General features: G+C 38.8%; 1 protein-coding gene across 1 annotated transcript; it reads right to left on the bottom strand.

Moving 5' to 3' along the window:
• Positions 1-25,368: 25,368 nt before the first annotated feature.
• LOC142103722 (uncharacterized) lies at positions 25,369-129,381 on the bottom strand. Its single transcript, XM_075187862.1, has 36 exons — positions 129,309-129,381; positions 125,260-125,304; positions 121,365-121,626; positions 121,150-121,267; positions 119,476-119,560; positions 118,679-118,785; positions 110,740-110,956; positions 109,193-109,318; positions 108,985-109,102; positions 107,748-107,886; positions 101,741-101,851; positions 101,416-101,485; positions 99,933-100,070; positions 97,060-97,224; positions 93,722-93,816; positions 91,338-91,464; positions 90,372-90,624; positions 81,378-81,427; positions 80,284-80,384; positions 78,388-78,539; positions 77,518-77,656; positions 77,288-77,398; positions 76,043-76,222; positions 75,607-75,846; positions 74,283-74,439; positions 71,271-71,399; positions 70,929-71,073; positions 68,795-68,838; positions 55,207-65,520; positions 52,317-52,357; positions 51,990-52,109; positions 45,352-45,438; positions 41,094-41,216; positions 39,954-40,014; positions 38,697-38,799; positions 25,369-26,020 (listed from the first exon to the last, which is right to left on the bottom strand). The coding sequence occupies exons 1-36, from the start codon at positions 129,379-129,381 to the stop codon at positions 25,849-25,851; spliced, it is 14,718 nt and encodes a 4,905-aa protein (XP_075043963.1). The 3' UTR covers positions 25,369-25,848.
• Between the last annotated feature and the right edge of the window lie 14,798 nt (positions 129,382-144,179).

Raw genomic sequence — 144,179 nt, 5'->3', positions numbered from 1 at the left:
AAGCTGTCCAGATTACATGTGGCAGTGCACAGCATAGGGGAAGGGAGCTGAAGAGCGCACAACATAGGTAGGGAGACAGGAGGAGTCGGACAGGCCAATTCAGCCATCGGCCCTTCTGGCATTTGCCAGAAGTGCCAGATGGCCAGCCCGGCCCTGGCTGGATGTGTTGCATTGTGGCCCCAATGTATAAATAGGTGCGCAGTGTCCTTCATTCTACATAGAGTACTGCAATCTTAGGTAGAAAAAACGCAATATTAGGTCTAACATGGCCTACACCACATAATGTCTGTGTTGTAGAAGCAAGCTTGAATCGGTTCCTATACTGCACCTTGTATCATTACATACTGCGCTGCACTGTAATACTATTTTCTATTAAATTATAATTAATTATTATTATATTATAATTTCCTCAATCTTTCACATGTCAATAGATTCATTTAGATTTCCAAAACTAAATACTGATATATAAATTTTAGGATACATATTCAATTACTGCAGCCTATAGGCTAGATTTACTAAAGGGTGGTTTAAAACCGCCGCTTTTTGGCTACTTTTCCGGCAGTTTTGAAACTGCCTGACTTACTAAAGCCCAAACCGCAGTTAAAATGCCCAGAATTGTCATTTTTCAAAACCACCACTTTACAACTCACCATCCCAATTTTAATAATGATGAACATACAAACAGCCAGATTTATTAAGCTGCAAAACAGCCATCCAATCATTATTTATTGATTAATAGACAAAATTAATTTAATATTAACTCATGGGGGAATTTTGTTTTCTTTTATATTTTTTTAAGCGGACACTATTATAGCATTAAATTATGGGGAAATGTGAATATATTATTAAAGTAATTCTATCGTTTTCAAAAAAGCATTGCATAAGCGATTGTATTGTGTTTCCAAAGCACAAAGTAATTTATTTTAGCAGATGTAAAATTTAACAGTTCAATACATAATTATAATACAGTACAGCCAATACAAAAAGATAAATATATACCGTCCTCGCATGCGCTCACTAAGCTGCACTCCCACTGGTACCTCCGGACAGTACTTCACTCCAGAATATTGTGGTCAGATAAGACTGAGGCCAGTGCCAGTAAGAGCTGTATTATATACACTCACTGTTACAGTGAAAACAATGTAGATGGTGTGGCTTGCTTCTATTGGTCCAGGTATCAGGAAGGTCCAGAGTGCTGCAGGTCATAGGCCAGTTCAAACCAAAATATCCAAAGGTGGGGGTCATCTCTCCAGGGGTTATGCTCTGACTTTTCCCACCAAGACTCCAGTTTCAACTAGTCTATTAGCATTTTATAGTCAGTATTTCTTTAAACATTTATTCCCTAACATCGCTAACTAGAGTATGCAATGTGCGATCTCTTCGGCAAAGCAACCGGACAACTGCTGATGAATAGGGGATCAAAATTATACCTTGACATGACACGTTTCCTGTAACCTGAACTTTAAATAACATTAAAAGTGTACATATCATAATATATATACTAATAATAAACTAAACACTATCTGCTCACCAATCACTGTGGAATGGAATCAATATAAATATGAAATATATAAATAACTAAATGTTGTAGTGCGAGTGTGTGCGTGCGTATTTTACCGCGTGATCGCGCCATGCCATGTGTATTGTGGCATACTGAGTGCAATCACACTATAAAACAATATTAACCAATATACTTTCATTCATCCAATTATGACTTCGACAATATCATAATATTAACTGATTGTTAACGTTGGATATATGTATTTATGTTTCACAATTTGGCATTACATATTGGCCGAATAATATAATAATTAAATAATTTTGTTCCCATAATATAATGTTTTTTTTTTTTCCTCATAAGTTAATATTAAGTTAATTTTGCCCCTTAATCAATACTTAATGATTGCCCAAATAATTTAAATGTCAATGGTGCTTTCTCTTATGTTTTGAATGACGAAAACTATCACCCTAAAGATTTTATATGCAGGATCTCAGTACCACGTTTCATTGCTATGTAATGCAGTCCCCCTTGGTGTATGACCATGCTGTCTGTAGATCTAAACAAGTTATCACAATAGAGAGTCTTAATTCTAAAAACAATATTTTTTTTCTTTTACTATAGATCATATACCTCTGGAGCTTGGAGATAACCCCTTTTTTTTTATGCCCTTCAAGGGTACAATAAAACATGTAATACAATATTTGGAATGGTACAGGGTACAATAGAAAATGTATCAACAATATAGAATACTCTACTACAGTTTTTCATGTCTAACAGGTTCATCCGACGAAGCATGTCTTTTAGCTCAGACAACATTTAGATAGTACATGTTCATCAATAACATCATCCTATGTCTATCAATAATGTCATATACAATCTCCTTCAGCTTGCGTTAGTATATGCACTCTAATAATGTCATCAGTTCTTTTTATTTACACTTGTGGGCCGGGCTATTGTCTGTTCGTTCTTCCCAGTCTCCCAATACTCAGGTTTTTTTGTACATGAAACAGTGGTCGGCTTGCCAAATATTGGGAAACTCCAGACTAAGGGACCTAGGTGTCGTACTTTTCCCCTAGTGAACTCCCACCCATAATTTGGGTACCTCAGGAATATTTAGTGGAAAGAGAACTAGTTCTACTCGATATAATCACTGAGGCACGTGCGAGCACACCCAGCACTTTTTGGTCTACAACCTTACCCACCCAAGAATGATAATCATTCTCAAGGATGCCGAAGTCCGAATATTACTGAACTGGCATCACTGGAAGTACCTCTCTTCAACTAGGGGGTCAATGTACTTACGGACATAATGCTACTCAGACAATAGCCCCTCGCACTTTCTCCAAGCTTTCCAAATTTTCCTTTACCCCTGAATTGAATAGAGTAATTGGCTGGACCAATTGTGCTACTAACTTCTCCTTTATCCCCAACTCCTCAATATCATTACCTGAACCTGCTTCTGTCACCTGTCCACAATTAAAAGAATTGACTGTCCTGAAAAGAGAATGAGATGAGAGAAACACAGAACAGGAAAAACTACAACTTCATGCTGGACAACTGTCTTAGTCTTTGGCTCAGGTTCTACTAACTGCATACGAGGCCTCCCAGAACAGATTCAGGAGTGCACTTGGACCCTTCTCTGGGTGTTGGCTCCTCTGCAGTGGGTGGAATGGATACCAGTGGGTTTCTGCTACCCTTGAGGTCGTGTGGCTGGTAGCCTACACTTGGTACCAGTCTGTCAAATAACCTGAGCCTAGGAAATTACTGTTCCACAACTTACTCTCCCGGTCCAACGTCTTGACAGTTAGTGTAACTTTTCAGGAGACAGTGTTTTAAATGTTATTGGTTACTGTCTCACTATTTACCTCTCCTCTCAAAGTCTAAACTAATCTCTCAGTTACAAACTCATCACAAGAGAAGTCAAAAACATTTCAAAAGTCAACGGGTTAAGTCAACAGGTTACGAGGAAGCTCAGGAGTGGTCTTGATAACTAATTTGTGCATGAGTGCATGTGTGTGTGTGTTCACATTTTAAAACAATACAACGAAAAACAAAACAAAACATAGATTTGTCAGCTGTCACATAAAACCCTGCTGTCTATTTGACAGCTATGTTCACCCTTGTGTGACAGTCATGTATAGTCATCTGTGTAAGTGTGGACTTTACTAGCAGCTACTTCAGTTGGTTACTGTGTCAGTGTATCAAGTCCTCTATGTAGTGTCATATCCATGTGCTGGTATTGCTATAAAGGATTTTTCAGTCACCTCAACGTCGCCCCATAGACTAGAAAAATGCTGAAGACCAATGTATATCAATCAATTTTCCCTCTGCCAACTCACATGCCTTTTTCAGTACCCCATGTTCAGCTACTTGGCTAAGTGAGAAGGGCAAAGGGGTCTATCTCTATAACACTTTCTTCAAATATAACAGTATCCAGTACATGTCTGTCTAACTGAAAAAATATAAAACATGAACATTTTACATTTTCTAGGGTTTCACATTATGTTGCAGCTTGTGGCAAAAATCCTACTCCAATGTTTTACACAGAGATGCATATCTGTATGTCTAACCTCCAGCAATCCATCCACCCTTTGTGCATAAATATAAAGCCACACTTTGTACAGGAGGCCCAAAACAAAAAACAAAAACAAAAAAAAAACATATGCAATCTATAAAACATGAATTGTATTTCCACAACAGAACCTTTCTGCTTAAATTAACAGCTTCTATATACATAAAACAAACCCCTAACTGTATCTGTAACTCATGTCAATCTAGTGTGTATATCCCTGAGTCCGTCTTATGTAAAAAAATGTCTTAGCCCCATTAATAAGACCGTGTCTATGTCTTTTTGTATCTCTATACAAGAGAAAAGAGAGATATACTGGCATAGATTTAAAGAATGAGAAATAAGAAAGCAATGAATAATAAGAATACAAAGATTTGAATACAAGGGTTTGAAAACAAATAGACATGCAGAAAGGGAGATTTTTACAGTAAACATGACAGCTGGATTGGACACTATGGGAAAATGGCTGTATTCATTCCACTAATCCCTTAGCTATTCGCTAAACTATGACACATTTTGTTCATTAAGAACTCGGTATCACCATAACTATATACCTTTGAGACGGACTTCCTGACTTATAATAGAGAAATGAAAAATTAACTCTTAGTGACATACTTATCTGATATATATAAAACGATATTTTAGTGCAAAGTATGTACATGCTTAATTTTTTGGAATAATGATTCTCAGCTAAACAAATTATCATGAGCCACTGCAGCCTAAAACAAAGAGTGTTCCAATGATCCATTGTTAATTTGTCTTTCAAGATTTATTTTTCTACTCCTCTATCCCACCCTCCTTAATCACTAAGTCTATATTTCTTTTGTCTACCCTTATCTATGAGAAGAAAAGACAAGATAGTTCTCTTTAAACAACAAATGAAACAAACATTTTCATTCTTTACCATTGGCCAGCGATCAGGAAAGCAAACATATGACACATAAAACAAACAAGCACTAACAACAAAATATACTTTTAAATCAGTTTCTTTCTAAACCTGCACACTGATACTTACCACAGATACATTTACCCCAACTGGTTGTAGGACTACAGGTCTGACATGAACTCTAGAGTTGGCTATAGTTCTCCCCCAAATCATTGGCTGCTATGGGGTGTGCAGGCAACTGTTGAGAAGCCTCTGAGATTTGTGTGCGCCGTCTCTGTGGGTGTCTGTGTGATTCTAAAAAATAGATATAAGATAGCGCAAAACTGAAATCGGCATAAAAGTTTAATACATAGAAAAATATACCCGATATAAATCAGCAAAATTGCTACAATATACACTGGAGTAAAGTGGAGACAATATTAAAAATAGCTACATAGTACATATAATTGTATCACTTAAATTATTGGCATAGCATTACTTAGTATCCTTAAATTGCATCACATAATGAATATAACCGAATTCGGAGAGACTTTAGATAGCCTATATATATCGCCAGTATCGTGTAAACTGACTTCCGGATTGATTACGATGCTGAGCGTATATAGACTCTCCTTCAATTTTCATATGAATGAATCGAAATCCTGGTTAACAGACGGCAAAAAAAAATAAACATATGTTGGCAATTGATAAACAGGTTTGGTGGCCTCCAAAAAAGGCACTAAGTGAGACACAATCAAGTTCAAAGGAGCCGTGAAGGGCTTCTGTAAAATGCCGGTGTCGTTTAAGCTGGTTTCCAGAATAATCTGAGCAACTATATAAATAAGGTCGCTCTCCTCAAATGTAATGTAACAATATGAAGATCCTGGCTAGTAAAAAAATATATATAGCATGCTGTAAATATGAGCGTATGTTGCCAATTTGTGGGCGGGCTCAATGGCCTGAGCTCCCAGCTCTAAATACTCGTAAAAATTGTAATTGGTATACAGAGCTTGGTTGTTATGTAGAGACATGTTATGTAGAGACATGTGCATCAAACCTGCATGTCGGGCTCTGTGTCCTCTGCCCGCGGCTTCAGCCGTATCAGCCGCCGCTCAGATGAACCGCAAAGACAACGGATGCACGAAGTCCTACCCCGGGGTAAAAAAGGTTAGAGTTTCTCAAGTCTCCAAATCTCCAGTGAGTAATGTGAAATTCGTCTGACGCGATTCTCGGCACTGGTTTGCCGTTTCATCAGAGGCAATGAATCATTGCCTCTGATGAAACGGTTCATCTGAGCGGCTGCTGATACGGCTACGAGTATTTAGAGCTGGGAGCTCAGGCCATTGAGCCCGCCCACAAATTGGCAACATACGCTCATATTTACAGCATGCTATATATATTTTTTTACCAGCCAGGATCTTCATATTGTTACATGACTTTTTGAGGAGAGCGACCTTATTTATATAGTTGCTCAGATTATTCTGGAAACCAGCTTAAACGACACCGGCATTTTACAGAAGCCCTTCAAGGCTCCTTTGAACTTGATTGTGTCTCACTTAGTGCCTTTTTTGGAGGCCTCCAAACCTGTTTATCAATTGCCAACATATGTTTATTTTTTATTGCCGTCTGTTAACCAGGATTTTGATTCATTCATATGAAAATTGAAGGAGAGTCTATATACGCTCAGCATTGTAATCAATCCGGAAGTCAGTTTACACGATACTGGCGATATATATAGGCTATCTCGGCGGTTCCCAAACTGTGCGCCGCGGCTCCCAGGGGTGCCGCGGGCCAGCCATAAAAAACAAACAAACACTTACCAATCTGCGCAGCGCCGGGACCCAGCAGCCTCCTCTCTCACACAGCTGTCATATCAGTGACAGGCTGCGTGAGAAAGGAGGATGCTGGGTCCCGGCGCCGCGCAGATTGGTAAGTGTTTGTTTGATTTTTTTATGACTGGCGCGCGGCAGAGGGGACAGAGGAGAGTGACAGGAGGAGGACAGAGGAGAGTGACAGCGTGACAGGAGAGGGGCAGAGGAGAGTGACAGGAGGGGGACAGAGGAGAGTGACAGCGTGACAGGAGGGGACAGCGTGGCAGAGGAGCTGGGACAGCGTGAGAGAGGGCAGAGGAGCTGGGACAGCGTGACAGAGGGCAAAGGAGCTGGGACAGCGTGAGAGAGGGCAGAGGAGCTGGGACAGCGTGACAGAGGGCAGAGGAGCTGGGACAGCTTGACAGAAGGCAGAGGAGGGGGACAGCGTGAGAGGGCAGAGGAGGGGGACAGAGGGCAGAGGAGCTGGGACAGCGTGACAGAGGGCAGAGGAGCTGGGACAGCGTGACAGAGGGCAGAGGAGGGGGACAGGGTGACAGAGGGCAGAGGAGGGGGGACAGCATGAGAGAGGGCAGAGTGTCTGGATGCAGTGGGGGCAGAGTGTCTGGATGCAGAGGGGGCATTTTTGCATACAACTAAATAAGCATTTCTGTCCTGACCTAAATACTTTTTACAATTTTTTGACCCAACTACTTCTAAAACAGGACTGCTCAGTAATTATTTTGGAGGGGTGCCTTAAAAAAATTATGATGACTCTAAGGGTGCCGCGAACTGCAAAAGTTTGGGAACCACTGGGCTATCTAAAGTCTCTCCGAATTTGGTTATATTCATTATGTGATGCAATTTAAGGATACTAAGTAATGCTATGCCAATAATTTAAGGGATACAATCATATGTACTATGTAGTAAGGATGAGCGCACTCGTATTCCTGGAATCCGAGCCCCCCCGAACATTGCGGATCTGAGTCAGATCCAAGCACTGTCCGGGTATTCCCGCCGATTCCGAAACTTAAAACGAGGCTCTGAGTCATAATCCCGCTGTCGGATCTCGCGATACTCGGAACCTTTAAATTCCCCGCTTGCCGCCGCCATCTTCACTCGGTCATTGATCAGGGAAGAGGGAGGGTGTGTTAGGTGGTCCTCTGTCCTGCTATTTCTCGTGCTGTGCTGTGCTGTGCTGTGCTGTGCTGTGCTCTGTCCTACTGAGTCCAGTGGTGCTTTTGGCAGTGCTCTGTCCTTGCTGAGTCCAGTGGTGCATCAGTCCAGTGCTCTGTCCTTGCGGAGTCCAGTGGTGCATCGGTCCAGTGCTGTGTCCTTGCAGAGTCCAGTGGTGCATCGGTCCAGTGCTGTGTCCTTGCAGAGTCCAGTGGTGCATCGGTCCAGTGCTCTGTCCTTGCAGAGTCCAGTGGTGCATCGGTCCAGTGCTCTGTCCTTGCAGAGTCCAGTGGTGCATCAGTCCAGTGCTCTGTCCTTGCTGAGTCCAGTGGTGCATCAGTCCAGTGCTCTGTCCTTGCTGAGTCCAGTGGTGCATCAGTCCAGTGCTCTGTCCTTGCTGAGTCCAGCGGTGCTTTTGTCCTGTGCTTTGTTTTGCTAAGTGCATCTTTATTTTAAAAGTATTAAAAAATCTTCCAAAAAAATTATAATTCGACAAAAATCCTTTTAAAAAAAAAATATAAAAAAATATTCAAAAAAGTCTAAAAAAAATTATTGCAGTCCATTAACATTAATACTGCAATCTATTAAAAATTGTTCACTGTTCTTGCAGTATTTCAAAAATAGTACTGTAATACAACGTGTGCTGCAAATAATGGAGTACCAAAATTTGGGGGATAAAGTAGGGAAAGACCAAGACCCACTTCCTCCTAATGCTGAAGCTGCTGCCACTAGTCATGACATAGACAATGAAATGCCATCAACATCGTCTGCCAAGGCCGATGCCCAATTTCCTAGTACAGGGCATGTAAAATCCAAAAACCCAACGTTGACTAAAATTTCCAAAAAAAAAATTAAAAACATCTGAGGAGAAACGAAAACTTGCCAATATGCCATTTACGACACAGAGTGGCAAGGAACGGCTTAGGCCCTGGCCTGTGTTCAGGACTAGTGGTTCAGCTTCACCAAAGGATCTAAACCCTCCTCCTCCCCCCCTCAAAAAAATTGAAGAGAGTTATGCTGTCAGCAACAACAACAAAACAGCAAACAACTCTGTCTTCTAAACAGATGACATCACAAATCCCCAAGGCGAGTCCAAGGGTGTTGGTGGTTGATAAGCCTGACCTTCCCATCACTGTACGGGAAGAGGTGACTCCATCCATCATTTGCAGCACACCCTCTGCATATGCTGGAAGGATCACCCACAGTGTAGATCCAGATTTGGATAATCAAGGTGTCAATGTTGTACACCGGGAGGAGGCTATTGATGTAGCTGGCGCTGTGGAGGCACTTGATGATGAGGATGCTGATGTGGTTATTGTAAATGAGGCACCAGGGGGGGAAACAGCTGTTGTCCATGGGATGAAAAAGCCCATCGTCATGCCTGGTCAGAAGACCAAAAAATGCACCTCTTCGGTCTGGAGTTATTTTTATCCAAATCCTGACAACAAATGTATGGCCATATGTAGCTTATGTAAAGCTCAAATAAGCAGGGGTAAGGATCTTGGCCTCCTAGGGACATCCTCCCTTATACGTCACCTGAATAACCTTCATACTTCCCACTGTTGGAACTAAACACTGATGTGTATTCGTGAGCATTCTGCTAATGTGTGCCTTAATAGACGGAGTGTAGCCGGTGATACCCAAATTGAGGATGCCACTTTGGAAATAGAAGAGGATGAGGGGGAGATTTGTGGAGGTGACGAGGGCGCTAATGAGGATGTTGATGATTATGATGCAGACAGATACCAAATTGCCTTTCTCAATTTCTATTTATATTCTAGATTATATAACGGCTGAATAGTTTTCTATTTTACTCCTAGTGGAGAGGGGATCTGATGCAGACAGATACCAAACTGCCATTGTCCATTTCTTTGTATATTCGAATCTCTAGTTCTACAGTCTATGCAGGCTGCTCTTTTTATATTCAACTACAAGTGTAGGGCAGGGGGGGGCATAGATAGCCACCAAAGTAACGTGGTCCATTTAATTTCACTTTCTAGCTTCACCGTCTGTGCAGGCTGCTTTTTTTATATTCAAAGTATTTACAAGCCTTGCAATCTAAATTAACAAGAGGTAGTGACGCGCTAGAACTACACCCTCTATATGCTGCAGAGGATGTAGGAGCAGCCACCTGTAGAGTGAAATTCTGACCAGTTAAGGTTTTTTTATTGTGGCCCCGGTACCAAATTGGGTACCGGGGTCACTCCACTACGCAGTCCAGAAAGCTACCTCGGTCCAACGATTTAGACTAAAAACAATATTGTGAAGTGTGAGGTGTTCCAAATACACTGGAAATGAGTGGAAATGATTGTTATTAAATGATATTGAGGTTAATAATAGCGTAGGAGTGAAAAACAAACAAAAAACTAGATTTTAGCACTTTTTATGCTTTTTTAAAAATAAATCAGAACCCAAAACCCTAAATCAGAACCAAAACCTTTCGTCAGGTGTTTTGGCAAAACAAATCCGAACCCAAAACCTCAAGCTAATCAGTACCCAAAACCCAAAACACTAAAAGTGCCCGGTGCACACCCTTACTATGTAGCTATTTTTTTATATTGTCTCCACTTTACTCCAGTGTATATTGTAGCAATTTTGCTGATTTATATCGGGTATATTTTTCTATGTATTAAACTTTTATGCCGATTTGAGTTTTGCGCTATCTTATATGTATTTTTTAGTATCTATTTCCCAAACGGGTCCAGATCCCGTTCAGACAGCAGCATCTCAATCGTGTGTTTTAGGGTAACTAGCGCCCCCTATATATGTGTGTTTGTTGAGTTATGTCTGTGTGATTCCCCTTTAGATGGCCCAAGTCTCTCTGCTTCCGCTCTTGTACAGTCCTTTGCTTAGTGTCCCGTTTTAGTGCATCTAAAACACTTCCTCAACTCATGTTGTTTCTTTTCCTTAAACCAGGTGTTATTATACTGTGGTCGTGTGTGTAGTCCCTCTAGTGCTTGGATACTCACCATCATTAACCTATCACTTAGTGTCTCTTTCTGTTTATTTATATTTCTATCATGTTCTACAGCTGACTCCCTGAGACCATCTACAGTGATCCCTCTCCAGTTCGGTAATGAAGTTTGCACCCTTGTTTTCAAATTTTCTCTAAGGCCATCCATTAAGACTGAAACAGCTACCTCCCTGTAGTGTACATAATCCTTTATGTCTGATAACCCAGTGTATTTGGCCATCGCTATCAGAGCTTTAGAAAAATAGTCCACTGCATTTTCACTATCCTGTTTTTTGATAGTGAAAATTTTACTCCAGTCCACTACCACAGGAAAGTATATGGCCAACTGAGAGATTATGCGTTTAATATTTTCCTGATTATCATCATCTTTTAAAGACTTCTCTTCCTCCAACATACAATCCTTAATAAACTTTTGTATATCAGTACTGGGAGGAAGACAGGCCCTAAACACCACTCGCCAATCTTTATTAGTTGGCTCATGTGCATAACCTAAATCTCTAACACATTTCTGACACTTGGCTAAATCTTTCCTAGGGTCTGGGAATTCAGACATAATTGCACGCAGTTCAGGTCTTGTCCATGGACAATGCATTTCTACATGTCTTATGGGAACTACGCCTTCTCTGTCCGCCTTCCCATTGGGAACTGCTATTGTGCGGACTGGATGCAAACCTACTAAATCACTACATTCTGAACTAGTTGCTGGAATTGCTGTTGCAGTATAATGGATGTCCACCCTTCTATTAATCTCTACATTATTCTCACCAATTTCAGCCGCTGCCCCTGCTGGTGGAACCGTTCCCTTTCCTTGTCCGTGGGGTGCCTCTTGCATGTTACTAGCATGGGCAGTGGCCGAAATAACGGTGGATTCACCTTCTTCCCTTGATACCTTATTACTTAAAACAACACTGTATACAACTAATAAACCGTTTACTACTTAAAAACCAACACCGTGCACTACTTAAAAGACTGTATACTACTTAAAACCAACACCGTATACTACTAATAAACCGTATACTACTAATAAATCAACACTGTATACTACTCAAAATACTGCATACTACTTAAAATAGTGTTCTCTTTTCAAACACAACCTCGGCCGTCCAGTCCACCTCGTCAGGCAGTAACCGATATCCCTGTATTTTCACCTCTTTGTCTGTCTCTTTTCAACAGTAAATAAACTCTTGTCTTTGTGCATACCATTCACATACAACCTTTTGTTCTCTGCACAGAAGATAGATTTCCCAAACAATAGTAATAACGTTTCATAGGCTTTACCAAGTGATTATACTATGTATATAACAAACTATACAATCGACTGTTTTAAACACGTGGCACTATCACTGGAAGTTCACATATGCTAAGCAGGAAGTACAGATACGCTATGCAATGCAATACATTTAAAACGCAAAACGACAATAAAAATAAACATTTTTCTTTCTTGTCCCTAGATTCAAGTTAGCGTTCCTTCAGATTACGCAACATCGGACATTCAGTTTCGCAACACAGAGTAAACAGTTTTTGAACACATTGCGTTGTTTCCCGTATGTGACCCTTTGTTGAGGAACCGAAATCCGCAAGCGTTGCGCACCTTCCGGTAACATAACCTCGCCACTAAAAGCCCCCAAATTATTAAAGTAATTCTATCGTTTTCAAATAAGCATTGCATAATCGATTGTATTGTGTTTCCAAAGCACAAAGTAATTTATTTTAGCAGATGTAAAATTTAACAGTTCAATACATAATTATAATACAGTACAGCCAATACCAAAAGATAAATACATACCGCGCTCGCATGCGCTCACTAAACTGCGCTCCCACTGGTACCAGCACACAGTACTTCACTCCAGAATACTGTGGTCAGATAAGACTGAGGCCAGTGCCAGTTAGAGCTGTATTATATACACTCAGTGTTACAGTGAAAACAATGCAGATGGTGTGGCTTGCTTCTATTGGTACAGGTATCAGGAAGGTCCAGAGTGCTGCAGGTCATAGGCCAGTTCAAACCAAAATATCCAAAGGTGGGGGTCATCTCTCCAGGGGTTGTGCTCTGACTTTTCCCGCCAATACTCCAGTTTCAATTAGTCTATTAGCATTTTATAGTCAGTATTTCTTTAAACATTTATTCCCTAACCTCGCTAACTAGAGTATGCAATGTGCGATCTCTTGGGCAAAGCAACCGGACAACTGCTGATGAATAGGTTTCCTGTAACCTGAACTTTAAATAACATTAAAAGTGTATATATATACATTATATATATATATATATATACTTATAATAAACTAAACACTATCTGCTCACAAATCACTGTGGAATGGTATCAATATAAATATGAAATATATAAATAACTAAATGTTGTAGTGCGTGCGTATTTTACCGCATGATCGCGCCATGCCACGTGTAGTGTGACATACTGAGTGCAATCGCATGATAAAACAATATTAACCAATATACTTTCATTCATCCAATTATACGACTTCGACAATATCATAATATTAACTGGTTGTTAACGTTGGATATAATTATTTATGTTGCACAATTTGGCATTACATATTGCCCGAATAATATAATAATTATATAATTTTGTTCCCATAATATAATGAATTTTTTTTTCCCCATAATATTAACTTAAGTTAATTTTGCCCCTTAATCAATACTTAATGATTGCCCAAATAATTTAAATGTCAATGGTGCTTTCTCTTATGTTCTGAATGACAAATTAGTTCTAACAGCATGTTTGATTTATTAAGCCATTCAGAAACAGGTATTAAAACTGTTCTGCTCTGTCTCTTGGATGGTGGTTTTGATGGCGGTTTTAACCAAACCGCCAGTGGTTTAGCTTTTTCAATCCGCTACACATCACCATTAATTTTAAATCGCAGCCTCAAACCACCCTATAGTAAATGCAACGATTTGGATCACTAAACCGGTGGCGATGTGTGGCGGTTTCAAACCACCACCAAACTCGATTCTCAGTAAATCTAGCCATATGTCTCCTTTCAATCCTTTTTGGGATCTCTTGTTTCAATGGTCCACTTTTTTGCTTTAGTCCTGTTTAGTTAAATGGACTTAGAGAGACTCCCATTGTTGTTGCTTAGTCTCCTGAAATGTCTAGGAGATAGCTGAATTAAGGGGAGACTTTCCAAACTCTCTAGAGAACATGTCATTCTCATGTAAGGGCATTTAACTTTCTCCAAGGTGGTTGAGGAATATAAAATTATATCATTAAGCCCCACCCATCTCAGTGAACACATTTAGTGGGTAGGGGCCTTATAACACAATTATTATCATTATTATTTTTACTTATTTATTTATTTATTTATAAGGTGCCACAGATTCTGTAGTGCTGGATACAGAGTCAGATAACAAATAGATGAGGTAATACACATAAATAGCACAGATCATTGTGAGTAATGCTATGAGAACTCACACGGAGTGCAGCAAAATACAGGACAGGACATACAAGGGAGTCAGACAACTGACAGACATGGGCAATAGGTAGAGAGGACCCTGCCTGTGAGAGCTTACATTTTAGAGGGAGGGTTGGTGAGAGACAATATAAACAACTGGAAGAAAAAGGGGATGACATGTGAAGAAAGGAGGTGATGGGTAGAAGAGTTAGGAGGTGGTAGGATAGGCGAGCTTGAAAAAGTGAGTTTTAAGTGAGTATTTGTAGGACTGAAGGTTAGGAGAGAGTCAAGTGCAGCACGGCAGAAGTCTTGGAGGTGAGTATGGGAGGAGTTAATTAGATGTGAATTGAGGTGAAGGTCAGAGGCAGAGCGGATAGGTATGTACCTGAAAACAAGGTCAGAGATGTAAGGGGGAGAAGCATTGGTAAGCCAATAAAGGGATTAACACAGAGGAGTAGAAGAGGAGGTGTAGCAGGAGAGGAAGATGAGCCTAGCCACAGAATTCTATATGGATTGAAGGTCAGAAATGTGAGAGTCAGGAAGGCCAATGAGAAGGAGGTTGCAATAGTTGAGACGAGAAATGATGAGTGAATGGACCAGAGAAAGAAAGGGAAGGATTTTTGTGATGTTACGGAGGAGGTAGTGGCAGGATTTGGTGAGGGACTGGATATGGGGGTAAAGCTGAGGGCTGAGTCAAGGGTGACTCCAAGGCTTGGGTGACAGGAGAGAGAGTGATGTTGTCAATCAAGAGGGAGATATTGGAAGTGATAGCAACTTTTACAGAAGGAAAGGTAATGAGCTCAGGTTTGGAAATGTTGAGTTTCAGGAAGCGCTGTAACATCCAGGTAATTACAGTGGAGAGACAGCTAGATACCTGGGTAAGAAAGGCAGGAGAGAGATCGGGGAGTAATGATAGCTTTAAATATCTTCAGTAATTACAATCATTATATGCCTTGTCCATCAATTAGACTTGATTTTAATACTTTCCCTCCACATCTCTATTGGGGAGGTGTGAAAAGAAGGAAAGAATCTTTCCCATACTTATAAAATGAGATACTGGGACACCCATATAAACCTCAAGCTTTCTCGGGTCTTAAAACCCTTTCCATACTTCCATTAGATTTCAAATAAGGAAAACAGTTATAGGAACCTTTTCCCAAATATTTTATTTAGGATGTTGGAGTCTGAAATATGGAAAATAAGCATAATCATGTAAAGATTTAGATGGTCAAAATAGAATTGTCCTGGGAAAACTGGGAATATGGGATCCAAGATTAGAGCTACAGCTCTATTAAGACTCTTGCTAATCCATTTCTGATTAAATCTCTTTCAAACAATACACACCATCATAAAGTCATACCCACCTAAATGTCTGCTCTATCCCCAGTCAATATGAACTAGTAGTAATCTTACATATTAGTAATGTGAATTATAACTACAGGCATTTTGTCCTCATTCTGTCACGGTTAAATACAGGAATACAGCTAGGAGCCACGAATATGGTGAAAACACTCTATGTTTATTTGCAGAAATGTACAAATAGCAGGTAATCGTGAGTTTGTAGTAAATACCAGGTGCAAGATGATGCAGGAAGCAGGAGGTAACACGAATTTGCAGAAACCACCAGGTACACAGCTAATGCAGGGAAGCAGGAGGTATGGATAGATTCCAAGCAGCAAGTAACCAGAAGCATATCAGAAGGCAGGAACAACAAGTAACAACAGGATGTGGCAACAATAACCAGCAATGAATGCTGGGAGAGACAGGTATACATAGGGAACACCCAGCTGCCAAGGATAATTAGTGCAGCAGGGTTAATTACTAAGGGACTAGAAGCAGGCACAATAGCAGCACCTTTGGTGATCAGAGGTACTGCTGCAGACACACAATAAAGTCTAATAGTCCTGAAGGCAGGAGCTGCCAATACAAAGCAGCAAGCTGCAGGCAGATCGTGACACATTCTTTTTCAAATCATTTAACTATACACAATGCTCTATTTTTATTACACCGTACTAAGGCACCAGACATCATCACAGTTGTATGGCTATGGCTTTAGACTTTATATTGGTATTATGAAGAATAGTTGCACTACTAGTTTGCTTTTTAAGTGAAAGTTGATTGCTAATTAGTGTCCATACTTATGTTCTATACTCCACACAGGTACTCTGTAATAAATCAAAGGATGGAAGAGCAATGTTCATGCTGCATACCTACTAAGTACAGCAAAAAAGATGTGGATCTGCAATGTGAAAATGGTACAATTAAGACTGAGTCATACATCTACATAGAGGAATGTGACTGCTCAATTCGTAAATGTGTACCTGGAGAAGTACCTTGATATGTCAAATATAATCTCTTTATTATGAATAGGCAGATTATGATGTAAGAAAAAAATGAAAAATTTGATTTTCATGTGTATTGCATTAGCACATTAGTAATGTCAGTGATATTAGTTTAAAATATAGTAAAAGTAGAAAAGGATGTTCAATCACAGTATATTTATGCTTTCAAAACTCTAATATGCAATGTTAAAAAATGTTAATGTTTTAGGAGGTTAAGTCTTTATTCAAAGAAAAGAAATGCACGTAATAACACAGCTATTAATACTGTAATTCCTGTAACAGTTATACAAGGTTAAACCATTTAATGTGTACCTGTCACCCACATAAAATACAGACAGCCACTTTACTGATGTCACTGGTTAACAAAAATTGCTCTAGCCCACTAATTTTCTGCCTGCGTTGTATGTATTGGATAGATACAATTTAATAGTAAAGCTTTACATCCTAAAGTCTCAGGACTATGTTGCATTTGTAAAGCAATTTAAAGTTGAACTCTTGGTTAGATGTGCAAGTTATTATTGTTTTCCATTATAAAATGGCACTTGGAAAGGGATACGGCTGCATGCATATATATTTTTAATGGTCCATGTAACCACAATGTCACTTAGCCGGGGCTATGAGATGAGCAACCTTGCGGTTCAGAATGTAAAATAAAAATGCAAATATGTTTTATTATCGAATAATGTCAGTGGTTGACAACAATGTGTTTTTGAAGTTTCTGCTTTTAACGTAAAATAATTTCCTTTATGTCATTTATAGCGCACTCTATGTGCATTTATTATCTCTATGTAGATTACTATTTGTGTACAGTAGACTGCACAATCCAAATAAAAATAAGCCATGCAACTAATACATTTAATTTTATTTTCCTTTCAAAAATTTACAATATTACAGACTTTTTGTGCAATACTTTTTTTAACAGTAATTGTTGAGCAAATGACCCACATTTAAAATTGGAATAGGAATAAATCTATACAAATGATGTACAAGCTTCATTTCATACAGAGGTGTTTTTGATGTCACAATCTTTATACATCAGTTTGACCTACGTCGGACATGCCTATTGCGTGCCTGTGGAGAGTCCAACTGCTTCCGCTATTTAACTCTCCTTTTGTGTCTTCATGCTTTCCTCTCTTCTCCTCCTAACATGACCAATCCTTGCAACGTGCAGAGGTGTCTTCGTTTACTTTATCTTACAAGTGGACAGGTCACTGCCTCCCACAACAACAGCAAACTCATCATCTGATATATTCTGTGCTTCTGTGGACATCCTTGTAATCTGATTGGTGATTTATTCCCATAGACCAATTACAAGCAAACCCGTACACCAGTGTTTCCCAAACCCAGTCCTCAGGGACCCTTTACAGGTTTGCAGGATCACAATTGAAATAATTAGTACCACCTGTGGATCTGTCAAAATGTATCAGTCAGTAATAAATACTCCTGTGCTCCAGCAAAGAGATATGGAAAACAATGCACTGTTAGTGGTCCCTGAGGACTGGGTTTTGGAAATACTGCCATACACTAATAGCAAGCAAACCAAATTGCCATGGTTTAAATCCTATCTGAACAATATTATATATCAACAAAAAGTTATCTAGAAACAAATAGTAAATATCTACAGACCTCACTGAACAATGACAACAACATTAAGGGCCTGATTCATCTTTGAATGTAACTTGCACGCACGTATACCCGTATTCAAGTATAAGCGGATATCAAGAAAAGCTTATATTTGAATATAAGTACGTTCTGCCGTATGCAGTCAGACAGAATAGACTGCAGGATATGCACATGTATATGTGCAACATAAAGGCCCATCAGAACACATACCAAAAACTGTTTTGTAAAACGAAGTTACAAACTATTAATACTATAATCATTAATACATATTAGAGATGATCACTCACCCCGGTGTTCTGGTTCTGGATCTGGATTAACTTCGTGTTGATGGTTTTGGTTTTGGCAAAACCGCCCTTGCGTGTTTTGGTTTTGGGTTTGGATCCCGATTTTTTTTCTTCTAGAATCCCTACTTTTTATTGCTAAAATAACATATTTTTGCTTTTTTCCCCCTACATTATTACTAACCTCAATAACACTAATTTCAAGTCATTTGCAGTTTTGACCACCTCATAGGTCACAATATTATTTTCTTACACATTCAAACAAAGACTGCAGTGACCTTTCTGGATGCTAAGCAACAGATCAATGACTCAAACACCCGGCAGTTCCTAGCACATCTAGGAAACATTGCCACACAGCAGTGTCAGTAAAGAAAAGTGGTGCAAGATGGTATTGTCCTTGGATCATGAAATCAGATATGGTTCATACGATCGCTCCACCAGTTCCTTGGATAACTGTGTTAATTCTACAGCTAATACCCCCCCCAGGGATGCGTGCTTTTATCAGAACCAGACCAATCCAGGGTGCCAGACAATGCACCAAAAAGAGGCATTGTAATTCACAGCAAAAAGCAAGTTCATCACTGCGCTTCGAATCATCCCCAATTCCCAAAAAATTATAATATAGTTAGGCACCTTTGACGTAAAGAGCAAAATACAAACATTTTGTGCAATACTGATGAAACAGCAGCAAAGTGGAAGGTAATACATATACACGTCTATTAAGACACCCATGCTCACATTACTTCTGCATGCAATGTTGTTCTTTGTAATTAAAACTGTTGTCTTTATACCGTTCAAAAAATTTAAAATAATCCTCCACCATTCTTTGGATGTTGATAGTTGGTAGTAGGATCAGGTGGAGCTACAGCAAAGGTGTCACTAATTATGGTCAATTCTTTTACAGTAGACAAGACCAGATGTCAAAATGTTGTGCTGAGTCATCTGCCTCATCAATAGGTGTCTAAGATTTTTGCAAAGCACACAACAGTATATAGCACATGTAGGTAACATTGGCACACAGCGGTAGCTGAAAGGAAAAGTGGTGCAAGATGGAACTGTCCTTGGGCCCTCCCACCCATCCTTATGTTGCATCTTAAAAAGAACATGCACACTTTAGCAAACCAAGCACTTCAGCGACAAGGAGTGCCACTTTTGAGGTTGATGTGCTTGGTTTGTTTGGGCCCCCACAAAACAAGCTAACAATGGACTAAGGTAACAGTGCTGTTAATAAACTCTACTGTGGCAAGATGTTGTCATCATCCTCAGCCGCATCCTCACCATTATCAGTTTGTACATCATTATCACACATTATTAATTCATCACCGCTGGAATTCACCATTACAGAAGTCTCAGTATTTTGATGTAATTGGTGTGAAAGGCCTTACTCGTGGAACTTGAAGTTCATTTTTATGAACATCATCTTTTCCACATTTTGAGGAAGTAGCCTCCTATGCCGATTGCTGACAAGGTTCCCTGCTGTGCTGAAAACGCTTTCGAGTACACACTGGAGGGTGGGCACCTTAGGCAGTGCAAAGCGAGTTGGTACATGGGTCTCCAAATTTCCTTTTTTTCCTCCCAGTATGTAAAGGGATTGTCTGATGTGTCTATTTCTATGCTGTCATGAAAATAATTCTCCACCATCCTTTGGATGTTGATAGTAGGATCTGGTGGAGCTACGGCAGAGGTGTCACATTTTTTGGTCAATTCTTTTAGACCAGACCAGATGTCAAAATGTTGTGTTGAGTCATCTGCATCATCCCTGGGTTTCTAGGGAAAGCGAAGTTTTTTCCAGCAGCAGTTCAGTGAGAAAGTGAAGGAGGAGACGCCGTCCTGTCATTGTCCACTTGAACTATCATCTTGCTCACCAGGAGCTCCTTGCACCTCTTCAGATCTGGGTCAGTTGGAAACAAAGAGAAGACATAGTTCCTAAACCGAGGATCAAGCACAGTTGCTAAAATGTAGGGCCCGGTTTCAAGATTTGATAACTCTTGGATCCTGGCAAAGTGAATAAAGTACTTGATCTACAAGTCCGACATACTTAGCTGCTTTGTTTAATCTCCTCCTTCAGTTTCTCAAGCTGCTTTTCCAAAAGTCTAATTATGGAAATCACTTGACTCAAGCTAGCAGTGTCTCAACTCCCTTCACACGTGACTACTTTGAATGGTTTCAGCATCTTTCACAACACGGAATGTATTCTCCACTGCGCTTGAGTAAAATACATCCCCCCTCCTTTCCCAATGTTATGGCTTGTGGAGTAAGCGTGGATGGCTTTTCGATGTTCCTTCATCCGCAGAAGCATATACAGGGTGGAATTCCACCTTTTCTCCACATCTTGTAGCTGTTGCAATCTCCTACATGCTGTTGCCGAATGCCGGAAATGTCCAGATATTTTATGGGCCACAGACAGCATCTCCTACATGTCCCTGTCATTTTTAAAAAAGCTCTGCACCACCAAGTTTATTGTGTGAGCAAAACAGGGAATGTAATGGAATTCACCCAGCTGTAATGCTCTCACAGTATTGGTGGCATTATCAGAAATGACATATCATGAGGAGAGTCCAAGCGGGATTATCCATGTTGCAATGACATCCTGTTTTTGTAACAGATTGTCAGCTTTATGCCTCTTAGTGATGCTAGTGATACACAGAGTAGCCTGCCTCTGACAGATGTGATGTACTTGGGTACATGCTGTTGCTGTTCCTGCTGGTGAAGGCGAATCACCAACTCAGTGAGCTGTTACAGTCATATAATCTTTAGTTTGCCCACTTCCACTTGTCCACATATCTGTGGTTAAGTGTACAGTGGGTGGAATGGTATTTTGTAGCCCAATAATTATATTTTTAAGAACCTTCTGGTAGAGTTGAGGAATAGCTTTTCTAGTGAAATGGTGTTGTGATGGAATTTGGTAATTGGGACACAAGACCTCAAGTAATTGTCTAAAACCAGCTGCATTAATAGTGGAAACTGGAAGCAGATCTAATACTAGCATAGTCACCATGGTGTCTGTGACCCGCTCTGTGACAGGGTGAAAGCTTTCATACTTTCCTCCTCTTGCAAAGGATTGTTTAACAGTCAATTGTTTAAACTGCTAGTAGTCTTCTTCTTGTTCTGCTTCTGGGATAAAGATTTACCACCATTAGCATTAGCAGCAGCAGTGGGACTAATGCTCAAGAATTCTTCTGAGGAATCCAACGCTACTGAGGATATTGATGAGGACAGTGTTGTAGGTGTAGATTGCAGGTGTAAGGATCTAGCTGACAAAAGCAACCTAGCTTACCATGAACTCGCATCAAATGGCGCAACTTGGATGAGGTTTCTAGATGGTTAAGGTCCCTACCTCGACTGACTGTGGCTTTACAAACGCTACAAATGGCTAGACAAGTGTTGTCAGGATTTGGATAAAAATAATTCCACACATAAGAGGGGGATTTTTTGGTCTTAAGTCCAGGCATTACAATGGCCTTTTTGTTATCACGTGCAAGAACTGCTTCCACCGATGCAGGACTTACACAAACAACATCATCCTCATCAACATCCTCATTAGCGCTCTAGTTGGCTGCACAAATATCCCCATCATCCTGTTGCAATTCCAAAGTGGCATCCTCAATTTGTGTATTATCGGCTACACTTGGGCTGTTCATGCACACATCTGCAGAAAAGCTGAAAGGGGCCTTCTTTATGGATACACATAGCACTCATGGATAGACTCTCCTTTGTGTCATTTCTGAATCTGAATATTCATTTTCCTCTAATGCCTTTATGTTTTCTTCCAGCTCAGCTTTTACATGTAAAAGTATTTGGACACCACATTTAGAGTCCGAATGACAAGGTCTTGCTTGGTCACGACTGACCTTACAAGAAGATGCCTCAGTGAAAGTTGCAGAACTAGCACTCACAGAGAAAGGCGAAGGCCTCATTCTTTCCTTGCCACTGCATGTGTAGAATGGCATGTTGGCAATTTTAATTTTTTCTGCAGATAACTTTGCCTGGATTACAGGTCTTTTTTTCTTGACCAAGGTGAAAGGTGTTTTTTTACATTTTTGTTTCCCTGACTTACAAACACTATGCACTTTAACATAGGCTTTACCAGATGATATAGAGGGGTTACTATCATCATGACTGTTGCCAGCAGCTGCTTGGTGCTCCTGCTCTTCTGTGTACTGCTGTGAATCCATTTTGATAACACCGTACAATTTGACTGCAAACTCAGAAGACCAAGCCTGCCTGCCCTAGTATTTGTATTTCAGCAATGACAATTAGCTAATGAGCAATGGAGTTCTCCTCTTTGTGTGTAATCTACATAACACTGTACAATTTGACTGCAAATTCAGGACACCAAGCCTGCCAGCCCTAGTATTTCTATTTCAGCATTGACAATTAGCAATGGAGCAATGGAGCTCTCCTCTTTGTGTGTAACCTATATAACAGTACAATGTGACTACAGATTCACACCAAGATTGCTAGCCTTATTATTTGTATTTCAGCAATGACAATTAGCAATGGAGCAATGGAGCTTTTCTCTTCGTGTGTAAACTATATAACACCGTACAATTTGACTGCAAATTCAGAAGACCAAGCCTGCCAGCCCTATAATTTCTATTTCAGCAATGACAATTAGCAATGGAGCTCTCCTCTTTGTATGTAAACTATATAACACCATACAATTTGACTGCAAATTCAGAAGACCAAGCCTGCCAGCCCTAGTATTTCTATTTAAGCAATGACAAATAGCAATGGAGCTCTCCTCTTGGTGTGTAAAATGTGACTGCAAATTCACACCAAGATTGCCAGCCTTATTATTTGTATTTCAGCAATGACAATTAGCAATGGAGCAATGGAGCTCTTTGTGTGTTACCTATATAACACAGCACAATGTGACTGCAGATCCACACCAAGACTACCAGCCTGTCACGATCTGCCTGCAGCTTTCTGCTTTGTATCTGCAGCTCCTGCCTCCAGGACTATTAGACTTTATTATTCGTGTTTCTTTTTATGTGTTGCAGCAGTACCTCTTTCACCAGAGGTGCTGCTATTGTGCCTGCTTCTAGTCCCTTAGTAGTTAACCCTGCTGCACTAATTATCCCTGGCACCAGGGTGTTCCCTATTTATACCTGTTTCTCCCAGCATTCATTGCTGGTTATTGATGTTACACTCTGTGGTCACATCCTGCTATTCATTGTTGTCACTTCCTCCTGCTGTGCCCGTGGGTTTATGCTGCTTGGGATCTCTGCATACATTCTGCTGACCTGTATCATCTGTGAACCTGGTATTTACCTCTGCATTTACCCGCACTTGCTGCCTGGAATCTTTCCATAACTACTGTTTACCTGCAACTGCCATAAACCTGGAAATTACTGCAAAGGTCATTATTACATCGTCTGTTCATACCCTTCAGCAATAAACATTGAATGTTTTTCACCTTATTCGTGGCTCCTTAGCTGTATTCCTACATTGATTCGTGACACAGCCCTATTATTTCTATTTCAGCAATGACAATTAGCAATGGAGAAATGGAGCTCTCCTCTTTGTGTGTAAATATATAACACCATACAATTTGACTGCAAATTCAGAAGACCAAGCCTGCCAGCCCTAGTAATTCTATTTCAGCAAAGACAATTGTGACGGGGCCAGATCTGTTATTGCTGTGGTGTCCTGAGAGGGAGGAGGGAGGCAGCTCACAGGAAGTGTGAAACAGCTGTGGATCCCGTGACATAAAAAAAAGTGGAAGGGGTTAAAAAGAGGAGGGTCAGGACCTTGTCTAAACTCAGGAGGGGGTCTCTTTCTGTTTTCTAACTATTGGTCTAGCAACTCTGCAACACAGTCTGAATGGCACCATCAGCGCAGGTGGGATGCTCTACTTCCACTCCTGTTACCACCCAAACTCTCTACACCACCAATCACAGGTGGGCAATCAGCGGGGGGTTGACCCAGGGGGGTGGCCAGGATCAGGTGTCTTGTGAGAAGGGACAAAAAGGAGCTGTCTGGGGGAGGCGGCTTGTTGTTGGAGAATCTTGAGACAGCAAGGACTGTTTGAGAGTAAACGTATTCTCTCAGGGCCAGAAAGGAATGCTTGAAGCAGGAGCTTCTTGACACAGATCAGACACTGTACTTCTAGGACTGATTCTGTTACCACTCCATCAGGGGACACTCGCAGATTCTGGGGAATTGGGGAGCCTACATCGGTAGGGAGACCAAAACCCAGGGACCCACCAAGCTGGTGGAGAGTTGGCCGAGCAGCTTGGATCAGCAAAATACACAGACCCAATTTACGGATCAGAAACCCTGGCTCATTTGGATCGTCAGCTGTGGATTTTATTACCAGGAGTATGGGCCTGCTAAGACACTGTGCTTGGAGGTAACCCGCTGGGGACTTTTTTGGGGAGTTTTTACTTCCACTGATGATTTTCTGACACTTGATATATTTGGTAGGGTGAACAAATTTCCCCTTGGGGAGCACTGTTGTATGTACACATACAATTATTTGTAAAAAAAAAAGGTAAAAATCATATACCCCATATATAATAAAATGATTTGCTGACTTGGTTGAAATATAAGCATATATAAGGTTATTTATTACTTACATACTTGTGAGCTGGATATTTTAGCTAACATGTGCCAAATGAAAAAATACATGAATAACAATATTTGAAAGTCATATTTTTATCATTTTGGGACTGTAAGAATACAAATTTGCAGCAAATAAATTTACATCAATGTTTACAGCCCACGCCATTAGATAAAAGCATAATTTTCCATAATTTAGCTGTATTAACACTATTAAAATGACACAATTTAAAGAAACAGACACAATGAGATGGTTGCTTTAAAATATATTGCATTTTTAATTACATACATGTTTATATATTTTCATTGTCTATCATTATGTGTTTAATAGCAGGAAATATATTTGTGTACAATAGCTCAAATCAAGTGTCTTAAAAGTATTACTCTGCTCCTGTCAAGTATCTGAGCATGAAACGCTGAACATTGACATCCCATCATGGTTGGACACAGGACTTTATACTGATGGTACATTAGGTTTATTTAAATGTTACTCTTCAACCTCTTGATTTATAAATGGAACTACCCCATTGTTTTAAATGCTTTTCATTATTGCAGTATAGACATATTCTACTGTTTATATGTCTTACACTGTAGGATATGTGGTTTCTCATATAATTTAATTTTCATTAGCAAAAATAAATCTTTCCTAAAGGGTAAGTGTAGCTTATTTTTAAAATAGTTGCTGGCCTAGCTGCATTCTTCCTTCTTATAAAGGATTTAATTTTTGCTATCAGTTATTCCGTGAACACACAGGCTGCGCCCCTACATGCACACTGCAGTACATCGGTAAACGTGTAACCAATTCTCTTTCCGTTTGCACATTGCAGTTGAATATTCTTCGTGGTGGTTTTTGAAGCTTGGCAACAGGTACAGTCATGTTCCTCCATTTTTGGAAAATTAGGGTGTCTAAAAAATAACAAAAAAAATTAAAGCTATTATCATATTAACAATATAATTTTACAGATCAATAAAACATTCTTATTTTGGATATCTTTTGCCACGGACTGAAAGCACCTTTTGTGATCCATCTTTCTGCTTGTACTAGTAAAAGTTTACTTCTGACTATCAACTATAAGTGATTTATTGCACCAATGTTATCTGATCCCCTCTGCTGCCAATGTTTGCCTTTTATGTCTAGAATTCGGATTTATTTTTGCATGTTATTTCATTTAATATTTAAGAGTGTCTGACTTTTATTAGCTTGTTTGGCCAAATCTTTGCATGAAACTTACTATCCTTACTATTTTTCACATTTTAATATAACTAATTTTAATTTCATCATCATAACCATTGCTGATTATTACATTTTAGCAGATTAGCATTACAGGATAACATACCAGTGCTGGTTTATTGATGTTTATGTTTGTAGTTTATTTTGATTGGTCAAGTCTAGTAACTATCTTTGAGTTCAGATGCAGGTTTGTTGATCTCTGTTTTATTATATAATATTATTATTTTTTATATTTCAGCACCTACAAAGTCATGTGTTTAATTCATGTATGCATGACATCTTAGAAACATGGAATGCAGCATAAAAGTTCCTTAAATAAAATATTTTGACCCTCATCAGGGGCGCACGCAGGATTGTATATATACAATACAGCACCACCGCGGATGCTTCTTTGACAGCGCCGCTGCTGTTGTATAGGACAGTACCGTTATGATGGTCACTTAGTTAGCGCAGGGGGGGTTTCTGGAGACTCAGAAACCCCCCCCTGCGTGCGCCACTGCTCATGGTGGTTTTTTAGTGGTTTTCTGTCTTTTTTACATTTGGAGGAAACAAAAATGTTGTTTTTTTGGCCTGTCATATGTAAATGATTAATCTGCATGCATTACATTTAGCGCTGATTTATATTGTTAATGCCTGGATGCCATATCCTTCTAAGTCTTTCTTTCTAGAAAAAATAGATATATTTCACTATATTTATATTTTATTAACCACACTATTTTACAGACCGATAAAAGATGCTTATTGCCAAGGAATAGGAACACATTTTGTGATCCATATTTCTGTCTGTACTAGTGAAAGGTTACTTCTAACCAGTCAACTAGTCAATTAGACTAATCAAGTTTTCTTGCCTAGCTTTCAGACACATGAAAGCTAATTACTTACTGGTTGCTGTGGTTCAGTGCAAATTTTGCATCTAAATGCATTGTTAGAAAACGTGGACTAGAGAAAGCAAAATCTGGATATAGCTCTATAATTTATTATCATGACAAATGGCATTCGGTCAAACACGTGAGTAGCAAATTATTAATACTGAAATGTCACTCTTGATACGGAGGGAATAAGGAGATGCATCTTTGAATTGGATTGTGTGTTATTTATAAACGGTATGTAAACTGAATGATGTGTTGATGTATCGGTCCTCATATTATAGATTGCTGTCAGTTGTGCAATTAAGAGTTTAACAGGAAGTTAATATTTGAACATCTTATTTTTGGTTGATAACAATTTGTGAATTATAAATTTACCATCCTCTTTAGGGATGTCCAGAACATTGCTTTTCTACAACTAGCCCTACTAGACATACTTGGATCAGCCATAACATTAAATCTACCTGTCTAATATTGTGTAGGTCCCCCTCGTGCCAGCATAACAATTCTGACCTGTCGAGGCATGGACTCCACAGGACCTCTGAAGGTTTTCTGTGTTATCTGGCACCAAGATGTTAGCAGCAGCAGCAGATCCTTTCAGTCGTGGATGTTGCAAGATGCGGCATCCATGGGTTGGACTTGGTTTTCTAGCACATCCCACAGATGTAGTTTGGGGAATTAGAAGGCCAAGTCAACGCCATGAACTCTTTGTCATGTTCCTCAAACCACTACTGAACAATTTTTGCAGTGTGGCAGGGCGCTTTTTCCTGCTGAAAAAGGCCACTACCATCATGAATACCATTGCCATGAACAGGTGTACTTGGTCCGCAACAATATTTAGGTAGGTGGTACGTGTCAAATTAACATTCATATGAATGCCAGAACTAGAGATGTGTGCACACCCCCATGTACAGTGTGGAATTCAACCACGTTACTACCTTTTGCTAGGTGCGATACATATGTTCCACAGTTTCATGATCGAAATGTATATGATCGACAACATAATATAGACAGGGTTGGAAAGTCGACAAGAATGACATTGGGGCAGCATGGTGGCTAAGTGGTTAGCACTTCTGCCTCACAGCACTGGGGTCATGAATTTGATACCCGACCATAGCCTTATCTGTGTGGAGTTTGTATGTTCTCCCCGTATTTGCGTGGGTTTCCTCTGGGTGCTCCGGTTTTCTCCCACAATCCAAAAACATACTAGTAGGTTAATTGGCTTGTATCAAAATTGACCCTAGTCTGTGTTTGTGTTTGTGTGTGTGTGTGTATGTATGTATGTTAAGGAATTTAGACTGTAAGCTTCAATGGGGCAGGGACTGATGTGAGTGAGTTCTCTGTACAGCGCTGCGGAATTAGTGGCGCTATATAAATAAATGATGATGATGATGATGATTGACAGTAGTATTAGGTCGACAATTGAAATGTAGACAGTATAATTAATTTGACAATGATATCCTAACCCTATCCCTAACCCTAAGCCTAACACTAACCAATAATACTTTCTACATGTCAATTGTCACCTGCTAATACTGTCACCGATGTGAATTGTCAACCTAATAATACAGAACTATTGACCTAATTTTGTCAATTTTTTCAATGTCGACCAAATGAATGTCTAGCCATTGAAGGCATACCTTCTTGCTTCAGTTAGTGGCATGGCAGGTCATAATTTTATAAGCTGCTTTAATGATCTACATGCGGTCACTGATTGACCAAAATCCAAGAAAATATACCATAGACAACATCTGCCCTGGCCTCTCATTTTTTTTAGAAAATCTGAACAACCAACTTTTTTGTGCAAAGCATACTAGAAAAATGATGGGATAAAGACCACGGGCACAATATTTTTAACAAATACAGAAGTGAAAGTTGCTCAATCAATTTATAAGCTCATATATATGCTTGAAAGGGTGGGGTTATCCTAAAAGGAACAAACACACAGAAAATTTTCCCAACCACACTGCTATAGCCAGCAAAAGACCTGCCATTTCTACTGTAGATAAAAATGCAAAAGTCTTAGTTGCACACATTTGCAAATGTATGTTAAAGCCACTCCACGGTCTTTTGCTGGCTATAGCAGTGTGCTGGGGAAATTTTCTGTGTGTTTGTTCCTTTTAGGATAACACCACCCTTTTAGCCTATAAATTGATTGAGCAACTTCCACTTCTGTATTTGTCTGAGAGGCATGTTGGTGTCAGTAGCTGAGGGGTAGTACTGGCGCTAAACTGCTGTTTGGAGGCTTCTGGGGTACCTCTTTGGTAAGTTAGCTCTCAATTTAAAAACACATATATGTATGGCCCAAAAATATGGGACTCTCACTGTTTAGAGTTCGGACCACAACATTTTTAATGTCAGACATCATGCATCATGGAAAGTGAAGAAGCAGTCATCAAATGGAAAGCAGCAACAATAGACATTTAGACAAGTAAATATATTTTTAACATTGAACAGCATGAATCATGGAATGTTAAGAGACAGTAATCAGAGGTCATTAGACAGACAGTGGCATCAGTAGACATGTAGACATGTAAATAGAAGAAGTTAGGCTGTACCCAGAAGGAAAATGTTGAGAGAAGATCACAGACACTAAATATATAACATTAGACAGCATGCATAATAGAAAGTGAAGAGGCAATAATAATCAGAGGTCATTAGACGGACAGCGGCATCAGTAGACATTTAAACAAAGAGATAGACAAATGTGGGCTGCACCAAGAATAAAAATGGAGAGAATATTTTTAGCATTAGACAGCATGCATCATGGAAAGTCAATATTCTTAAAGGTGATTAGATGGACACTGACATCAGTAGACATTTTACACAAGATGATAGACCAAGGACATAATGTAAAATAGTGCAAGATGGAATTATCCTTGAAATCACACATCCACCCATATGTAAACAAAGACATGCATAGTTTAACAAAAAAAGCACTTCAGCGACAGGAACTACCGCTTTGGTGGCTGAAGTAATTCAATTATTTGGGGCCCCCAAAAAAGCAAACATTTTGGTTGTTGTTTGTTAAACTGGAGAATAGATAGGGATTTTAAAAAATTACTAATGGGCATTTCACTAACAGTGGTCATCTTCCTCAAAGGTGACAATATCATCAACTTTATCATCATCCTCATGTGTATAGATCTATTAAATTGTCATTTTAGAAAAGAAGATGCACTAAGTAGGCTACCGTTAGGCAGCATGTGTGCACATTGATGAGGGACAGCAGTGACACATTGGAGAGGGACAGCAGCAACACTTTGGGGAGGGACAACAGTGGCAGTATCAGAGCTCATTAGACGGACAGCAGTGGCATAAGTAGATTTTTACACAAGATGATAGACCAAGACTGTAATGTTAAATGTAGCAAGATGGAATTGTCCTTGGGACCTTCCACTGGGAGTGATACATATGTTCAACAGTTATATGATTGACATTTATATGGTGAATACCCTAATATCAACAGGGTTGAAAAGTCAACAATAATGACAGTATTAGGACGACAATTGAAATATAGACAGCATTATTTGGTTGACATTTCAAATGTAGACAGTATTATTAGGTTGAAAACAATATACCTAACTCTAACCCTATCCCTATTCCTATTTCTAACCCTAACTCTGGCCATATCCCTAACATTATTACTATCCCTATCCCTAAACATATCCCTAAATGTAACTCTAACACTAACCATATAATACTGTCAACACCTGAATTGTTGATCTAGGGCCTGATTCATTAAGGATCTTAACTTAATATACTTCTTATTTAAGTCTCCTGGACAAAACCCTGTTACAATGCAAGGGGTGCAAATTAGTATTCTGTTTTGTACATACGTTCAATTCTGACTGATTTTTTTCATGTAGCACACAAATACTTGATAGCTTATTTGTACACTGAAATTTAAAGTTGATATTTGTGTGCTACATGAAAAACAGACAGTATTTAACGTATGTGCAAAACAGAATTCTAATTTGAACCCCTTGCATTGTAACATGGTTTTGTCCAGGAGACTTAAATAAGAAGTTTCTTAAGTTAAGATCCTTAATGAATCAAGCCCCTAATGTTGTCAACTTTCTGAATGTCAACCAAATTAATATCTAGCTGTCAACTACAAAGCATTTTATTCAAGATGATAGACCAATGTGTCATGACTCTGAATGAATTAGTAGATCCCTTGTCTCTGCCGAGATGGAACTCGCCCAGGAGTGCAGAGTCCAACGGGTAGGAGGTCTTCACCAGTGATCCCTGCAAGGGAATATGGGCTTCGCAGCTCCTGTCCCACAGGTCGCGGTCTCCCAAACGGGTAGTGGCAGATGGTAGTGGAGGTTTAGACACAATGGATAAAAAGAGGATTCAAATACACAAATTAAAAGTTCATAGCTGACAGGCATCACAGGCAAGAGCAATACTAAGGAATAGCAACTGTAGACTAGGAGGTACTGCGGAGTGGTAGTAATGGATATTGGTATAATTGAATGATAAGATAACTTGGGATAACAGCAGAGGCTGAACACATGGCAAGTTGGTCAGGATGAAATGATGAGTCTCAACACGTTACTTCATAGTTGGCAACCCTTGACAACTGCAGGGAGTGAGTAGAGCAATAGTTCAACGCTGGAGATGATAGGAGGGAAAATGCTAGATCCAATATAGTAACTCACGGCAGATAAAGGCGAATCACTGATACAGCAACAGTCCAAACAGAATGATAATATAGAACTAGCTGATCCATAAACGAAGATGATTAAAAGTAGCAGGTGAGTCACTGGCATAGCGGTAATTCCCATTGTAGAAAAGGCAAAGGCGTGGAACTCGTTGAACTACAGATAACTAACCCAAGTTGCAGAGATGAAGACAAGTACATCAAACAGTTCATTACCTAGAAGTAGCAGAGGAGTGGAGTATAGCTGAGCCGTGTGTGGAACTACAGGGGACAGGTAACTCAACAGTAGATCCAATAGAGAAGCAATAGTGATGTTGAGCCAGCCGGGCAGGAATGAGGAACTTGAGCTGCGATAGTGAACACAGGTGTAGCAAGTAGTTCACGGTAAAAGCTCACCATGCAGGTTTAGCAGCAGAGTGAAGTTCAGCTGAGCCGTGTGTGGAACTACAGGTGACAGGTAACTCGGCAGCAGATCCGACAGTGAAGTAATAGCGGTATTGAGCCAGCCGGACAGGAATGAGAAACTTGAGCTGTGGCAATGAACACAGGTGTAGCATATAGTTCACAATAATAGTTCACCATGCGAGTTAGCAGCAGAGAGAAGTCCAGTTACTATAACGAGTCCAGATGAAACAAACAGTAGCAGTGAAGAGTACAGCTGAATCCAGGTGATCAACGAATAATAGGTCAGACCTATGGAAGCCAAATCCAGTACTGAGTGAGTAATACGAAGAACAGGCAAAGAACAGAGAACCATGGGAGGTTTAAATAATACTCCAGAACCAATGAGAATAGGAAGAAGGTCCAAGACAAGGTAGCAAGGAACACATGTGTAAAAGTGATGTCTCAGAGCCAAGTAGTAAGTTCAATCACCACTTACAAGAGTAAAGTAACAGCGCCGGTTCCTGTTTATGGTACCGTCGTGTGACACAAGGCTATGATAGTTCAAGATGGAATTGTCCTTGGGGTCATACACCATCCATATGTTAAAAAAGGCATACAGAGCTTTACAAATCAAGCAATTCAGCAAAAGGGACTGCCAAATTCTTGATTTGTTTGGGCCCCCACAAAAAATTAACAATTAAGTTATTAATTGATGAATTGGAGAATAGAAAGAGATTTTAACAAATTACTAATGGGAATTTTTCTAACAGTCGTCATCATCCTGAATTACAGTTTTTTTGGAAAGTATTCTTCTTCGACGATCACTCACAATGTTCCCAGCTGTGCTAAACAGTCTTTCAAGGTACACCCTGGAGACTGGGTAGCCTTAAGTACATGATAGCTAGTATGTACTAGGGGTTTCAAATTGCCTTTTTTTCTTCAAGGAATTCAAAGGGACTCTCTAAGATGCTAATTTCTACATTATAATTGAAGTCATCCTTCTCCATTCTACTAATACAAGGATTATCAGACTGAGACATGGCAGAGGTGTCAATATATTGGGACATTTTTTCTTAAGCCTAACCAAATGTCATAATAACCTTTCACATTGGTGTGCTGTGTAATCTTATCATCAGTGGGACCTTTAGAAAAGGGAAGTTTTTTTCTGGCAGTAGTATTTGTAGGAGAAGCTGAAGCAGAAGACATGTCATGTGCGACTTGAGCCAACAGCTTGGTCACAAGGAGCTGTTTGCATCTTTGAAGATTTGTGTCAGTTGGAAAGAAAGACATTACATATGACTTAAGCCTGTGATCAGGCATGGTTGCCAAAATGTAGTGATCCGATTTCAAGATGCTGCAATCCCTTGGGTCCTGGCAATGTGAATAAAGGACTTGATCTACAAGGACAACATACTTTGCAGGAAAGTTTCATCTCCTCCTTCAGCTTCTCCAGCTGCTTTTCCAGTAGTTTGATTTAGGGGTATGCCTTGACTCAGGCTGGCAGTGTCTGAACTGACTTAATTAGTTATAATTTCAAATGTTTTTTCAGTATCTTGCATACAACTGAAAATATTCTCCAGTGTGTTGAATTAAGGTAAGGTCTTGATGACTAGTTGCTGTTGCTCTAGTCGCTGAAGCATATAAAGTGTGGAATTCCACTTTGTTGCTACATATTCCTCCAGTTGTTGGCATGTAATATTTTTTTTTTTTGCAGCTGCTGCAATGCTCTATATGCAGTCACTAAATGTGGAAATACAAATAATTTTTTTGGGACACGAATAGCATCTCCTGCACCGACCTCTCATTTTTTAAGAAATTCTGCACACCAAGTTGATTGTGTGTGCGAAGCATGGTAGGTTTTGAAATTCACCCAGTAGTAATGCTGTTGAAATGGAATAGAGATGGAATTTGGTAAAGTGGACACATGATCTCAACTAATCTGCAAAAACCTGATGCATTGATGGAGGAAATTGGAAGCACATCCAATGCTATAAAAGCTGTCAGGGCTTTAGTGATCCGCTGTGCAACAGGATGCTGACTGTAATACATGGTTCCGCTTCCAACTCCTTGCTTCATAGACATTCATTGTTTAAATTTATGCTTACTCTTCTGTAGAGTGCAAGGATGCCTCTTGAGTATCATGGATTGTATTAGGGGAGTCTGTTGGCATTAGAAGATTGGATGCTGGACAACGTATTAATAAGGAGGAGGTTAATGTTTAAGGTGTTGATGGTGAAGATTACATGAAGTGTCCATCCATTCGGCTGCTAGCTGATGCTGGGCTACTTGCTACTATAGACAATTAATTTCCAACCTTTTGAAAAACTACTTATATGAACTTGCTGCAAACAAGATAACAGGGAGTAGGTGCCTAGATGATCAATGTCCCTACCTCTACTTAATGTGGCATCACAAAGGCCACTGATGCCGCGACAAATATTGTCTAGGTTGGCATAAATATATTTCCAAACAAAAGAGGAGCTTTTCTAGTCTTATGCCCTGACATGACAATAAGTTTATCATGGGCATGAGGTGGCACCACTGTTGACTGACTTACGTCAACACAATCATCATCATCCTCCTCCTCATTATCTTGTTTGAATACAACACATTAATTTTAAGATCTACAATTATCCCCCTCATCCTTTTGCACATTTGCAAGTTCCAAAGTAACATTCTCAAGTTCTATGTCTAAATCATTGTCATTACTACTCATCTGTACATTTCTAAATGATCGAGAAATAGGAAGGTATAATTCTGACACAGTATAATTACAGTGTCATAATCTGAAATGTCAGACTTACGCATGAATACCCCTAGACTCTCCTCAGGATTCTGTGACTGCCCAAGTTATTCTTCAGGCTCAGTGTACTTTTCATGCACTGATAAGACTATGTTGGTAGTAACAGACCTACACCCTGAGCAAGTAGGTGATGCATGAGAAGTTAAGGAAGATGCATTACCGTGTTGGGCACTCTCTTTTGCAATGGGCATTCTAGTACATGTCCCAGCAGTAGCAGGACCCCTACTAGTAATAAGTGGTCATGGTCTGAGCCTTTTCTTGTAAACTGCGGGTGTTGTATGGATTCTTAGCTATTTTTATTTTTTTTGTAGAAATCACCACTTTCATCAGAAATTTTGCCCTTAATCCTTACATCAAGAGCTGATTTTTTGAGATTGACAAACTGTGTTTGGATTTTGAGCATGGTTTCTTATACTTTCTTCCCGCATGACCCTTTTTATTAGTAGAGCTAGAAAAATGACTGCTACTGCCAGTACTGGTATTGGGATCTTCCTGATCTGTAGACTGATCCATGGTTGACATGAAGATTAATGCTACTTAAGATGGAGCTACTTGTAACTGTCACCACACCAAGGGAAAAGCCAATGAAATAATGAAAGGAGGGAATGCTATCTAACAATTCTTCGGACACTGCTCCACAATACAATTCAAATTTAGACAATCGGTTCATAATTTTTTTTTTATATTTATAATGAGTGCGTCTCAAAAAGCACCCTGTTTTTTGTCCTGTTACTACTAAAAATTTCACTTAAACTGCCCTTCACACGATTACTTTCAGATTGAAACTTTTGAGACTTTAAAAACAAGAAATGTGTTTGATTTTTTTGGGGTGTGCTGCTCAGTGTCAAAGAACACCCTGTTTTTGGCAGCTTTCTAAAGATGTCACTGATAATGTCCCTCACATAATTGCTTTCAGATTGAAGCACTTGGGATTTTAAAAGCAAGAAATATATATATATTTTTTGGGGGGGTGTGCTGATTGCAGTCAAAGAACACCCTGTTTATTGGCAGCTTACTATAGATGTCCCTGATACTGCCCCTCACACAAGTGCTTTCAAATTGAAACATTTGGGATTTTAAAAGCAAGAAATTTATTTGTGTTTGGGGTGTACTGCTCAGAGTCAAGGGGCACCCTGTTTTTGGCCCACTAAATACTTCAGATATTTTTGATACTACCCCTCACTACAGCTTGTAGGCTGTAACACTTGGGATTTTAAAATCAAAACATATTTGTTTTTGGGATGTGCTGCTCAGAGGAACACAGTACCTGCTTTTTCTCCACTAAATAGTTCAGATATCTACACTATACATACTAGAATCTATAATATAAATGTCTAGTGGCATGTGTTAGTCTGTCTGTGTGTGGAAAAAATAAAACCAAGCTGCAGCGCCACCTGCTGGGCGGAGTTATACACTGACCTACTAAATTCTTAGTGTGCGTGGAAAAAAAAATTCAGAATGGGCTGAAATCTGGTATACTAAGATGTTTTTAATTTGTTAATTTCATTTGTTAATTGTTAAAAGTGTTTATAAAGATTTAAAAAAAATATATATATATTTCTTGAAGGAGAAGTGACAGTTGGGAGTGGTTGGTGGTTGCCGGGGGTGACAGTGGGGAGTGGTTGGTGGTTGAGGCCTGGGCTATGGCCCAAATGCATGACATGAACCTTTTTAACACCTTAAGTAGCTTGATTTGACTAGAATGCACGAGTAACATGCACGGGTTAACTTGTATACTATAACCTTCTGACACTCACTTGATCATCACACAATTCTAGCAGACTGATTTCTAAATAAACTGCAGTAAAATCACAGCAATTGCAATTTAAATGGTTTCTTTCACCCTGTCCAACCCTTTCCATGTGATGTTTTAGCACAGAATTGCAGCCAATCTCCTACCCACATGCTATATATAAAAGATATTGATCCAAAACTCGCAAAATCCGTCATATTACCGGAAATTATCTTTTTCTTCTTTTCAGATCTGAATTTGGCAAGCGGAACCTAGTCATTGCTCCGTTAAACTCAGAACCCCAAAATTAAAATTTGTCGGATTTGTTTGAATCCAAACCCTTCATCTCTAGCCAGGACCTAAGGTTTTCCATCAGAACATTGCCCAGAGCATTACACTGCCTCTACTGGTTTACTGTCTTCCCATAGTGCATCCCAGTGCCATCTTTTCCCCAGGTAAATGTCGCACACACACCTGGCCGTACACATGATGTAAAAGGAAACATGTTTCATCAGACTAGGCCACGTTCTTCCATGGCTCCATGGTTCAATTCTGGCGCTCACGTGACCATTGTAGGTGCGTTAGACGATGGACAGGGCTGATAATGGACTGTGGCTTTGCATTCCCATATGCAGAGAGCTGCAATGCACTGTGTGTTCTGACACATTTATATCATAGTCAGTATGAACTTTTTCAGCATTTTGTGCTATAGTAGCTCTTTTGTGGGATTGGACCAGAGAGGTTAGCCTTTGCTTCCCACATGCATAAATGAGCCTTAGGCACCCATGACACAGTTCTTCCTTGGCCCACTTTTAGTAGATACTAACTACTGCATACCGGCACACCCCACAAGACCTGCCATTTTGGAGATTCTCTGACCCAGTTGTCTAGCCATCACAATTTGTCCCTTATCAAAGTCACTCAGATTCTTACGTTTGCCCATTATTCCTGCTTCGAACACATCAACTTCAAAAAATGACTGTTCACTTGCTTCCTAATATATCCCACCCTTTGACAGTTGCATTTGTAGTCAAATAATTGGTCATATTTAGCTCACTAGTCAGTGGTTTTAATGTTGCAGCTGATTGGTGCATGTTATTATATTGTATATATCATCTAACCATTAAACACCAGGGACATTCCTAAAATGTATTTCTTTCAATGCCTAACTTGATTAATTTTAGGTTTATGGGTAACTCTGTTCCTGCTAATTATTTTTTACAGGCCCACAGTCATTACTAATCCCCATTACTAGCACTTCTGATTATTATTATTAACATTGATGACTTGTACATTTTTATGTGACACATTTGTAAACCATTGACCTCCTAACAATTGCTCGATAGCAGGCCTGGAAACCCTGTGGCCTATGGGTGTTGTAGAACTATGAATCCTAGCATACACTTTCAGCTACAGTTTACTCAAGCCTGCTATAAAGTTTATCTGTTGTTTTGGTATCCTTTAAAATATAGCTGGACTTATCTAATATATATAAGACTAGTGGCGTGTGTGGAAAAAAAACAACGAAGCTGCAGTGCCACCTGCTGGGCAGAGTTATACACTGACCTATATATTTCTTGAAGGAGAAGTGACAGTTGGGAGTGGTTGGTGGCTGCCGGGGGTGACAGTGGGGAGTTTTTAACACCTTAAGTAGCTTGATGAAGGATGTGGCGATGAAGATGAAGGATGAGGTGATGGAGAAAAATGATGAGGTGGTGACATGTGGACAAAACCACGTTAAAAAAAGGCGCTTGCGTCGGGAAGTAACGCTCTTCCCCTGAGCAGGCCTGGGCTAGGCCCAAATGCATGACAAGAACCTTTTTAACACCTTAAGTAGCTTGATTTGACTAGAATGCATGAGTATCATGCACGGGTTAACTTGTATAATATATCCCACCTGGAGACCGAGCTACAGTAACCTCCGCAGTTGGTTAGAGTCACGTTGGCTGTGCAAGCTCCACTTTCTATAATCTTCCATGACTTCATTACATCGCACTTGCCTGTATAAGAAAGCAAAATAATCTTTACTAGGTACTCCAGCGTTGAATGTGAGAATGTTCAAGCAGTGCCACTCTTCCCTTATGTGTTGATTGTTTGATGCAATAGAGTGTTCCAATTAATTCTAAAATAATATTACTTAATTAATAGATTTGCTCAGCAATAGAAATTATTTTACAATATGTGACCTAGTACCCATTTTGAGTTCCTATGATAATATTAGCCTATTGTGTATACAGTATTTCTTGCAAACCATACAATCTTCTAACACAATCTTCTCTTAAAGAATAAATTAAATATTTTTTATTTTGAAAATATTTTATTTAACGTACAAACAGCTGCACAATACGAATAATCTGACTTTAATTCTTAGTCTTTGTCATAATTGCCAAAGTTAGTATGAATTACAGTACAATAAAAACGTAATAAGAGTTTGATTATTGCTAGTAAAGGTATTTTGAAAGCTTAACAAGTAGAAATCAGAGATTATCCTTTTCCGTTCATCCCAGAGTAACCACCCATCCTCAAATCTCCCTCATGGTCAACAACACCACAATTTCCTCAGTCTCCCAAGTCTACTGACTTGGGGGTGAATGTATGAAAGTCCGTTTTTTTCAACTCGCCGGAAATCGGCGACTTTGCATCTAAAATTTAAAGCGGCGATGGCTTGTAAAGGCAAACTTGCCTTTACAAGCCATCGCCGCTTTAAATTTTAGCTGCAAAGTGGCCGATTTCAGGCGAGTTGGAAAAAACGGACTTTCATACATTTACCCCTTGGTGTCAACCTTGACTCCCCTCTCTGCTTACGTTTGTCATTTGCAATTTGCATTTGTGGTTTGCAGATAATAATGCTAGTATATATCACTCCACTTTATAACAACAATCTTGCTTACCATCAGATATATTCTCCCAAAAGTACATTAAAATGTCTATCTTAATAAAGCATCCTTTGCTACAACAGACAGAACAGAAGGGATTTGTGTTTTTCAAAAAAAGTCTATGCATTGAGTTAGCCATTAAACAATATCAACTATGTACACCTTTTGTTATTTCCTACTAAAATGAATCCTGCATTTGTTCTCCTGTTTAATAAAGGACCCTACCAACCTCCTTAGTAGCAGTAAGAAAGAAAGTAAGAAATCATTATTAGACTTACGTGGTTCGCAATATTGAATAGTACAACATCCATCTGTGCTTGTAAAATTAACCACTATACCCTGTGGAAATATGATAAACAGTATTTCTTCATAAACATCAATGTTGCAATTTAAACATTATCAACCCTACCCACATCTTAAATTAAATTGCCACTTATAAGCACTGGTTCTCAAGTTAGATTAACTTGCATTTGATCTATCATCTGCTGGATTACAAACAAAAACAAACAAATGTAAAGGGGTGGGGCAGGGCCTATGGGGGCCTTGTGTGGAGTTGGGGGTGGGACATAAGCTTCTCTTCTTGGGAGTGTCACACTGTAATTGTAAAGCGCTACTGAATTTGCTGGCGCTATATAAATAAATGATGATGATAATGACTATGACATCATACCCCAGCATCAAACTACCAGCCTTTTAACAACAGTGAGGAGCTTCACAGATAAGAAGCTGTTCGTTGTTGCCCCTTCATGACAGAGGCAGGAGGCACTGTGGCAAAAATAAAGACACTGAATGAGTGACATTATGTCATTCATTCAGTGTTTTAGGAGCCCCTTAAACCCAGGCGTCCTTGATGGCTGGCTATGTTCATCTGGTGGTAACACTGGCCCTGGCAAAAGGTCATTGATGATTTTTTTACAAGCATGGCCCATTTACATAGATACCTTCCATGAATGCTGTATTTTCAGTGCATGGATTGTTTTTACATAAAAATATGAGCAGACCACTAACATTGGGAGTAATGATCAGAATGCTGCATTCATTTTACGCTCCCTGTCATGTCTATTCAGAATGGATTACAGCTGAATAATTAAAAATGGCCCATAGAAATGTATACATTTTAGTTTATTTAACGCCCTAGTTTTGTCTCCTACTGCACTTGATCTTACAAGCTAGTTGTTTCAGAGGAAGACATTCCAACCCCTGCAGTCCTTTGTGATTAGCTGGCATAGACCATGGCTGTTCACAAATCATGATACTAGCATACAAGCAAGGGTGTTATTTTCAGAAGGGACTTGGAAAGATGACAACCTGGCACCAATATCCAAAAATGGCCCATTTAAATGAAAGTTTTATTGGTAAATATTTGTACCTCTTCATATCAGAATCCTGCATACAAGTCAAAATGTATTTTACTTTACCTTTTCACATTTTAAAGGCTTTTGTGCTGGGCATGACATGACCTTTTTGATAACCATAAATGTGCCTGGCTCACAATCATAACATGTGCAGTTATCACCAGGAGGACGCCATATGTTTCCAGGCTGCAAGATAAAATAATAAACTTCTAATTTAACAAATGTAATACCTTTAGGGGTATATTTACTAAACTGTGGGTATCAAAGAGTGGAGATGTTGCCTATAGCAACCAATCAGATTCTCGTTATCATTTATTTTGTACATTATACAAAATGACAGCTAGAATCTGATTGGTTGCTATAGACAACATCTCCACTTTTTCAAACCTGCAGTTGCTACAGAAAGCAATGTCGGTAGGTTTTATTTAAATTATTGTGCTATTATTATTATTATTATTATTATTATTATTATTATTATTATTATTATTATATCATTCTAGTATTATGCACAGGGATAGACAATTATGTGTTATATATAAATACTTTTGTATGTCATGTAGTACCCATTAAACATTATCTAATAGGTACTAGATGTCAAGGATATATTATTTAACATTCTTCAAACCTGCATTTGGGGAAACTAACACGTAAATGAACAGGTATTCACAATACCCATATTCTAGTAGGCCTAGGGACATATTTCAAATATTAGTGCATAAGAAAAACTGCCCCCTTCAGTTAACAACCTTCAACTTTTCAGATGAGTATGGGATGAAAAGAGATTGAAAAGGAACAAGGCAAACACGGGATTTTTAAAGGGGGTTTCTAAATGTTTAAATGTGAAGATAGCATGGCCAGCCCATTCAGGGACGTGACTAGCATTTAACAAACGCTAGCCCTCTTTCAGTTCGTGACATTCTCCCTTGTAATACCGCATACACCCTTGTTTACAGCATGCGACTGGCCCTTCGTGCTGTCCTGCATTGCAGAGCTGCACAACAAGGTACATACCTCTGAGCTATCTCTGCTGTCAGGACAAAATCATGGTTGTGCAGGACTAATTAAAAAAAAATATGACCTTACCCTGTAATTCTTTTCCCGCCCTTCTTTTTCACATGAAATTAATTAATCACAGTTCCTTACTTAATTTCCCTTATGTAATTAATTAGTTTAATTAATTTATTTGCACTGTCCATTTGTCTAGTAACACGGCGTGAAAATTAAATAACTATATTAGGAAAGATGGTAACCACTATCTGTGTGCAGCTAAAACTAAATGTATAAAAATATATGAAAATGTTGGTAGACAAGTGAAGAGTGCAAATAGGATTTGCTATTTGTTTGGTAAATAAATGTTTGTACTAAGCTAATTGCATACTTGCCAAGACCCCCCCCCCCTTTCCCCGGGAGATCTCCATTGCCATCATGTCCTGGGGTGTGGCCACAAGAATTGCATTATTCTTGCCCCGCTCACCTGCCAAACTATACCAATTTTTCCCTATCACAGTAGGGGGCGGTTCCGGGATGAAGCATTCAGCCCCGCCCTGCCCACTTCACTAACGAAGTTCACAGGATGCGGGATGTTGCCCTGCTCTCCCAGGAGAACTCTCAAAAGTTCGGGAGTCTTTCGGACATTCCAAGAGAGTAGGCATTTATGGCTAATTGTGTTTGGTCTGTTTAAGAACTGCAACAGAAATTAATTTAAGAGTATATTTTAAAATAGTGAATGTTCAACAATTGACCTCAGAGTTAAAATGAATGGGAAAGAGGGGGGGGGAATCTTCACTACTTTTCTAGCACAGTAAATAGGTAAATTTTCAAAAGAAAATCCTTATCCTATTTCTGTTTGTGATGAGCAGATAGGGAACTGTGAGTTCTTCAGGGAATAAACTGCAGGGAGCAGACCTGCAATGTGTGTGGAACGCAGACACCTCTTCCCTGTATGGTATGCTGTAAGGCTCAAACTTCTTTCAGATTTTTTTACACTACCTACATTGGAGATGTGCTTTGGCTGCAGTAACTACTGTACTCTGTCAAAAACAGAGTTCAAAAGTATTTAAATGTAAATGTAGTTAGTGTGCTAGTGTGCTGGCCATGGGGGGTTTCAGGCAACTGAGAGAGCAACACTTGATTAAACACTGGGTCGGAACACAAGAATTTAAAGGACATTGAAGGGATTATGCGGTCAGGTTTATAGAGGCATTCTATATCTAGCAAGGGTTACACAAATTTTACATGAAAAAGGACCTGATTTTTACACATGCTTTTAGGTGGCGGAAATTTCAGCATTAGCCTATATTTTCAATGGGAGCCCATTTGCTCCTTCATGGTGTAATTTATAAGGGATGACACAATTTTAGGCGTATTTCGACCAATGGAATGGAAATATTATATATGTGTGTATATTGGGGTACTGAGTTGGAGGGTGTCTTTAAAATTTGCAGTGAGGAACATGGTGCATTGAAGTGGATGAGGGGAGAGAGAGCAAGTGGTAAGTCTGGTGCGTGCAACATCAATGTCTTTCTCTTTCTTATTGATACCGTGCACTCCTACATATGATCCATATAGTTTCACATAGTATCTCTATGCCCCCACATGCTACACTGTACCGCTTAATACCATCATTAACTCTGCCCCCTCACATATAATCATACTGCATTGGCCTGTCCAATAGTGCCATTACAGACCACAGAGTTCCATCACATACCATCACTGACACTGCTTCCCATAATATGCCCACACTGTGTATCAACATGTCATCACTGTGCCCATACATGATGCGCTGTGCTCCTATGTCATCACTGTGCCCCCACATGAAGCGCTGTGCTCCTATGTCATCACTGTGCCCCCACATGAACTCCTGCGCTCCTATGTCATCACTGTGCCCCCACATGAAGTCCTGCACTCCTATGTCATCACTGTGCCCCCACATGGAGCGCTGTGCTTCTATGTCATCACTGTGCCCCCACATGAAGCGCTGTGCTCCTATGTCATCACTGTGCCCCCACATGAAGCGCTGTGCTCCTATGTTATCACTGTGCCCCCAAATGAAGCGCTGTGCTCCTATGTCATCACTGTGCCCCCACATGAAGCGCTGTGCTCCTATGTCATCACTGTGCCCCCACATGAAGCGCTGTGCTCCTATGTCATCACTGTGCCCCACATGAAGCGCTGTGCTACTATGTCATCACTGTGCCCCCACATGAAGCACTGTGCTCCTATGTCATCACTGTGCCCCCACATGAAGCGCTGCGCTCCTATGACATCACTGTGCCCCCACATGAAGCGCTGTGCTACTATGTCATCACTGTGCCCCCACATGTAGCGCTGTGCTCCTATGTCATCACTGTACCCACACATGAAGCACTGCGCTCCTATGTCATCACTGTGCCCCCACATGAAGCGCTGTGCTCCTATGACATCAATGTGCCCCCACTTGAAGCGCTGTGCTACTATGTCATCACTGTGCCTCCACATGAAGCGCTGTGCTCCTATGTCATCACTGTGCCCCCACATGAAGCACTGTGCTCCTATGTCATCACTGTACCCCCACATGAAGTGCTGCACTTCTATGTCATCACTGTGCCCCCACATGAAGCGCTGTGCTCCTATGACATCACTGTGCCCCCACATGAAGCGCTGCGCTCCTATGTCATCACTGTGCCCCCATATGAAGCGCTGCGCTCCTATGTCATCACTGTGCCCCCACATGAAGAGCTGCGCTCCTATGTCATCACTGTGCCCCCAAATGAAGCGCTGTGCTCCTATGTCATCCCTGGGCCCCTACATGAAGCGCTGTGCTCCTATGTCACCACTGTGCCCCCACATGAAGCGCTGTGCTCCTATGTCATCACTGTGTCCCCACATGAAGCGCTGTTCTCCTATGTCATTACTGTGTCCCCACATTCCATTGCTGAAACTGTGCCCACCACATTGAGTCAATGCCTTCAAAAACTATCACTCCGGTCCCATATGCCACACTGTGCTTCCATATTGCATTGCCAAAAATGTGTCCCCACATGCCTTCACTCATACTGTGCCCAGACATGGCATAAATATTTCAGCTAGCACTGCCAGTCCTGCCTTTGCAGTTACAACCAATAATCTGAAGCTGCACTTTCAGCCATCAGATGATAAAGCAGAATCTCTCCTTTCAATTTCTATGTTCAATGTATGTTATTCTATGTACAAGGCTCATTCTTCAATGTAAAAGGCATAACATGCAATAAAGCCTCTCTTCATCTCTAAATAATCTTAAATTGCTATATATTTGTTTTGTCTTAATGGATACTTAGGGTGAGGAACTCAGACTCAGACATACCTTGATCAGGACAGTGTTATTTAGGACACAGAAATACTGGACACACTTTCCACAGCACTGTCCATGACTTTTTGTGTATTTGTATCCCTGCAAAATAAAGACAAATTGATGAGCAATATTAGTTGTTGTACCCAGTGAAAACAGAAAATGTAAATTGTATTTACTAAAAGCACTTAAAATAAAACTATTTTAGCCCTTTATAATATATGGGACTGTCTTCCTCTGAGTTTAGTTTTGGATTGGCTCCTGGTTCCACTTAACACATTTTAAATATGATAATTTATTAAGTCCAAGCAAAGAAATTCCAACAGCCGACACAATTCCCACTTTCCTAAATACGGTGCCCACCACTGTTGAGATCTGCCGTGTATCTCCCACAGCATCATACATAGGAAAGAGCTACAGCACCATCTATAGCATAACTGCAGCTTATTGATATATTATTAATTGCCCATGAAATTGGGTAAATAAACTTTATTTATACAGATATCCAGGTGTGCTATGACTCCTTCATCTATAACTTGTACACTCTGTTGTAAACCTCTGTTTTATAGTAGTTGTGCTGCTACACAATTACAATGCCATATGTCAATGAATACCCTCTTGATCTTGGAGTGCGAATCCTGCATGGTGATCCTTTTTGGAGTTGTTTTGCTATTGTTCTCAAAGAAATGAGTTTCATGAAATGATGCAAAAGAAAAAAACAAACATATAAGGTATAAATGAAAAAATGAGTAAATATGGAAACTTTAAAAAAAAAAAGGTAAAGTAAAATAAGAAAGGTAGGGATAATCACGTTTTTGAAAAATTCAGATACATTTTGCTAGCTTTAAGGGTTTGCTCAGTAGGCAAAAGAGGAATTGGTGGAAAGTGTCTTTAATATCCAAACACATGTGATTACCTATATCTCTTTATTTTCAGTCGCTAGTAGATTTTTACCCAAATATATTTTTGTACTCACTTTTTTATCTTTATTCATATAGTACATGCCAACAATCATATCTTTATTCCAGGAGATATGGTGTTGAGGTTGGATAGGAAGAGATGTGCGAGGGCTTAATGACGCTATTTGCATCTTACTCTAAGCTTGGAGTCCGATGTCTTTAACCTATATTTTTGTTTCATACTTTTCATCTATGCATGTAACCCTCCTTAAGTATGCACACAGATGAAACTAAAGAGAATCAACTCACAGGATTAGCACCCCAGGGTCAAAAGCAAAAGTACAATGAGCGGAGATATTGCTCTTATTTGAATCAACCATTTGCAATATGGTACTATGATAGGACAGATATAATTTTGATATTGTCTCTAACTCCCTGGGAGAGTGATAAATAAAAAAGCACTTTGGAGAAATGCAGACTTGCTACTATTGCAAGCTACAATGTATACCAATTACAAAAGACAAAATTGTTGGTGTTCATTGTGTTAAGCCACCTAGCAATCGATCAAATGTTCCTTTTATATTATGTACCCTAACAACCATTCTCCTTACTACGAAATAATGACACAGGAGAGTTGTTTGGTGGAGAAAGGTCACAAATTTATTAAATTAAATACATTTCAGTGCTGGTGAAGAAAAGCACAAGCCAATCAGCTTTCATCCATTACTAAGACCAAAATGCAGTGACCCATCGCACATGACATTTCAAGATCATGAGGCCACGCTCTCTCTCATTTGGCTCAGTAGCTGGGGTTCGACCAAACAGTTGGTGCCCCATAACTGCCCCTTCCAGAGGGGGAGTGTTACTAACAATGAGATGCCATTTTGAGGGAGAGTGGTCCAGTGCCACACAAATGGATCATATATGGGCACTGATTGGCATGCTTCTAGACCACAGCCAGGTTCCACAACCCAGGAACCGAAGCTGGCAACCACAGTGACCCTACACAGCCCTTGAAGACTCCTAAACAACCAGTCAAAATACAGGATTAGACTTACTTCCGTCAGGTGCTCTCCAGCCGACCTGAACAAAAGATCACACCCCAATGCAATCACCACTGCATCTCCTCCACTACTAGTTATTACTCTATTTTAGAACAGGCCAATAATACGAGGACCGCTATTGGATTCCCTCCACACCTAACTGGGAATAATGTCCAACCAAATTAACATAGTTCAAGGCCAGCGTGACATTATAATTTTGGTGTCAGCTTAATCTTTCAAATACTGTTACCTGCTCAGTTTCCTTAAATCATTCCCTCCAGTTGTATAATAAGGAACGCCAAGCCAATCAGGCTCTTTATTTTGAGGAAAAATGATGCCAACCCCACCATGCCTCTATGATAGTTGTGAGCAACGTACTTCATGGGTCAGCCCTGGTAGGAATGGGTGAAGTATCACAGTTTGCTCTGTGTTTTTTTATATCAGCTGGACATCCACGTACCCAGCCTTTTCATCGTTTCAACATAACAACCAACCTGAGCAGCTGCTGTAGCAATAGTGGCAAGCAATGCACTTCATGGGTAAGCTCTTCAGGGAAGGAGTCAACTAACGCAACTTGCTTTGTGTCTTTATTTATATTTTATAACAGCTGGACTTATCCAGCTCCTAATTTTTCAACAGAACAGCCAGCCTCAGCAGCTGTCATAGCAGTGGTTATCCAGAAAGAATGAGTACCATAGCTCTCCTGGTTAAGACCCAACATATGAAACCACCTTTTTAAAACTGGTTCAGAACTGTTATTTGGTAGGAAGATACCCTTTCCTATACATCAACCAGTTAAGCCCAGTATATGAGATCTATTCCTAATAAGTTTGAGGCAGAAGTATCAGACAAACTTCTCGTTCTCTCTCTTAACCAGAGTAATCCGTCGCTCTTTGTGGAGCTAATCTGTTTCTGATTTGTGGATTTTGCAAACCAAGTTACACTGATTTAAAACTACAGTACACCTCAGCAATCCATCCATCTATGCTCTTTCTGCATTTTACCTCAGAGGTGACCCACATTACTGATAAGCTGCCATTTAATCCAGGCCTACCTATACCTCTGAGGTGAACATTTTCCCAACCAGATCTACTATGCCAGCTTCATAATCTGCCAAACATAAAAAAGGAATGACAGGCACGTGTGTTTAGCCACCCGCGCCAATTGTCTAAACCTACCCCAATTATAGCACGATAACACATCTGCATAACAAACATGTCATTGTCAAAGCCAGGAACATTACTAGCTTTCAAATGAATGTTAATACACAGGCATATTAAAAATACAGGTGGCTAATCTACCTTATAGGCAGTGGAGGTGAGGCTCATTGGTTATTAGTAGCCTACACAACTCCAGGATTAACACACTAAAAACCTATTATACTATGATCCTGTCTTTCAAGCTATCCCTTCACAATTCGACATCACTAGGATTGGAATTGACTCCAGAAAAAAGTGGTAAAAATAAGCACACGGCACAGTGCTTTCCTTGGGTAAGCATTTGTCAATATAAGCCCCATCCTGAAGTTAGTAACCCATAAATTTAAATCAATCGGGGTGCAATGGGAGGCGACGGAAGGCAGATACCACATAAAAAATAATGTTGCTGACAAAGCACCCTTCCTATAGATTTTAATAAATTCCGAAGGCTTCCTTAAGTGAATTGATACACTACTCTGCATTCATGGCCATTAATAGCATCATTACCTGATCGCCTTTCTTAGTGAGACAGATGTTGAATTAAAACAAAACTTAACTAGCTTTCTTGGATACCACTTCCACAGGGGACAATATTAAACAACGGACAGGCGGTGACTAGAACGGGCCACACCTATGTCCCAATTGGTTTTCCTGCAATACTTAGTCCTTCACTAAGTCAGCCATCTTATGAGCTGACATTAAATTACGTATAAAGTCAACCAAGATGTATCCTTGTAAAGGCAGCTGAAAACCCTTTCAAAATTCCTGTATATCAAAGTTGTGCCTCCTCTTTTTTTGGGGAGCCACTCCAACAAATTGATAACCATTCTAAGAACTACAGGTGAACCTGCTTTACTGAGGGAGGCCACCAAAACTGTCCTGGCCATCCATAGCAATACTCCCTGGGGTGTCCCCCTCCACAACCTACACAAGAACACCTAAAACACAATGTCCACTGTTGAAACTGACACATTTTCCTTTGCATATATACAATAGGATGTGCTAGTCCTTCCTTTACTTACTTCACTAGGTCCAACCTACTGAAATGAACAGACCTTGTTGCATAACCTCCCACCATACTTCCACGTCCTTGTTTTCAAAAGCAATAACACTCATCGTATCCTCTTTTCCAAAAAGACCTCATCATATCTCCTCCACATCATTTTCCTGGATGCCATGTACATGTCCTGAGTAATGTACATATACTTTATGAGATGTATATGCTCCTTGGGCCTGATCTCCAAATAACAGGCCAAAAAAAACCCATTCCATCCAAACAATTAAAATAACTTTTGTAGGCTTTCTCATCTGCTCCTCCTCTTGCTGCTGCTTCCTGTAAAGCTTCTTTTACTTAACTCGTAATGGTCCACATAACCACAAATCTTCCTTTATGGATCCTGTTTTTCACACTGTTTCTAATATCACTGTTAGCACAGTGCACAACCTCACTAGAGGTATGAGGCTCCTCCATATCCTGCTGTTTCACACCATGCACCAAGTGAGTGGCTGCTGAAGTTGTTGAGCCAACCCCTTGACTCCCTCCTCTGACCTGGCTCCATAGAAGCTACATGAACACCTGACCCTGCAACTGAGGAAATATAACCTATATATCCCATACTGTAAGCCTCCTTCCAACGATGAAGGCTGAGACATTGTAACTGTATTATGACTACTCTGGAGAGGGGGAGGGAAAAATAGGGGTAAATGGGACACCTAATGGGGAATTGGGGGTTGAAGTGGTAACCAGGGCAGGGTTGTAAAAATAGGCGGGGGAGAGGGAAAACATGCATGACAGAGGAAGTGAAAAAATGGGACAGGGCAGATGTGTCAGGGTGAGCAAAACAATGCAGGGTAGGACAGGAGAGGTGGGGGCAACTGAAGCACTAATGGCATGAGAGGGGAGAAGGGGCAACCCGGGCAGAGTTGTGGGTTATGGGCGGGGATGAGGAAACATGCATGTCTGGGGAATTGAAAGGTGGAGCTGCGGCAGATGTGATAGTGTGGTCAAAAACATGCAGTGTGGGGGGCAGGCAACTGGTGTGGCAGGGACTGGGCTGGGAAGGGGAAACCAGGGAGGATGAGAAGTGTCAGATCTTGAAGCTTGTGGCTAAGAGGATGGCCTGGATGGACAGTTAGGATTGGTTGAAACAAAGGAAAATCTGGGGCACCTGATGGGGGTGGAGCAACTGGGGAAGGACCTGAGAAAGCATTATAAAGTTGGGAGAATGGAGTAGGATGGGAAAATTGGGTAAAACTATGGATGGAAGAGGCAACATTGAAGGCCGGAGGGAGTGCATTCATTTCACAACAGGGGCAGGGTAAAAAATTGGTCTGTATTGTGGAGGGGCATTAGTGGCAAAGAAGGAACAACTGTGGCATTGGCACATACAGGCTGTGCCATAGTGACAGACGGGGAAAAAATGGGGCATAAGTATATGTGGGCTGTATTATGGCAGAGTCCAGGTGTTGGGGGACACAGCCAGGGCAGGAGGAATCCTGGACTGTGGCTTGGAGAGAACCTGGGCAGCTGGAATAGGACAATAAAAGTAGCAACACTTGGAATAAGTAGCAAAGAGGAGTAGGTGGCTGCATTGGCATAAGTAGCAAAATCTATCCAATAACAATACATTACATAATAATATAAAATACCTTAACAAAAACAGAGGGCATAAGTAGCACTGTAAAACTGACTGTGTAGGGTAGCGGGGGTGGCCTTGATAGACAAGGCTGAGGAAGCTGATGGATAACTGTGAGGAGACATGGAGGGGCACAGCGCTCGTGACTAATTTTTGGCTGGTGCTATAAATAAAAACTAGCATAGCTGTAGGGGCAGCGTGGCTGATGGGGTGGGGCCTGCGATTGGAAGGATGGAGAGACCAATGAGAAGGTATCTCCCTAAACAATTAATGGTAAAAACAGGGAGAGGAAAGGAATGAAAAAGAAATGTAGTGTAAAATGCAAATGGAGGAAGAGAAAAAGAGAGAGGAAGGTAGGAAAAATAGATAATTAAGGTGAGTGAGAAAAAAAAGTATAGACAATGAAATGGGGATGGGAATAGGAATAACATGTAAGGGGAAAAATTGTTTAAAACAAATGCTTGAAAAAAAAAGATTATTAAGAATACATAAGTCACTTTTCACCACAGGATCCTGTAACAGCAACAAACCTATACAATTTCCGGTAACAAGAGGAAGAAACATTAGACTCTTCAGAAAATCCCATGTAATCAATTCTGATTGGTCAGTGCCTGGCAACTACATATAGGCTAAAAACATTAACACTTACGTGACTCACAATGCAGGATCACAAACTACCTATGCGCTTACATGCTTTTGGACCAGTTACCTTTAATGTTTCAGCACCTATGTGCAAGAGATCCCTCCAGCTTCCATTCTTGAGAAGAGTCACCACCATTTTCAGGCTCCCACCCCTTAAGGTATTTTTTTGAATTGATCACTTTGAAAACTTATAGAATATGCAACAATTTTTGCTTTTATTCAAATTGCACTTACCAGCGGACAGACTGTTTGGCACACAACTGGTTTGCATGTTATCTCTGCAGTATTTTTCATTGATTTTGTGCACTTGCAATCTTGACAACTACTTGGTGGGGGTGGAACAGAGGATCCCACCTGAATATAGACAAATCTGTATTAGATGTGCTTGATGATCATGTAAATCCTTAAGTTTCTACTTGGTCATAATAATCTTCTTTGAGCATAGGAACATGAAACAGTTAAACATTAATGTGTCACTCGACCCAAACAAATCTATTAAAATAAACTAGGTAAAATGCACCATCACGTGATTTTACCTCCATACATACATATGAAACTTACCTCATATATAGATCCATTATACAAACAAATGTAAGGTTGTTCTGTTGAGAAAAAAATATATACATGTTCTCTAATGGTCAAAACAGATATAAAATACAAGCAGTGTAAATTTTATTTCAGAAAAAATGTCTGCTACTCTTGCCTTTCTAAACTTTTAAAACAGATTATTCCTAACGTTTTAGAGTAACCAGCGTCTCAATGTAATTAATATCTTCAATTTGTTAAAGCCAGTGTAATAAGAATTACTATAATCTTTGCACGACAGCTAGAAGTAATAGCATCCAACAGATATATTGCTTCTATTCTGGAGGTCCATGTCAACAAGTGCTTTTATTTTGAATCATTATCAAAGATAAAAGTCAACATACAATTATATACAAATCATCATCATCTATTTATTTATATAGCGCCACTAATTCCGCAGCGCTGTACAGAGAACTCATTCACATCAGTCCCTGCCCCATTGAAGCTTACAATCTAAATCCCCTAACATACACACACGGACTGAGAGAAACTAAGGGCAATTTAATAGCAGCCAATTAATCTACTAGTATGCTTTTGGAGCGTGGGAGGAAATTCACGAAAACACGGGGAGAACAAATAAACTCCACACAGATAAGGTCATGGTCAGGAATCAAACTTATGACCCCAGTGCTGTGAGGCAGAAGTGCTAAACACTAAGCCACCATGCTGCTGCCTGGATATCCCATTTTATAATGGGATGATTTAAAAATTATGCTTCCACTGCCTTCTAATAAAAAACAAGCAATTATTGAGTTTTGTTTATCGATCAACCACCATGTTGTGTATTACTATAATTCTAAGGTGTTAACTGGAATTTGAGCTGCAGCTCGCTGTTAAAAGATATTCTAATATAAAATGTTGTCTTTTCTGCCTGTTCAAACGTAAATGGTAACATTTTATAGTGTTTTAAATGTTTTTTTTAATTTGAATAGCTGTGTTCAAAGTTTGAATTTGCATTTCGCATTGAAAAACTTTAAAAATACTATACAATGTAGCCTTTCTCGAATTTAGCTCAATTTAAATCTAAACTTCAACAATTTATTTTATACACATATATATATATATATATATATATATATATATAAATATATATATATATATATATATTATATACACATATATATATATATATATATATATATATATATGTGTGTATATAATATATATATATATATATATGTGTGTGTTTATATATGTATACATATATATATATATATATATATATATATATATATATATATATAACAACATATATATATATATATATATATATATATATATATATATATATATATATACACATATATATATATGTATATATAGATATATATATAGATATATATATATATATATATATATATATATATATACATACACACATGGTTGTGTTCCTACTTGCAGGATGCTAAACATATCTTAATGCGGAGGCAATTAAGTGTTTGAGTTGCATATAGCTTGAGATATGTGAAACGCAAAATAAACATAAATGTACCATTTTTGGAGCAAGCATCTTACATGCATGTTTTGGTCTGAAGTACGTCTAATTCTAAGTAAAACCCTACATGTGGAATTGATCCAATTTAATGTGCTGTGCATAATTAATGTCATGCCTTCCATTATGCAACTTCATTGACCATCTATACAGATACAATCTCTGCAGATTATTTACTGTGAATCAAATGAGCATGGCTTGCAAAAGGTTAGCACTGCTTCAATATTTGAATCTCCTCTTTATTGGTGTCAATGTTTCCCTTTTCCTTACAATGTACTGCTAACCTGACCCTTGTTGATGCATGAAAGTAAAGGGACATCCATGCTCTTTATTATAAATATATTTTGTTTACATTCAAATTATATATAAATAACATCATATGCTAGCACAGTTGCTTAGTGGTTAGCACTTCTGCCTCACAGCACTGGGGTCATGAGTTCGATTCCCAACCATGGCCTTATCTGCGTGGAGTTTGTATGTTCTCTCCATGTTTGCGTGAGTTTCCTCCGGGTGCTCCGGTTTCCCCCCACACTCCATAAAAACATACTAGTAGGTTAATTGGCTGATATCAAATTGACCGGAGTCTCTCTCTCTGTATGTTAGGTAAGTTAGACTGTAAGTTCCAATGGGGCAGGGACTGATGTGAGTGAGTTCTCTGTACAGCTCTGCAGAATTAGTGACACTATATAAATAGCTGATGATGATGATGATGATGATGATGCCACAAATAAGGGCTTCCTCATTATATTGCAACTAGGTCAATCAAAATGTAAATGGTTGCAAAAGTAGGGTATCATGTTACTTCTGTGGGCTTGTTAAAAAATGTCCTGCTGCACTGCCATATCAGGAAACAATTAAATAAGTGCTATCTTCATTCTTTGAACCTCATTATTATATTTCTTCCAGAAGACAATATCTGTTTTGTTAATTCTAGTTCCGTGTCACTATATTACGAAATCTTTGTACCATTCTTTGCCAACAAATTAATGTTGTTGTTTGTCACAAGCAGAAATGCAGTCACAACTGATCTAGCAAGCCGTTTGCACTGCGTCATTGCATTATAAATGACCCCTGTCAGAACAAACATATTGATACCACTTACTGCAGACTGAAATGATCACTTATTTCTAATGAAACTCTGGATCCAAACAATTTCAGGACTCAAACAAAATATTGCTATAAAATGTGTTCCTGTACTCACACTGTAAGGTCATGCAGCATCATCTGATTGATGCTGGTATTAGGTGCGTCACAATATTATTTTCCAACATCTCTATCTATACAATAATAACATGAAATCACCAACAAGATGGCAGGTAAGAAGGAAAAATAATCAATCATTACATTGCATGAAATGTAAAACAAAAAGCATACCTGTGGCAGTATATTTTGACAGAACAGTGCTTGATGATGATGCTGTGAAATGTGTTAACAAGGTACTAGCAGAATTTGAAGACTTTGTGGTTTTAGTTGATTTTGAAATTGAACTACTTTTTGGAAGTGTGATAGTAGAAAATAAAGTAGTTGGAAAAGTAGTTGTTGTATTGATAAGTTGTGGTAAGGCCCCAGGAGTGGTTTTTGCTGTCTTCACTGTTTCATAACAATCATGACAACAGTAAAATTGTACTTCGTAATTGTAGCACATATTCATTGGTCCTACATTATTATTGTTTCTACAGAATAAACCTGTTTCAACATTGCAGGTGGCATTTTGACCTAGATTTTCAAATGGAATATTAGGGTAAGAGGTAGCTCTGCACTGAATGTCATGGATAGATTGTTTATCTCTGCACACTTTTATTCCCTTTTCTTCTGCTGTCTCAAAGCTCTCTTGGTCTCCCCCACTTTCTTTAGATGTTGGATGGTTTAGATCAATCCATTGTGTCCAGTGGCATTTATAACAAAGGTTTTCAGTGGTAGTAATTGCAGATGTTGTTGTTGGAATACTGGAAGTTGCTGTTTGATCTGAAGATGTTAAAGTCTCAGCACTGACAGTTGTTCTTAATGTTGGTCTATAAGTGGGTGTGTCTGGAATGACTTTTGTGGAAGTTGTTGTTGAATGATTAACAGTCCTGTTTGGTATGGTTGATGATAGATAAGGGGTAGCAGTTGCTGAAGTGATAGGTGTTGTAAGGGTGGACGTTCCAATAACTGTGGGAACTGTTGGAGAATTAGAACTACCTTTTGAAACTGAGGTTGTAAAAACTGTATTTGAAGATGTTGGAGATGGTGATGTAGAATAAACAGTAAGTGTAGTTGGAGTTATGATTGAAGAAGTTGAGACACTTAAGATCGTAGTAGTAGTAGGACAATCATAAGTCACATAACAACAGTAATATTTTACCTTGTAATTGTAGCACATATTAAATTGTCCTACATTATTATTGTTTCTACAGTGTAAACCTGTTTCAACATTGCAGGTGGCATTTTGACCTAGATTTTCAAATGGAATATTAGGGTAAGAGGTAGCTCTGCACTGAATGTCATGGATAGATTGTTTATCTCTGCACACTTTTATTCCCTTTGCTTCTGCTGTCTCAAAGCTCTCTTGGTCTCCCCCACTTTCTTTAGATGTTGGATGGTTTAGATCAATCCATTGTGTCCAGTGGCATTTATAACAAAGGTTTTCAGTGGTAGTAATTGCAGATGTTGTTGTTGGAATACTGGAAGTTGCTGTTTGATCTGAAGATGTTAAAGTCTCAGCACTGACAGTTGTTCTTAATGTTGGTCTATAAGTGGGTGTGTCTGGAATGACTTTTGTGGAAGTTGTTGTTGAATGATTAACAGTCCTGTTTGGTATGGTTGATGATAGATAAGGGGTAGCAGTTGCTGAAGTGATAGGTGTTGTAAGGGTGGACGTTCCAATAACTGTGGGAACTGTTGGAGAATTTGAACTACCTTTTGAAACTGAGGTTGTAAAAACTGAATTTGAAGATGTTGGAGATGGTGATGTAGAAGAAACCGTAAGTGTAGTTGGAGTCGTGATTGAAGATGTTGAGACACTTAAGATCGTAGTAGTAGTAGGACAATCATAAGTCACATAACAACAGTAATATTTTACCTTGTAATTGTAGCACATATTAAATTGTCCTACATTATTATTGTTTCTACAGTGTAAACCTGTTTCAACATTGCAGGTGGCATTTTGACCTAGATTTTCAAATGGAATATTAGGGTAAGAGGTAGCTCTGCACTGAATGTCATGGATAGATTGTTTATCTCTGCACACTTTTATTCCCTTTGCTTCTGCTGTCTCAAAGCTCTCTTGGTCTCCCCCACTTTCTTTAGATGTTGGATGGTTTAGATCAATCCATTGTGTCCAGTGGCATTTATAACAAAGGTTTTCAGTGGTAGTAATTGCAGATGTTGTTGTTGGAATACTGGAAGTTGCTGTTTGATCTGAAGATGTTAAAGTCTCAGCACTGACAGTTGTTCTTAATGTTGGTCTATAAGTGGGTGTGTCTGGAATGACTTTTGTGGAAGTTGTTGTTGAAGGATTAACAGTCCTGTTTGGTATGGTTGATGATAGATAAGGGGTAGCAGTTGCTGAAGTGATAGGTGTTGTAAGGGTGGACGTTCCAATAACTGTGGGAACTGTTGGAGAATTTGAACTACCTTTTGAAACTGAGGTTGTAAAAACTGAATTTGAAGATGTTGGAGATGGTGATGTAGAAGAAACTGTAAGTGTAGTTGGAGTCGTGATTGAAGATGTTGAGACACTTAAGATCGTAGTAGTAGTAGTAGGACAATCATAAGTCACATAACAACAGTAATATTTTACCTTGTAATTGTAGCACATATTAAATTGTCCTACATTATTATTGTTTCTACAGTGTAAACCTGTTTCAACATTGCAGGTGGCATTTTGACCTAGATTTTCAAATGGAATATTAGGGTAAGAGGTAGCTCTGCACTGAATGTCATGGATAGATTGTTTATCTCTGCACACTTTTATTCCCTTTGCTTCTGCTGTCTCAAAGCTCTCTTGGTCTCCCCCACTTTCTTTAGATGTTGGATGGTTTAGATCAATCCATTGTGTCCAGTGGCATTTATAACAAAGGTTTTCAGTGGTAGTAATTGCAGATGTTGTTGTTGGAATACTGGAAGTTGCTGTTTGATCTGAAGATGTTAAAGTCTCAGCACTGACAGTTGTTCTTAATGTTGGTCTATAAGTGGGTGTGTCTGGAATGACTTTTGTGGAAGTTGTTGTTGAAGGATTAACAGTCCTGTTTGGTATGGTTGATGATAGATAAGGGGTAGCAGTTGCTGAAGTGATAGGTGTTGTAAGGGTGGACATTCCAATAACTGTGGGAACTGTTGGAGAATTTGAACTACCTTTTGAAACTGAGGTTGTAAAAACTGAATTTGAAGATGTTGGAGATGGTGATGTAGAAGAAACCGTAAGTGTAGTTGGAGTCGTGATTGAAGATGTTGAGACACTTAAGTTCGTAGTAGTAGTAGGACAATCATAAGTCACATAACAACAGTAATATTTTACCTTGTAATTGTAGCACATATTAAATTGTCCTACATTATTATTGTTTCTACAGTGTAAACCTGTTTCAACATTGCAGGTGGCATTTTGACCTAGATTTTCAAATGGAATATTAGGGTAAGAGGTAGCTCTGCACTGAATGTCATGGATAGATTGTTTATCTCTGCACACTTTTATTCCCTTTGCTTCTGCTGTCTCAAAGCTCTCTTGGTCTCCCCCACTTTTTTTAGATGTTGGATGGTTTAGATCAATCCATTGTGTCCAGTGGCATTTATAACAAAGGTTTTCAGTGGTAGTAATTGCAGATGTTGTTGTTGGAATACTGGAAGTTGCTGTTTGATCTGAAGATGTTAAAGTCTCAGCACTGACAGTTGTTCTTAATGTTGGTCTATAAGTGGGTGTGTCTGGAATGACTTTTGTGGAAGTTGTTGTTGAAGGATTAACAGTCCTGTTTGGTATGGTTGATGATAGATAAGGGGTAGCAGTTGCTGAAGTGATAGGTGTTGTAAGGGTGGACGTTCCAATAACTGTGGGAACTGTTGGAGAATTTGAACTACCTTTTGAAACTGAGGTTGTAAAAACTGAATTTGAAGATATTGGAGATGGTGATGTAGAAGAAACTGTAAGTGTAGTTGGAGTCGTGATTGAAGATGTTGAGACACTTAAGATCGTAGTAGTAGTAGTAGGACAATCATAAGTCACATAACAACAGTAATATTTTACCTTGTAATTGTAGCACATATTAAATTGTCCTACATTATTATTGTTTCTACAGTGTAAACCTGTTTCAACATTGCAGGTGGCATTTTGACCTAGATTTTCAAATGGAATATTAGGGTAAGAGGTAGCTCTGCACTGAATGTCATGGATAGATTGTTTATCTCTGCACACTTTTATTCCCTTTGCTTCTGCTGTCTCAAAGCTCTCTTGGTCTCCCCCACTTTCTTTAGATGTTGGATGGTTTAGATCAATCCATTGTGTCCAGTGGCATTTATAACAAAGGTTTTCAGTGGTAGTAATTGCAGATGTTGTTGTTGGAATACTGGAAGTTGCTGTTTGATCTGAAGATGTTAAAGTCTCAGCACTGACAGTTGTTCTTAATGTTGGTCTATAAGTGGGTGTGTCTGGAATGACTTTTGTGGAAGTTGTTGTTGAAGGATTAACAGTCCTGTTTGGTATGGTTGATGATAGATAAGGGGTAGCAGTTGCTGAAGTGATAGGTGTTGTAAGGGTGGACATTCCAATAACTGTGGGAACTGTTGGAGAATTTGAACTACCTTTTGAAACTGAGGTTGTAAAAACTGAATTTGAAGATGTTGGAGATGGTGATGTAGAAGAAACCGTAAGTGTAGTTGGAGTCGTGATTGAAGATGTTGAGACACTTAAGTTCGTAGTAGTAGTAGGACAATCATAAGTCACATAACAACAGTAATATTTTACCTTGTAATTGTAGCACATATTAAATTGTCCTACATTATTATTGTTTCTACAGTGTAAACCTGTTTCAACATTGCAGGTGGCATTTTGACCTAGATTTTCAAATGGAATATTAGGGTAAGAGGTAGCTCTGCACTGAATGTCATGGATAGATTGTTTATCTCTGCACACTTTTATTCCCTTTGCTTCTGCTGTCTCAAAGCTCTCTTGGTCTCCCCCACTTTTTTTAGATGTTGGATGGTTTAGATCAATCCATTGTGTCCAGTGGCATTTATAACAAAGGTTTTCAGTGGTAGTAATTGCAGATGTTGTTGTTGGAATACTGGAAGTTGCTGTTTGATCTGAAGATGTTAAAGTCTCAGCACTGACAGTTGTTCTTAATGTTGGTCTATAAGTGGGTGTGTCTGGAATGACTTTTGTGGAAGTTGTTGTTGAAGGATTAACAGTCCTGTTTGGTATGGTTGATGATAGATAAGGGGTAGCAGTTGCTGAAGTGATAGGTGTTGTAAGGGTGGACGTTCCAATAACTGTGGGAACTGTTGGAGAATTTGAACTACCTTTTGAAACTGAGGTTGTAAAAACTGAATTTGAAGATATTGGAGATGGTGATGTAGAAGAAACTGTAAGTGTAGTTGGAGTCGTGATTGAAGATGTTGAGACACTTAAGATCGTAGTAGTAGTAGTAGGACAATCATAAGTCACATAACAACAGTAATATTTTACCTTGTAATTGTAGCACATATTAAATTGTCCTACATTATTATTGTTTCTACAGTGTAAACCTGTTTCAACATTGCAGGTGGCATTTTGACCTAGATTTTCAAATGGAATATTAGGGTAAGAGGTAGCTCTGCACTGAATGTCATGGATAGATTGTTTATCTCTGCACACTTTTATTCCCTTTGCTTCTGCTGTCTCAAAGCTCTCTTGGTCTCCCCCACTTTCTTTAGATGTTGGATGGTTTAGATCAATCCATTGTGTCCAGTGGCATTTATAACAAAGGTTTTCAGTGGTAGTAATTGCAGATGTTGTTGTTGGAATACTGGAAGTTGCTGTTTGATCTGAAGATGTTAAAGTCTCAGCACTGACAGTTGTTCTTAATGTTGGTCTATAAGTGGGTGTGTCTGGAATGACTTTTGTGGAAGTTGTTGTTGAAGGATTAACAGTCCTGTTTGGTATGGTTGATGATAGATAAGGGGTAGCAGTTGCTGAAGTGATAGGTGTTGTAAGGGTGGACATTCCAATAACTGTGGGAACTGTTGGAGAATTTGAACTACCTTTTGAAACTGAGGTTGTAAAAACTGAATTTGAAGATGTTGGAGATGGTGATGTAGAAGAAACCGTAAGTGTAGTTGGAGTCGTGATTGAAGATGTTGAGACACTTAAGTTCGTAGTAGTAGTAGGACAATCATAAGTCACATAACAACAGTAATATTTTACCTTGTAATTGTAGCACATATTAAATTGTCCTACATTATTATTGTTTCTACAGTGTAAACCTGTTTCAACATTGCAGGTGGCATTTTGACCTAGATTTTCAAATGGAATATTAGGGTAAGAGGTAGCTCTGCACTGAATGTCATGGATAGATTGTTTATCTCTGCACACTTTTATTCCCTTTGCTTCTGCTGTCTCAAAGCTCTCTTGGTCTCCCCCACTTTCTTTAGATGTTGGATGGTTTAGATCAATCCATTGTGTCCAGTGGCATTTATAACAAAGGTTTTCAGTGGTAGTAATTGCAGATGTTGTTGTTGGAATACTGGAAGTTGCTGTTTGATCTGAAGATGTTAAAGTCTCAGCACTGACAGTTGTTCTTAATGTTGGTCTATAAGTGGGTGTGTCTGGAATGACTTTTGTGGAAGTTGTTGTTGAAGGATTAACAGTCCTGTTTGGTATGGTTGATGATAGATAAGGGGTAGCAGTTGCTGAAGTGATAGGTGTTGTAAGGGTGGACATTCCAATAACTGTGGGAACTGTTGGAGAATTTGAACTACCTTTTGAAACTGAGGTTGTAAAAACTGAATTTGAAGATGTTGGAGATGGTGATGTAGAAGAAACCGTAAGTGTAGTTGGAGTCGTGATTGAAGATGTTGAGACACTTAAGTTCGTAGTAGTAGTAGGACAATCATAAGTCACATAACAACAGTAATATTTTACCTTGTAATTGTAGCACATATTAAATTGTCCTACATTATTATTGTTTCTACAGTGTAAACCTGTTTCAACATTGCAGGTGGCATTTTGACCTAGATTTTCAAATGGAATATTAGGGTAAGAGGTAGCTCTGCACTGAATGTCATGGATAGATTGTTTATCTCTGCACACTTTTATTCCCTTTGCTTCTGCTGTCTCAAAGCTCTCTTGGTCTCCCCCACTTTCTTTAGATGTTGGATGGTTTAGATCAATCCATTGTGTCCAGTGGCATTTATAACAAAGGTTTTCAGTGGTAGTAATTGCAGATGTTGTTGTTGGAATACTGGAAGTTGCTGTTTGATCTGAAGATGTTAAAGTCTCAGCACTGACAGTTGTTCTTAATGTTGGTCTATAAGTGGGTGTGTCTGGAATGACTTTTGTGGAAGTTGTTGTTGAAGGATTAACAGTCCTGTTTGGTATGGTTGATGATAGATAAGGGGTAGCAGTTGCTGAAGTGATAGGTGTTGTAAGGGTGGACATTCCAATAACTGTGGGAACTGTTGGAGAATTTGAACTACCTTTTGAAACTGAGGTTGTAAAAACTGAATTTGAAGATGTTGGAGATGGTGATGTAGAAGAAACCGTAAGTGTAGTTGGAGTCGTGATTGAAGATGTTGAGACACTTAAGTTCGTAGTAGTAGTAGGACAATCATAAGTCACATAACAACAGTAATATTTTACCTTGTAATTGTAGCACATATTAAATTGTCCTACATTATTATTGTTTCTACAGTGTAAACCTGTTTCAACATTGCAGGTGGCATTTTGACCTAGATTTTCAAATGGAATATTAGGGTAAGAGGTAGCTCTGCACTGAATGTCATGGATAGATTGTTTATCTCTGCACACTTTTATTCCCTTTGCTTCTGCTGTCTCAAAGCTCTCTTGGTCTCCCCCACTTTCTTTAGATGTTGGATGGTTTAGATCAATCCATTGTGTCCAGTGGCATTTATAACAAAGGTTTTCAGTGGTAGTAATTGCAGATGTTGTTGTTGGAATACTGGAAGTTGCTGTTTGATCTGAAGATGTTAAAGTCTCAGCACTGACAGTTGTTCTTAATGTTGGTCTATAAGTGGGTGTGTCTGGAATGACTTTTGTGGAAGTTGTTGTTGAAGGATTAACAGTCCTGTTTGGTATGGTTGATGATAGATAAGGGGTAGCAGTTGCTGAAGTGATAGGTGTTGTAAGGGTGGACATTCCAATAACTGTGGGAACTGTTGGAGAATTTGAACTACCTTTTGAAACTGAGGTTGTAAAAACTGAATTTGAAGATGTTGGAGATGGTGATGTAGAAGAAACCGTAAGTGTAGTTGGAGTCGTGATTGAAGATGTTGAGACACTTAAGTTCGTAGTAGTAGTAGGACAATCATAAGTCACATAACAACAGTAATATTTTACCTTGTAATTGTAGCACATATTAAATTGTCCTACATTATTATTGTTTCTACAGTGTAAACCTGTTTCAACATTGCAGGTGGCATTTTGACCTAGATTTTCAAATGGAATATTAGGGTAAGAGGTAGCTCTGCACTGAATGTCATGGATAGATTGTTTATCTCTGCACACTTTTATTCCCTTTGCTTCTGCTGTCTCAAAGCTCTCTTGGTCTCCCCCACTTTCTTTAGATGTTGGATGGTTTAGATCAATCCATTGTGTCCAGTGGCATTTATAACAAAGGTTTTCAGTGGTAGTAATTGCAGATGTTGTTGTTGGAATACTGGAAGTTGCTGTTTGATCTGAAGATGTTAAAGTCTCAGCACTGACAGTTGTTCTTAATGTTGGTCTATAAGTGGGTGTGTCTGGAATGACTTTTGTGGAAGTTGTTGTTGAAGGATTAACAGTCCTGTTTGGTATGGTTGATGATAGATAAGGGGTAGCAGTTGCTGAAGTGATAGGTGTTGTAAGGGTGGACGTTCCAATAACTGTGGGAACTGTTGGAGAATTTGAACTACCTTTTGAAACTGAGGTTGTAAAAACTGAATTTGAAGATGTTGGAGATGGTGATGTAGAAGAAACCGTAAGTGTAGTTGGAGTCGTGATTGAAGATGTTGAGACACTTAAGATCGTAGTAGTAGTAGGACAATCATAAGTCACATAACAACAGTAATATTTTACCTTATAATTGTAGCACATATTAAATTGTCCTACATTATTATTGTTTCTACAGTGTAAACCTGTTTCAACATTGCAGGTGGCATTTTGACCTAGATTTTCAAATGGAATATTAGGGTAAGAGGTAGCTCTGCACTGAATGTCATGGATAGATTGTTTATCTCTGCACACTTTTATTCCCTTTGCTTCTGCTGTCTCAAAGCTCTCTTGGTCTCCCCCACTTTCTTTAGATGTTGGATGGTTTAGATCAATCCATTGTGTCCAGTGGCATTTATAACAAAGGTTTTCAGTGGTAGTAATTGCAGATGTTGTTGTTGGAATACTGGAAGTTGCTGTTTGATCTGAAGATGTTAAAGTCTCAGCACTGACAGTTGTTCTTAATGTTGGTCTATAAGTGGGTGTGTCTGGAATGACTTTTGTGGAAGTTGTTGTTGAAGGATTAACAGTCCTGTTTGGTATGGTTGATGATAGATAAGGGGTAGCAGTTGCTGAAGTGATAGGTGTTGTAAGGGTGGACGTTCCAATAACTGTGGGAACTGTTGGAGAATTTGAACTACCTTTTGAAACTGAGGTTGTAAAAACTGAATTTGAAGATGTTGGAGATGGTGATGTAGAAGAAACCGTAAGTGTAGTTGGAGTCGTGATTGAAGATGTTGAGACACTTAAGATCGTAGTAGTAGTAGGACAATCATAAGTCACATAACAACAGTAATATTTTACCTTGTAATTGTAGCACATATTAAATTGTCCTACATTATTATTGTTTCTACAGTGTAAACCTGTTTCAACATTGCAGGTGGCATTTTGACCTAGATTTTCAAATGGAATATTAGGGTAAGAGGTAGCTCTGCACTGAATGTCATGGATAGATTGTTTATCTCTGCACACTTTTATTCCCTTTGCTTCTGCTGTCTCAAAGCTCTCTTGGTCTCCCCCACTTTCTTTAGATGTTGGATGGTTTAGATCAATCCATTGTGTCCAGTGGCATTTATAACAAAGGTTTTCAGTGGTAGTAATTGCAGATGTTGTTGTTGGAATACTGGAAGTTGCTGTTAGATCTGAAGATGTTAAAGTCTCAGCACTGACAGTTGTTCTTAATGTTGGTCTATAAGTGGATGTATCTAATATGACTTTTGTGGAAGTTGTTGTTGAAGGATTAACAGTCCTGTTTGGTATGGTTGATGATAGATAAGGGGTAGAAGTAGCTGAAGTGATAGTTGTAGTAAAGGTGGTTTTTCTACTATCAGTGTCTGTTGTGACAGTAGTGATCTTCTGAGTTGAATGCTGCTCAACAGGTAATGAAGGAATGGCTGTTGTGCACATGTTAGTAATATTAATAAATGTTCCATTCACATCACACTTCATTTGTTTGCATTCTGCATGTCCATTCATGGAACTTTGAATGACTTCCATATAGTTGTATAGTTTGCCTTCATATTCACAGCGGCACTCTAGAAACAAACAAATTGTAAATATTTTGTCACATTTAAGATGACTAGTTTTCAGCTACAATTCCTCAAGGAAAAATTCTCACTATATTTTTTTTATTTTTGACACTATTATTTACCACGTGAAATCATGCATTTACTTTTTCACTGTCAGACATAGTTTTGCATTTATGTAGAAAAACAACACTTATGTTTTCTATATGGTATCATTTAAATGATCTGATAAAGTGTGAGATTGTAATGCTCCACATTGTGGAGCTGAGTGAACAGCCTATTCAACTCTGAAAAACATTTGAAATCTCCAGCTAGTCAGGGTAACTATAATACCCACGTTCTCTCCTATACGTTCAAGGAGACACATCTTGCACCTTCCATTTGCACTTTTTCTGAAATTTCAAGATGACCTTGAACAAAGTAATAAAACATTTAAATGCATAAAGAGGGACACATTTAAAAACCAAAAACCTGAAAGATTCCCACTTTAATTTAAGGAGGGTAATTAAAACAGTATATTTTGTGAGAAACTGAAAATGTTAAATTAATGAAGTCCGTAATATGAAGTGGAAGCAGTTTGAGCTATGTGGTGATGATTTTGCTGTCTCCACCGTGCAAATTCTGAAGACCAGCTGCAAATCCACAAATGTAAATGCAAACCCATTTTATGAGGACAGGGGACAGGTGGCACTCGTACCGTTAATGGCACTGCCTGGCTGAGCTGGACTGAAAGGCCATTCCTCGGCCATTCCAATCAGGTAAGTGTTGGGGGGGGAACTGGCATTCTGTATGTCTATATTGCCGTGGCCAAATTTTTGCATGAGCTAGGGAGAAGTGCTGTTATTGAAAATATGCATATTGTCAGCTGCCTGCTAATTAGCAGCAGCTCCCAGCATAGACATTTCAGTCTAACATGTAACATGCGTCATTAGCTGCTGCTCAGACAATGAAATCACATGCTGGGATTAGAGGTCAATGATCAGCAGTTTGGGCAACCAGCAATCACTTCAGTTACATGCGGTTCACGTCATGGGTGGTGCATGTCTGCATTACTTGATGATTGGCTAATGATTGGCTACTCTCCCTTGTGCTGTATTTTGTCATGTGTGGGTGTTCATGTTGTCCTGAACAGGTCCACTGGTCACCTTACAAGGAAAATTGGGAAGGTGTAGCAGTGTAATGCCGGCAATGCTTGTAGATGGATCCCAAAAGGAAAGCAAACCTGGAAAGTTGATTAATTATGAAATGGGTATTTTTAATTAAATTATTTATTTTATTTACAAGGATCTTGGACATGTTTGCAGCATCATACAGTCAATGGACCTAAGTTCACTCATTCATTAAGTGCACTGAATACACACTACAAATTGCTTTCATGTTACACCAATTTCATGGAGCATACTTATTCCTCCCTGTAGGGAGATGCTTTTGCAAGCTAGAAGTGTTCACTGTACAAAAATATTACCATCATATTACAGTCCAATCCTCTATAAATAGAACTACCCATTTTATTATACAAAACTTAAATTTTTTGCTTAAAATATAGGTCATTTTAGAAACATTTGTCTTAAGTTGATCATGAGAGTGTATCGGGGTAATCTTTATTACATATGGCATTTTTATGTGTTTTTGAAGATTTTCTTTACATTAAATAAAGAGAGCTTAATGCGTTCCATTTCTGAAGAGCAAATGGCAGATGTAATACTGGCCCCAAGTATAAGATGAGACACAATCTCCACTTGTGCTTTTGCAGAGTAGGTATGACTGTGCAAAACAAGGAACAACGCTAAGAAAAATCCTCTCCACTCATTGATTTAATGATAGCAATATTTCTCTGTAAAACGATATCATATTTTTGCATTGTTTCATAAAATTAGGTGCACCAGTGGGCGTACACCAAAGTAAGCCCTCCTCTGCAACAGTCACCATCTTGCTCCCCCAAACCACACACTTTGGTGGGAAACTAGGCGCACTAGTGTCATCAAAGCAGATTTTGCACTGTGCCTCAGATATTTTACATGCAATAAATTAAGAAATGCATTAATGTTTACTGTACAGATAAAGCACAGTATAATGCACCAGGGAATGAAATAACAGCCTGCTACATCCCAAAGTTAGGCCAATTACTTTCATTTGTAGGGCAAACCCATTTACTGGATCCTATGAGCATACAGCCCAAAGCAAACATTTTCCAGCTTGCTGCATATGGACTGCCCCCATCTACTGCTTCTGTCCTCATATACAAACAATGGGCAAAGGAAGGAATGTCCCTGGTATCATACACCATACTGCTGCCCTGTACCACCCATTACCTGTGAGCACAACGCTCCAGTAATGTCATCACTGCTCTGTGCTTCTTCACAGCCTGACCCAGAGCCTACCCTCTGTCTGACACTTGCGTATGAGGTAAGAAGCAGTGATTAGGAAGGGGATAAAGTATCGACAGTAATTAATGACAGTAGATGACTGTGAGGAAGAAATTAATTACACCAGAGGGTGGTTGAAAATGAGTAGCGGGAGGGAGAGACTGGTAATGGAGAACTTAATTACAGGAGAGGGGTATTTGTGCTGGAGGTGGGGAATGAATAAAAGGGGATGGCAGTGGGGGAAAAATGTTACAGTATATATGACTATGTTGTAGTTTTCTGACATTAGCAGCAATGTACCATAACTCACACATTTAAAAAAAATATCACGTGCTGTTGTAGTGAACGGGCATTCTATGACACAGGATGCAAAATATTCAAATATCCTGATTTCTTTGTAACAAAACTGTTTAGATACATGGGGGCTGATTCATTAATGATCTTAAATTAATAATTTTCTTATTTAAGTCTCCTGGACAAAACCATGTAAAAATGCAAGGGCTGCAAATTAGTTTATTATTTTGCACATAAGGATAACACTGGCTGTTTTTTCATGTAGCACACAAATATCAACTTTAAATTTCAGTGTACAAATAAGCTATCAAGTATTTGTGTGCTACATGAAAAAACAGTCAGTATTTAACTTATGTGCAAATCAGAAAACTAATTTGCACCCCTTGCATTGTAACATGGTTTTGTCCAGGAGACTTAAATAAGAAACTTCTTAATTTAAGATCCTTAATGAATCAGGCCCATGGTGTAACAATATAGTCTGTATGCTCCACGTAATCCTTAGCTATGGTGTACCATTCACTGCAATAAACTCAGCTCCACCTGTAAATGATATCCCCTTCATGGCATAAGCTGTAAATTTCATCTGTAAACAATTATAATATATGAACAATCTACATACATACCTGTGACATCATATTGACATCTAATTCCTTTCATAGAACACTCACTAAAAAAATACAAAAGTATGTGTGAGTCCCACTGAAATAACATATTTATATTTTGACATTTGTAGTACACTCCATACACACCATAATAGGAGAATCATACTAAAAGCATACTTGCCAACTCTCCCGGAATGTCCGGGAGACTCCCGCATTTTGCAAGAGTCTCCCGGACTCCCGGGCAAGTGTGGCAATCTCCCGAATTCTGCCCACTTCACTAGGAAGTGCCCCACTTCCTAGTGAAGTGGGCAGAATTAGATCCCAAACGCCGCGATTCCCGGTGAATCGCGGCATTTAGCCCTGCCCCCCGCTGTCAAATGACGCAATTTGCATCATTACGTCACGGGGGTGGGGCCAAAATGACGCGATTTCGGCGCCCCGCCCCCCGCACGCCCACCTGCTACAGAGAGTCTTCCGGACACCACCTTAAAAAAGTTGCCAAGTATGACTAAAAGCAACTTTTAAAGATTACTTCTTTATTGATGCTACATGTATTTTACAATGTGAATGAGATGTTTTGAAGTAGTTTGATAGTTTAGAAATTGGGTGGATCTGCTGTTGATAGTTTCAATAGTTGAAACATTGGGAAAGAAGTGTATCTATCAAGTACATTGAGCAGTGAAGGCAGCAGGTCTGTGGACTGAACATTGGCATCACTAGGCATAGGCACCTGGGTCCCAAGTATCATTAGGTCTGGCCTGTGAAGGGCAGCAGAACATCTCTTGTTCTATCTGCTGGATGTAATTATCAGCCCTGTAAATCAACACTGGAGGATATCTAAACCTAAATGAGGGTTTACATAAAACTACTTTTGAATTATCTTATTATACTTTAGATTATACTTTAATCCTCATTTGTTAGGGAATGTATACATCTTACTTATTGCTTGATTTATTGTAGAATCTGCTGCTGTTTAGCAATGTATCATTCTATATTGTACATATATTGTGCATACTGTACTCAGGGCCACCAGGAGGAATTTGTGGCCCCTTCCTTAGCTGCTGAAGGGGGCGTGACCACCTCATGTTGGTGGCTCCTCCCCCTAGGCAGACCCCAGCACTTTGTACTTGTCCCTCCACTCTCTGAGCACGACTATACTATTTCTAGGAATTTATGTGACACACTTAAACTGGTGCATGGCTGTAAAGGCAGTACAGCTAAAATAAGCAGTGTACTTAGAACTTTGTACTGTGTGACCTCCACTGCCTGAGGTCCCGCCCCTTTCATGGATATACATAATTATAATAGAAGGAGTTGGGGAGTTGATTGGTGTCACAAACAACCTACTTGGGTTGGCCATGTGCAACATGCCTCCCATTGGGTGTAGATAGCAGGTGCATTTTAAAGTAGATGGCCATTTTCACTATACTTGCAATAAATGTTTATTTTATGCTTAGTTTATGTTTGCTAAATATCTCACATTAGCCTGCCACGATTAGAGAGATATTCCCAGCCAAGTACACCTCAGCACAGGATAAGTTTGAATGTTTCCTCTGGTTGCCCATAACCCAGTCAACAAGGAGATAATCTATATTCCCTCCAGTTTTGTCATACCACCAGATTATAAATGACAGTGCTGGAACATTTTATAATTTTAACTATAATTGCCAAAGGAATCAGTTCAGTGTGGTGGGGAGAAGATCTACACATTGTCTGTCTCAGAATGAAAATATAGTAACCATGAAACATGATAAATGCACTCAAACTTATACTTGTCCAGGCACTGTTTGAGCATAGGATGTGAAATGATGAAAGTAAGTATATAATTAATTTAAATATTAAAGTATTTTAGCTATTGTTTGTTTTTTTTTTAAAGTACAGTAAAGGTGAGCATATGACTTTCTAAAAGATGGTATTATATTAACCCATATATGAATCGCAGGTAACTTTTCTATAACAAAGCTATATACAAATACATAAAAGGTAAATGTCATAAAACATTTTTGTTCCAAAGTCACTTTCAGGAGCCAGTGGAAGAGTTTACACATCAGGCCCAAAATAGGAAAAATTGAAAGGAAAGAGGGACAGAGGGATTTGGGTGCAAAAAGTGAGCATTCGGAGAGAGATGTATAAGGGACTAATAAATAATTCTTACCAAGAACGACAATTCTGTTTACTTGGCACTTTCTCCCCATAGTTAAACAAATTGCCATCGCTGTCACTACAGCTACACTGAGCCACACACTTCATTGTGTCTTCATTTAAATAGGGCCTAGATGCTGGGCACTTTGGATAGCAGCCTTTGGAGTGGAATAGAAGAGAGATATGTAAAATACACACTGATAAGGCAGTACATCCTGCAGAAGGCATTGTGAGCTATCAATGGATCAGGAAGATAGAAAACAAGCTTTTCCATCTAATATGCTTAGTGCCTACTTATCATCTAATTGCAGATGAGGCTAGTTTTCAATAAATATAAACCAATTTGTTTCCTTACCTTCACAGCCAGACAGCTCATGCCGGCACTTTCCTTGAGGATTCCTACAAGTCCTCATACATTTATCACCGCAGGGTTTGTAGTGCCATTCACACTCTCCAACATCATTATAGTAATCACAGAACATAGCTAGGGAGAGATGACAAATGTTTAGTATTTAGTTGCTATTTTAAATTGTTGATGTGACAGTAAATATCATCACAAGGAAGTAAATGTTAACTTTTTTTGTCATTTACTACATTAGTTTTATATAGGATATTATCATAACTTATGTTTACAAACATGCTATAACAGAAAACTAAGAGTTTAACCCTTTCAATTACTCTTAGAAGTAGTTAATCCACTCAGTACTGACTCAGTCTTTAGCGACTTAATCAGACTAAGGTTTCAGTTAGTAGAGATGTGCACTGACCCCCATGTTTTGGTTTTGGATGTTGTTTTGGTTCTAAAACATCTTTGTGTTTTCGTTTTGTTATAGGTTTTGCCCCAAAATCATGAAAGGTTTTGGTTTAATGAAGTCTTTTGTAAATCTGCCATCATTCATCATCATCAACATTTATTTATATAGGGCCAGCAGATTCCGTAGAGCTTTACTATTGCATTATGTTTCTCCAATTAAATGTAAAAAAAAATTAACCAGTCTCTATGGTTCTTTAACTCCATTACATAGTGTAAATCGTCAGCCATCATATCTCCATGTATGCATGTATTCTTTGCCATTTCCAAATTCTGTCCTTTTCATTTCTCAGAATATGGACTTTCAATTGCATTGTCTTGTCAAGGCAGATGCTTTTGGCAATCAAATCTGCATCAATGTCAGTTGTATACTCTTAGGCTGGGTACACACTACTGTATTTTTCAGACGATTATCGGGCCAATAAGATGATAAAAGACCGGTTGGTTCAAAATCACAGTAGTGTGTACCCTGCAACGAGGAACAAGATTTTTAAACTGAACTAAAAATCTCGTTCAACGATGTAACAATGTCATTCCAACTCTGCAGTGTGTATGAACTGACGACTCCATGCACTCCTCGCAGCAGCTCAGCTTTCACAGCTCCAATAGGGGGCAACAACCTCTCCAGTGTTGTCAAGTCAAATGGAAAAGACGCGTATGCATACAGGAACCAAAAATTGCACCAAAGCATCTTAAACTCCTCTTAACCAATAGCATGTCTAATTTTATTTAAGTTGTAAAACCTATATAGAATGCATAATCTGATAATACATAATTGCACGCTTCCTAATGTATTAAGATACATATGTCCTTAACTGTAACAGGTTATAAATCTACCCAATATTAGGACTACTGTAAATAAGTGATCTGGTTTCTACTTATACACTGACGTATAGTGTATAGTGTTAGTCTAGTCCATAGTTATTCCTGATTGATATTAGATGTATACATATATATATATATATATATATATATATATATATATACACACACATATATATATTAGATGTTCATTAGCACCCGTGTTTTGGTTTTGGATCTGGATTAACTTTGTGTTGTGGTTTTGGCAAAACCGCGCTTGCTTGTTTTGGTTTGGATCCCAATTTGTTTCTAAAATCCCTTTTTTTTTTGTTGCTATAATCACATAATTTAACTCTTATTTTATTCCTACATTATTATTACCCTCAATAACATTAACTTCCAATCATTTCCAGTCAATTTTTGTCAAATGACAAGAACACTGCTACCCCTCCTGTTTCTGTATGAGCAATGGCACTGAGCAATGGCATTGGAGACTGGAGAGTGACAAGAACACTGCTACCCCTCCTGTTTCTGTATGAGCAATGGCACTGAGCAATGGCATTGGAGACTGGAGAGTGACAAGAACACTGCTACCCCTGTTTCTGTGTGAGCAATGGCGTTGGATCTCCTGGGGAGGGAGGTACTTATGGAATCCAAAACCTGCGCGATCCAACAAGGAAACAATGATGTTTTGCCTCAGTTCAGACCCGAGGATGCACAAAAAAAACGACCCGACTCGCGAGCCTACTCGGATCCCCTAAGTTTGGGTGGGCTCAGTTTTCAGAATACCGAGCCTGAGCATCTCTAATGTATATATATATATATATATATATATATATATATATATATATATATATATATACACACACACACACATACACATATATATATATATATACATATACACATACATACACACACAGATGTTATATATATATATATATATATATATATATATATATATATATATATTTTTTTTTTTATTTATTTATTTTCTTTACACTCTGGTTAGATAGAAGCATAACCAAGGTTTGGTTATGCTGCTTATATCACCACCTCACGAGAGCCCTCAGGATCTGCTTCCATCATCATTAATCTTCATTTATCTATCTGAACTGAATTGAGGCTAAATGTAATAATACATCAGTAAACAGTGCAAAGCACATTCACTATTTTGGATCATACTATAACAGAAAGGGTTTTCATCAGTACTATTTAAATAAAGTAGCAGTGTTTTTTTTTAATTCTGGCAGTGTTATATACAAATTAATATTCTTCTCAATGACCCAAATAAAAGCTTTCTTATCTTACTCACAAAAGAGTCTCCTCTGGTAGGCTAAGAATGCATTGTGACTTTGATAGTGGGAGGACCAGTCAGCAACTGGAGTGAGGGAAATTCAAATTTGTAGTTTAATCAACTACCTGCAGCTGAGACAGAAGTTCAGCAGCTGGTATGACTAGTCACAACATGTCAGAAGGGAAAACTGTCAAAGTTTCTATAAGGATCAGTAGGATTATCCTCCATTTCTTTTACACAACCTCAGTAAAGGTTAGTCTTTGTTTTGCCTCGAAAGGAGACATGCTTGCTGCTTCCTATTGCTCTGTGCAGTCAGACTCCTTTTGGATTCTACAAACCTGGGAACATTTTCGGGCAGTGCCAGGTTTGAATAGGTTTACTCCCATTCAAACCTTGCACTGTCCCTGGAAAACAGGGATGTCTGGTCACCCTGATTGACATTATGCTGTCACACTTACGGCATATAGTTGGCGTTCTCCACTTAATACACACTCCATTTTCACTGCAAGCCTGGGCATATAACGCAACTGCAGTACAGAAGCACTCGCAATCTCCTCCAGAATCACAGGCACATGAGTCGCTAATGCATGATTCAAAATACTTGCCAGGATCAACCTGTTGGAATAGATATACTAACATTAGTGCATGACTATAACCCATTTGTAGCTTACAATTGTTTTACTGTATGTACTTGTATTTTATGCCTGATATAATACCACTGCCAATTGTCTGCTATATTCAGTAGAAATAAAAATTATTGCTGAAAATGCTGGCTGCAAAGTTTTTAAAATATTGATGTTCTTAATTTTTAAGGCAACCGCATAGAGCATTTAATTATAAGAACCTGATTTTCCATATAATGCATACATAGATTCATCCTCCCAGTCCCCATTGTGGGACGTGTCCCCAAAGAAAGGGCATACCTTTATTAATGTATTTGGTAGATAAGTAGCTGGGGGGGAGCTTAAGTACATTAAAGTAAATTTTTTTTTTCATATTCTTTTTAGTTGACTTATAGTAGTGATGGGCAACAAGCAACCCTCTGAGCCTTCACTGGGACTCCCAGTTCTTTTCTGTCTTAGTGTCAGATTTGTTTGTTATAGCTTGTAACATTTGTTTAAAATGTCTGCTGATATGTTATTACAGATAGTTGTCTCTTGCATTGATTATCTGAATTATTTTAACTTATTACTAAGATTAGGTGGTATATTTACTAAACTGCGGGTTTGAAAAAGTGGAGATGTTGCCTATAGCAACCAATCAGATTGTAGTTATCATTTATTTAGTACATTCTACAGAATGACAGCTAGAATCTGATTGGTTGCTATAGGCAGCATCTCAACTTTTTCAAACCCGCAGTTTAGTAAATATACCCCTAAGTGTGATATGCAGTCCTTTAAAAGGTTAGAGGGCCTCACCAGGCACCCCGATGGGGCCCACCACTGTCTTATTGTGTATACATACAGAGACATGAAATAAGTTATAGTTAATATATAAATATATACTGCATATTAAATAACCAGCTATTGTGCCAAACTCTCTGAATTAGGAAACACAGTAGACAGTTCCTGTTTTGTGACAATAGAAATGTTATAAATGTGTTCTATGCAATATTAAATGCATAAGTGAAATAGTAAATGTGCATTGTGAAATCTTTGTGACAATACTCCATTAAATATCATTAAAATTAAATTGCCTTACAAAAAGAAATCAAATCCTTTAATTTGCATTTGGGCTACTGTATTAAATATATTTTAGTTTGTTAATTTCATGGTTACTCACCTGAGCATGGCAAGGTTGGAAGACTTTGCTGGTAATAATCCCACACTGCCTCAGTGACCACGCTTTTCTGTATGGGTTGATAGAGCAAGGATCCTTCACGACTAGTACATTAGGACACTTTGGGTCTGTTTTCCAGCTGTTGCCAAATTCCATCAAATTCTCTACCACTGACTGACTCCTGGTGGTGAAATCATTGTTTGCATTGCCATCGTAGTTGCCACAAATTCCACAGACTTTCGCCTAGATGGAAAATAAATGTCAGAGAAAGGGACAAAAGTAGGAATGTGGATATTTGGTTCTCATTACTGCCTGGTTCAAAAACTAATCGAGATTGAGAAACATGCCACATATTAAATGATTATAATGTACTATTTTTTTTAAGAAAATTCCAAATAATCATGGTGTAAAAAATATCTAAGATATAATATATTGTTACCTGGAAGTCTGGGCTAAGCTTGATATGAATGGTGGTCTTTTTGTCCCACATAATTATGATTCCATTCTCAGTGTCAGTGATGAGGTACATACCCCTTTGGAAGACCTCATACTGAATTGTTTTCTTGTCATCTCTCTTCACCACCTCAATTTTTTCATTGTCAAGACGAAGCTCATCCCCCTGTTGATCACAAGAGAGCTCAATAATCAAATTACCAAACTCACACTGTTATCATTAAGGACTCCAAAGGACAGCTATAAAAACTAGAGATGCTCACTAACCCCCATGACCTGATTTTAGTTTTGGTTTTGGATCTGGATTAGCTTCGTGTTTTGGTTTTGGCTTTGGTTTTGGCAAAACCGGCCTCATGTGTTTTGGTTTTGAATTTTTTTAAAAAAATCCTAAAATATGCTAAAATCACATAATTTTGCACTTTTTTTTTGCTCCTACATTATTATTAACCTCAATAACACTAATTTCAAGTCATTTGCAGTCAATTTTGACCACCTCACAGGTCACAATATTATTTTCATACACTTTCGGACAAATACTGAACCAACCTGTCTGGATGGTAAGCGACAGAGCAATGACTCAAACACACGGCAGTTCCTAGCACATCTTGGAAACATTGGCACACAGCAGTGACAGAAAAGAAAAATGGTGCAAGATGAACTTGTCCTTGGGCCCGCCCTTTGTCTTTGGGCCCGCCCTCTCTCACACCCATCATTATGCTGTGTCTTAAAAAGGAATCCAAAACTCGCGAAATCTGAGATCCAACAACGTAACAATGATGTTTTGCCTCAAATCCGAAAAAGCGCAAAAGTACAGAGCCGGCTCGACTCGGATCTGCTAAGTTCGGATATGTTTGGTTCTCGAGGAACCGAGCCTGAGCATCCCTGATATAAACCCAACATGCTTATGTCACCCATCTGGATTTTATACTTTTGACAAAACAACCAAACTAGCATAAACAACATAATGAAAATTAACTTACAGCAGTGTATCTTCTGTACCAAAATCAATTTGTATAGCACATCAATTTACTAGAAACTATTAGCATTCCTGGGGCTTTTTTTATTATTAGTTCGTAGTGATTTCAATGGCTAAATCCTCCCAAATATTGGTTCAGACAACAAAATGGTTGCCTCCAAGTGAGTAGGTGACAGGTACACTGTTAACAAAATGATTAAGCATTAAACTGATTTTAATTTGCAATTTACAGTGTTTAGAAGTCTGATTCTTTACCCCGATAAAGATCTTGATATTTTTCGAACATGTGGTGCCAGTTGTTCCACATGGCACATTCTCTGTGATGACTCTGAAAGAGCTTTGGACTCCATCCTGTCCACAGTTATCCTTAGGAGAAAGAGAATTTCAAGTGTTACATGACCAGACATAGCTTTTGTGCTTTCCATTCAAGTATGACCATGCCTTCAGTCACTATCACCGTACTTTACAACACAATATAGATGTACCTGGGCCAAAGTGTATTCACAGCTTCCACTAAAGGTAAACTGCTTGTTGTCAAAGGTTATGTAATGCCCATCCCCATAAATGGAACACGTCCCGAGACATCGTTTGTGGGTACACTGCCACTTCCTGTTCTTACATACGCTACAAAAGAAGGTCAAAGACACAGATATACTTGCAGTTAACATGTCTTATGTAGATAATATAATGCCATAGTTATATAAACGGGTCATTTCAACCTTTTCTATGGTGATGGCAGCTACCATCTTTCGTAAAGTAGCGCAATAAGTGACTCCTATTCAGCAGAATAGACTTCTGGGCAAGCCCTTTGAGTCAATGATTTGCACTGGGGTTTATTGCATGACAGTACTAGCTTGTGCTGATAGGATAGATGTCTACAGAGAGCGGGCTTGAGTCATTAAGAAAAGTAAGGCAAAAAAAAGGAGGGACAAACCATGTAATGCAAGGGTTGCAAATTAGTTTATTATTTTGCACATAACTTAAATACTGTCTGTTGTTTCATGTAGCACACAAGTACTTGATAGCTTTATTTTTACACTGAAATTTAAAGTTGATCTAGGACATGCCTGACCCCAAACTATAAATCTATCACCACAATTTAAATTTACCTCCCCTCAAAGGCAACATGGTTTTGCCCAGGTCCTTTTTTATGCTTTGTTATCCTTAATGAAACAGGTCCAGAATGTTTCATTTTTGTTAGGGCTTCTAAATTTGGGATGAGAAGTTCTGGCAAGCAAATAAAACATTACAGAGAGAGCCTCTGTTAAAATTTTGGATTGTTCTTCATTTACATAAAGTTTTGTTTGTATTCCAGACAGGGTTCTCTCATCTGCTCTCCTAAAAAAAACATTTACCAAGTGTTACAGTCAACTGAGATGCTGGCTCCTGGACTGAACGTAGCTTCATTGTGGAAACATGGACATTGCTGCTCAGAGATACAACCTCCGTTCTCATCAGAAACCATGCCACCGGGGCATACACAGCCTGAAATGCACTGAGAACTGTACTGTGGAAGAACAAGAGAAAATGATGTTGAAATACACAACATTTGCAAAATAAGGTATACAGTTATTATGCTGTGTGTCTTTATTTAAACGTGTTAAAGCAAGAAATGTGAATTCTGAAACCCCATTAGGAACAACGAAGAGGTACAATTTATGTATAAATATGTTTATAATTTAGTAAATAAATCCAGAGAGATGGTTTAAATATTATGATGTAGTCATGGAACAAAGACTATCTTGGTTGAGATGTGTTTAAACATGGATAACAGCATGTTCTGACATAGGAGGTATGTAAAAACTGCATGGATATGGAGCTGGTTCAATCCTAGAAATAATTCGAACAGCCTTTTTCATCTTGCAAAACAGCAAGATCTTACAACCTTTGGAAGTGGTAGTAATCAAGTCTCCACTGTTGTCTGAATTGAAACACATCAGACCTCATTTAGAGTTGGACGCAAAGTCCGTTTTAGGCGCAACTAACCAAAAAACACCATCACGCATGTGCAGAAAGCACCAAATCCGCCTGCATCTTGGACGCAATTAACACTTGCCACAGCTTGCGACTCACTACGAGAGAATTGGAGGAACACGGATTTGTGAAGGTGTGACCATGTAAATACATCCTAGTCGCAGTGAGGCGCAGACGCAACACACACCAAAACAGGGCTAAAGCTGTGCGGCAGGAATTAGGTGGCGCCAGCTTTAGCTAGCTGCAGGAACTGCTCGCAGCTCGATAGGTTATTAAGAGTGGGACGCAAATGGGGTTGCTTGCCACTCGTAATACCCTACCAAGCTGCGGTACACTCCCACTCCTACACTTCTTAAACGGACTTTGCGTCCGACTCTAAACGAGGTCCATATTGTCCATTTATGTGCATGTCACAAGGGATGCACAATAATATACACATATAAACCAATGTGAATACACTATACAACAATGTAAACATTATTGTCATAAGTGAAATGAGCATTGTCTCTTAAATTTAAAAAATCAACTTATTGAAGAGGGTGGTCCAAATGTGTTTTAAAGCGAAAGTTTTGCTTTTGCAAAAGTGCATTTTTTTGTCAAGAACAAAATGTTGTGCAAAGTGTCCACCAAGATAAACATAAAAAAAAGTGGTAGTGTATTTAGGTTGTACAGAAAATGAAGTATTCTACCTTCACATTTATCCACATTCATAAATGACCCCAGAGAGTTATAAAGGGAGAGGGTTTGCTCATTATTTTAACTCGGGATGCTGCAGAAAACATTGAGAGTGTTCATGTAATCTTAAAAAACACTGAGAAAGATGCTTTCCTTACAGGGATAATCATATAGACTGTGGTGTAACCCTAAAAAAATAACAGGTCAGCACAGCAGACAGCACAGCTCAGGTTCAATACTAATGGATATATTACAGAGAATTGAAGTATTCCATTGGATAATGATCTAATCACAATTATTCCCTAGTTTCAATGCCAAAATCAAGACTTCAATAAATTCATTCACAGTTTAATGAAAAGCGATCTACGTGATATAATGGAAACATTCATACCTTTGAGAGGGGAATTTCAAATAAGGAAGGAAGATCTATACAAACGATTAAACAAAAGAAAAAAATACTACCACAGAATAGTGCAACATAAACAATCACACACAAAAAATAGATATTGTACTGGGCAGTCTTTGGCACCCAACAGGTAGCCAGAGCATTATATATGGTGTTTGTCAACAGATACATTTAGCAAAAATTGTCTGACACTTACACAATCCATGTCCAGCGTATGACAGCTCCTCTGACATTCCACTCCTTTGGTGCCTTTTGGGGCACTGGTGCAATCAAAATAAACAAGTGGGTGAGAGCAGACTGGAAAGAGAAAGTTTGGAGGTAATTCTAGGTAATAGTAGAATATTAAGGAGTTGTCTTACTTATGTGCAGGTAGAGATATTGCTACTATTTTGCAAATTAAAATAATGACACACCTTACCAAAAAGTGATACTGGTAAGTCTTGCAAACAAAAAATAAATAAACACAATTGATATCACATTGTGGATAATGTGTATAAAATGAATAATATTTTTATATGCATATGTATTACCCAACAATTATGTTAATTGATAAATCATTGCAGACCAATGACTTTTAATATGAATGCCACACACTTTTTGGGGGGAGCCCAAGTTAACATGTTTTTTTTTTGGGGGGGGGGGGTTCCTTAAGGTTTTCACCCTTGTCCATATAATGCAGCACAGCCGACATTGGTGTGATATAGAGATTTGTTTTCAGGAGGAACTGACTACAATGGGGAAAGAACTAATTAAGCTGCTGTTCATAATGTACAATGAAGGTTAGCGATAGTCTAATGGTGAATTTTATAAACTCAGCTTTTTTTCACTTGTTTTTCAATATTTTCTAAATTCACTTAAAGTCTGTCATTCTATATACTGAGTGCATGGATTTTTCCAGTTTATTTTAGCTATCATCCATTTGAAAGTTGGTCATGCAGGTGCTCTAATTACCATAAATATAAAATATCTGCCAACAAAATACAAATAAAGTTAACAGCTCACATTGCTACTGCCAAACTAGAAGAAAGAGCACATGCAAGTTTAAGTATTTTCCATTCTTATTTGAGAATGGTAAAAGATATATTGTAATATTGACTCAATTTTCATTATTTGTCCTATATATTTGGTTATCATTTACCCCAATGGACAGTATCTTCTGCTTTTAATCAGTAATGTATTACGAATCAATTTATTCTGTGACTTGACAACATGTTAACATGATCTATCTTGGAATTAAATTTCCCTATAAGGATTGAACAGAGAGTAGGATAGTGTTAGGTATTCATTTACCTGGCTTTTTTTCTACTCCCATACAGTTCAGCTGGCCCTTTTCACATGTACTGTAAAAATAAGAAAAGATGTACCCATAGGTATGGGTGGCATGTAACATTGGAGAAATGCCACACATTCAAAACAAGCATTATAATAACAAATAAGTATACATAATGCCTGTGGGACAGTACTACTGCAGTCACTGTATATCATAGATTTATAGCCAGACCGTAAAAGTAGAATTGCATTCTTAACAATTTCTTTCCAAAATCCATCCTTACCCCAACTATTGAAACAACAATCATCTACTTAGTCACACCCAGTGCATCCACACTATCTGTTTTCCAGGTTGCGTGCCTAGAAAATTTGGAAAATTAATGGAGCTTAATGAGGTTGCTGAAACTGTTGATTTGATTAACCTCAGAATGCTGAAATGCTTGTCCAATCATCATGGAAAAACAAAATACTTACCTGATCCTGTTTGGGTAACCTCTGCAAAGCCTGTTTATTTTCTGAACTTTCTAATCTAGGGCCTGATTCATTAAGGAAATTAAAGCAAAAAAAAACCAAACTTTGCACCTTTGCAAAACCATGTTCCATTGGAGGGGGATGCAAATTTAAAATATGATGGCAGATTTATATTTGGGGCAGGGCATGTTTTAGATCAACTTTAAATTTCAGTGTAAATATAAAGCTATCAAGTATTTTAGTGCTACATGGAAAAAACACCAGTATTTAACTTATGTGCAAAACAATAAAATAATTTGCACCCCTTGCATGGTAACATGGTTTGTCCAAGAGAAAACTCTTTTTTTTGCCTTACTTTCCTTAATGAATTAGGCCTCTAGTGAGTAGATTGAGCCACGGGTGAGTAACTTGATAACAACTGGGGTTATAAGAAAGGAATCCCATGGTTTTCCTAGTTTAGGTGAGGGCAGGATTTTGGAAAAAGAAAGTTATTAGGAGATGAGTTAGTAAAGGCAAGTTTTCTGGTTTCATTTTACTCAAATTAGTGTTTCTTTCCTAGCTCTGAGACATTCCCCTTAGTAGCAGTGTTTTATATGTAATAAAATTGTATTTCAAGTGCATTAATCTGTTAACATAATTATGCAGACTTCTTGCTGGCCATTTGAAACATAAAGACATTTGAGCACTATAGCTGTAGGGGGCAGTTTGTATGTAGGGCAAGTTAAGTTTAAACATTAAAATGATGCTGTTAAATATACTTACACAGTAAGGATAATGAGCAAATGCGCCATGTCTAAGGTAGTCAAGATGTTGGTTAGTGAGGGAATGCTTGTAGTAGTTTGGTGGATTGTGGTGTTTCTTGCTAAATGTGGACTAAGGGCTAGATTTACTAAGCTGCGGGTTTGAAAAAGTGGGGATGTTGCCTATAGCAACCAATCAGATTCTAGCTTTCATTTATTTAGTACCTTCTACAAAATGATAGCTAGAATCTGATTGGTTGCTATAGGCAACATCCCGAATTTTTCAAACCCACAGCTTAGTAAATCTAGCCCTAAGTGTGGGAAAGTGCCTCACTCTATTTCAGATGCAAAAAAGAGATTTTGTAAGACTATATAATCGGGGTCAGGCTCAAGAGGCTTCTCAATGCAATACTTGATTTGAACCCATGCTTGGAGGTGGCAGGGGTCATGCACAGGCCTTTACTAGTAATTAGGGATGTGCACCGGCGACTTTTGAGGTCTCGTGTTTTGTGTTTTGGATCCGGATTTTCGTTATTTTTGAGGTTCGGATTTGTCTCGCAAAACACTTGACGAAAGGTCTCGGTTCGGATTTAAGGTATTGGATTCGGATTTTTTTTGAAAAAAACATAAAAAGTTTAAAAATCAAGTTTTTGGGCTTATTTTCACTCCTAGGCTATTATTAACCTCAATAACATTCAATAACAAGCATTTCCACTAATTTACAGTGTATTCTGAACACCTCACAATATAGTTATTAGTCCAAAACGTTGCAACAAGGTATCTTTCTGGACTGCGTAGAGGAGTGGGTCACCACAATATATATTAAAAACCCTGAACTTTTATGATTCGCACCAATAATTGTACCTGGACTGCGTAGAGGAGTGGGTCACCACAATATATTAAAAACCCTGAACTTTTATGAATCGCACCAATAAATGTACCTGGACTGCGTAGAGGAGTGGGTCACCACAATATATATAATAAGAAAACCATCAACTGGTTTGATTCGCACCAATAAATGTACCTGGACTGCGTAGAGGAGTGGGTCACCACAATATATTAAAAACCCTGAACTTTTATGAATCGCACCAATAAATGTACCTGGACTGCGTAGAGGAGTGGGTCACCACAATATATATAATAAGAAAACCATCAACTTGTTTGATTCGCACCAATAAATGTACCTGGACTGCGTAGAGGAGTGGGTCACCACAATATCTTAAAAACCCTGAACTTTTATGAATCGCACCAATAAATGTACCTGGACTGCGTAGAGGAGTGGGTCACCACAATATATATAATAAGAAAACCATCAACTTGTTTGATTCGCACCAATAAATGTACCTGGACTGCGTAGAGGAGTGGGTCACCACAATATATTAAAAACCCTGAACTTTTATGAATCGCACCAATAAATGTACCTGGACTGCGTAGAGGAGTGGGTCACCACAATATATATAATAAGAAAACCATCAACTGGTTTGATTCGCACCAATAAATGTACCTGGACTGCGTAGAGGAGTGGGTCACCACAATATATTAAAAACCCTGAACTTTTATGAATCGCACCAATAAATGTACCTGGACTGCGTAGAGGAGTGGGTCACCACAATATATATAATAAGAAAACCATCAACTTGTTTGATTCGCACCAATAAATGTACCTGGACTGCGTAGAGGAGTGGGTCACCACAATATCTTAAAAACCCTGAACTTTTATGAATCGCACCAATAAATGTACCTGGACTGCGTAGAGGAGTGGGTCACCACAATATATATAATAAGAAAACCATCAACTTGTTTGATTCGCACCAATAAATGTACCTGGACTGCGTAGAGGAGTGGGTCACCACAATATATTAAAAACCCTGAACTTTTATGAATCGCACCAATAAATGTACCTGGACTGCGTAGAGGAGTGGGTCACCACAATATCTTAAAAACCCTGAACTTTTATGAATCGCACCAATAAATGTACCTGGACTGCGTAGAGGAGTGGGTCACCACAATATATATAATAAGAAAACCATCAACTTGTTTGATTCGCACCAATAAATGTACCTGGACTGCGTAGAGGAGTGGGTCACCACAATATATATAATAAGAAAACCATCAACTTGTTTGATTCGCACCAATAAATGTACCTGGACTGCGTAGAGGAGTGGGCACTGGGCACCACAATAAAATATATAAAAAACCTTCAACAGGTCTGCATTACACTACACATACGGCTGCTCCTCCATCCTCTCCATCATATACATGTTGGAGTTTTAGCATGTGACAACCTCTTGTTTTTGATAATGTCAGTGCATTTTGAATATTTTTCAATTTGCCCCACACCACTGAATGTACTTTATCTATGATACGCATCTATCTATCTTGACTGCGTAGTGTGGTGGCCCCGGTACACAATTTGGTACCGGGGCCACAATACCTCCATCAACCCTCTAAATCCCACTCCACTGATGGCGGACACCGGGCGCACGTCTAACACCAACATTGCAGTTACAGCCGCAGTTATACGCTTTGCAATAGGGTGACTACTATCGTATTTGGTGGTCATGGCAAACGACTGTTGGACGGTCAATTGTTTGGTGAAAGACTTAGCGGTCTTACGACTTCCCCTCTGGGAAGATGACCGACTAACAGCAGCAACAGCAGCAGTGGCAGTAGTAGGCGTACCGCTGCAGGATTCCTCGGATGAATCCCGTATTGAGGAGGACTCAGTCTGGCTGGTGACTTGGGCTGCAGGACTGAATCTGATGGAGATTGTGGAGGAAGTTGACGAGGAGGGTGTTGCTGGTGTGTATCCAACTGGACCACGGGATTTAGGTGTCCCTGTACCAATGAGGGTCCTAGCCCCAGTTCCTGAACTAACCACTGAACTATGAAGGTTATTCAGGTGACGTATAAGGGAGGATGTTCCTAGGTGGGCAAGATCCTTACCCCTGCTTATTTGAGCTTTACATAAGCTACATATTGCCATACATTGGTTGTCTGGATTTGGATAAAAATAACTCCAGACCGAAGAGGTGCATTTTTTGGTCTTCTGACCAGGCATGACGATGGGCTTTTTCATCCCATGGACATCAGCTGTTTCCCCCCCTGGTGCCTCATTTACAATAACCACATCACCATCCTCATCATCAAGTTCCTCCACAGCGCCAGCTACATCATCAATAGCCTCCTCCCGAGCCACCTCTTCCCGTACAGTGATGGGAAGGTCAGGCTTGACAACCACCAACACGCTTGGACTCGCCTTGGGGATTTGTGATAATTTCTCTTTAGAAGGCAGAGTTGTTTGCTGTTTTGTTGCTGACAGCATAACTCTCTTCAATTTTTTGTAGGGGGGGGGAGGAGGAGGAGGGCTAAGATCCGTGGGTGAAGCTGAACCACTAGTCATGAACACGGGCCAGGGCCTAAGCCGTTCCTTGCCACTCCGTGTCGTAAATGGCATATTGGCAACTTTACGTTTCTCCTCAGATGATTTTAAGTTTCTCTTTTTGCTACTTTTTCTTAACTTGGGCTTTTTGGATTTTACATGCCCGGTACTACGAGATTGGGCATCGGGCTTGGAAGACGACGTTGATGGCATTTCATCGTCTATGTCATGACTAGTGGCAGCAGCTTCAGCATTAGGAGGAAGTGGGTCTTGATCTTTCCCTACTTTATCCTCCAAATTTTTGGTCTCCATTATATGTAGCACAAGATACTGCAGAATGTGTGAACTTGGTAATATTGCAGTACCAATGGACTTATAATGCTGGATTGGTTTTGCAAATTTGGTTATAATTATTATATATATTTTTTTTTTTTTTAATTTTTTATTTTTTTTTACTTTTTTTTTATTTTTTACAAACTTGGGAATAATGGGGAAATAACTATGCCCTTAGAAGCACAGAGCACAGGACACAGCACCACTGGACTGAACAGGACACGGCACAGGACCCAGCAGCACTACGGAACTCAGCAGGACAGAGCACAGGACACAGCACCACTGGACTGATACTGCAGAATGTGTAAACTTTGTAATATTGCAGTACCACTGGACTTTTACTGCTGAATGTGTGAACTTGGTAATATTGCAGTACCAATGGACTTATAATGCTGGATTGGTTTTGCAAATTTGGTTATAATTATTATATATTTTTTTTTTTTTTTAATTTTTTTGTTTTTTTTTACTTTTTTTTTATTTTTTACAAACTTGGGAATAATGGGGAAATAACTATGCCCTTAGAAGCACAGAGCACAGGACACAGCACCACTGGACTGAACAGGACACGGCACAGGACCCAGCAGCACTACGGAACTCAGCAGGACAGAGCACAGGACACAGCACCACTGGACTGATACTGCAGAATGTGTAAACTTTGTAATATTGCAGTACCACTGGACTTTTACTGCTGAATGTGTGAACTTGGTAATATTGCAGTACCAATGGGCTTATACTGCAGGATTGGTTGTGAAAATTTTGTGGTAATTAAAAAATATTAAAGTAGTTTTTGGTATTTTATAAAAAAAACTTTTTTTTATTTTTTTAAACACAGGGGAATATTGGGGAAATAACTATGCCCTTAGAAGCACAGAGCACAGGACACAGCACCACTGGACTGAACAGGACACAGCACAGGACCCAGCAGCACCACTGACCTCAGAAGGACAGAGCACAGCACACAGCACCACTGGACTGATACTGCAGAACACAGCACAGCACAGCACAGCACAGCACTAAACAGCACAGCACTAAACAGCACAGAACTAAACAGCACAGAACTAAACAGCACAGAGGACCACCTAACACACCCTCCCTCTACCCTGATCAATGCCCGAGTGAAGATGGCGGCGACTAGCGGGGAATTTATAGGATCCGAGTATCGCGAGATCCGACAACGGGATTATGAGTCAGAGCCTCAGTTTCACTTTTGAATTTGGCGCCAATACCCGGATCTGTCTCGGATCCGACTCGGATCCGCAACGTTCGGGTGGGCTCGGATTTCAGAAATCCGAGCGCGCTCATCCCTACTAGTAATATGACACCTTTGGCACCAAATGGGCTAATTTATGTATAAAATGTACAAATCTTAGTAGAGCTACAGAAGAAACTTAGATCTTATATCCTGCATATAATGAATGTTTGTTTTAATGAATCTCCTCAAGGTTTTGCAATTGACCCCATACTATTTTACCAAGAAAACTCAACCTCAGATGATACTGGCAACAATCAAAGTAGTTAGATCACATATGATCCCAATATCTGGTTCCCTTCCTTTGACTACATTAAGTAGAGAGAAAATGTTGACTTTAAAAAGTGAATTTACTGAGAAAGAAAATAACTGTTTGAATCTATTGACTTTTAATATCCTCCTCCTTCCTAGTAGTCCCAATACTCAATCTTATTGGCACACAGAAGGAAAGATCCTAGTTTTTGTCCTTCTTTACACCTATTAAGGAATATATAAAGAAAGTCTTTGGGCTAGGTTTACTAAAGGGCGGTTTGATGAAGCCACCAGTCTTCAGCGATTTTTAAAACCGCTAGATTTACTAAAGGCCAAACCGCCTGAAAAACACAGTTTAACAAAGCATCACATTACAAATCGTCGGCCCGATTTTTAACATGATAAAAATACAAACCGTCAGATTTACTAAGCAGCAGTTTGATAAACCGCTGGAAAACAGCCGACACAAAAGAGGTGAATTTAAGAGGTGAAATTGCTTAAATAGCATGCTATGCACATCCCCACAAGCTGCAAAGAAGACTAGAGTGGAGGAACTGCACTAAAAGAGATGAAAAGACGTATTCACACACTGCATAACCTGCAACACACCTGGCATTGGGCTTTGCATGTAGTGGTTTTTAGAAAAAAAAAAAAAGGTACACACATTTACTTTTAGTTCACTCTCTTGCAATTTCAATAAAAAAAACAAAACACTTTTTTGGCCTTTTTGTGTAGATTTTCTTTACCATCTCAAGAGGTATAAGCAAACTAGTGGTACTGTCTGAAAACACAAGGTATAATTTGTGTGAGCACTGTATAAACAGATTACAGATATTGATGTTAGAATGTGACCAGCCCCAAAAGTGCCAAAGTAGGCTCAGCACAAGGGTGAGAAGGGTGATTTTGAGGATTGATGTTGGACATGGTATTATAGGGAATTGATGGGGGGACATGTTATGGGGGATCATTGATGATATATGGGGGGACATGCCCCATAATTAGAGCTTGACACGCTGGCCATGGCATACGGTGTTCCTCTCTATAAACTTTGGGCCCCCTTTAAAAAAGAATCAATGGCGCCCACAAATTTGTAGTTATGCCTATCTATCTATCTATCTATCTATCTATCTATCTATCGCAAAGGCTGTCTCCATCGCATCTCAGTAGCAGGCAGCTTACAGCACAGGGTCATGTGACCGCAGTGGTCACATGGTAGGAAGTGTAGGCGGGGCTGATGGAACTCTATGGTCAGTGTGCAGGAGCTGCAGCATATCTCTCTGTCCCTGGAGCCACTCATGTAGAAAAATGTAAGAGGAAGGGGGGAGTTAGCGATTGATACTGTAGGGTATAGGGGGACATGTGTAGCTAAAGGTGCTGGGGCAGAGGGGGGCATGTGTGGCTAAAGGTGCTGGGGCAGAGGGGGGGCATTTGTGGCTAAAAGTGCTGGGGGCAGAGGGGGACATGTGTGGCTGAAGGTGCTGGGGGCAGAGGGGGACATGTGTGGCTGAAGGTGCTGGGGGAAGAGGGGGATATGTGTGACTAAAGGTGCTGGGGGCAGACTGGGGCATGTGTGGCTGAAGGTGCTGGCGGCAGAGGGGGACATGTGTGGCTAAAGGTGCTGGGGGCAGAGGGGGGACATGTGTGGCTAAAGGTGCTAGGGCAGAGGGGGGACATGTGTGGCTAAAGGTGCTAGGGCAGAGGGGGGGGCATGTGTGGCTAAAGGTGCTTAGGGCAGAGGGGGGGGCATTTGTGGCTAAAGGTGCTGGGGGCAGACTGGGGCATGTGTGGCTGAAGGTGCTGGGGTAGAGGGGGACATGTGTGGCTGAACGCGCTGGCGGCAGATGGGGACATGTGTGTCTGAAGGTGCTGGGGGCAGAGGAGGACATGTGTGGATAACGGTGCTGGAGGCAGACAGTATTGCCTGTGTATTTGTCTAAAATGATAACCATGCTACATCATAGGGGGTTACCCAGTCTAAAATGCCCAGACCCACCAGAGCCTTAATCCAGCTCTGGGCATGGGCATAAAAATGTATATATGGATTAAGCAACACTACAATAGCCTCTTTTTATATAGATAAATATATATTGTACCAAAAACCACCCTTTAAGGATGGGCCGCTGCTGTGTGCTTGCCCCCCGGGCTGAAATCTGCCAGCCCTCCCCTGTAGCTATTCAATTACAATGCAAAACATATTACATTTTTAAACTGCTAGCGCCTGAATCATTAAGGAATGTAAAGCAAAAACAAGGAGTAACTTTGAACCTTGTTGCATTGGAGAGGGAGGTAAATTTAAAATGTGACGACAGATTGATAGTTATGGTAGAACATGTCCTAGATCAACTTTAAATTTCAGTGTAAAAGTAAAACTATCAAGTATTTGTGTGCTAGATGAAAAAGCAGCTAGTATTTAACTTGTGTGCAAAATAATAAACTAATTAGCACCCCTTGTATTATAGCATGGTTTTTCCAGTAGAAAATATACTCCTTTTTTTGCCTTACTTTCTTAATGAATCAGGCACCTAATGTATATTACTGTCAGCATAGAAAGTGAATAAATAAAAAATGTAAATAAAAAAAACCCTTACCATGCAATTCCATTCTGTTTAATCTCTCCAGACTTCACAACATTGCCTTGATAGTAGCATGGACATGAACTTGGCACAACACAGTCCCCATTGTCATTCACATAGGTTCCGTCGCTACACACGCAGCCATCCACAGGATCAAACTGAAAGCTGAATGTCACGTCTGCCTCACTAAGCGAACGGCATGTCGGCTGGCACTGAGTCACATTATAATGGTATACCTGAGATTCTTTGCAGACCTTTGTGTATTTTTCTAGGTGAAGCAATGAATAGAATGATAATGGAACACAAACAAACATTGTTATACAGTACTGTTCTAGTTTTGTATTGACTCACTGTCTGGGTAAAATAAGGTAATAAAATAGTGCATACTTGCCAACTCTCCCGGAATGTCCGGGAGACTCCCGCATTTTGTGAGAGTCTCCCGGACTCCCGGGCGAGTGTGGCAATCTCCCGAATTCTGCCCACTTCACTAGGAAGTGCCCCACTTCCTAGTGAAGTGGGCAGAATTAGATCCCAAACGCCGCGATTCCCGGTGAATCGCGGCGTTTGGCCCCGCCCCCGCTGTCAAATGACGCAATTTGCGTCATGACGTCACAGGGGGCGGGGCCGAAATGACGCGATTTCGGCCACCCCGCCCCTTCACGCCCCCCTCCACTGGCTGGCTCCCGGAAGGGAGCTGAAGAAAGTAGGTAAGTATGAAATAGTGTCTTTGTTTATGAAGAGTTTCTAGGGTTGGGCGAACAGTTGGTTTAATGCTAATGCAGGATTAGTGCAGGGGGCGGGAGAGGAGATATTCCTTAATTCTCTATTTATTAGCCCTAGTAATCAGACTACTAGACTAACGTGGGCTCAGGAGAGCAGAGTAGAAACAATCAAGTCATTGAGGAAAAAAACATTCTGTGTCAGCTGAACAGTGCTCTAGGATTCCCAAGAAAAGGTTCTGGTTATTAAATTAGTACTTACGGCACACGGTATCTCTCCACCCAATGAGAGAGACGCTTTTCTTGGCACATGCATATACATAAGAGGAAAGGGCAGCACACATGCATTCCTCACTGTCCTTACAGCTGCATGTGTCTGACAGACAATTCTAGAAAGATAGACAGCAGACACTATGATTGCAAAGGCTTATTGTGCTTTTTTATTTTAATACCAGCTATCCTTATGTACTCCTTGTGTACTAGATAGATAGGATCCAAAACATACATCTTATGTTTGGAAGATCTTGTCAGTCACAATATCACAAAGCGGCTGTTGGATGCAGGGGCTAGCTGGCAAATTTTAGCCCGGGGAGCGAGACTTGGCTCAGCAGCTTATCGGGAACATTTTAAAGAAAAAAATTGCAGGTAGCCGAGTGACCCGGGCCAAAGGTAGCCCACTATGAGACCAGCACAGGGGGTAGCCAGCCAGCCCCTGTTTTCTCTGAGTTTTGCTATATTTATATATCTTGCAGTATAGATTATAACAATATTATTATTATTATTATTATTATTATTATAATTGTAACAGTACATTATATATTATCCATTATTATACAATAGTAACATTATATTTTAAAACACTTAATAGGTCAAGTAAATATAGTTATTATAGAGTGTGTGTGGTAGGTGTGTGGTGGGTGTTTGAAGGGTAATCTTATTTTTAAAAAGTGTGATTATAATTCTAACAGTACATTATATATTAGCCCTTATTATAAAATAGTAACATTATATTTTTAAATACTTAATAGGTCAAATAAATTTAGTTATTATAGTGTGTGTGTGTGTGTGAGAGAGGAGGGGGTGTTTGAAGGTTAATCTTATTTGTAAAAAATGTGATTTAAAAGTGAGAGGAAGGGATATGAGATAAAGGTGGAGTATGGAATATAACAAATGTAAGCTAATAGAGCCTGATATTTTAAGAACCGAATACACTTTGGGAGGGTGAGAAATGTTTAACACAAATAAATGTTTACTGTTAATTAAAGTTTTTTTGTCTTTGTGAAGTAAATGACCCCATAAATATTTATATTTATTACAACATAATGTACAAGTTACACACAATTGTTCACTGTTAGTGAATTTAAAACACAGCTAGATATGGGGATAATCTTAGCAGCTAAGTAGAGAGGGAGTTAATATTTATTATACCTTTATAATTGGTGACCTGACATCACAGCATATTATAACATATTATGCTCATAAATGTATAGGAATATTAAGCAATTTTCCAGTTTTATGGGGAACAAGTTTACATAACCTCCATTTTCCTACACTAGAAGATGACCCCTCCGCCACCACCATTTGGTTAATACAGATGGGTTCTGGTAATTACTGTGACTGTGACTTATACTGGACTGCAGCTGAAAGAATGTGGGGGCAATGGTGAATTAACACTATCATAGGCCTATGGATATCCTCAATCCACCACTCCATATATTTTTTTCAAATCTGATACTCACTGGTACATTCAAAATATTTTAATATCCATTTTGAATCACATATTAATATTCATAGCAAGTCTCATATTCTCAGCAATTGCAATAACCAGCAATAGCAGTTAATTGGACTATACAGCAAGGCCCTGGCCCCCAAGTTTAAGGTATTTCTTGCATGTACCCCTGCGTTTGAAAGGTAACATCTATTCTCCTTTACTGCCTACGGCCACAGGCTACCCCCATAATTGTTCCTATTATAATCTATTCCTATGTATATGAGCAACAAGGAGGAGGGATCAACTGCAGGGTCTGGGATGATTGCTGGCTCCTAATTGGACAAGAGCCATTCAAACAGTGAGCTGCATCTCTACTACATATGTTACTTTGTCTCTCCTACAGCTTGATAGTTGTGGTCAGCTGCACTGAGCAAAAAATGCAGGACACCCCCACCTTTAATGAACAAGTGTGAAAGGGGGCTAGGTATAACATTCAGAGTCCAGAAGCCAGAACAGAAAACAGGGAGAGGTAGACCATGGACTCAAAATGATGAGATGCAGCATAGTCAGAAGTAAGCTGAATTCAGTGCACTGATCAATAAATAGGTACAAAAGAAAGTTTCAGGAGCAAGCTAAGTAACAAGCTGGATTTAGTACACAGGAATAAAGCATCAGAATTGGGTAACAACAAGATAGATTACAGGCAGAAGCAAAGAGGAAGTGGAGGGGACTGGCTTAAATAGAAGAAGGGAGAGGCAGAACAAATGGAACAGATTCATGTCAATCATAAAGTGCAGGAGCAGGAGCTGTCCAGCAGCTACAAAAACAAAGTGTGTAGAGCAGAACATTCTGGTAGCAGCAGTTCTGGGCTCAGATCCCTCCAGGGACGATCCATGCTCATACAATAGTATACGGGTATCAGGTAAGTGCATTACCGTGTAATAAGGAAGTGGATTCTCTAGGCTGTGGCATAAGGAGAATAGTCCAGTTGGAGAAGTGAGTAGGCTGCACCAATGCTGTGCATATTTTTCTGTAAAATAAGATAGAATATCTAAGTATCTAAGAAACAACATTCATTTTTAAATCTCTATAATATCTGAGTGATTAACGTTTGCTATGACTATTTACTGCACCAAAGCAGCAATACAAAATAGCAGTGATAAAGCAATGCTTCAGATCTTTTACTGAATAATATCTTTCTGTATTTTGCAAATTCTATTTATATAAAAGTGCATTTAGCATCACAATCACAAGAAAATCATTACTTTGCTATTGGAAAACCCTGCTCCATTATCTCTTAGTTTCTGGCTTCCTGCTTGGCTCCATTCTATTCTACACATCATGACACCATGGCCCCGATGCCTGATGGCTCCGCCCTCTTCGTTGGTGGGGGGGGAGTAAAGTATTTAAACAAAAAAAAAAATACTTACATGTTTGCACTGTCGGGCGTGTTGACATCACGCCCGATGAATGAAGCCAATAGAAAGGTAAGTAAAGCAGCGGAGGCAAGGGGAGGAAGAGATGAGGGGGGGGGGGTGGCAGAATGGCACCACTTGATGAAGGGGGGGAGCAGAATGGCACAGAGTGATGAAGGGGGGATTAAAGCATCATGGCACAGAGAAATGAAGGAGGAAGCAGAATGGCACAGAGTGATGAAGGGGGGTGAAGCATAATGGTACAGAGTGAAGAAGGGGGGAGCATTGGGGACTATTAATTTAATATGGGGTGGTTTGGGGGCTATTAATTGAATGTGGGGGTGAGTTTGGGGAGAATGATGTCTATTTATTAAATGTGAATATAAATTATTTAATGGCAGCAATGGTTACGGGAAATAGGTATATTTATTAAATGTAAACACTATTAAATTATTGCTGGGGCTGTTTGGAGGGAGGGAAATAGTTTTATTTATTAAATGGGAATACTATTACTTTAATTTTAGGTTTGGTTGGAAGGCCTAATTGTTAATCAGGGGTGTTTTTGATTTAACGCCAGAGTTGGTTGGTATTTTCTAAATGGCCCCCAACATTCCAGGATCCAGACAAGCCACAACTAAAGAAATCAGCAGTCACAGGTGATGAGAGTGACAAGAACAGGTAGGAGAGAGCAGGACAGTCTCTCAAATGTTCTGATTCTAGTGGGACAATTCTGATTTTTGGTGACTGTTCTGCCCGATCTAATGGGCAGGCCAAGACTGTGTACTCTTTATATTACACACGGCATTCTTTTTATACTACACTATAGTGCTAGCTGTCCTTTGTGGGCTTGCCACACCCCCTCTAGTAGTTTAGTTACACCTCTCTAATAGCTGGCCACGCGCCTTCTGGTGGGCCTCTACCATTGTATTTCCCCTGTGGGCCCTTCATGCTCCAGTCCGACACTACACGACACTGCATGTCGCATGCAGCCCTGTTTTCAGTAACATATTCACACGAGTGGGCAGATCATCACCTTTCACAAAATCAGCAAATTCAACTCATGAAATATTCCCTACTGTTGTGAACATTTTTAAGATCTGAATAGCTACATGTTGCTCTCCACCTACTTAAAAGCTGAGGACATCTCTGAGTGCAGGAGATGAAGATTGACTACGGTAAAATGCTCATAATTCATTACTTACAGAGACTTTGCAGAGTTAATTGTTCATTTAGGGTCTGAGTCATTAAAGCACGCATACTGAGCGCATCGTACGTTTGTTTTAAACTGCGTGAAAATTGGTTCTGCATACTCCTGAAGGCAACAATGAATGGATTTATAGATAAGTGTGGTGTTGACTACGGGTGTAGTTACTCTGCTCTACTAGACGGGACACTGCAGGATTCGTACAATACCCATGTGGAATATAAAATCTCAAAAGAACACACAAAAAAATTAATATCAAGCAATTAATGTTACCTGTCAATAATGTAGTCATTTATGATTATAAATAGATTTTTTTTTTAAAAAAAATATAATAGTTTTTTTATATATATTTTTTCCCTTTATTAGGCTGTCCTTAATGTCTACTGTACATTTTTACAGTTACTTATGATTGCAAACACGTTTTCACATACATACTCAGCTGTCAGTACTAGTATTTGGCACTTAAACTAGCCTCCCAGTTGGAGCAAGAGATACGGCAGAAAACCAGCATACTTCTGTGTGCGCCTGACTTTGACCTGGACGTAGCTGCGCGGGAACGCCCTTATTGTATATTGTCTACGTAAATTCGCCCATTCCCCACCCTGTTCACTTCCCTAAATGGTAGACTGTAATATGTTTTTTTTGCGCTCGAAGCAAATTTGGACGTTGCCGTGTTCTGCTGTGTATCGTCCGGTTCTGAGCATGCGCAGCATGATTTTTGCAAACAATTCTCACAAAACCAGCAAATATGGTCCTTAATGACTCAGACCTACTGAGCGTAATATTCAACATTTCATTGTCCAGATTGCTTTAATAACAGCAGACATGTTGTCTAGAACAGTGTTTCTTAAACCCATCCCTCGGGACCCCTAACAGTGCATGTTTTCCAGGTCCCAAGGGAAATAATTATACCACCCATGTATCTGTTACAATGTGTCAGTCAGTAATGAATATATCTGTGCTAAACAAAGGAGATATGGAAAACCGGTGGTAGTCACTTCAGCGACTACCCAAAATCCGACAGCACAATGTTTATTCTACATTGTAGACACGGCAATTCCTTAAATGACCACCTAAATACGAAGAATGTAAGTGTCGCAGTTTCAGTTGAAGTCATTTTTCCACAGCGGCATGTTCATTGGCCGCAATTCTTTCCAGGATGTATTACAAGAAGTCGATGTGACAGCAAGGTAGGGAACATGACAATCGGAGCTATGCTATCGTTTAAAGTGCTGTCGGATATTGGGTAGTCGCTAATAGTAACCAACCCATGGAAAACTTGCACTGTTAAGGGTCCTGAGGACCAAGTTTAAGAAACACTGGTCTAGAACAAATATCTTTCAGATTAGATTGTAGGCTTTTAGCAAATGTTCCTGAAGCATAAGTAGAACTGACTAAATTTACTCAAGATAATTTATGAAGCAGAGATGCAGGGTATGTGTCATTGTTAGGTGAAAAAAAGATGTTCTGTAGATTCAGATGAACTGGTTAAATATGTTTAAAGCTATTTAAAAAGAGATATATAAACAAGCCAAACCGGTTATGTGATCCTAAATTGAATAAGAAGGAAAACATTAGCATGGTTTGTGCTTGAGAATATCTATCAGTGGCACGTCACATTATATCTGTAAATCACTTTATATTGTAAACATACCCTTCTCCAGACTGAGGGAACATGGGTCCTCATAACTGTTCTTGATATTGGGACAGTTGGTTAGAGTTTTCCAAGTATTAGCAAAGGCAGCGGCAGTTGCTTCAATTACTCCACTAATAGCTTTAAAGTCATCAGTCTGGATATTATTAAAGTTTCCGCATAGTCCTGTAACAAACAATAAATTTGGTTTGGTAGAAAAGAGAGTGGAGTGAAAGCCGCCATGACGTACCAGATAAACAGATAGCTTGAACCATTCTTATTTTATGATCTCTAGATACAAATATTGATTTCTATACCATATTTCCCAACTGTACTGATTCAAGGGCCAAAAAAGGGTCTGGGGGTTTTATAAACCGGGAAGAGTTTTGCCCCAAAGTGGACATTTATGAGCGGAGAGTATTATGGGTGGAGTTTGTGCAGATCAAACAGGGCTTAATTTCTCCCGATTCCGTGTTGAGTAGCAGGCTATGCACTAGGATTATCAGTTCACCCTCCATTGATACTGCTTTGCATATGAGGACTGGTTGGTGGGTTCACCCAGGGACAGCACTATTTTGGAATAAGATCAACATTCAACATTAATGTGTAGCAAGGTAGCACAGTGATTAGCAATGCTGTCTTACAGTGCTGGTGTCCTGGGTTCAATTCCAACCGGGGCCCTATCGGAGTGGATCTTGTATGTTTTCCTTGTTTACATGGGTTTTCCCCAGTTGCTATGGTTTACTTCCAGACATACTGGTAGGTTAATTGGCATGTGTCAAAATTAAGCCTATGGGTTGTGTAACCATGTGGTAAGGGACATAGACTGTAAGCTCCACTGGTGCAAGGATTGATGTGAATAATTAAATATGTTCAAATATGAAATTAAATTTGATTAAATATTCTGTATAAATGTATGTGTAATTTGTAGATACTATATAAATAACTGTTAATAATAAATACATTTACATGTGAAGAACAGAAGATGAGGAGAATATTGTATGTGTCAGTCAGTCAGTCAGTCACCAGTGGTACCACCTCATAGCCATGACGTGCTTTATCATGCCTGGGCAAAAGACCAAAAAATCCACCTCTTGCACGTGGAAATATTTTTAGCTTAACTTAAAAATATTTGTCAAAGCATCTTGTAGCCTTTGTGATGCCAAAATAAGCAGAGATAGGCACCTACTGCTTTGACCATCATCATCATTTATTTATATAGTGCCAGCAAGTTCAGTAGTGCTTTACAATTGGAAACAAACACAGTAATGAAACAATACTGGGTAATACAGACAGAGAGGTAAGAAGACCCTGCACGCAAGCTTGCAATCTCCCTGTTATGTTACTTGCAGAAAATTCATTCATTCATTCATAGTTTATCAAAACATTAAAAATTATTTATTATAGCATGCAGTCCAGCATCAGCTAGCAGCATAATGGATAGACACCTCATGCAAACTTGACAGTCCAAGTCTTCATCATCAACCTCCTCATTATTAGTACGTAGTCCAGCATCCGATTTTCAAATGCAAAATGACTTCCCTAATGCAATCCATTATTACCAAGAGGCAACCTTGAGCGCTAAGGCTGCTGCTGCTGGGGGTGAGATTTCTATACAGAAGGGGACCCAGTGGAGTAAGCATAGTTTTAAACAACAATTGTATGTGAAGCAAGTGTTTGCAAGTATGACAGCCAGTTTCCTGTGGCACAGCAGATTACTAAAGACATGAGAGCTATATTAGCATTGGCTGTGCATCCAATTTCCGCCATCAATGCATCAGGATTTAGCAAATAAGTTGAGATCATGTGTTCATGATACCAAATTTCATGTTGATTCCATTTCTCCCAAACAGCAACTCATCAGCTGTACTGGGAGGTTAAACAAAAAGTCATTCAGTCCCTTGAAAATACCATTATACTGTCTATCCACTTAACTACCGATATGTAGACAAGTGGTACTGGTCAAACAGAAAACCTTATGACCATGACAGCTCACTGGGTAGATGTTGTCTTCAGCAGCAGCAGCGCCTGTAGCATAATCATCATTATCCTCCTCCTCCCATAAGCATAGCGGTGCTAGCACACAATGCCCAGCCATTCACAGCACCCTGTCTTTTGACCGCTTACTAGTACAGATGTAATACTGCCCCTCACACAATAGGTTTCAGTTGAAACACTGGGATTTTAAAAGCAAACTAGATAGATAGATAGATAGAAGTGTCTTTCTTTTACGGGAACATTATTGCTGTTTGAGGAGTGCAGATAAGCTTCAATTTTATTATCTGATTATGATTTCTCCAATTCTGAACCGCTCATCTTTACTACAACTAAATACTACTATGTAACCATATCTTGTGTTATAGAGTGATTTTAGGATGACTAAGAAATACTGTGAAGTAGTGAATGTTCCTACTTCCTCAGAAACTAGACTTTTTATACACACAAAATTAACAAAAAAATTAAATAGGTTTCTGTAAGTTTACTTGGCAGTCCAACAATATAATGGCATGGCTTTTATGGTCTGAGCAAATGTTGGCCCATAGTGTATTCCTTTTTCTGTTTCAGGTTTAGGAGAGCCCAATTTGATAGGTACATGGGATCCACAGGCAGTTGGAAAACAATTGACTCATCCGTGGAATCTATATATATTACTTTGTATTAAAGAATAGGTTTCAGTATAATGTGCCTTTAGTGCTCAACAATGTTTTATTAACCTCGCCATTTACACTTATGGGGGAATGGAGGCTAAAAGGTGCTTTGCCTAAATGCACCTACTATGTATACCCTACATGACATTATGCTTATACATCACAGAGAAGTACACAAGTTATTGCGGTTTGACAATGAGGTATATAATGTATTTTAGGAAATTTTAAATGAAAAATATGACTTACCGCAAGTATTACCATGATAAGATGGGTTCAGAGTGACATATACCTGCATAACTGGTACCATCTGAACTTGTATTTTAACACCAATGCGTGTGGCTATATTAATATAGAAGGATGTAGGCGAGTATATTGTTATATCCGCTGTGAGAAAGAATATGTTGTTTAGCGTTGCAAGTATAACTCTACAGTGCTGAAATTTTTACATATTGAGTTAAAATACGGATGAAATACAGTTAAAAGTGTTCACATTGGAGGCAGTTATTCTGTAGGGTTAAATCAGTATACAAACTACATTCCATGAATTCAACAGAAACCAATAAAATCACTAAGATCTACATAGAATGATTTGATCTGCCTATGTGTGGCCTACTCCTCCCATCATAAGGTGCAGCAAATTGGATATATGATCCATGTATCATATAAAGAGTATTTAACACCATAATCATCCAGCTTCAGTTGATAAGAGCCTTACATTAATTCCCTAGACTTCTATACTTACATAGTTGTGCTAACGGAGGACTATGCCACTATCACTATGAGACATTGTCTGTGGCTTTCAGATTACCTTCATCCCCCGCCTCACATCACGACACTGAGGACTAGATTTACTAAGCTGCGGGTTTGAAAAAGTGGAGATGTTGCCTATAGCAACCAATTAGAATCTAGCTTTCATTTCTTTAGTACCTTCTACAAAATGATAGCTAGAATCTGATTGGTTGCTATAGGCAACATCCCCACTTTTTCAAACCCGCAGCTTAGTAAATCTAGCCCTAAGTCATTTATGAAAAGAATTCCAATGGATTTATATATGAGCAAATGTGTCTGGTTGTATGTACATGCACACTCTCCATACCTTGAATCTCTTTTAAATACTGTATCTCATCCAAAAATCTAATTTTTGCGAATGGGTACAATATGAGGTTCATGAGTGCACCTAGCTCGCATTTAACTAGGAATTGCCCTGTCTGACGTGCTACTCCCAATTGAAGATGAAAACTTTTCCACCCCCTTCAGATGCCACCAGCATCTAGTCCACACACTTTCTGTACATTTGCACAAAATTAGGAGCATAAGGTTAAAACACACAATTTGCACTGCAGACCTGAATTTTTCAGCTTCGTTCTGCACTTGTCACATGTCCCCATTAACATATTTGCAGACGCACTCCTGTCCTGAAATACTCTGTTTTCCTGTGATTATTCAGATGGTCTACAGGCTGAGTTTTCTCCATACCCACCTCAAAACTGGGGACATCTCCTTTAGTAAAAGATCAAAATTGAGCACAAAAAGGTGCTCTTACCCTATCCAAATGAACCTCAAAAACTGCTCCTACTGCGCTAATCCATGTCTGTCCTTGTAAAGACATGTGCAACTATACATACATATATAAGCATAAAAGAGCTTTTGAGATTCTCATAAGGTTTATAGCTTGTAAATAATCCCCAATGGCTCCAAGAATATCAATTAAGTAGTTTTTTAAACTTACCAACTGAAAGAGGCAATTGAATTGGTATTGAATTAAGGAACACTCTACCAGTGTCTTGAATGGCAAGCACCTGTGAATAACAAGAAGAGGATAGTATAGTTTTATTAGACAATATTAAACCAATATATGCTTTGCAATTGAACACTCACTGCACTTATGGAATCCTTGATGACTAGAGTGGAATATTTTTATACATGTAATGAAAAAAACTTGTTTGAACATGACATAGTCTTTTAAAATTGCACTGTTCTTTCCTGTATGTTTCTTCGTGGTACAAAAAATAAAGATAATCAAGGCAGACTTGTTATTTAACAATTGTACTCACAGTTTCACCTTTCTTTAAACTCAAAACAACATTTTTTAGGCAGGATTTGCTGTTAGTCATTCTGCACCTGCGCATCTCTCCATGCAATGTGAAATCATCGCCGCTGCAGTGCTGTATTACATAGAAAGATATAGATTGAAGACATTTAAATGTTTAGAAATGTCTGAAGACATATGTCAATCTTTCTACTCAGAGACTGAGAACTGAGGGCTGAATTAAGCATTATGGAAATTAAAAGCCGGGGTTGTGTTCATAGCTAAAGTGCACCTCTCTAAGGCATATAAATTTAGCAGAGTATGGGAGTACACCCATTGGTGTGTCACTGGGGGAGGGCTAAGGGTCAGGTAATAAAAGTGATGGGTGGAGTAGGAATCTGCCTCTAGGATCCAGCAATTGTGGTATAGGTACTCTTTTTGCATCCCCTTCCTGTCCCTAGTGTATATTTTCATTGCATTTCTCTTTTTTATTCCTCTTTCTGCCTCTGCATTTATCTGTCAGTGTTTTTCGTCCTCCACCTCCCTTTGTCGTGTTTGATTTTCATGCCCTCCTTTATTTCCCCATTCATTTATATTTCACCATAGCTCCTGGTTGCAATAAAGAGCCCTAGTGGCATCTTCATTGAGTCTGGGGCCAGGTCCCCCACCCACACCATCTCAGGAGGATGTGTAGCCACCTCCCCAGATCCCCAGTGTTTGTGTCCCTGCGATCACTTCAAGTTCGGCACCCGTCATGCCGGCACGCCATGAGGCGGTGTGTGTGGTTCCCCCCGCCAATATTCGGAGCACTAGCCTCTGTTCCCCACACCTGGTTGTGGGGCATAGCATGACCCCTAACACCATTATGCCGGTCATGAGATGGTGGGAGTGACCTCCCCTGCTGATATGAGGAGCACTAGGCTCCGGTCACCACAATTGCCTGGGGGAAATAGCATGACCCCCCAGCACCTCACCATGACCACCAATAGCTGTAGAACTGGGCAGGGGTCCACATTAGCTTGTTGGTGGAGGGGGTGGTTCCCCCCACCACCATGAAAAGCTCTAGAATCTGGACTGTATTTGCAGCTGGGGGGAGTGGTGTGAAACCCCAGCACCTTAACCCCACTGCCAACATTTGTAGAAGGAATGCTGGGAGGCTCCGGGCTACATCTGAGGTTAGTGTTGCAGATGTGTTTGGTCTGGTATGATGGGTGCATATAGGAGGGCAAGGGCATTTATTGCTAAGGGCATTACTTTTTACACAGAACTGTAATTGGGACCCCTGAAGACAATGATCCACGGGGGTGAGTCAGCTGTGACCATCTCAGGAATGTACTCTAAGCACTCTCCGACATTGTCAGCTGTGGTCCCTGGGGCACCTGCAGTTCAGGGGTTACTACTCAGTTGACTAGGAATTAGAAACACATTTCTTTAATATTTCAAATATGGGGCTTTTTCAGTTGCAGATTGATTATATGTTAATTTTAAAGAACAACTATATGATCTTGAGATCAATCTATTAGTCAATGCAATATTTTTTTATACCAAGGCACGTTGCAACGACGGCTCTTCTGAGGTAACGCACCTTATTAAGCAATGCATTATTGTTATTATTGTCTGCTGGTCCGTGAATTTACAGCTGGTTCTAGCCTTAGTCTATAAGGTGTTGATATGGGCAGCAGTGTTCAGGCCGATCCTTTTAAAGCGGACTGATCTGGGACATAATTTTATATGGCTTATGCGGTTTTATAGAAAAATTGCCTTGAATGTGCCATTTTTTTTTAACGTTATTGTTTATTACATCTTACTAATGTTTTCTTTTCTGCCATGATTTTTATTACAGTTTGGAGTGCAATGTATACTCAGCAAGTTCTCCCTGTTGCGACACATCCATTTGTTTTTCTCACGGTTGGCATGGTGCATGTGGACTTATTAGGTACACAGCCTTTATAGGCATACTTATTCCTGGAACTAGCATTTATTCCATTATAATTTTACAAACAACATACGGTGTTGATTGTGGGTAATGCCACCCCCACAATTCTGCTTGTTCGCATATTAAATAGAAGTGGAATTCTCTTGCATGTGGGTATGTATTACACAATTCTTTTGGATAGCGCTGATGAATTTGGGAGAGGACGGGTGTTACAGAGATTTGCATTCCCCACTTTATGGTGTATAGACTACAAGACAGAGGAGTAGTAGGAAACGGTAATGAAGATATAAATAAGGTGGTACAACTCTAGCCCACCTGTGAGGTGGGAGCTTTCCATTCCCTTTATAAGTTTGTACACTGTAATGTATAGTCTTTACGGGTGCAGCATATGTCTACGCCACATTTGTGTGTACATTTTGTAGTGATACCCTTCTATATATATGCTACATGGTCTTCTGCTATGAGTTAGGCTGCCATTCCTGTCCTTGTCCTTGAGATGGTTTCATTTCTGCTATACCTCTTACATTTGTAGTATCTCCTCTGCTTATCCTGAATTAGCCCCTGACCAGTGAATGACATATTCTCATGGTGCTGCCAATGTTAGCCGTACTGGTGGCGTCTTATAGAGACAGCTTATACATACTGAGAAATCAATGACACGGTTAGGCACACCCTAATGGGCTCAGGCAAGAGGTATGCTGGTGATGGCATCTCTGTGGCTCTCGATTTGCCACAGCTGTTCTGGCTCCGAGGAGGGTTCAGTCCCATTAGGTGAGTATAATGTATTTTCTGGCCTGCTTGTCACTGTTCTAGCGAGCTACAGTTAGCCAGTTGAGGGTTGGAGTTAGTAGTTGGTCCCTACAGATGGCGGGCGTGCAATGACGGGATTTGCTTGGACGACTTTTGGAGGGTGCATCTGTCAGTGCATGATCAGCTCTACAGTGGTCATTATGTGGGCTTGCTCGCATTTCCTGGGGAGGGGCTCAATGTGTGTATCCGGATGCATGGCAGGTCATAAACGGTTCAGCGAAGTATTCATTTTGCAGCCTTTTAGTTCAACATAGGTTTTCACGAGTCCAGGGCTGTATTTAAATTTCTACAAATGATCCATGACATGGGACATGGCTTTATTATGTAGCTAACTCAAATGAACTAACAAACAATAAAAATGTTTAAAAAAGTTAAATATAGTAATCTAAAACATATACCGTCCTGGTGTGGGCTCTGAGTCACAAGTCTACATAAAGGTACTGTTTCTGACCTATTTTTACATTGGGGATTATTTCCCTTAACCACATGCTACTTGTATGGCACACTTCACTATCTAGCCTTAGTGATCTCCCACTCTGGGTTTGAGGGAAAGGATCTGCCATGATTAATGTAATGTAGATTGATCTTTTCCTCATAACATTTCCTGGGTCATTGGTGCTTATATACTGGCCTTTGCAGCTAGGGATCAGAATGTATAACTTTATTTTCATTGACACCATTACTTGATCTATTTATTCGATGCATCTCTCATTAATTTGGAAGGTGTTAGCAGGATTGCGCTAATGAGTCATGTCGTTGATATTAGTTCCCTAAATATGCGCATGGCGCCATGGCAATAAATAGTGTATATATGTTTCCTGTGCACAAATAGCACTTACAAAGGAGTGTTCTGATAGGTATATGGTATGTGTCACAAAGACTATCCTCTAATAAGCTATGCCTTTTCTTATTTTATAAATCGCCCTCATTTTTCTTTTATTGATACTATTGATGCACTCAGAGCAACTTTTTAAAGCCCTTTAGTTGGGTTTACAGCAGATTCATTAACTAATCCTGTTAGAGGGTACTGAAATATTAATCTTTGAAGAGCCTCTTTTGGTGGTAGTATTTTCTTCTTTATTAAGTTTCCACAACATACTTCTTGGAGAGCACTCAACTAGCTACACAAATTATTTTGTATTAATGTGTCTAAAGGTTAATTTTCAGACCTAAACTCCTCTGACACAGTGGGGTTTCTCCTTCGATTATACTCAGTTTTGGTAACATAGAGGGAGCAAGGGTGGTCATATTAAGGCCTATTTTACTGGCAATTGGTGCGTGCCAACTGGGTCTGGCAGGTTCATTCCGGTTGGCTACTAATGTTGTCCTATTGGCCTTTTTACCTATTTGGTGGCGGTAGACTTGTGGGTACCTGGGTTCAATGGTGGGCAGGTCGCTTTCAGATGTGCTACCCTGGGCATCATGCAAGCCATTAATGAACAGAGTGCGTCTTTCCCCTTGGCAACTAGCTTGCTGCGTTAGCTGTTTCAGTGAGGTTGCATTTTTTTATTTTAGCTTCTGGGCCGAGAGTAACCATCTTTGCTAGGCTTCACAAGTTGGTGGATGTGGCTCAACAATTTCTCCTCCTTCAACGGCCTTGCTGTTCGGTGTGTATGCGCCCAGTGCACCCTGACTGGGAAATGGTGCTAGGGGTGGCACTAGCATCATGTGCTAGGGGTGGCACATGATGTGTTTGACTATGTAATGTTTAGTGTCGCTTTGGTAATGTTGTTTCGGCACCTACTGGGTGAGCAAATTGATGGCCTTTTTTAGGTTGGCTCCATCCTCTGTCATGTTTACTAAGCATTTAATTGTTGCAAAAAAGACCAGAGAGCAGTGGGTCACTTTATTCCCTAGGAGGGATGGCTCGGTTTGCCTGGTTTACAGTTATCCCTGAGTTTGCTTTGTAATGGATCCTCCCGCCACCAGTCCGTCTTACCTGTTTACCGTTGCTTTTCAGCGAACACTGTGCTTAAGGGATATGGCTGGTGTGCTGTTTTGCAAGCATTCATTTTGGATTGGTGCAGCCACGTCTTCAGCTGTAGATGAGATTCCTTTGCCGATAAGGGTCTGATTTTTTCATGGGGTGGAGTATAGAGAAGTTTTGTGAGTGTAGGTTTGGGTGTGGTGGCGGACCTCTGTTCTCGAGGAACCAGTGTGGCTGGAAAACACTGTGCAGTTGGCAGCGAATGTTTTATGGGCGCACAATACATTGGTTTGGGGCATTCTAATCTTGTTTCCCCTAGAAGAGTTGGCTATAGTTTTGGTACAAGTACCGTGCTTCTGGGTCAGCTTGTGGTTGCGTTAAGCTAAATTGCAGAACCGCATAAAATATATAAAATTTTCTTGTAGCAATAAAAATAAAGCTGAACGAATTTTGGAAGAACATTTCATGTACAAAAACATAAATAAAGTAAATCATAAATAAATCAGTTATAAAAACTTCAATTATAAATGACTAGAAATGAATTGATTCATAGAAATATCATCTCACCACAAACACAACATTCACAAAAACAGTCACAAACAATAGTGAGGTGCTAGGGTAGTACATGTAAGGATCACAGTACATTTAATAAGATTACCTGCATACAATACATGCAGCTCAATAATATTACTGTTGTAATAAGCAACAACATTATGTTTTGTACTATAAAAAAAAACACCTCTAGAAGACATTGTGTGATAGTTATTAAAAATAAATCATGCTGTCATATTCTAGTAGAGTTAAGATAATGAAAAGTCTGATTGGTTGCTATGGACAATACCATCTTTTCTGAAGTTACCGATGCAACTGTCCCTTAGAATTGCCTTAGTGGGATTGATTATTAGGTACATTATTCAAAATCAGCTGTACAGACAATCAAGCACATGCATACAAATGATTGCTGATAAGGTATGGTGGCTCTTATTTATTAATTTCCATTATTGTAGCTATCCAACATTCCTATCTACCTTATGAGAGATAAAATAGTAAACTTAGCAGCATATTGAATGTATAGTTTCCGAAGTGCAGCATGAGCATCAATGACACACTGCAACACTATAATGGACAATCAATGGTGCATAATGATATATAATCTTCGTTTCTCAGCTTTGTAACAAAGTAACATCCAGAATCTCTTGAGGATGTAATTCACATCAAAGTATAAAGACACAGATGTTCATGAGCATAAGGAAAATATAATTCCTTTATCTATATACAATATTATGCTAATCATTCAGTATACCAGTATATGAAAAGTCCACTTTTCAAATTACTATAAGTGTTTCTTTGCTATATTACCTTTGCCAGCACATAAATACAGTCCCCATGGATGCTGTAACGGGACCCATCAAAGCTTGTAATGTGTGCTCCTCCTTCAACAGAGCAACTGCCTCTACAGGGCAACTCTTTACATGTCCACTTCCCTCTGGTGCATTTGCTAATAACAAAACAATGATACAACTTATACAGCATTCTGAAACAAGAATAACATTGTAAGGTCACATTCTATAGTGCAGTCATCACTTATAAATTGTGTAAGATGTGCACCAATCACTTTATGGCATTTTACCTGTACAGAATTTGTCAGCTGCTTTGCATACTCTTATAAACAGAATAAACTGATTAGGTTTAGCTGTAATAATAAAAAGGTAATTTAAAGAGACTGTACTGTTACTGTGGAATAAACTGAAGAGCACCCAGTTAGATTACTGTACAATATTAAATTTTTATTTTAAGTAACATTTTGTGGAAAATTCCACTTTTTGGTCAATTGTGCTCCAATGAAAAATTAAGAAAACTGTAAAGAATTATCGAAAATGGACTATGATAATTGAATTATTGTTACTATCATTACTATAATTACTATAATCATCATTATTATTATTCATTTACAAAGTGCCAACTTTTCCTCCTGACAGCATAGTATAATGAAGTCGGAATAGGGCATTGTAGTAATTACATAATTTTAACATTTACACAAACAACAAGAATGAGACGATAGGAAAGCGATTCAAGCTCCAAAGAGCTTAGAATCTAATTACTGAAAAAATATGAATGACCATTGTGATCATGGTCATTAGAATGAAAAAAAAGCATAGTAAACCACCAAAGATCATCATCATCATTTATTTATTTATGTAGCGCCACTAATTCCACAGCGCTGTACAGAGTATATTTGTCACTCAGTCTCTGTCCCTTTGGAGCTTACAGTCTAAATTCCTTAAAACACACACACACACACACACACACACACACTAGGGTCAATTTTGATAGCAGCCATTTAACCTACTAGTATGTTTTTGGAGTGTTGGAGGAAACTGAAACAACCAGAGGAAACCCACGCAAACATGGGAACATGCAAACTCCACACAGATAAGGCCATGTTTACGAATCTGATCCCTTATCCTTTTCATTATAGATAGAACACAAATCAATTATCACTTGGCACACACACTGTAGATACAACCAACAATTGTGTTGGTAGTAAGGTCTTGTACCATATACACTGCTATTATCATTCACAAAATGAACTCACCAAACTCGGCATGGGTTATCGTAGGAAGAGCCTGGAGCATAAGTCTCACTGTTATAGACACAGAAACATTCCTCTTGAGGAACACAGCCTGTGTTATTTATGTCATCAAGAACAGTCCCTAAGGAAAGAAATTTACATTGCAAGTTTCTGAAATATGGAATTTGAATTATGGAGAAGTTGAACTACATGAAATACAAGATCAAGTTACCTGGTGGGCAAAAACATCCATCTATGCCATGTTCATCACAAAGCATTGCCCTCTCTGTATTGGAACAAGTATTGGGACAGGGAGAGCCATGTTCTTGGTATACCATGTTAAAAGGACATGATTGAGCTAAAAGTACAAACAATAAAATGCAAAACATTGGTAAGCAGATACGGACTATAGACTTTTGTGCATCTTATCACCTAGTATGCAGGAAATATCACCTCACTTTTAGATTTCTAAAAAGTTCAATTAGATTTACAATTTGTAAATTATGATTTGTATGCAAGAAAATGTTTTAAAAAAAAAAACAACTCACTAGGCCTTCATCAGCAACTCCATCAACACAGTTATAGCTAAAAAGTTAGTTTTGTTCATGTTATTATTAGATTGCTAGCGATGCCTATTGTAACACTGTCTATGGTAATATAAACAACGATTGTCCTTGTAGACACATACATCATAGTCACTAATCTATCCCATTCCTTATCTGACATGTTATTGAATTGTAATCTGCTGTATTCTCCTATAATGCAGCATGCACAATTTATATTTCATATTTCCGGTTCCCATAAACAAGAAATTTAAGTCAATCATAAATTAATTTGCTTGAGTGTTTATGTTATATGTAATTAATTATTGCTATATAATGACTCTAAGGAATATTGTAGTCTTTTTCTTTATATTTAGTAAAAATTATTCAAGTGTATTGAAAATGCTGCAGTTATTCTTGTCACTGTCAAATGAATTTCTGTAGATTACACACTATTTACCTTCTCTGTAATTTGTAATCTTGTAAGGCACTGTGTATAAGTTAAAGGCATACGAAGTGAAAGAAAGAATGCTGGAACTCCATTGGTGCACTATACAGTCTCACAAAGTATAATTGTGTGTTTTAACATGTAAACCATTGCCTATCATTAAAATATAACTTTTATTAAATAGATTAATACAATTTATAAGCAGAGAAATCTGAAATAACACATGATTTAAAATGCTGAATGTGACTATTGATCTCTTTATTTTAATCTCTTGATGGATTTATAATTATCTTATTAATTCAATTGCAATAGAGGTGAATAATATGCTCCACTATTAGAAATAGATTCACAAAATTGTGATAATCTAAAGGTATATCTGGTATATGACCAAATCCTATTTCTTAAACAGTGAGCTTCTAACTACTTCTACCCCTAGTACTCAATGTCAGCACGTCAATAAAATTGAATTGCGATTCCTGCAACTATATTCTAAGTATAGGTGATGTCTAGTTAGCTGATCATTAGTTAAATATAGCATGACTGGAGTGAATTGCTAACTACCTATACAGTATCTAACTTTGGATTCGGACAGTATAAATCTATTCTATTGCTAACGATTATACTGAGGTTTTGTTTAATAGTCTATCTAATTGAGTACATTCATTAATTTTAGATAGGTTTACCTGATTCAAGCATAAATGAGTGCTATTGTTAGATTGTAATTCCCTTAAAATCTATTTGTGGACTGCATGCTATTTTTGTTTTTTTGGTTAGTTTTTCCCCACTTACGGCATAGTCCTGAGGTTCTCCAGTTTCCAGGAATGCCTCCAGAATGGGAACACTGACGTGAATATTCAGCAAAGGTGTTGCATAGACACAAAATGTGATTCTCAGCACTGCACTGACACAGGTCCTCCACACAAGCATCTATATAGTGCATAGGTTCTACAAGCGTGTTACAACTGGAGAAGGCTGCAGACGTCAGGATTTCCTTACATATTTCATTCTGTAACAAAGATGTCCATTTGTCCATGTGAATCAGGTGAATACTTTGCTCACAAACGGTACAAAACTAGTGCATAATAATATGTTAGTATTTCAGAAACTGATCATATACCTTTAAGTTGAAAATACCACCCTCTGCTCTGTCACTCCAGTTTGCTGCCTGGGTGTCATGCTTGACTCCTCTCTCTCCTTCACCTCCCACATTCAGTCCCTCTCCCATTCAAGCCACTTCCACCTTCGTTAAGTAACTTAAACTATCATCCGCTTTCTCATTATCTAATAACATAGAAACATAACAAGACTTTCTCCTCTCTGGCCTCTCTTACACCAGACACTACCCACTTCAATTCATCCTCAACCCTGCTGCCTGTCTTATTTTCTTCTCTTGCCACTCTACCTCTACCACCCCTCTCTGCCAGTAACTACACTGGCTCCCTGTACCCTACAGAATCCAGTTCAAGCTCTTTATCCTCTCCTAGAAAAGCCCTCAGCCACTCTTCTCTACATCTCCTAACTCATTTATACACCCACTACTTTCCACCCACTCAACTCTGCGAATGATCACTACCTCACCTCCCCACTGATTACCTCTTCCCACTACTTCCTTCAGGATTTCTTCTGCATTGCTCCGCATATGACTGTACTAAGCTATTAGCATCAGTACAGTCATATATACAACATGGGGATTTCCCACGGCTTTAGTTCAGGGCCTGAGTTCAGGCAGAGGGAAATCCACATGTTAGATATTGTTAGTACAGCCATATAAGAGGGGCATTCAACTGACCATGTTACTCGAGTAACATGAGCTACGCGGCCCACGCACTATTTCTGTTAGTATGGTAATTTTAACACCGATTTCTGCTTGTGGCTTTTTTTGCTAAGCCCAGAATAGATTTATTACAGATGAAGAGGATGCCATGCCTGGATATAGGTGAGCAATAAAGAGGGTGAATGAGGGTAGTGTAGGGGTGCTTTTGATTTTAAATAAAATCATTTTCAAACCTGTATGTGTGTGTAATTTGTTTATATCTTTCCCTGGTGCACTACAGGTCCCAACAGGTCCTGGGTGCCTGGAAATGCTTTAACTTGTAGTTCCCACAAGTGCCAGCTTGCCCTGACAGCCATGGGTATGCTGGTGCTTGTAGTACTACATGTGCCATTATGTTAATGGCAGCCAGGGCATGCTGGGACCTGTAGTGCACCACTGACAAAAAGTATTTATACCTTTATTTAATTAATTACCCCACATCTACCACCCCAGGGGTGTGGGAAGAGCCATAGTGATTTTCAGCATGGGGCTGGTAATACTTGGGGGGGTGGGTGGTTTACTGATCAGATCTCCTTAGGGAATTCAGCCCTTTACTAAATGGTCTAAGGCTTGTTTGGCATTATGGCATGGGGACCCCACGAGTTTCATCAGCCTAGGCTGGCAAAGCCTAGTGCTGGTTATGGTACATTTAGGGGAACTGCAGCTTTTGTCCCCCTGATTTTGTTAGCACCAGCCTAGACTGCAAGCACAAGGGTTGGTTAAGCTGTTTGAGGGGAGCAAACTGATTGTTTTTTAATTATTAAAATTAAGGGTGCACAACTTGCATACTTCTCTGATGTAGACATACGTGCAACTCGGAATCCTAAGTAAGTTACTGAATGCAATTTACACATACACTGTAAGTGTAAATTGTGTCCAACTCTACATGAGGCCCTATAGCTTTAGCCCCCCCCCCCCCCTAGGTCTATTGGATAAAGTTTAGCCGCATTCATGCTTCATTAGCTCATTGACTTTGGCTCACAGTAAAAAAATAAAGTAAAAATAAAAGTGAAATGAGTCACAATATTCCTCCCCTATATAATTTGTATCCTAGCCCCCTTCCTCTCCCCTTTAAATGTTTGTCTCCCTGAATCTAAGATAGATCATATCTTTGATTACTGCAAAAGTATTATCTTTCACTGCTAAGGATCTTAATAGCCCTCAGAAGTGATCTACACTTTAATTCTCCCTGAGACAAATGGCGGATGATATGATTTTGCAAGGAACTCATTTTATAGATCCAAATTGTGTTAGAAGAGTTACAACATTGTTTACAACACAAGTGATGCATGGCAATTATTATGGCAAACCATCTTCACTTTGGACCTGAAGAGGTGATCACTGACAAATATACTAGATATATTAATGTGTTCTCCTCCAGTTACTGTGGTCAATGTCTGTGCTCCAAATCAGAATCAATCCTGCTTTTTTGCTTCTTTAGATCAAAATATTTCAAAAAAAGAATAGGAAAGGTTGTTGTTGCAGGGGATTTTTTCAGTATATTAACCAACCTAAACACTCCCCCACTTTCTGTCTCCACAAGTGAATGAAGCTGGAGGAATCTGGTTACTCTCTCTCCCTCTAGCTCAGGACAATGCACTTTACTCTACAGTGCATGCTATCTATTCAAGAACGTATATAATATGTTTGGAGTCAGATTATGTACCAGTTCCAGTCGATTTAATTGGCTTTTCATCCTTTTCACCTATTTTTATGGTGTTTGATTGAATCTTTATTGATCTGTGGATTAAGCAGCAGCTAACACAATAGAGGAACATTTTTTACTAAATCAATCCTAGGTTATGAACAAAAAATTATCTCCTGTACTAAAGGGAAAAAAAGACCATACAATACAGAATCTGACTAGACAACTCCATAAGAAAATGCACATAAAACCACACATATTAAAGTAGACTGGGAAAAAATATAAAAGTGAGAGGAGAATTTAATATTTTGTTATCTGCATAAACATAGAAAAAAAAAAAAGAGATGAGGCGACTTGATCAAAAATATTATGAGAAAGAAGAGAAAGTACACAAATCATTGACCCATAAACTTAGATTCAAAACTGCCAAAAGAAATATACTTTCCATTTAAGATAATAGAGGAACTCTTTTAAATGATACTTCAAAAATGTTTAGGGATTTTGAAAAATTGTTAAAAAATCTATATTACTCTCCTAATAATGTATATTGGAAATGAAACTAAACCAAAATACCCATTGTCTCCTCTTATCTTCTCCAGAGCAATAGAACCTTTGGCAGAACTTATTAGAAGAAACAAGATATTGGTGTGGCAATGTGAAAGGTAAAGAACATCATCTATCCCTTTTTCCTGTTGATGTTGACCTAACCTTCTCCTCCCACACATATATCTCTCCATCTCTTATATGATGTATGTATATAGATCAGTGCTCTCACTGAGATAGGTGTAAGTAGAAATTATAAAGTTCCATTCTTATTTAGAATTCCATATAGTGATTTAAATGGGTAGAACAATGAAACATCTGTTTTGGAAAAGTACAATCTATTTGATTCTATCTATCTATCTATCTATCTTCTTTGGCTGATATCTAATATATAAATGCTTAGTGGCGTCTGTCTGTCTGTGTGTGTGTGGAAAAAAAAACAAGTTGCAGCGCCACCTGCTGGGCGGAGTTATACACTGACCTACTAAATTCTTAGTGTGTGTGGGGAAAAAAATTCAAAAAGGGCTGAAATTTGGTAGGGCTCAAACTCATTTTTGTGAGGTAATTTTACCTCATGAACACACATGTGTAGAGGCGTGCGTTAGTGTGTGTGTGTGTGTGGAAAAAACTATTTTCTCAGCAAGGACTCATCCAATTGACCTGAAATTTGGTATACTGACATTATTTGACAAAAAAATTAGAATAGTCAAGTCAGTTAACTTCCATCATCCCCCCTTCCCCCATGGGAGGGGTAGTAAAGGCTAAATTTACGAGTTGAGGGGTCAAACTCATTTTCGTGAGGTAATTTTACCTCATGAACACACATTAAAAAGGCCGCTTGCGTCGGGAAGTAACGCTCTTCCCCTGAGGAGGCCTGGGCTAGGTTCAAATGCATGACAAGAACCTTTTTAAGACCTTAAGTAGCTTGATTTGACTAGAATGCATGAGTATCATGCACGGGTTAACTTGTAATATATAATCAGACATATTTTTGTAGGCATTATCAATGTAAACAAATGTAACTAAATTAACAGATTTTTTTATAACCTATACTGGTATATGGAAAGAGGTCATTCTTCTTTTCTCTGCATCACTTTTTCAGTCCACCGATGGCACAGATGTTTAGGGTCTATACTGGTTAATCAGACAACTTGGGTTCACATCCCCAGAGCAGACTATTGGATTTGAACACTTATTATTTTTTAGGTCTATCACATTTTTTAATGATGCTTTTTTGTGAGTTTTATAAAATGTATGTGCTCCTCCTGTATCTATAACTGAAGAAACTCTATTAGGTAATGGATTTGTTCTGATATATAGTGAACATTTTTTGTATAGGGTATTAATCTCACATGTTGTTTTGCTTTTAAATATACAGGAGGGTCACTTGTTTGAATATATTTGATATATTTATTACTGTCTTTGTAGTTCTAGGTGTTGTTTTTTAAGAATATATTAAAGTTCAATTATATGATATCATAGAGATCCGATAGTGATTAGTGACACCTTGTGAGGTTATGTTCCACTGAGTTCTTACCAGGCTAATTCACGGGTGAAGTTAATAGTAAATATACTTCTGTTTTCGGTTGTTCAGAATTAAAAAGTAATTTATAATTCTTTGCATGTTGTAATATGTGTGATATTTTTAGATAAATAATTCTGTTTATGTTATGTTTTAATTGTAACTCTCCATATATGAGATTAGGGTGACATAATTTCCTCAGGTGTGTGTTTATAGGTGGTTATATCAATGTTAGATATCTTTGATAAAGTTATATCCTAAATGACGAAAAGTGCCAGTTCACCTTATATTCTGCACTCGTGACCAGGTTTAACAAGCTGGAATTTGTTATTTTTTGATCTTTGCTTCCTAACTATCTCTGCTATGTATGCAAAGAGGGACTTTGTCAAACCATTCGAGAGTTGTGCTGATTAACACGTGGATCATTATGGAGAAGTCCTGATCGGAAGCTGCTTTTTGTCTGTGTGGAATCCAAGAAGGAGAGATGTTCCCTAACAGTACTACTCCTGATCGGGTGAAATTGCTTTATATTTGCTCCCATAACACTTTGAAGTCTATGGGGTATATGTATCAAGCTGAGAGTTTTCCGACGGGTTTGAAAAGTGGAAATGTTGCCTATAGCAACCAATCAGATTCTAGCTATCATTTTGTGGAATGTACTAAATAAATGACAGCTAGAATCTGATTGGTTTTTCAAACCCGCTGGAAAACTCTCAGCTTGATACATTTACCCCTATATCTTTAACAGAGTCCCACACGAACAATGTTTGAATAGGATTAGAACTAAAATAGGAAGGATACATAGATTATTTATACAAATTGTTACCAATTAAGTGAACTGGCCACTCACTTTTGGATCGTATTCTAGTGATTTTTGATAACGCTCTGCACGAGACTTGGTCTGGTGCACTTGTCTGAGACTGCGTATTTGAAAAATCCCCCTCACTTTATATAATATCTGTCTGCTTCTAATAGACTAACCCATGTTTTACTGGATAATTATTATATAAAATTACTGATATTATAATCATCTGAGAGTTTTTATCATTATTGCCATTGCTCTTTATTGCTTATTGTGTATTGTTTTTAATTTTATGTTTATTAAATCTTACATTTTTATTCATATTAATATGTGCTTCGCAATAGCCGTGCTGAATATTTCTTATTAGTTATATAATAGTTTTTCAGTCTACCAGTGCAACTCTCTTTCTATTGTTACTATTTGGTTAATTCTCTAGGGATTGGCACTCCTAAGATTCCATACACTAGACCAGTGGATTCCAAACTTTTTTAGTTCAAGGCACCCTTAAGGTCTCCACGATTCTTTCAAGGCACCCCTAAGCCAAAATTATTACCAAGTAGTCCCCCACCTTGCTTACCACTGGTCCTGGCCGAGGCACCCCTGTGAGATCGCCGAGGTACCCCAGGGAGCCTAGGCACACAGTTTGGGAACCACTGCACTAGACTTTTTTTTTGACAATTTCAATGATATAGTTGACCCCTGGAGATAGTAAATATATCTCTTTCCAACCTATATAAAACCTTGGCTTCATATTCTGATGAATTTAAAATTAAATCTACGTGCATGGGACGAACATATTATCTCTTGGTCCATATGTACTGTGACTATTAGGAGGAATGTCCTCCCCAGATTATTGTATTTTTCCAAAAATTTCCAGTTCATTTACACAGAGAAATCAATAAGCAGATACAAAAATCTATTTAATCAGTTCAATCTAACCACCCAGATAAAGATGTTCCACTTTAATTAGATCTACCAATGGCATGGGTAGGGGAGTGACAGATAAGAAATAATATTATTATCCTACTAATCTGAGTCATATTCTGGCCTGATTCTCATCTGATTGGTATTTTGAGTAGTGTACAAATTGAAGCGTGATCTGAAGTTTATCTCTTTGACCTCATTTTGAACATCTTGAGACCTAATAGATATTTGGCTGATCTTAAGAACCTGCACTAAATTTCTCTGGAATAGTTGTAGCTGAAATTTGTCCTGACTACATGCTTGTGCCCCTTGAATCAACTTAGGGACAAAGCAATTTTCCCCTCTCATGCCTCTAGACATAACATAGCTTACTTATACAATATCTTCCATTCCAAGAAGAATGGGTGTTTACAGATACACTCATTTTTACATATAATCCCGAAGGGTCACCTATTCAGATCACTTACGCTGTTAGAGAAATAGTTTTTCATCTCCTTTGAGGAAGCGGGTTATTTCTATTATGTATCTATCTATCCATCCATCTATCGATGTAGATAGACACTATATATACACTAAGATGGAACTTTTAATGAAGGGTGAATGTAGGAAATCTTCCCCACTCTACAGTAGAGGACCATAATTGGACACAGGTAAAACAAAGCGTTACCAAATCTTCCACCTCATCATGAATTAAATAAAACTTATGCAAAGTTTACCAAGTTTACACAAGATGGCATATGGTATCGGTCACTTAAGAAAATGTACTTGTTTGCTTCACCTTTATGTTGGCAAGAAAGTGCCCAATTTGGTGGACATGTTCTAAAGTTAAAGGGAAAACTTGCAAAAATACATTAGCTTAACTCCCTGGTTTATGGCTCCCGGTCACTAATGTAAATAAATGTTAAGATAAACAAGCTTTTACAATTTCACATGTGACAAAATGTATGATCACAAAATTCTGTAAAAGACCTTTGCCATTTCCCATTCATGTGGTGAAGAACATAACTTGGTTTATATCATCTATGGAGAACCATTATTTAATTATGGGAAAAGGGGTACATTAAAATTCGGGTACCTTGGTTTTCTTGCAGCTCACTTTATTGAACTAACTTGTAGAGCCTCTTAGTATTTGAGTCACTTTATTCATTAAGTTTCAGCTGAACTATTGATTCTTGTTAGAAGAATAATTACATATAGATAATTGGAAGACAGGCCTAAATCTCTTACACTGATCCATCCTTTCGTTTCCCTTTGTATACCCTACCATACACTTTCCCCACCCATGCCCAATATGTACCTACCCATAAAATATTAAATGTTTCAACAAAGGACAAAAAGACCATTGGACCAAATATGTATCGTAGAATTGTGCATTCATTTACAATGTTGTGATGGTTAATCTGTGACATGTTTAGCATATTTTAACAATGTTTTATTGAAATAAAAACTTTTTTACCAAATAAAGTTTAAGGATTTTACCTTATCTGTGCATTTATTCGGTATAGAAGAGGTTACATCTGGGCAATCTTCCGTTGGACCATTCAATTTCTGCAAGTTTCCAAACTGCACTGGAGTAAGCTTGATATCTGAATATGGGAATATGTGTTGTTGTTCTTATTAGTAGTAATAGTAGTAGTAGTAGTAGTAGTATTTATATGGAACACTGACAGCTTTTAATCATGACCATACATGTGTTTTTTTCAAGGACTGCTATTCAAAAAAGAGTTGGAGAAATTGGCATCAGGGAGTATCTCTATGGCATTGTTTTGCATCAACAATAAATATAACCATCAAGACAGCACTTTTGAGGTTTTTTTTTATAAAAGACTTAAGAAAAGTTTAAGAGAAGTTCTGCTAATTTAGTTTTCAGTAACCATTTAATTAGAACATTTGGAAGTGCTTAATGGTTAAGATAGCTTTATATAAATGGAACATGTTATGGTTAAAATATTTAATTAAAATAAATAAATGATTACAGATCTTATGTAAATAATAGTTTTTGGAAACTGTTTTACTCCGCGCAAGCATACCAAACACTAGTTCTGAAACTAGTGCTTATTTGCATGATCACAAGTAAAAATGTGTAGTATATGCCAAAAACACCATTTGTGTCGAACTCAACAGGACTCCGTAGACTGCAATCTTTGTGACCTTATGTATAAATTCATCTACTAAAAACAATACTTTTCCATCCATTTCTGGAGTTCAATCAATAGCTGAAGAAATATTGTTTCTATAGCAAAATTTATTTTGAAATCTTGAAACAAAATTCTTACCATCCACTGTAAAACCCCCAACATCACTGAAATCACCGCACAGTCCACAGGTCTGGTTAGCGTATTTATTTTGGTTTAGTTCCAACTAAAATATAAAGATGTTTTAGAAGTAATATAAATTTAACAATTAAAAGCAACAACAATTTATATTTTTATGTTTATTTATTTCAAAGCTGAAATTTTGCAAACATATATATAACCTCCTCAACTCCCTGCTAGGATCACTAAGCGTAATGTCCCTTTAGCTCCTATTGTCTCTCAATACTCCCTCCCTCTAGAATGTAAGCTCATATGGGCAGGGTCTGTACTTTATAAGTATGATTTTGTGTTAGGAGCAAAGCAAAGAAAAGGAGCAAATTTGCACCTTGGCAAAACCATGTTGCATTAGAGGGGGAGGTAAATTTAAAATGTAGAGACAGATTTATAGTTGGGATATGGCATGTCATAAATCAACTTTAATTTCAATGTAAAAATAATGCTATCAAGTATTTGTGTGTTACATGAAAAAACAGCCAGTATTTAACTTATGTGCAAAATAATAAACTAATTAGCACCCCTTGCATTGTAAGATAGTTTGTCCAGGAGAAAACTTACTCCTTTTCTTTGCTTGCTCCTAACTCAAAATCAGGCCCTATGTTTCTTGTGCTCTGTACCCATGTACATATCATTATCTTTACGGTTTCCATGTATGTCATATTTGTACTACTATGTCAGACGCAATGGAGTCTATGGTGCCATACAAATAAGCGATTAGGGTATATTTACTAAACTGCAGGTTTGAAAAAGCAGAGATGTTGCCTATAGCAACCAATCATATTCTAGTTTTCATTTGTTTAGTACATTCTACAAAATGACAGCTAGACTCTGATTGGTTGCCATAGGCAACATCTCCACTTTTTACAACCGCAGTTAAGTAAACATAGCCCTTAGTGTTTAAATGAATGTGAACATAAAAAATTGATAACACTGTTTTTAGAGGACTACTAAACCTCAATAGTAAATGTGTTTTTATTGAATGAGCCTTTGTAAAATAAAATATACCACTGCCCCTATGGATGTGCATAGCTTCAGTCAGGAACCCCATGGTGGAAACACAGATTGTCCATTCCCAGTTTCTGTTTATTACACAGACGAGGGTGTGCTCACATGGGTAACAATGTCACTTGTGCTCCTTTCTACCAGTGTTCATGTCTAGATATTTCACAACGGAGGCATGCAAAACATTTAAATAATGAAAAAAATAATACTATTAATGCCTAGTTTTCTTTCAAGATAAAGATGTACAGTAGGTTAAAACAAAAATGAGTATAGCGTTCTATTCTATAATATAATAGTTAGCTAATTTATCACATTATACTTTACTGTGGTATTAGACTTGTTTGCAATGACAAGTTTGCCTCTGTATAAAAATATAACAACATTTTTATATTTGCGCTTAAAGAAATAGCATTCAGAGAGTCAATCCTTATATTTAAGATTAAACATGAATATATAATAAGTTGATTTTGCAGTTTCCAATTCATATATGGCTATGCATCTGTGAGAGTTCATGTTATCATGCTAATTTAACATTTCCATGCAAAGATTTATAAGGTAACATTCCGTATACAAAAATGGCCTAGTTTTCACTTTTTATGGTGAGTTTTTAAAAATACTTGATAAATCAGAAAATACCAGTAGACTGTCTTCTTCATTCCACATAAGGACAAGATCATTGGAGGCTTTAATCTTCACATTGTTGCCAATTTTGTCAATGTGAACCCTGGACTTTTCAACTGGCAAATCTGTAATCCTGCAAGAACAGATTGACCAATGGTCATCAAGTAGTGTGTTGTGTTTTGAGAAGCATATTAGTAGAAATCAATCAGTAAGGATAAGAAAGGACTTACAAGACCCCATCCATTGTAATGTTTTTGTTTAATATCTCCACCACCACTCCATCGATCATCGCGGTAACATGACTTATAACAGGGCCACTGTTTGTTACACTCCGTCTAATCTGAATGTTGAAGTCCTCATGGCTGCTCTTGCAATGGGAAGCAAATACATAATTGCAAGTCCCAGGGAAGTGGTATACATCTCCAGTAAATGTCTTGAAGTGGTAATTGCCCCATGTGCTGCAGACTTGACCACTATGACTTGCAAATTGTGCTGCAGGTCAGAAACAATGATAAGAATCAGTGAAAGACAAGGCAGAAGAGATTTATTTGTCACCCAAGAAAATAAAAAAAAACAGCTACCTCACTGCAAAAGTTGCTTGAGGGTTATTTATTTCTTCAAATGCACATTAAATTGAGTTGTATTGTATTTCTAAGTGCTAAAAGGAAGCCATCATGTAGTTTACAATATTATCTTAATTAAATTTAAAGAATATAGTATTGCTCTCCAGTTTCATTTGGATAATTCTGACACAAACTGCTAGAGAACTTGTGTCTTTGCAGTCATAATACAATAGTAACCTAATTTGGCACACTCTTGAATGTGGTTTTGGGCTTATTATGGTATTTATGCAGCCAATTTAATCTATTTAATTACATTTATTTATATTTAATCATTGCAGTGTATAAGCATTTAAATACATGTTTTATATTTAGATGTCTGCTAATATTTGTATTGATTGCTGTGTTTCCCCTAATCACTCACAATCACAGTCATAACAATATGCTATTGTGGCCTCTTGTGTTGCAATACAATGTCCACAAAAACACAGTGCAAAATGTTTAGGATTTGGGTCTTAAAAGAATTAATAGAAATTTTCGTGGACGAAGTCAGAGGTGTAGACTTGCTACAGGCTAGGGAATAGGTTATTAGTATTATTATTTTAATTATTATTATCTATTGATATAACACCACTAATTATGCAGCACTTAATTGATTAAGACTCTGAATTTCATGTATCATATAAGTAATGTGTGGTAATAGAAATTTACTTTGCTGCTATTGTAGCTCTTGAATCACCTAAAGGTCTGTAAATCATCCCAAGCACAGCACTGGGTCACAAACAACATCTAGACATGGACTCGCTCTTTAGCTTACATAGCTTAAATACAGGCAGAGAAGGTTTCCGCAGGTTTTTCCATTGACTGAGAATTACTTGAATACATGGTTGGCAATGCCATGATAGGGGTAGTTTTTACATTGGCTACATAGGGATATAATGGTGCCATAATAAGGTTTTCTTTGTACTGTATACATTGAGCTGAGCACCCTGAAGAAGAGCACAAATAAGTCAATCTGAGGCTCACTGTGATGTCTTTTCCTATGGACCTAAGTGAACATGTAATTTGAACCCTTAACTTTAGTTTCACTGCAGAGGGCCAGGACTACATTCCATTCATTACATTTGGTCTGCACTCTCATTTGCACCAGGGCAGAACTGATTTTTGTATATATTACACTGAAATATTCCACTTGACCAACATTGATAGAGGGCTATGCTAGGTTTCTAGGGAGCATTCAGAGAACCAGATTTACCTCATTAACCTAAAGTAGTTAGTTCCACTTTTCTGCAGGTGCCCTCTATGGATATTCTGCACAAGGTGGGGATTGTCTTTTTCCACATGCAGACTATCAAGCTTACTATGGCAATCCATACAATGATGCTGTAATGGGATGACGTAATTGTGGAGGGCCAAGCTTGAGCCATGCATAATGGCCACTCGCGTTCGACTGCTGACTGCGCACGACTGTCGCATTCACAGATTAAGATATGAACTGGCTGGAAGCCAACTAATATCATACAAACCGAGACCTTAGAGGGAGACGCCAAAGTATCTTGGTGGGAAAGTCTTTTTGGACATATAAGGACTAGAAGACAATGAATGTTGAACCATTAAGAGAAAGGGGGTTATGGACAGTTATGGACTAACTACTAAACTATCTAAATGGAAGATTTTTGTTATGGACCACCAGATATGACAAGATCTAATTTTTTTATGGACTCCAGTATGAGTGGTGCAAAATTATTTATTTTTATAGAATATTCCTTGGGAGAGGGGATACTTTTTCTACTATGGGTCTCTCTATTGGGTTTTTCCTGATATGTCGCCAATTGCATAGAGTTTTTGTTATCTCCTCCATAGTCAGTAAAAAGAGGACAATAAGAGTTGGAGATCATTAGGGTCCCTCTCTATCCCTTGTCCTGGATTCTTATCTGTCTGGACTTGACTGTACAATAACTTTCAAAGACTTTGCTAACCTTCAAACAGAAAAAACATTCAGATCTGATTTCTACTCTAAAATTCATATACAGAGGTTGTGAACAGACTTGGTTATAACTTAAAAAAGGACTCTGCTAAACTCAGAATAGAAAAATATTTGTTATGGAATTGAATTAATGACTATTTCATATTTCTGGTCTTTTATCCTATGGATTCCAAACAATAATTTTTCTGGACGTTAAAAAAGTTAAAGCTGATTTTCTACCTTTTCTGGACTTGTCATCCTAATTCCTAATATATATATATATAGTATTAATATCCTGCAATATAATATATTCTGTCTGCATTTCTATGTACTGTTTCTGCAATACTCATTCCATCTATTTCTATATATCTAATTCTGCAAACTGTTTAACTGTTTCTCAATGTGTTAACCTTGCCAACTATTTACTTTCTTAAGTAACACTATTTACACCACAACAAACTTTCCCTCCCCCATCTCCTTGACACTTCCTCTTGGAGGCACGCTCATGCACGTGTGTACTATTTCTCCTCAAACTCATCCTCTCTGTCCACATGCATCCTATTTACTTACACACACGCACGCACACACACACACATATGCAGACACACGCACATATGCAGATACACACACATAGAGCAAGGCCTGATAATACACTCATATACATTTTTTCTATCATTTACCATATAAACACTCATACATACATATACCCACACACACAAAAGAATCCCTGAATTTAAATACACAAAGGAGTAGTGATGAAATACAAAGTTAACATAGCAACAGCACTGGGTAACGCATTATAAGATTTCAACTGGAAACTCATTACTGAAATGGCTTAGTAAAATATATAACATAATGGGGTAAATGTATCATACTGTGCTTTTTTCAAGTCGCCGGAAATCGGCGAGATGACAGCTAAAATTTAAAGCAGCGCTGCCTTGTAAAGGGAAACTTCACTTAAATTTTAGCTGTCATCTCGCCGATTTCCGGCAACTTGTAAAAAGTGCAGTATGATACATTTACCCCCATGTCTGTTAAAACTATAATGTATAGTCAGTATTGTATGTAAGCATTTTATGTACTATATACTTAACGTCAAAGTTATCTTTGTAAAGTAACATATTTACCTTGCATTTATTTGAATGGTTAGATAACTGAAAGGATGTATGAATGGTTTGTTTACATTGATTGTGCAGTATAGTGGAAGGAATGATAGATTGGTATTTGTTTAGCAATTAATGGATTTCTAGTTGGGATGTGGTAGCATTATAACTAGGATTCCTTGTTTACGGTTGGAGGGGTACAAGGTGAATATTTAAAAAAGGTTGTATAAAACAATGCCTCTTAAGTACATCTGAGATGTCATGGGTGCATGGTATTCAACGTGACTAAAGTAGCGAAAAAGTTGTAAATGGCATCATATCCCTATATTTAATGAGATTATTTATTAATAAGATCAAAGGCATTGTATCATTATAATGGTAGAACTCACAGCATCCTATAGCAAATACTCCCCAAATATGCAGTAGTTTTACATATTCAAAATTCAACTGACACACAATCTAAAATGCCTTTTTCTCATATTCTTAGATTACTTACGTATTGGAGCCAGTGTTGGCATCATTGGTTTGAGCATAGCAAGACCTGAAACACAGTACGCACAAATGACAATAAAGTGCATTTTTCAAGAGTCACATTAATTTGCATGCAGCCTTCTCTATAAGCCGTGCAATCTGGATGTTAGTAAACAGCCTAATCGCATGAAAATTAGAGCTAAATGGACTGGATTGAATCGTGTTCAGGGGAAGGCTGGGCTGGGGGGAGGAGGGCATCTACTCATCGGGCCGGTCTCATAGTGGGCTACCGTGACCTGGATCACTGGCCATCTGCATTTTTTTTCCCTATAAAATGTTCCTAATAGGCTGCCAGCCCTCCCCTGATCGTGTTGCTTGCAATTCTGCAGAAAAGCTGCTAATTTTTTTTTATTTGCTCATTGAACAGCTTATAGAGAATGTTGATTTCTGGACGTTGCTTTCCTTATCCTGTATTGTACAGATGGACCCACAGTTAAGTGCATGTTACTTCACTGTATAGTTATAGTATGTCTCAGCTAAAAAAGTAAAAGTTTCAAATATGTTTCTAAAAGTTTCCTATATCTTGACAGAACCGGAGATATTTGGTATTCTAGTTGTAATTTATATACATCTGAGTGCAACTTATTTTTTGAAGGGAATTAAACATTTTAGACTGACTGAGGTTCACTGTCTTTGTCCCTAAATATACCTCTACACAGAAAGTATGCTGTGCAGTGAAATAATATCATCCACCATGATCACAGGGTTATCTCAAATAAATAAGTTCTAATTAGCTCCTTCAATTTTTGACATATGCATTTATTAAAGTTATTAGTAACTATTTTATAGAAGACATAAGCTATACATATGTAAATATCTATAATTTTGTAAAGATATAAGAATGTGTGTGTTTTATATATATATATATATATATATATATATATATATATATATATATATATATATATATATATATATATATAATATAATATACTTGAGGATGCAATCAATTCACAATAAGTATATCAAAGATCAAAAAGCTGTGCATAGTCCATAATTCAAAATACAGGATCCATAGTTGTTCAACAAACGAACAGACCAGCCCCAGCAACAAGAAAAATACAAAATTTAATAGAAAGATCCATCACAGTACTATGCCCTGCCCAACGATTGTTTCAGCTAGGTTGCTTTCATCAGGGGCAATGACTCCATATTCCTCCTTCCCTTAAATATCATTCAAGGGCTTCAATACTCAGCTGACCTAATCAAACATTAGCACTTAACTTTGAACATACCTGAATTACACTTAATCTACCTAATAAATACAAATAGTAACAATATAAAGAAACATACCTAAATTAGACATAATCTACCTAATAAATATTGACAATATAAAGGAACAGACATGGGGTAATGAATATTGTTTAAATATAATATCATATAGTTAAGTAGGCACCTGTGTATAAAAGATCAAGGCTCTGTTCATCTTAGCAACTACCAGCACAGCAATTAACCCTAAGAGTAACCTAATCAGAAAATCACTCATGTAGGCTATAACGAAACTTTTAACACTAAGTTAAGTGTCCATGATCCCAAAGCATAAAGTATAGCGATCTTGGGCCTGATTCATTAAGGTACCTAAATTAAGAAGTTTCTTATTTAAGTCTCCTGGACAAAACCATGTTACAATGTAAGGGGTGAAAAATAGTTTTCTGTTTTGCACATAAGTTAAATACTGACTGTTTATTCATGTAGCACACAAATACTTAATAGCTTATTTGTACACTGAAATTTAAAGTTGATATGTGTGTGTTACATAAAAAAAACAGTCAGTATTTAACTTATGTGCAAAACAGAAAACTAATTTTCACCACTTGCATTGTAATATGGTTTTGTCCAGGAGACTGAAATAAGAAGTTTCTCAAGTTAAGATCCTTAATGAATCAGGCCCCTTGTCTCAAGGTAAAATTCATAGCCCACAGTGGTCAGTTGGACACTTAACTTAGTGTTATAAGTTCCCATATAGCCTACATGAGTGATTAGAACTGACAAAATATATAAACTACAATACAGACTCACCTGTGAGAGCAAATTTGTGATTTATATACTCAAAGACCTGTGCAATTTACTCTACATCGGAAAAACATCCAGATTGCTTAAAGAGAGGCTGGCACAACTTAGGTCCTCCATAAAAAAAAAATTGCAATTACTTCTAAAATGGATGAGATTAAACATTTGCCTGTGGCCAAGAATTTTGTTGAGAAAGGACTTTCCATTCGGGACTTGAAGTGTTATCCTATAGATCATATCCCTCCACTAAGAAGAGGAGGAAATAAGGACAAATTACTACTACGGCTCGAATTGAGATGGATACATAAGCTCCAAACTCTTGCCCCCTTTGGACTCAATGAGGACTTTAAGTTAAGTTATTTTTTTTAGTTTATGTTATTTATTATTGTTCATATTGGGTATTTGAATATTAGAGTTTATTTTTTTATTTTATTTTTTATTATTTTTGTTATTATATATTTTTTATTATTATATTTTGTGTGAATATTTTATTTTTTGTATTTCTATATTGGTTGAGTTAAGTTTATTTCTTTTGGATTTGACACTTTTTTCTGTTGTGATATTTGTGAAGTTTGTAATGTTCACTGTTAATTTTTATCTCTGTCATTTTATAACTAGTATGTACTTGATTACTGCTACAGTCTGTCATTACTTGGCTCCTGTTGTTACTGCAACTTTGGTTGCTTGGATACACTAATTGAGAAAAGACCTTACCCCCACAGCTATCTGATTTGAATGCACCTTAATCCAGAAGGCTCTGATGTGACCTGTTTTCATCTGCATGGTGTTAACCACTCATTTACCAACTGACCACTGTGGGCTATGAATTTTACCTTGAGACAAGATCGCTATACTTTATGCTTTGGGATCTTGGACACTTAACTTAGTGTTATAAGTTCCGATATAGCCTACATGAGTGATTAGATATATTTTCTGATTAGGTTACTCTTAGGGTTAATTGCTATGTTTGTGGTTGCTAAGAGGAACGGAGCCTTGATCTTTTATACACAGGTGCCTACTTAACTATATGACATTATATTTAAACAATATTTATGACCTCATGTTTGTTCCTTTTATAGTGTCAATGTTTATTAGGCAGATTATGTGTAATTTAGGTTTCATCATCATCATCAGTTATTGATATAGTGCCATTAATTCCGCAGCGCTGTACAGAGAACTCACTCCCATCAGTCCCTGCCCCATTGGAGCTTACAGTCTAAATTCCCTAACATACACACACACACACACAGACAGACGAAGTACAATTTTGATAGCAGCCAATTAAACTACCTATGTTTCTTTATATTGTTAATATTTGTATTTATTAGGTGGAATGAGTGTAATTTAGGTATCGTTCAAAGTTAAGTGCAAATGTTTGATTAGGTCAGCGGAGTATTGAAGCCCTTGAATGATATTTAAGGGAAGCAGGAATATGGAGCCATAGACCCTGATGAAAGCAACCTAGCTGAAATGTTCGTTAAGCAGGTCATACTACTGTGATGTATCTATCTATTTTTTTCTATTAAATTTTGTATTTTTCTTACCGCTGGTGAGGTGCAGGTTTGTTTGTTGAACAACTATGGATCATATATATATATATATATATATATATATATATATATATATATTTACTTCAAAGGCATTGCATTTACAATTGTAACTATTAAATCACATCATTGGGATGATTGATTCAGCGGGTTAATCATAGTGTACTTTGTTCTAAATGATCATTTGGTGACAGAATTGTTCACCACCTTAGTGGCTGTAAGAATAAAATATGGATTTAGTATAGATAAAGCGGTCACTGCTTTTAAAAATAGTGCCACACATGCTTACTATACTTTTTAAGTAGTTGTTGAATATGCAAAAATTTTTTATTTTTTTTACAATGTGTGTATTATATTCATATTATATCTTCTGATACCAAATGAGCAATCCTTTGTCTTTGTGCCACTGGCATTATGTGACATAAAATTATCTATTAAAATAATTAGTAATGCTTACCAATTTGATTCCAGGAAGAGAAAACCCATATCAGGAGCCATAGCTTTGCTGGACCTTTAACAGAGAGTACCATATTTGCAAATACAAAGCTGAACTACCTTGCTAGCCCAACTTATATTGCCTAGAAATTGGCTGCATCCCAGGTTGCACTAATGGTACATCCCATTTCTCCAAATGTATCATGCCAACTAGCTGTTGCTAACTTTTAACCACTGAGTTCTTAAGGAAATAACATTCAGACAGTTATCCCTTACAATTGAGACTATAAACTAATATATAATAAGTTGATTTCACAGTCCCCAATTCATTTATGCATTCATTAAAATATACTTTATATAGCATGTGTCTTAATGTATTTAATAATCCCAATATAGAAGCCACAGAAAGGAATCTTCCCAGCTGCTTCTCAGCTTTTGTGGGGAAAATCCATTTTTTGGACCCAAGTATCATATGTTGCTCTTTCCTTCTAAAATGCTCTTTTGGGTTTGCATTTTAAATAGTATACATCCTGTATATTTTTATATATTAAACATTGTGCTATTTGTAAATGTATAGAGTGCACTGTATTTAATGACAATGTGCATTTAAAGCCGGTTGCGGGGTATGCAAGTCTATGAATAACAGAGGTTAAGTGTACCCCTATGGGAAATGAGTAAGTAAACCAATTGGTAGGTTCAGTGTATATCTATAAAAAAAAGTTTAGCAGTTATGTTGCAAACAATACATTGCTTTTTTGTTTTTGATTTTGTGCTGCATATAGGGACATTTTAGACATAATTGGGCATATGCGATAATATAATATGCAAAGTTATATTGCAGCATATGGGGCTGTATCATAAGTTTATAAGGGAGCATGTGAGCCTATAAAAGAGACAACTGAGTCCTATATTTATATTACCTACTTATATACTTAATATATGTCACAACATATATTAAGGCCCTGATGCATGTTCGGATATAAGTCCTTTTGCATGACATATGTTGTGTAAAACAGGTCTGTCAATGCTCAGAAACGGGCCTTGCGCCAATTAATACAAATGCATGCAATTAATGTCTGGACACAAATGACACTTACAACTGCCTTCGAATTGAAATGCGGAAATGAGGGTGGGAAGGGATGGACGGACATAGGCAATGTACAGTGAGGGCATGCCGATGCAGATGAAGCAGATTTAAGTCCATGGTTTATCTTAAGTGTGCTTGGTCTTAGATGTATCGCTTGCACCAGCTACAGGGTGAATGCCGATTGAAAATGATGACTGGCATGGCATAATCTTGTTTAGAAAAGTATACGTATGCATGCCACTAGATAGCACAGAACGTGTGTATGCAAGTTTGAGACTACAAAAACCCATTGTAAGTACAGCGCTCATTAAGAATATATTGATATATGTATTTAGTGTAAAAAAAAAAAAATTACACAAAGATTTTGCCCTGCTTCAACACAAACAACACACTATGGTTTTGGTTGTTCTTGATGCCCAATTAATATAAAACCAATTTTGATGTAATCATCTTCCTATTTTCTTTTCTTGCATTTTGAGAGATGATTTCTTTGTTGGTCATAAAGATATTTTGGACGGGAAGATGGCAATTCAGAACATGGCCGATCAGATTCAGAAGTTGATGCAGTTGCATTTTGAGTGCGTATGTTTCAAGCAACATGTTTACTTCTGTTGTTTAACCAACGATCCATTGTCGATTCTAACCAGAAAGAGGTGATTATCTCTCTTTATTTATATGTTGGTATTAACTTGGTAGGAAACATGATTTTATTCTTGTTGAAAAGTGTGCCTTTTTCTGGTCATAGACAGCATGCATTTTAAGAGGAGGTAGTGATCTGCAGCCCTCCAGCCAAAGGTGTTTTAAGAAATGCATGGACCTGTGTGCGACATTAGTCCTTGGGGCCCCCGCCCCTGAACAAAATGCAAATAAAAGTGCACACAGATTCAAGCTAAGCAAAAATCTATCTAATCCACTGAAATTGCTGCAAAGAAGAATAGACTCCAATGTTACCACAGAAAAGTTTCAGATACTGTAGAACTACAAGTACCATGTTAGCTACAGAAAATCTGTGGAAACCTGCAGCTCTCCAGAATGTGACAGGCCATTCTGATAATTCTAACCCCTCCATTCCTGGCACTATGGCTGGACTTGATATGTCACCTGAAAGGAGACACAGCACAAGTAACAGGCATGCACGCAGGGGGGGGTTTCATAGTCTCTGGAAACCCCTGTCCTGCCTGGTGTGCCTGATGTTTTTTTTCTATTTCTTTTTCCCCACCCGACGCGGGTGGAGGAGGAGGGGCGAGTGCGCCGGGGGGAAGGGGGTCAGACTAGAAGTGCTCACTTTACTTACTGTCTGAGCAGCGAGGAGGAATGCAGCAGAAGAACACCTAAAGGTAAGTGAGGAGTGCCGATGTCAGTGTTGTGTGCCTGTGTGTTGACAAGGGGGCTTGTGGCAGTGTAATGTGTGTGTGATGGCACAGGGGGCTTGTGCCAATATAGTGTGTGTGATGGCACAGGGGGCTTGCGGAAATATAGTGTATGTGATGGCACAGGGGGCTTGTGGCAACATAGTGTGTGTGATGGCACAGGGGGCTTGTGGCAATGTAGTGTGTGTGTGATGGCACAGGGGGCATGTGGCAGTGTAATGTGTGTGATGGCATGGGGCTTGTGGCAATGTAGTATGTGTGTGTGTGTGTGATGGCACAGGGGGCTTGTGGCAATGTAATGTTTGTAATGGCACAGGGGGCTTGTGGCAATGTAGTGTGTGTGTGTGTATGTGTGTGGATGTGTGTGTGTGTGTGTGTGTGTGTGTGTGTGATGGCACAATGGGCTTGTGGCAATGTAATGTGTGTGATGGCACAGGGGGCTTTTGGCAATGTAGTGTGTGTGATGGCACAGGGCTTGTGACAATGTAGTGTGTGTATGATGGCACAGGGGCCTTGTGACAGTGTAATGTGTCTGATGGCACAGGGGGCTTGTTGCAATAAAGTGTGTGATGGCATAAGGGGCTTGTGGCAATGTAGTTTGTGTGATGGCACAGGGGGCTTGGGGCAATGTAATGTGTGTGATGGCACAGGAGGCTTGTGGCAATGTAGTGTGTGTGATGGCTCAAGGGGCTTGTGGCAATGTAGTGTGTGTGTGATGGCACAGGCAGAGCCGGATTTACACCTCATGGTGCCCTAGGCAAGATATTGGTTTGGGCCCCCCCCCCAGCCCTCCCTACGCCCCCCCTCCCTACACCCCTTCCGCGATTAAATTTCAAGCGGCGCTGCATTGTAAAGGGTTACACAGTCAAACACATACTAACCTCAAGGTTGTTGGTTGCTCATCTTCTAGCGCTGTGCTTAGTCTGCATCTCCGCTCCCACCATAATCTCTCCACCAGCACACCTGGGGATAAATGTATCAATATGCGGGTTCTTCAACACCCGCGTGTTCAGCCTCTTCCGCGATTAAATTTCAAGCGGCGCTGCATTGTAAAGGGAAGTTAACCCTTTACAATGCAGCGCCGCTTGAAATTTAATCGCGGAAGAGGCTGAACACGCGGGTGTTGAAGAACCCGCATATTGATACATTTACCCCTGATCTGTCACCTCTAATGGAAACACTTTTCTCCATCAATGGTCTCTACTCCAGCCCCCCTCCCCCAACCAAACACCAATTACTGTCCTCATTTTTCTCACCAGCTCTATCCATTGTCCCTTGTGCTCTTACATTCATCATTTAGATCTCTCTCTCGCTCTCTCTCTCTCTCTCTGTGTAGTTCCCCTTCTCCAGCTCTTTATTCTCTCCCAGCTCTTCCTCTTTTTCCCCTATTGTACTCTTTCTCCCCCAGCTAATTCTCCCCTTTCTTCTTTGATCACCTAAGAAAGTGACAAGGGCAACATAGGCCAATCACAGCAGCTCCAGGACAGGAAGCCAATCATTATTTCCTGCACATATGCACCGGCCAATAAGATTGAGTTCACAATGTAGACTGATCTCATTGGCAAATCTGATCTGCAAGCTCCAAATGATTGGTCCCATCGCCATGTCAGAGTCTTACTGTGGCTGCTGTGATTCGTCTACACAGCTGTAGTGTGTGAACGCTTGACAGCGGCCACCTCCGATGAGTCCAGGCTGCGCTGCCCAGCAACCCTGTTCCCCCTGTTCCCCCTGTCCCCCGCGAGTCGCAGGGAGGGGGGGGGGGGGGGGGGCGAATCGGGGGAGGGGCCGAATTTTTTTTTTCCTCCCTTGTCCCCCCCATCTGGGCCCCCAGAGAGCCGCTAGGCCCTAGGCAGGTGCCTAGGTTGCCTAGCGGTAAATCCGGCCCTGGGCACAGGGGGCTTGTGGCAATGCAGTGTGTGTGATGGCACTGGGCTTGTGGAAATGTAGTGTGTATATGATGGCACAGGGGGCTTGTGACAGTGTAATGTGTGTGATGGCACAGGGGGCTTGTGGAAATGTAGTGTGTGTGATGGCACAAAGGGCTTGTGGCAATGTAGTGTGTGTGATGGCACAGGAGGTTTGTGGCAATGTAGTGTGTGTGTGATGGCACAGGAGGCTTGTGGCGATGTAGTGTGTGTGTGATGGCACAAGGGGCTTATAGCAATGTAGTGTGTGTGTGATGGCACAGGAGGCTTGTGGTAATGTAGTGTGTGAGGTAGGTAGTGGCTAATTAATAGGTGTTATATTGTTTGTGGGGTGATAGTGGGGCAATTTAATTTAATAGTGGTGTTGGTGCACACTTATTAATGTAGGGTGGGATGATTCATTTAATGTTAAATTGGTTTGGGCACAATTAATTAAATGTGTGGCAGAGTTTTGGAAAAAGGATTGCTATTTCTTAAAAGTGAATGCAAGTTATTTAATGTATGGTAGGAAATAGGTTTATTTAATAAATGTGATTACTATTAATTTAATATTGGGGTTGTTTTGGGGGAAATGGGTCTTTTTATTAAAGGTGAATAAAATTATTTTACAGTTGGGCTGGTTACAAGAAAGGGGCACTAATAATAAAACATGAGTTGTTTTGATTTAATGTCGGACTGCATAGAGGGAGGAAATCCTACAGTGTTCACTCATTGCTGGTATTTGTATATCTCATGTACCTATTCTATTTACAAACAGGGACCCAACATTCCAGGATCCAGACAAGCACAACTTAGCTTAGGACACGAGCAGCAGCAACAAGTATTGAAAGCCGGAAGAACAGGTAGGAGAGAGCAGACAGTCTTCCAACTGTCCTGATTTTGGTGGGGCAGTCCTCAGTTTGGGGACTGACGCATTCAGTAAAGACTTTGTCCAGACTGCAGGGACAGTTAGGAGGTATGTCCCACTTCACACTGCTCTGCTCATGAAGGGGGAGCTGCATGCATCTAACAGTAGTAGTGCACGCAGCATTGCTAGTGTATTTAAAGGGAGATTGGAAGAGCTGGAGAGCTACCTAGCACTGTCTAAAATTATAGTCATGCCCCCATGCATGCTGGTCACGACCACTGGTGGTGTGCCCCCTCCTCAAATCCTGCGTTTGCCTCTGAGTAGATCCATCCCCTTGCAAATAAGAATAATAGTGCAGCTATTACAGATTTGTTTTCCTGAGAACCCCAAGGGGACACTTCAAGTACCCCTAGGGGTTTCTGAACTCAACAACATGGTTTTGCCACAAAATTACACCTTCTAGCGGGGTTTATTCCTAAAGAGCACATTTGGACCTTGTGCTAAGTTAGGAGCAAAGCAAGAAAAAGGAACAAATTTACCTTGGGAGGTGTATAGTGTGTAAAAATGTGTCACTCTGTATTATTTCTTCATGGACCACAATTAAATCTTGTAGCAGAAATACATGTTTAAAACTATATTTACTATATTTAATATATTTAAACTGTAAAGTAACCACAATCACTTGATTATACCATACTTGCCAACTTTCAGACCTCTCCTTCGGGAGATCCGGAGGAGTACCGGAGGACTCTTTGAAAATCAGAAGCTTCCCAGAATTTCCAAGAAAATTGGCAAATATGGATTACACTGTAGTCCCAATCTTGTTAATCGATAACAGTTTACACAATGTGAATAAGAATCACTTCATGACTTTTGACTACAAAAACAGTGTCTCTTGCATGTTTATTAAGACAATTTTTTTTTATTTATTTATTTATTTTTTTGTTATAGTTTGAAATTAAGTATTTGAGTTGCCCCTCTCTAGAATTGTTTTGTTTCCCACTGATATGTTTATGCAGTATTACAAAAGTGTTACTTACTTTTCTGTCTGCATTATACAATGGTTAACAAAGGTTTCTGTGCAACGTGGCCCATGCAAAGTGGCTCCTCATGGAGTCTGTGCAATGTGAATAGTAATGGGGTTGGGCAGAAGTAACGAGTGCATATATCCAAATTTTTAATTACTCGATGAATACATTAATTTCCTATATATTTGGTGTTATAAAGATGAAAGTCAAAAAATACAGTAATAAAATAGTATGAATTCAGAGAAATACTACATCAAATTTGCATGGGCTGCATAACAAAACTTATCAAGAAAGACTTCAAGAGCTTAACGTGTACAGCTTAGAGAAGTGAAAGGGTAATATTAATATTTTTTAAATTAATATTTTTTAGAACAAGGGGACACACTATGAAATTGTAGGGAGGACGACTGAAAGTAAAGGAAGAATTTTCTTCATGGGAAGTGTCACGAACCCCCAGTCTGTCCCTGATACAGCAATCTGAACAGCTGGCCATGACTGACGTAACCTTAGTCACTTAGCAATGAATACACCTTTTCTTCCACCACAAGGATTAATTATGGTGTCCTTATGTTCATCAAAACCACTTATTAATGTTTCACACTTAAATCACATACACATGTAGCATGAGCCTCCCTGGACCTCTTAAATTCACAAATAATTATGGAGAATACACTAGATAAAATTTATTTAATCTGAAAAATGTTTACAAGGCTTAGACATACAGTATGTTGCACAAATATCAGAAAATAAAATAGGAAATAAAACCAGTCAATACTTACTTAGTTAAGATTTGGGGCTAGATTTACTAAACTGCGGGTTTGAAAAAGTGGAGATGTTGCCTATAGCTATCATTTATTTAGTGCATTCTACAAAATGACAGCTAAAATTTGATTGGGGAACACAATTGAGAATATGTGACATTTCAGTCTTTATAGACCTCCTCATGAAAATGCACACTATAATGTCTAAAGCAGAAGATTTTAAACCTTTCTCCACATAGCTATCACCCCCCACCTTTAGAGTTTAGCTGTCAATAAGGACAGATTGATCTCCCAAATGTCACAGGGCTTTCGAAGTGAGCTAGGGATGTCTTGAGCTCTGGAATGTTCACAGGACCTGAGTACTCACCTCTGCTCATTCGGCTTGGCTGGTCAGGTCCACATCCTCTGCATACCCCAAAAAATTCCTCAGAGATGCTTATCTATCTCTGAATAATTTCAAAAGATTATTGATACTTGGATATGTTCAAACTCATGTCATTTAGCAAAGCACACGTTGAGATTACATTACAAGATTACATAAAATGTTCACATTGCCATACATGAATTCAACAGAAAATAACAATCAGTCATTAGATATACTACATAATCGTCACAGGAAGGGTGACATATTCATTGTAAAATCTCCTTGTAGCTGTGGAGGAGACTTACATTAAAAAAAAAAATCAAGAAAGCTTGGGACATACATATTACCATTGTTAATATTTAGTAAATCTTACAACAACAACAAAAAAAAACAGTAAATAAAAAAATTACGACACACAAAAAGGGACCATAGATTTTTTATGCCCTCTATGTTTCTATCTAACCATGGAATCTGGCAACAGTGGCCAGAGAGGACACACGAGCATTAAATATGAGCATCACATACTCGGCTCACATTGCATTCTGGGATGTCCTTTTCAGCCTGATACATCACACTGCTGTTGAGCCCCTCAGCCAATCACTTTAAATATTCCAAAGTGGCTGAGGGTTTCATCTGCTTCAAAGACATGTATGGATTACTAGCCAATAATTTATTTTTTACTTTTTTTATCTAGCATTGTATTGTTATAATTTTTAAGGTGCATATGATTAGGCCTTATTGTATCCACCGTATTTATAATAAGCTATGTGCAATACAACAAAGACATATCAAGGTCATCGGTTATTTGGAAAGGATATCAGAGGAGGAAGTAACACATGATTTGGTTAAGCTTATAATAATTATACAAGTACAGCACAGGAACGTGAAAAGACCAATGTTTACACCTTCTCCACCTTATGTGACTCTGTGCAGAATGCCAGAAATAACAGGTATTATTTCCTGCATGATACATCATGATCAGTGTCAATGTCTTATTTTATAAATGAACCCAATACTACACAGCAAATTAATTCTAAAAGATTACAAATGTTTGTACTTGGAAATAAGTCAAATATAGAATGTTAATTAGATAGTAAACACTGTATATAAATGTATACGTTAAAAGACGTGTAGTTTTCCTCTTATACTATATCTAAGTATATAATGAATACATGATAAAATCTAAAAAATTTCATTGCAAATATATAAGACAAAAGTAACTTCACATCTCCCATATGAAAACAAGCAATGAATGAAGAAACAGACATGATTTCTAAATGTGAATCTGTGTGTGCCCATCCACTGTACATATTTGGCGAGTGTGTCTGGGCTTTGATCCCTATTGCCTTATATAAGTGGAATATAAAATCACAAAATAATGCACAGATGAAAAAATAAAACTACTCAATTACTGTCACTTAAGTTAGGCACTAGTGATAAAATATAAAAAAGTGATTTTTTAATAATATTTTTTTCCCCATGAAGTACATTTATTATTATTATTATTATTATTATTATTATTATTATTATTATTATTATTATCTTTAATTTATAAGGCGCCACAAAGGGTCCGCAGTGCCGTACATGACATATACAGAAAACAGTGACTCATGACACAGCATGATACAGAAAGAACAAAAAATGAAGAACAAAAATATATACACAGACACAGGTAACATGGTAATGCAAATCAAATTATTTCTCGTGTTTGTGTGCTACATGAAAGAGCAACTAGTATTTCTTGTGTGCAAAAATGAATTTAATTTGCACCCCTTGCATTGTAACATGGTTTGTCCAGGCTCAAATTTACTCCTGTTTTTGCTTTGCTTCTAACTCAGCATCAGGCCCTATAAGTTTTCCCAGCATTGCTTTACATAGGATTGACCCAATTCAGTGGATGCTGGGTCTCTTGTTTCCTGCACCAAATACTTCCCTCCCACCTTGCTATTGTCATATCTCTTATTTTAACATATTCTTTCCCTGGCACACTGGAGGCCCAGTAGGTGGGAGAGCAGTGCAGTCAGCGACTAGTAAGCATCTGGTGCTACCGCTGATTGGCCACAGGTCACTGCCCCTTCCAAGCAACCTGACTCTTGGTCCTTTTTTGTGGAAGATCCCTTGACCTGCTTTGTGTGGGCACGTAATTGCTGAGTCCAGAAGGGATGTAGTCACTCTGATGCCAGAATTTGGCAAAATCGTAAAGGATTATATCCTGTCCTGGAACCAGTGGTTAGTACCGGATGGTCATATACTGGTTGTGCAAATAGTCTTAACTGCCAGCCCAGCTCCCGCCGACACACTATATATATATATATATATATATATATATATATATATATATATATATATATATATATATATATATACATATATATATACATACCTACAAATTTATAATACGAATAGAGTAACATAAATATCATAAATATGAACATTTAAAGAAGGTTGGGTGCATGAAATGAGGGACATCAACACTATGCAGTTTAATGGCCTCATTTACAGTAAACCCATTAGAAGGTGCACTTTTATTTTCCTGGCTTTATTTTATTTACATGCAAATTCAAAATTCAATTTGTACTTCTAGAGTCGCAACATATAGTAGTTTGTCCAGGTATAAATGTACACCATTTAACTAGGTTTGCTCTTAACTCTAAGTGAGGCCATATGTCTAGAACCAGTCTATTACAAAGTGTTTGTGCTTAGTGCAAATTTACAATTCTAAGCGTTCTTCAGAACATTATTTTGTTATGGACTTTACCATTATAGAAAGGAATATTTTTCAAAATTACACTTGAGTAGTCTACTTCTTTCTTGGTTTGGTGTCTTCTCTTTCAATATTTTGAACTCTGAGTTTTTTATGATTTGGATACACAAAAGTGTTTGTTCCCCTTGTTATCAAAATTCTGACTATAGCACTCTAAATGCCTTCCATCCTATGTATTGTTTTATAATTTTTTTGCTTAAGATATTTTTGTGATTAGGTTAGCTTCATTATACTCTACCACAAAATGAATAAGAATATAAAGAATCAACACTACTGAATAGGAATATATTCACATTACCTATTGTGAATGCATATCACTGTCACTCTATTCATTGTGCAAATATAAAGTATAATTTTCACGCTTTATTAAAATGAAATTTAAGCTCTGTGTCACACGCCAGTCCCATAGCTAGGTACTGGCGCTGTGACTTGCCCTTTAAAATGTATGTTGGTGCTTGCTTTCGCTTCAGAGTCTCTACCTGTCCATAGGGGTTTCTCGTTATATTGATTGGGACCTCCTTCTGAAGTCTATTGGTCCTGGAGGACTATTTCAAGTTCCCGTAATCATGTACTCATTGTCTGATCTTTGTGTTACTCACACTGCCATGGGTTCTGGCTGCATATTGGACCTTTTGCCTATCTGCTGGATACTATCGGTGGCCGAAGTTACCTGTCATCATTGCTCTCCATCGGCTCCGCTGTATGCCAGTTCATGGTTCGTCTACAAGCTGAAGTTACGTGGTGTCATTCATCTGCACACAGAACTATTCGTGAGTTGTCTGCTACACCTGCGCTCATATTGATTGGCTCCAGTACTATTCTACTCGGCTGTCTATGTTGCGTTGTGCTATGTTGAACTACAATCAAGTTCTGCACGGCACGGCTATTATTATTCTGCTGATTATTATTGCTGGACTGTTAATATGAATATACTGCTAAGCCGGGAGCCTCTACTTCAATACAAGTTGTGTGCATTACCAGCTGTCGTCTAATTGTGATGAACTCTTGCTTACCTGTTAACCGGATCTCCTGTGACCTGTAGTTCTACGCTCAGTTTGGATTTCGTTATCACGCTGTACTTCTAGGCAACACCTTCCTGCATGTTACCAGTTATACCCAAGTTCCTGGATAGCATATAACGTTCTTTGTTCCGCTATATGAACTATTGTGATACCTATAACCACCTGCTAAAGTGAATCATATTATACGTTTGGATCAGCCAAGTCTACATACTATTCTCATCGGACTTTTAGCTGTGTCAGTGGTTCACCTTCATCTGCTGTGTGTTTCGTGTGGGATCCAAGTGTTCTATTACCATCTAGCGTTGAACTGTTTTATTGTCTATTTCGCATGTTGTTGACATTGGTTACCAACTGAAGTGCATCTGTGATTACGATTGTTTTTATTATAACTGCTGTTGTATCTTCTATCAATATATCAAGTTGCAACACACTACCATCGTTTGTGTTATTGTTCCTTGTGATGCTCTCAAGTTAAGAACTTCAATTCCACTGTGTCCTGTATCCACCATACTCTGCTATCACCATCTAAGTAGAGGCTGGGGATCCATAATTATCCTTAGCCGTGACACTCTGTTTCCTTTTCTTTTAATTACGGACTCCTGTAACTAGGAACTATTGCTCCATGTTTGAATCATTAAGCAACATGAAGTATTTAGCACACCCTTTCTCTAAACCCTTCTTTTGTTGATTTGAGAGATGAGCTAGGTCACATCAAGATATAGTAAGAATGCACCTCAGAATACAGAACATTGCTCCCTATGCAAATAAGGTGGTCTATAGACCGTAAATAACAATGCCAATGCTGAAAGACACTTAAGATACTGTGAATTGTATTTAAAAAATAGGTGGCCCAACACAGTATGCCTAGTCAATTATCCTTTTAGTGTTTGTAGTCAATAAGTTATTTTACGAACTGCGAATAAAATGTGGGCCAACACAGTATTTCTTAAAATACTTAACGGTTGATAACATAACCATAGACCTTTAGTCTTAACCTTAACACTTATGCAATATGTCGAAGTCAGCAAATTGGATAAAGTCATTTCAATTAAAGTCGAGCAAACTTGGTTGTCTTTGTCTGAAAAGATGCGTACGGTACGCTACTACGTACAAGGTCATGCTATGGCGTGAAAGGGCGTACGCATTGACTACACGTGGCAGCAACAGTAATTGGTCTTTTATCATACACTCGCACAAACACGCATACTTATAAAATAGTACACATTAATGGTAGTTGCAACACATAGTCAGTTATGTCAAAATATAGTAGTATTTATATGTTATATGAAAGTTACATGCATATTAATGAAATATACGGAACAGGTTGAAGGAATCATAACATGAGTGGTATCATAATAAACCTCTTTACATTTCCTACTGTTTGGTTCACTCTGCGAAGGAATCGCAGAGTGCATACACAAGTTTTGAATGATAGGGAATTATGAACTACTTAAGACTAGGGAATCTTGGCGGGAAGAGCCGAGCATACCCCCTGGAGAGGTGACCCCCTCCTTTGGATTCCTTAGGATGAACTAGCCAATGATTGACAACCCCTTGGACCTTCCTGAGACCTGGACCAATAGATGCAAGCTATACCATCTTCATTGTATTACTGTATTTCTGTGTGTATATAAGCAGCAGCTTCACATCTAGTGTTCAGACATCTTGTCCCCAGACTTCAGGATTGAATGACTGCACACTGGATCCAGAGCGCCTGCGATAAGTAACGGCTGTATTTATTATCACTTCGCTTGAGCATATTATTCTACTATTTGCGAATTAATCTTTGTGCGTTGGAAACACAAATCGAGGTTCGACAATCGTTATTGGTTAGCGATAATACGCACATAACATATACAATAAAAGATACCACACACACTTCTTTAGACACACATGTTTTTCTGCTTTACAGGGCCACTGCACCTGATACGTAAGGTAGATAGATAAATCAATAAATAATTTTTTTTTAAAAAGCTGTGTGCCCTCCAACCATCCTAAGTAGCTTATCCAACCCTAGTACTGCCATCCTAGGCTGGTGCCAGCAAAATTGGGGGCACAAAAAGCGTTGGGTCCCCACAAACTTACTATTAAAAGCACTAGGCTGGTGGTGGTATCTGGAGAAATGCAGGATCTATAGAGGGGGGGTTTCCATGCCATGCCACCAGTGTGTATAAGGGGTTTGGATATCATCATCATCATCACCATTTATTTATATAGCGCCACTGATCTCGCAGCGCTGTACAGAGAACTCACTCACATCAGTCCCTGCCCCATTGGAGCTTACAGTCTAAATTCCCTAACACACACAGACTACGGTCAATTTGATAGCAGCCAATTAACCTACTAGTATGTTTTTGGAATGTGGGAGGAAACCGGAGCACCCGGAGGAAACCCACGCAAACACGGGGAGAACATACAAACTCCACACAAATAAGGCCATGGTCGGGAATTGAACTCATGAGTTCCCCCCGCACTGTGAGGCAGAGGTGCTAACCACTACGCCACCGTACTGGATATCATTTGAGACACTACTTGACTGCTCTCCAACTCTTCCCTTTTAAATACTCTGGCAATGGTAGTCAAATGTCCTCATTCTGGTGGGGCAGTTGCAATTTTGTGTGACTGTCCTGCTCAGTCATGACTTTGTTTTGACCGCAAGCATAGTTGGGAGAAATGTTTCACTTCACACTGTACTGTTTATTAAGACGAGCTGCATGCATCTAGCTGTAATTCATGCAACTTGCCCTTAATGAGCAGTACAGTGTGAAGTGGAACATTCATCCCAACTGTCGTTCCATTCGGAATAGACAGACACAATTGGCACTGCCCCACCAGAATGAAGACAGTAGATATGTGGTGCACATATTCCCTACCTGTTTTTGAGACTTTCACTATCTGTTGCTGCCCATCAGCCTGTCAATGAATCCTGGCCGTATGGGGTTTTCTGTGCAAATGGAAACCCCCCTAAGTGTGCGCCTGAGTATGAAAGGGAAACCTGCAGCCTGGTGTTGCCCTGCATAATGCCAAACATCCTTAGGCTGGTCAGCACGGTGCTGGAGGAAGACCGCAAATAAAATGTAGCCCCTCCCAACTAGGTTTAAACAGTCCTGTGCTGTTAGCACTAGGAATGTTCCCACACCCCTGAGCTATATTAATTAAAGAAATGTATAAGTCAAATTTGTACATGGTGCACTGCAGGTCCCAGCATGCCCAGGCTGCCATTAAGTGTTTGGGTATGATGACGCTTGTAGTACTGCAAGCACCAGCATACCTGTCGCTGCAAGGGCATGCTGGATCCGCTAGGAGCTGTAGTGCACCAGGGAAATATGTAAATAAAACACACAAACAGGTTTAAAAATAATTTTATTTAAAATAAAAATATTGCAACACATCCCTCATTCGCCCTCTGTACTGTTCACCTATATCCAGACTCTTCATCTGTAATAAATCCAAGAATCTTTGGCTTAGCAAAAAAAAAAACCTCACATGTGAAACATAGATGCATTAGAGATGAACGGATTATGTGAAATCTGACGTTGGGGATCCCAGTGACACCAAGCCGTGACTAGGTTTCTCTCGCCAAACTCGGATCTCAAAACAAGGTTTCTTTGGCCGTCCCTTCTCCAGGAGTCCACTGAAACTAGTTCTGTGTAAAGTAGTGCAGGCATCCAGCTTACATCGTGACCGAGCTGCTGTATTCCCCATCTGCATTCTGGAACTCTGTG

This window comes from Mixophyes fleayi, chromosome 10 (genome assembly GCF_038048845.1).
Source record: "Mixophyes fleayi isolate aMixFle1 chromosome 10, aMixFle1.hap1, whole genome shotgun sequence".
In the NCBI taxonomy this organism is placed as follows: domain Eukaryota; kingdom Metazoa; phylum Chordata; class Amphibia; order Anura; family Limnodynastidae; genus Mixophyes; species Mixophyes fleayi.
The sequence above is the reverse complement of the archived record's forward strand: the minus strand, read 5'-3'. Positions and strand labels throughout refer to the sequence as shown.

What these genes read in the sequence shown, in the direction of transcription:
- LOC142103722 (XM_075187862.1), bottom strand. Translation starts at nt 129,381, where the DNA reads ATGGTACTCTCTGTTAAAGGTCCAGCAAAGCTATGGCTCCTGATATGG. An exon ending in TTCCCTCAGTCTGGAGAAGG is followed by an intron (nt 93,817 to 97,059) that starts GTATGTTTACAA and finishes CTTATTTTACAG; the next exon opens with AAAAATATGCACAGCATTGG. An exon ending in GGGAGTAGAAAAAAAGCCAG is followed by an intron (nt 80,385 to 81,377) that starts GTAAATGAATAC and finishes TTCTCTTTCCAG; the next exon opens with TCTGCTCTCACCCACTTGTT.